General features: G+C 40.0%; 1 protein-coding gene and 2 pseudogenes across 4 annotated transcripts; 2 read left to right on the top strand and 1 right to left on the bottom strand.

Moving 5' to 3' along the window:
* Nucleotides 1-39,101: 39,101 nt before the first annotated feature.
* Nucleotides 39,102-133,867, bottom strand: ZNF81 (zinc finger protein 81). 4 transcript variants are annotated; one of them, XM_055375678.2, is made up of 5 exons: nt 133,730-133,867; nt 124,416-124,632; nt 74,539-74,665; nt 66,728-66,823; nt 39,102-49,791 (listed from the first exon to the last, which is right to left on the bottom strand). In XM_055375678.2, the coding sequence occupies exons 2-5, from the start codon at nt 124,467-124,469 to the stop codon at nt 48,083-48,085; spliced, it is 1,986 nt and encodes a 661-aa protein (XP_055231653.1). In that variant the 5' UTR covers nt 124,470-124,632; nt 133,730-133,867; the 3' UTR covers nt 39,102-48,082. The 4 variants fall into 4 exon arrangements, with proteins under 4 accessions (XP_055231653.1, XP_004064134.2, XP_055231652.1 ...); XM_004064086.4 differs by having other exon boundaries at nt 133,750-133,864; XM_055375677.2 differs by lacking the exon at nt 133,730-133,867 and adding an exon at nt 127,964-129,186.
* Nucleotides 129,025-129,770, top strand: LOC101137261 (ribosomal protein uL30-like; annotated as a pseudogene).
* An 87-nt stretch (nt 133,868-133,954) lies between the features above and the next one.
* LOC101136528 (uncharacterized) lies at nt 133,955-134,685 on the top strand (annotated as a pseudogene).
* Nucleotides 134,686-144,179: the final 9,494 nt, after the last annotated feature.

Raw genomic sequence — 144,179 nt, 5'->3', positions numbered from 1 at the left:
GGTGAATTCTGAGATTTTAGTGCACCCATCACCCAAGTAGCAAATATTGTACCTACTGTGTAGTTTTTTTTTTATCCTTGGCCCCTCTTCCCTCTCCCCCTTCTGAGTCTCTAAAGTCTATTATATCACTCTGTATGCCACGCTCTTTTAAACAGCCAGATCTGACATGAACTCATAGAGTGAGAACTCAATCATTACCACAAGGATGGTACCAAGCCACTCATGAGGGATGTGCCCCTATGATGCAAACACCTCCCACTAGGCCCTACCTCCAACATCAAGGATCACATTTCAACATGAGATTTGAAGGGGATAGACATCTAAACCATATCAGACACTAACCTCATCATGGGGATTCCACTCTTGTGACCTCATCTAATCCTAACTACTTCCCAAAGGCCCCTCTTCCTAATACCATCCCATTAAGGTTAACATTAAGGGTTTTGACATATGAATTGGGCAGGGAAAGGGGACACAAACATGTGATCTGCACACTACCCAAGTACTTTTCTCTATACCTTTTGGTTTGTTTGAAATATTTCATAATTTTGAAAAATAACTTTAAAAATAAAAAGTTAGGCCAGGCATGGTGGCCACACCTATAATCTCAGCACTTTAGGAGGCTGAGGCAGGTAGATTGCTTGAGCTCAGATGTTCGAGACCAGCCTGGGCAACATGGCGAAAACCCATCTCTACAAAAAAATATAAAAGTCAGCCAGGCATGATGTCGCATGCCTGTGGTCCCAGCTACTCGGAAGGCTGAGGTGGGAGAATTGCTCGAGCCCAGGAAGTTGAGGCTGCAGTGAGCTGATATTGTGTCACTGCACTCCAGCCTGGGTGACAGGGCAAGACCCTGTCTCAAAAAAAATTAGGAAAATACTAACAAAATGAAAAATGGACATAAAATTTGAAAACAAAAACATTAAGCGGGACAAAGAAGGATATTTTAATAATAATAAAAGGTAACATTCATCAGAAGACATGGTGGTAATGCATGTTTATGTACCTAACAACATAGATTTAAAGTCAGTGATGAACCCTCAATTACAGAGACAGAAATTATCACACATCTCTTAAACAGACAAAAAATAATGACTCATTTGAATAGCACAATTATTAAGCTTGATCTATGTCTGATACATGGATATGGGTATACATACACATATTTAAATCCAATGAGGAATACACAGGAAACATTTACAAACATAGATGACTCAGAGAATCCCAACAAATCGTAGAGACACTTTGTTTAGGCACAATGTGATAAAATTAGAAATGGAAAAAGTCTCCCCCCAAATTATTATTTTATTAAAGAAAAAAATCAAAAATAAAAGTATGAACATATTAGAAATGAACGAGTACACATTAAATATAAAAATATACAGAATGTGGCAAAAACTGAATTGAAAAATACACCCATTGCATACATTATAAGTGGAATCTAGAAAGAAATGAACCAAACATTTAATATAAAAACAGCAAAATTAGTCCAAATAATGTAAAAAGTAGGAATTAAGGATAAAATGAGACATTAACACGTAGAACAAAATATTAGGTTTCATTAAACAAAATCACTAGGGTAGATTTTAAAAGTAATAGGTCAAAGACATCTGATTAAGAAAAATGATAAAAGAAACATTAGGAATGAGAAAGGGAACATTATTACACATACAAGGAGATTAAAAATAAAAAAGAAACAATCTAAGTCTTCCAATTAAAAGGGGGAATTGGTCACAAACATTTAGTCTTTTCTCTCCCTAGACACAAATATACTGCCCTTAAAATAATATGTATTTTTAAAAATTTATAAACCCACCAGAATGAAGGGATTGGGAGAGGCATTTCCATTCATGGTTTTTTTTTTTATTATTATACTTTAAGTTTTAGGGTACATGTGCACAACGTGCTAAAAAACTTAGCAAACTAGAAATCAATAAGAACTCGTGTTGCGGGAAGTCAGGGACCCCGAATGGAGGGACCTGCTGAAGTCGTGACAGAAGAACATAAATTGTGAAGATTTCATGGACATTTATCACTTCCCCAATCAATAATCTTATAATTTCCTATGCCTGTCTTTACTTTAATCTCTTAATCCCGTCATCTTCCTAAACTGAGGATGTATGTCACCTCAGGACCTGTGATGATTGTGTTAACTGCACAAATTGTTCATAAAGCATGTGTGTTTGAACAATATGAAATCTGGGCACCTTGAAAAAAGAACAGGGTAACAGCGATGTTCAGGGAACAAGGGAGATAATCATTAGGTCTGACTGCCTGGGAGCCAGGCAGGACAGAGCCATTATTTCTCTTATTGCCAAAAACGGGTAAGAGAAATATTGCTGAATTCTTTCCCCAGTAAGGAATATTAATAATTAACAGCCCTGGGAAAATAATACATTCCCAGGGGGGGCCTCTAAAATGGCCACTCTGGGGGGGTGTCTGCCTTATGCAGTTGAAGATAAGGGATGAAACATGCCCTGGCCTCCTGCAGTGCCCCTAGGCTTGCTAGGATTAGGAAATTCCAGCCTGGCAAATTCTAGTCAGACCAGTTCTCTGCTCTTGAATCCTGTTAAGATGTTTATCAATGACAATGCGTGCACAGTGGGACATGGAACTTCATTAGTAATTCTAGTTCCACCCTGACCTTGTGATCTCGCCCTGACCTTCTGCCCTGTGATCTTTTGTTGCCCTTGAAGCATGTGATCTCTGTGACTCACCCTATTCATACAGTCCCTCCCCTTTGAAAATTGCTAAAAAACTTGCTGGTTTTACAGCTCAGGGGACATCACGGAATCTGCCGACATGTGATATCTCCCCCGGACACCCAGCTTTAAAATTTCTCTCTTTTGTACTGTTTCCCTTTATTTTTCAGACCGGCCGACAGGGAAAATAGAAAAGAACCTACGTTGAAATATTGGGGGTTGGCTCCCCCAATAAACTCCCCTAATCTGACAAAGAGTATCTACATAAAACCTACAGCAAACATCATAGTTAATGGTGAATGAGTGAAAGTTTCTCCATAGATTAAGAGCAAGGAAAGAATATCTGTTATTACTATTACCATTTCTGCTCAGCATTGTATTAAAGGTCCTAGCCAATGCAATCATCAAGAAAAAGAAATTAAAAATGTAAAGGATAGGAAGGAGGAAATAAAACTGCCATAATATGCAGATGACATTTTTGTGCATGTAAAAAAGCCTAAAAGTATCTTCAGATGATCTAGTACAATTTATAAGTGAACTTATCAGGATCATTGGATAAAATGTCAACATAAAACTGTATACATACAACTATATTTCTACATATCAGGAACAACAATAAGAAAATGAAACTTTAAGGCTACTTACTAGAACATCAAGAAATGTACCAAAAAAAACTAGGAAAAAATTTAACAAAATATGTACAAAACCCACTGTAGAGAAAATTACAAAATATTATTGAAAGAATGTAAAGGCCTAAATAAGACAGTCAAGTACTGGGACAAGGATAGACAAATAGATAAATGGATCAGAATAAACAATCTAGAAATAGATCTACACATAGATTATTGGCTGAACTACAACAAAGGCCACAGTAAAATTCAACGGGGAACAGATACTCTTTTGGTGCTGGAGCAACTGAATAGCCTTGGAAAAAATAATCTTGACCTCTGCCTCATATTGCAAGAATTAAAGGTTGTTACATAAATGAGCCAAAGATGGTCCCTGTATATTGACTCTGTTGTTCACTTCTTCACAGCAGGCTGGTGCCAAATTCAAATTCTTACACATCAATTGCTTTAAATATAGCCCAAGTAATATTTTTAGCCATTCAGAACCTCCCTGCTTTGCATACCCTGCAAAACTGCACTTAGCCTCTGCCAGCCATAGATAAAACAAATTCTGGGGCTATAAAAGACACCAAGCTGCTGCTGCCCCTCAGAGCTCTCTGACAAAGACTCCCCATCTTGTTGCTGAGCCACATCACCTTGACACATAACGCCTTCTCCAATTCCCTTCTCCACCGGGAGTTCCATTGCCCTCTTCCCTTTTTGGGCAGTGGCCCCATGCCACTGTCTCAGGAGGTCTCCTGCTGTAGGGAACTTCCCCTCTTGTGCAATGTGTCCTGCTGCCACCCAAATGACAGCTTGTTTTGTAATACTGACATGTCATGATCATGTCTTTTCTTGGATCAGCCCTGAAATCTTCAAACTTGCTACATGGGGTGATAAGGATGGGTTTTTGGCAGTGATCAGGGAATTGGTCAGTAGGATCATCACTTGGCAAATCGATACTGGATGGCTTCAAGTAGTTGGGGCTCAAATCTGGAATGCCTCCATATCAGTTTGGCATGACATTGCTCTGTGCTGTGTTATATTCTCTGAGAATGTTGTGATAATTTTAGAGATAATCTCTAAGTCTCTCTAGGCTGGTCTTGGACTGACTGTGTCTATTCTCCTGCCTCTATTTATTTATTTATTTAGTTTTATATTTATGAGACAGAGTCTAGCTTTCTTGCCCGGGCTGGAGTGCAGTAACATGATCACTGCACTCAAAGTGCAGCGCACTCAAAGCTCACTGCAGCCTCAAAATCCTAGCCTCATGCAATCCTCCCACCTCAGCGTCCTGAGTAGCTGGGACTACAGGCGTGTGCCATTACGCCTGGCTATTTATTTTTATTTTTAGTAGAGACAGGGTCTCACTATGTTGCCTTGGCTGGTCTCAAAGTCCTGGGCTCAAGCAATTCTCCTGCCTTGGCTTCCCAAAATGTTGGGATTACAGGCATGAGCCACTGCACCTGGCCTGTGTTACACTATTTTTTTGTGGTCTCTTCCTGTGCTTCATTAACCTGGTCATGCCAGTATTTGAGTGAATTCATCTCATTAGAACTGACTTTTGGGGTCAGAGGTGTGATACTGCCTGGGGAAGGAGGTCAGCTTGCCCGCCTGAGGCCCCACTAGGCAGGTGCTAAACACTATAAGGCCTATAGACACACACACATAAAGGGGAGGAGTACACATCTCTGGACTGAAGGTGGCCTACCCTCACCCCATGACGGGCTAGAGTGGGAGGAGTTCCCTGTGGCCAGGCCAGTGATTTGGGGTACTCTGAGACAAGAGGACATCCTTACTGTTGGGGACCACTATGCCAGGTACATGAGCTGATCAGGCAGAGATGCCAGGCTGAGGGCACTCCCATATGCACAGCTGGGGGAGATGCCTTTACAAGCAGTTAGCATGCCACAGCTGTTGTGACATTCAGTTATTCTCTTGTGAATGTCATCTTCGAAGCTGCTTTGCAGAGGAATATCGATACCCCAACCCTTGGGCTAAGCCAGATAAAGCATTGCTTAAAGTGACCAAAGGCAGGAAGTTTAAGTCCCAGAGCCTCCAGGCCCTCCAAAAGAGGTGGCTGTCCTATTGAATCCAAACCAGGGGACCCCTGTTGGGCTTGCTCACAGCTGCTTCTCACCAGGATGCCTCACAGAGAGGAGGTGGGAGCCCAACCTCCACGGATGACCAGAAGGAGAGGACCCTGAAGAGGATTTGCACCCTCTAGAGGATAAGGCAGCACAATACTACCATGGGAGAGTGAGGAACTTGACCCTCTCCTTTGCCAGTGATCACCTGCAAAGTCAAAAGGACAGAAGAGACAACAGGGGAGGGTCAAGAAGGAGAGGCCATTTCTTATCTGGAGGAGGACACACCCTCTATCTCACCCGGAGGCCCTGCCTGTCCTTAAGAACCTAGCCCAGGAACCAAATGAAAAAGTGGCTGCCTGGCTACAGAGAATGTATGCGAAAGAGGCAACAGGCCCCTCTGGCAGACAATCAGCCTTTACCACATTAACTGTGGTTTGCCCTCCAGCAAATCAACACCACGGGCCAACATGGGTGCTGGAATCTCCCTCTCCCAGGCAACATTCAAGCTTTAAAGGGCCGTCCCAGGAGGTGGCCCACTTGGGAGGAAGAACCAGGAAAGCAAGCTCCACCTGACGGGCTGAAGTGAAGCACTTGGCTGCCCCAGGATGGTATAGAAAAGTGGCTTCCCTACTAAAGAATTCTGCACAGTTAGTCTAGAAGCTGGGAGTGACCCCCAGGAGGCTTTGCACTGCAGTCCATATACACCTGGTCAGTATGAATTTTGCATTTTTGTGAGTTTTGGTGGCTTGGATAGCTGCCCACCCTACATGAGGCCTCACAACCCCCTGGGCAGAATGGCGGTGGAAAACGTTAGTTGAGGCCAAAGATGTCCTCCATCAGCTCTGCACATTCCAGTGGGATTATCTGGTGACAGATGGCAGGGCATGAGGACTCTATAGTCTGAGGAGGCTGAATGAAGTGCTGAGCCCACACAGTAGTTTCTCAGGGAGCACCTGACAAGTACAAGTCCTGATTTCTGTCAGCGATGGCTAAGGCTAAACAATCCACCAGGCCATGGCTGCCCTGGATGGAATAGAATCTCATGGAGGACAAACTCACAGCCTAGTGTTGCCTGCAGTTATGAAAACAATGCCCCATCTGGCCTAAATCACAAGGAACATCACCGGCAAGGCCGCCCCCTCGTAGTGCAAATAAACCACCACCAGCCAGGCCCCCAGTTGAGCGGGAACCCTGGGATGCACGGAAGAGGTCATCTATTAGTCAGGGTTCTGCAGAGCAACAGAACCAATAGGAGGCGATATGTCTACGTCTATGTGGAGATATGCAGGATTTATCATAAGGAATTGGCCCACATGGGCCCAGAGACCCACAGATCCCAAGACCTGTAGTTGGCAAGCTGGGAACCCAGGAGAGCGGGTGGTGCAGGTCCAGTGTGACAGCCAGCAGACTCGAGGCCAATGAAGAGCTGACGTTTTAGTTCATGCTCCAAGGCGGGAATAAACTGATGTCCCAGCCCCAGCACTCAGGCAGGAGGAGTCCTCTCTGACTCACGGAGGGTCAGCCTGTTTGCCTCAGGCTTTCAACTGGCTGGGTGGGGCCCCCCACATCTAGGACGGAGGTCAGCTTCACTTAGTCTTCCAGAGAAAGGTTAAGCTCACCCAGAAACACACTCACAGCCACACCCAGGACAGTTTGATCCATTGTTTAGGCACCCTGTAGCCCAGGCAAGTTGACACGTAAAATTCACCATCACAGGTTGTATAGAGCCCCAAGGGACAAGAGGATCCCAAATTGGATGTGCTCTGATAAATCAGTGCAACAACACAATACGAGCCAGGGTGAGGGGACAGCCATGGCAGGCCTCTGCTTCCAAGGCAGCCTCACCTTCAGCACCTGCCTTGATCTCTGCCAGTGACAGGGACCCACCCCACCCAGATCCCGTGGTCATGGAAGCAGGTCCCTCTGGCAGACAATCAGCCTTTTCCATATTAACTGTGGTTTGCCCTCTAGCAAATCAACACCACAGGCCAACACAGGTGCTGGAATCTCCCTCATCCTGGGCAACATTCAAGCTTTAAAGGGCCCTCCCCAGGAGGTGGCCCGCTTGGGAGGAGGAACCAGGAAAGCATCATCACCCTCTTCCCTATTCAGGTTGGCCCAGGGTTGCTAAAAGACGTTTCTGTCCTGGTTGTTGTCCCCAATCTACCCCCTTTCCCATCGCTGGAACGGGCCCTCTCCGTCAGCGGGTGACCTCAGAGAACGGCCTAAGGGTCCTGTGCTATTGCTGCCACTGACAGGTGGGAGCCGGTTAACCAAGCTCCTTCCCCTGCTGGTGTGGGGTTCCACACACCCCATAGCAGCGGAGGCAAGTCCTGCTGCGCTCACTTGGTTAGGGAAAGGGAACGATCTCCTACCATCTCACCTTCCAGCTCCCCAGTACGAGCTGTGCTGAAAGCCACTACTAACGTGTGAGGCTAACTCCAGACTACGGAGCCTTAAACAAGGCTGTCCACTGGCTTAGAGCACTTCTACCAGACATCTTTGCCTTAAGACGACATTCAAAACAACCTGGCTAAATAGTTTGGAGTTGAAGAGTCTGCTGACATGTTCTGTTCCATGAAAATGTCCCAGGAGACTCACCACAATCGCCTTCCCCTTTTGGGGCCAACAGGACACCTTATACTGGTCGCCTCTGGGGTTGTTCAGTACCCGCTCCCTGGCCCCCGACTCCACACGGGCTTTGCACACAGGACCTGAGTGCTGCCTGCACCCCCATCAGAGCTCGGCTTTGCCATCACATTGGCAACATCCTCCTCACTGAAAGGGACTAAGGCGCTGTCCCACAGGCGGTCACAGCCCTGAGTGTGTACCTCACTGTGAGGGGATGGGCAACTGCCCCTCCAAAAGGTCCATGGCCCCTCCCGGTCTGTTGAATTTGGGGGCTACGTGTAGAACTCAGAAGGGCAAACTGTCCCCGATCCTGTAAAAGACAAGTTCCCAGAGCTGCAGCCTCCCACACTGGCAAGGAACGCCCAACTGTGGCTGGCATGTTTGGATTCTGGCACCACCACATCCCCCACTTCCAATATTTGCTGGGTGCTATCTGTGGAGTCTCCCTTACCTCTTCCACTCTCTAGCGGGGACCTGAGCAACAGACACCACATAAACGCATGGAGGCTGTTATGTCAGCTCCCCGACCTGCCCTGAGGGCAGGACTCATGAAGTGAGAAGGTCCAGCCACCTCCAAATTTGCTTCCCAGAGTGTCTGCCCCAAATGCACAGGCGAGCACCTATCCATGGGCTTCTGCTGTAGGCGGCAACCAGTCTCAGCCCAAAGGTATCCGTCACAAGATAGGCATCACCTGGCAGCACCCTGGGTACTTCTGGAAATGGAAGCCCTTCCTGGGACACAGCCCATCACCCTACATGCCGAGATTCCTAGTATGCCCTGCACAGTGGGAGAAGCTCCCCCTAAAACCGAATCTGCAACAGAGGACCCCGGGTCAAAATAGAAACGGGCTCCATGGGCTCCACAGGCTCTGGCTAAACTTGGCCCTCCTGGAGTGCCACAAGCCCTTGGGCAAATTGCCACATGCCCTGCTGGTGAGGCAAACTTGCCAAACCTTAGAAATAATTCCACCCCTTACTCAAGGGGGACCAGAGGGAGGAAAGCCAACACTCTCAAAACAAGAAAAGCAATGCTCTTTCTTTACAGATGGAGCGAACATGGGGAATATGAGAGTCAGGCAATGACATCTGCACCCCAGTCCACCAGTCCACTTTCCTTGTCGGGGAGGGGCCCCAGTGCCGGCAGGCTGAGCTGCTGCAATACTCCTAGCAACAGACCATGCTCTTGGCAAATATTTTCCCAAGGTGTTTCACTGACTCCAGGTCAGAGGCTAATGGGCTGACTACATAGTTGGGGCGTTAGCAGAATCAAGGCTGAAAATACAAGGCCCAGACATTTGGGATAAAGAGATGGGGTCGGGGGCAGGGGTGGAAATTGCCAAATTCACCCTGCTCTGCCCATGGTTGTGTACCATACCTCCACTCACATTAAACAAGATGTGTAGGAGGTGCGATACCATGCTGAAGATGAGCTAACCCAACCAGCCAAGCAGGCAGGGCTGCGAAGGAGGGCGAGTCCTCAGACCCTGGAGACAAGCCACCCGACCCCTTCTACAAATGGACACATGAGGTCAAGGCACTTGGGCACCATGAGGTTGTGAAAATATGTTGTTAAGAGAGGAGTTGATCCAGTGGAGGGACATTTAAACAAAGTCACAGGGACCGTACCAGGTGTCAGCAATCCAGACATTGGGACCACCTCGTGGGAGGAAACACTTAGAGAGGAGAAGGGCTACATTAAAACTGGCAATTCGACTCCATTGGGCATCTCCCTGCAGCGGCTGGAACCGTGAAATATGCCTGAACAGCGGTGGATGCCTACACAGGCATCTATTGGCTTACCCATGCAAGGTAGCAGCCTCTATTTACGTTATTGCAGGGTTAGCACATCAGCTTTTACAGCATTTGGATTTGCCACAAGGTGTATGATCAGATCAAGGCTCCTACTTCACCACAAACAAATGCAGCAGTGGATGTTACAAAATCACATTACTTGGGTTTTCCACCTACCCCATCACCCTAAAGAGGCAGGTATCACAGAGAGACATGATGGGATTTTATTAATTAATTAATTAATTATTTAAAGAGTTGTAGATGAGGTCTTGCTATGTTGCCTAGGCTGGTTTTGACCTCCTGGGCTCAAGTGATCCTCCCACTTCAGCCTCCCAAAGTTCTGGGATTATAGGCATGAACCACCATGCCCTGCCCACAATGGGCTTTTAAAACAAGGGCTATTAAGAGAACCTGTAGGAAAATAGCCCCCCAAATGGTAAAAAAATTACTGCCCATAGGCCTGATCATTATTTCACATGCCTATGCCATAACTACACCATATTGAAATTCAGGATAAATGAGGAGACTGCCAACAGGACACTGCCACCCCTGCCAGTGTACACGCCCACACCAGAGATAGTTACCAGCTTTCACAAGACTCAGGAGCCTTGACGTAGTTCCCACAGCAAAGGAACTTTCAGCTGGTACTTTCATCTTTACTTTCTGCCTCCTGGAGAGTGCAGGGCCGAGCCACTTCCCTTCAATCCCAATGAGGATCTGACAAGGACCACCCACTAGAACCATCCTCAGCCTGTGTCTCCTCACCCGGTGGAGCAGCAAACCACCTGCCACCATCTGCAGAGAGAGATGCCCTCATCTGCCGCCCACGTCCTCCACTGAAGGTACCGTGGGACACACCTGGACCTGTTCCCCACACCCAGGACATGCACTCATCACCTCTGAACCACTAATACCACTTGAGCGATACCCAAAGGACAATCTGATCCCTACTTCTGGCCACAGGTGACCTCCGACTTTAACCCCTACTCTGTTGCTGTGCCCTTTTCTTACCTGAGAAGCTCGTACCCTCACCAGTGTCAAGTACACATCCACTGATGGATCACCCTACCCTGATCATCTACACCCTGCTGCTGACCAAGGTATTTTTTTTTTTTTGAGACCGAGTTTTGCTCTTGTCACCAAGGCTGGAGTGCAATGGTGCAATCTTGGCTCACTGCAACCTCTGCCTCCTGGGTTCAAGCGATTCTCCTGCCTCAGCCTCCCAAGTAGCTGGGATTACAGGCGCCTGCCAGCACGCCTGGCTAATTTTTGTATTTTTAGTAGAGATGGGGTTTCACCATGTTGGCCAGGCTGGTCTCAAACTCCTGACCTCAGGTGATCCACCCGCCTTGGCCTCCCAAAGTGCTGGGATTACAGGTGTGAGCCACTGCACCCAGCCTGAATACTGGTCATCAGGGGCTATCCAGTGATCAATCTTTGGCCAAAATAAAATAACCCCTATAGGGTGTCAAATAGTATCATAATATGTTGAATATTATGTTGAATAGCAAGAGTGGTCTGGTGCCAAGCATTGACATTTTTAGTAACAGAGACCCTCAGGTAGATCTAAACCTAAAGAACTTTGGGTTGAGTCTATGTAATATGCCTTTTTGATAAGTTGTACAAAAGTGAGGTAGCCTCTGAATATACACCGTCTCTTCCTCAAAGCTTTCTCAATTCCATTTTGGTGAAAGTTCAGTTCTAAAACTCAAAATTCACAAAATATTTCCAAGTATTGTTTCAGTGGAGAGAGCAATCTCCATCTTTAGGGATGATACGATAAGGAGTTTAGCTTTTTGTTCTTCTGGCCTATTGTGTTTGAAATCAAAAAAGTCTCAGAGATTGAGTCCAGTTACCTTACAAGTTGGTTGATTTATTACAAGGAGTGCTTGATCTGTTACAAGGAATTGGTTTAAATGGAAGTAAGATGTCACTGAAAGAAGGTTGAGAAAAACCCTACAGGGGTTTCCATATATTGGCTATCCTATTGTGAATAATGCTGCAATAAACATGGGGGTGCAGATATTTCTTCTAGGTACTGATTTCATTTCCTTTGGAATATAAACCCAGAAGTGGGATTGCTGGATCACAAGACAGTTCTATTTTTAATTTTTCACAAACACCCATACTGTTTTTTATGATGGCCATACCAATTTACATTCCCACCAATAGTATACAAGGGTTCCCTTTTCTCCACATCCTCACCAACACTTGCTGTCTCTTGTCTTCTTGATAATAGCTATTCTAACAGGTGTGAGTAACACCTTATTGTGGTTTTGATTTGCACTTTCCTAATGATTAGTGATGTTGAACACCTTTTCATATACCTGTTGGCTATTTGTATGTCTTCTTTGGAAAAAAATGTCTATTTGGGTCTTTTGCCCATTTTAAAATCAGGTTGATTTTTGCTATTGAGTTGTATGAGTTCCTTAAATATATTAGATATATAGTTTGTATATATTTTATGCAGAAAGGTTTCAGTTTGATGTAGTACCACTTGTTTATTTTTGCTTTTGTTGTATGTACTTTTGGTGTCATATCAAAAAAAAATCATTGCCAAAAACCATGTCAAGGAGCAAACCCTTATGTTTTCTTCCAGGAGTTTTATGGTTTCAGGCTTTACATTAGGTCTTTAATTCACTTCGAGTTAATTTTTGTGTATGGTGTAGGATATGGGCCTAATTTCATTCTTCTGCATGTAATCCCAGCTACTCCAGAGGCTAAGGTGGGAGAATTGCTAGAGCCCAGGAGTTTGAGACCAGCCTGGGTAACATGGCAAGATCCCCATCTCCAAAAAAGAAAGAAAGAAAGAAAAAGATGTGTGATGCTCCAGCTTTGTCTTTCTTTCTCAAGATTACTTTGGCTATTCAGCATCCTTTGTGGTTCCATACAAAGTTTAGGATTGTTTTTTCAATCTCTGTGGAAAATATTATAGTTTTGATAGAGATTGCAGTGAATCTGTAGATCACTTGGGGGTAGTATGGACATTTTAACAATATTAATTCTTCCAATCCATAAGCACAGGATATCTTCCCATTTATTTGTATCTTCTTCATTTTTTTTCATCAGCATTTTATAGTTTTCAGCATACAGACCTTTCCCTCCTTGGTTAAACTTATTGCTAAGATTTTATTCTTTTTGACACTATTGTAAATGAGTTTATTTCTTAATTTATTTTCCTGCTAATTTGTTGTTAGTGGATAGAAACACAGCTGATTTGTGTGGGTTGGTTTTGTATCTTGCAACTGTACTGAATTTGTGTATTTGTTCTAACAATTTTGGGTGGCTTTTTAAGGGTTTTTCCTATTCATAAGAAAATGGTATCCAAAAACAGAGATGATGTAACTTCTTTTCCAATTTGGATGTCTTTTACTTCTTTTTCTTGTCTAATTGCTTTGGCTAGGACTTCCAATACAATGTGGAAAAGAAGTGGCTTTGGCATCTTTGACTTCTACCTGATCTTAGAGGGAAAGTTTTCAGTTTTCGCCATTGATTACGGCATTAGCTGTGTAGTTTTTATACATGGTCTTTATTGTTTGAGGTAAGTTCCCTCTATACCCATCTTGTTGAGAATTTTGTTCTATTAATTATGAATAGATGTTGAACTTTGTCAAATGCTTTTTCTGTGTCTATTGAGATGATTATTTTTTCTTTCATGTTGTTAATGTATTGTGTCACATTGATTTAATTTGGAAGGTTGTTGAACCACCCTTCCATCCCAGGATAAATCCCACTTGGTCATGGTATATGATCATTTGAATTCAGTTTTTTAGTATTCTATTAATGATTTTTTGAATCTGTGTTCATCAGGGATATTGGCTTATAGTTTTATTTTCTTGTAGTGTTTTTGTCTGGTTTTGGTATCAGGGTGATGCTGACCTCATAGAATGAGTTTGTAGGTGTGCCTTCTCCTTCTCCTTCTCCTTTTCTCCTTCTCCTCTTTCTCCTTCTCATTCTCCTTCTCCTTTTTCTTCTTTGTTTAAGAAGGATTAGTATTAATTCTTCTTTGAATGTTTGGTAGAATTTACCCATGAAGGCACCTAGTCCTGGGCTTTTCTTTGTTGGGAGGTTTTTGATTACTGGTTCAAAGTCCTTATTTGTAATTGGTCTGTTCAGGCTTCCTATTTCTTTTTGATTCAGTTTTGCTAGGCTGTATGTTTCTAGGAAGTTATCCATTTCTTCTAAGCTACCCACTTTGTTGCCATATAATTATTCATAATAGTCCTTTGTGATCCTTTTTATTTCTCAGGCAATGTCTGACATTTCTGCTGTAATATCTCCTTTTTCATTTCTGATTCATTCGTTTGTACCTTCTCTCTTTTTTCTTAGTTATTCTAGCTAAAGTTTGGTTTATTTTATCTTTTCAAGAAATCAACTCTTAGTTTTGTTAATTTTTTCTGTTTTCGAATTCTCTATTTCTGCTCTAATCTTTATAATTTCCTTCCTTCTGCTAACTTTGGGCCTAGTTTGTTGTTTTTTTTTCAGTTTTTTGAGATGTAAAATTAGTTTGTTTATTTGAGATCTTTATTCTTTTTTAATGTAGACATTTATCCCTGCTAGTACTGCTTTTGCTGTATCCCATATGTTTTGGTATGTTTGTTTTCATTTTTGTTTGTCTCGAGATAGTTTAAAAATTTCTTTTGATTTTCTATGTGACCAAATGGTTGTTCAAAAGTGTGTAGTTTAGTTTCTACATATTTGTGAATTTTCTGTTTTTTTTTAAATTAATTTTCTGGTTTTCTTGCTATTATTGATTTGTAGTCTCATTCCATTGTGGTCAGAAAAGATACTTGAAATTATTTTGATCTTAAATTTGTTAAGACTTGTTTTGTGACCTAACATGTGATCTATCCTTGAGAATGTTCTGTGTGCATTTGAGAAGAATGTGTATTCTTCTGCTGTTGGGCAGAAAGTTTTATATATGTCACTTAGGTACATTTGGTCTGTAGTGTCATTCAAGTCAGTTGTTTTTTATTGATATTCTGTCTGAATGTTTTATCTATTATTGTAAGTGGGGTATTGTAGCCCTCTATTCTTATTGTATTGCTGCCAGTATCTGTCTTCAGATTGGTCAGTATTTGCTTTACATATGTCTTAGTCCATTTTGTGCTGCTATAACAGAATACCTGAGACTGGGAAATTTATAAATAGCAGAAATTTATTTCTCACAGCTCTAAAGGCTGGGAATTCCAAGATCAAGGCACTGGCATTTAGTGTCTGGTGAGGGCCTTCTTGCTGCATCCTCACATTGCAGAAATGGCAGACTAGCAGAAGAGAGAATGAACTCACTCCTAAAAGCCCTTTTTATAGCAGAATTAATTCGCTCATCAGGGTGGAGCCCTCATGACCTAAACACCTCCCATTAGGCTATTGCATTGGGGATTAAGTTTCAACATTTTTCTTTTTCTTTTTCTTTCTTTCTTTCTTTCTTTCTTTCTTTCTTTCTTTCTTTCTTTCTTTCTTTCTTTCTTCTTTCTTTCTTTCTTTCTTCTTTCTTTCTTTCTTTCTCTCTCTCTTTTTCTTTCTTTTTTTCTTTTTTTTGAGACTGGGTCTCACTCTATCACCCAGACTGGAGTGCAGTGGCATGATCATGGCTCAACCTCCCAGGCTCAAGCGAGCCTCCCATCTCAGCCTCCATAGTAGCTGGGAGTATGGGTGCGTGCCACTATGCCCAGCTAATTTTTGTAATTTTTGTAGAGACAGGATTTCACTATGTTGCCCAAGCTGGTCTTGAACTCCTGACTTCAAGTGATCCACCTGCCTTGGCCTCCCAAAGTGCTGGAATTACAGGCATGAGTCACCGTGTCCTGCCCAACATGGGTTTTTGAGGGGACAAAAGCATTCAAACCATAGCATTATATTTAGGTACTCTGATGTTGGGTGTGTATATATTTATAATTGCTAAATCTTCCTGTTGAACTCACCCCTTTGTCATTATTTAATGACATTTTATGTATTAGAGACAGTTTTAGACATAAAATCTACTTTTTCTGATATAAGTATCGCCATTCCTGCTTTCATTTGGTTACCATTTGCATGAAATATCTTTTTCCATCCCTTCACTTCAGCCTATGTGTCTCTTTAAATCTAAATGCAGTCTATTGTAGAGAGCATATTGCTGGATCCTGTTTTGTATTTTTATCCATTCAGCCACTCTGTGCTTTTTGATTAGTTATTTTAATTCTTTTACATTTAAGGTACTTATTGATAAGTGAGAACTTACTATTGCCATTTTGTTAATTGTTTTCTGTCTATTTTGTAGTTGTTTTGCCCCCTTTTCCTCTCTTGCTGTCTTCCTTTGTTATTTGGTGATTTTTTTTATAGTGACTTTCTTGTATTGTCTTTTCCCTTTATCTTTTCTGAATCTATTATAGGCTTTTTCTTTGTGGTTACCTTGAGGCTTGCATACATATCTTGTAGTTACACCCTTCTATTTTAAGTTGATAACAGCTTAAGTACAATCCCACCCCAAAACACTGTACCTTTACTCACCCTGTCCCAACACTTTGTATTCTTGTAGTCAGAGTTAGCTTCTTTTTATATTGTGTATCCATTAACGTATTCTTATCTTTTAACTTTTATATCAGGGTTAAAAGCAAATGATGCATCATCCCTAAAGTGTTATATTAATCTGTATATGTCTATGTATTTGCCTTCACCAGTGAGATTTATACTTTGATATGTGTGATGTTGTTTAGCATGTTTTCATTTCAATTTGAAGAACTCCCTTGAACATTTCTTATAAGGCAGGTCTAGTGATGAACTCCCTCAGTTTTTATTTGTCTGGGAAAGATTTTATCTCTCCTTCCTTTTTAAAGAATATTTTTCCAGGTTTAGTATTCTTGGACAGCAATTTTTTTCTTTCAGTACTTTGAATATGTCATCCCACTCTTTCCTAGCTTGAAAGGTTTCTGGTGAGAAAGCTACTGATAGTCTTACGGGAATTCTCTGATATATGATAGTTTACACATACTCTCTTTTCTCTTGTTGCATTCAGAATTCTCCTTGTCCTTAACTTTAGATAATTTGATTACAATGTATGTCAGTGAAGATCTTTTAATGTTCAGCCTATTTGGGGTTCTTTGGGCATCATAGACCTACATATTTATTTCACTCCTCTGTGGGATGTTTTCCGTTATTACAATCATGTGCCATATAATAATGTTTTAGTCAATGACAGACTGCATATATGACAATGGTCCCATAGGATTATAATGGAGCTGCAATTCCTATTGCCTAGTGACATCTTGATGATCCTGACCCTGTGTAGACCCAGGCTAATGTGTGTTCGTGTCTTAGTTTTTAACAAAAAGTTGAAAAAAAGTAAAATAAAATGTTTAAATATAATAGAAAAAAGCTTATAGAGTAAGGATATAAAGAAAGAAAATATTTTGTATAGCTGTACAATGTGACTGTATTTTAAGCTAAGTGTTATTTTAAAAGAGTAAAACAGTTCTAAAAAATTTAAAACACAAAAAGTTTATAAGGTAAAAATTACAGCAAGCTAAGGTTAATTTATTATTGGGGAAAGAAAAACTCTTTGAAAAAAATTACTGTGGCCTAAATGTACAGTGTTTATAAAGTCTATAGTAGTATATACTAATGTTCTAGGCCTTCATCTTCACTTACCACTCACTCACTGACCCAACCAGAGCACCTTTCAGTTCTGCAAACTCCATTCATGGTAAGTGCCCTGTACAGGTACACCAGTTTTAACTTTTATGCTATACTTTTTCTATGTTTAGATACACAAATACTTACCATTGTGTTACAGTTGACTACAGTGTTCCTTTTGATTAACTCCAAATCAACTGATCTGTGATTTTGACTATATATACAAAATTCCTTCACCTTTGCTATATTCTTTGGCTAGAAGCAAGTCATGGGTCCTGTCCATTCTCAAGGAGAGGGAATTATGAAAGGCATGAATACCAAGTGACAGGAATCATGAGGTAACCATAGGGTCTATACACCACAAGGTGCACCACATTGTAAATGGTTGATATTTCTTTACATGTATTTAATCTATAGATTCTCTTCTATAATGGTTTTTCTTACATTTTATTTATTGTTGCAAAACCCAGGCCATTTGTCCTGTACAGTTTCCCACAGTATGCATATTGCTGGTTACATTCCTATGATGTTGTCAAACATGTTTTTCTATCCTTTGCATTTCCTACAAATAGACAGTCTTATCTAGAGGTTGATCACATTCAAATTTTATTCTTTTTTTTTTTTTTAAGACCATCGCATAGAAGACCATTACAAGAGACACATATTGACTGGTGATCTCTCTCTCTCTTTTTTTGAAACAGGGTCTCACTCTGTTGCCCAAGTTGGAGTGCAGTGGTGCTATCATAGCAAACTGAAACCTCTGCCTCCCAGGCTCAAGGGATCCTCCCACCTCAACCTTTTTTTTTTTTTTTTTTTTTTTTTTTGAGATGGAGTCTTGCTCTGTCCCCCAGGCTGGAGTGCAGTGGTGCAATCTCGGCTCACTGCAAGCTCTGCCTCCCCAGGCTCACGCCATTCTCCTGCCTCAGCCTCCTGAGTACCTGGGACTACAGGCGCCCGCCACCACACCCAGCTAATTTTTGCATTTTTAGTAGAGAAGGAGTTTCACCATGTTAGCCAGGATGGTTTTGATCTCCTGACCTCGTGATCCACCCACCTTGGCCTCCCAAAGTGCTGGGATTACAGGAATGAGCCACCATGCCCAGCCCCACCTCAACCTTTTAAGTAGCTGGGACCACAGGCATGCGCCACCAGCTTGGTTAATTTTGTATTTTTTGTAGAGACAGTGTCTTGCCATGTTGCCCAGGCTGGTCTTGAACTCCTTGGCTTAAGTGATCCACCTGCCTCAGCCTCCCAAAGTGCTGGGATTACAGGCATGAGCCACCACAGCCGGCTGGTCATCTCTCTTGTTATAATGGTATCACCTGCTGATGATCCCTTTCTATATCCATTAATTCACCATGGTGAACTCTAATTCTCTCATTCTTTCTATAACTGTCTCATTTCATTGAAGTATAGTTCACTTAAGAAAGTCAGGATAAATGCTTAATTATTTCCTTTTCAAACCAATTATCAAATAATGAGATGATTCTCTAGCATCCTCCAAAGATGACCAATAATATTTTAAAAGTATCATTGTGAATTCATGAATTTAAACACATTTGGTGTATTTTAATCCATTACAGTTATTATTCCCATTGATGCATAGTTGTTCCATCTTTGGCTAATGGGAACATATTTGGGTTGGCTTCTGAGTCTGACATGAATTTAGTACTTTTTGAGAGTGTCTTTGCTTTCCGATGTTCTAGTTTCCAGGTTTATCATGTATCTTTGGTGTCCAGACCTGGAATCCAACATTTCTCCAAGGAGCCTGAGCGAGAAATGATATGTGAGATCACAGTCTGGGTGCTACGCGTGCTCATGGCTCTGGATTTCCAGTTCTTTTTAATGAAACAGAGTGAGAAAATATACATTTTAAGAGAAGATATATCATGAATTCATATTAATATTTCTAAATCAAATTTGGGACAGCAAAAATGATAATAGAAAGGATTGTGGGACCCATTCCTAAAGATCCTTCAGGGGACAGAGGCCATGTCCCAATGGTCAGCACAAAGTATCTGTCTCTGAGTGTTTAGCCCCAGAGGGCCAGGACATACTGGGATGGGCATAGATTCAGCTGTGGTTAACTGGTCCTTGGGGCAGTGTCTTGGGAGCCGGGGGAGTTCCTAGGAGGGCAGCCCTGGATACCTGCACTGGTTGAGTTGGGCCAGAGGGAGAGTTCTCTACAGAGGGAAAGACAGAGGGCAAGTGTATTAGTCTGTTCTCACACTTCTAATAAAGACATACCTGAGACTGGGTAATTCATAAAGAAAAAGAGGTTTAATGGACTCACATTCCACATGGCTGAGGAGGCCTCACAATCACGGCAGAAGGCAAAGGAAGAGCAAAGGCATGTCTTACACGGCAGCAGGCAAGACAGCATGTGCAGGGGAACTGCTCTTTATAAAACCATCAGATCTTGTGAGACTTATTCACTATAACAAGAACAGCATGGGAAAAACCCACCCCCATGATTCAGTTACCTCCCACTGGGTCCCTTCCATGACCTGTGGGGATTATGGGAGCTACAATTCAAGATGAGATTTGGGTGGGGACACAGCCAAACCGTATCAGGAAGGGAATGAGGCTTGTGCCTGCAATGAGAAATATCATGCTGGGGTATGTCCTCTGATAGATATAACCACGTTGATCTTTATTTTGGGATTTTTCCATGAACCAGAAGTTCTGGCCCTTTCAAGAGCCTTAATTGTTTTTGAGGGGCAAGAGGAAAAGGAACACTGGGACTGAGGGATGTTTATGGTGTCAGGGGCTGAGTTCTTAGCAGTTCAACAGGAGCTACTGGGCTCCAGGAATCCACCCCACTCCCACTACCAGAGCGAAGTTGAGGTGCTTGTGTTCTGGTGGGGAGACAGATGTGGAAAAAAGGTAGGCAGGTGGTCCTGCTGAAGTTTGTCAGGTAATAGTATATGGCCTAGGTGATGGAGGGTTTGGTTAGGAATTGAGCCAAAATAACTGCAGGGAGGCAGAAATGGGTCAGGGATTCACAGATTCAAGGTCTCTAGAAGACAATGTGCAGACCTATCTCCCAGGCTACTCCCAAACAGCCATATCAAGAGGTGGCATTCCCAGCCCTTCTAGAGCCTCCTGTTGTGACATCCATCGCAGGATATTTTCAGCAGTCTGTCCAGACTTACTCAAGTCCAAGTCGCATTAAACAGACTTGAGGTGCAGTAGGTAACATTTGCAGACCTGCCCATGAGTGATCATGGACAGAGGGAGGAAAAAAGCAGCGGTCAGCAAGAAAGTTGGGTGGAGTCCACCTTAGGAGCTTTCAGGAACAAAGATGGGAAGTTGAGGCATGACTTCTCCCAGCCCAGTTTGCCATCTGCCTCTAGCAGAAGACAAGGATTATCTCAGAGAGCATCTACCTCTCTTGATTCTCAGAGGCCTGTGAGGATGGGGAGGGGATCTGGACCCTGTGTTCCAGTGGAGGAAGGGACACTGATCTAGTGCCCTGGACACAATGGCCCCATCTCTGTTAGTGTTTTCTCTCCATAAACATTCATCAGGAAGCCCAACAAAAGTGGATTGTAGCCTGGGTGGGGGCTGTCCATGTGAACCATATTCTTGCTGTTTAATCCTCCCTAGAACTCACACCTATAACTTCCTACCTAAGTGGGAAACTGATGGTGGGGGAGTGTTTTTGGAACTCTAACAGCTTCTCCCACTCCCCCTGCACTAGGGTTATACTATTTTATTTTTCTTGAATAGGTAATACATTGGTAATACATTTATGTGGTTCAAAAAGCAATGTGATATAAAAATACATAAGTTACGTCTAACACATACAGACATGCGTAGATCCTGGTAAAATTTTACTTCATTAGCTCATGGGTTTACTTGGATTTCTTTTTGCAAATATGTATAATTTGCAAATAGATAAAAATATATATTTATAAATGTATATTGCATATATAACCCATATATATAGATATATAACCCCCTTTCTCACACAAAATTGAGCTTACTACACAGTTCTACACCTAGTTTGGTTTTCTCTTCTCAATATATTCTAGAGATCTGTCTCTACATGGTTTCAATGTATTCCAATGTGTATATTGCCATATTTTGTTTCTATTGATGGGCAATTAAGTTACCAGTCTTTTAATAGTATAAACAGACAATGCTGCAATATAACTATGTCTATATTTTATTTTTTCATAGACTTTATTTTTAGAGAAGTTTTAGGTTTATAGCAAAATTGAGCAGAAAGTACAAAGAGTTCCCATACTCCTCCTGTCCTCCCCCACAGCTTCCCCTTCTATCAATATCTCTCACCAGAGAGATACATCCGTGAGAACTGACGAACCTACATTGACACATTATTATCACTCAAAATGCCTCATCTACATTAGGATTCACACTTTATGTTGTGCATTCTATGGGTTTGAACAAATGTAAAATGACATGTACGCACCATTATACTATCATCCAGAGTAGTTTCACTGACCTAAAAATCCTCTGTGCTCTGCCTATTCATCCCTCCTTCTCCCCAGCTTCTGACAATCTGATCTTTTTACTGTCTTCATAGTTGTGCATTTCCAAAATGTCATATAGTTGGAATCATACAGTATATAGCCTTGTAGACTGGCTTTTTTGACTTAGTAATATGCACTTAAGTCTCAGCCTTGCATTTTCATGGCTTTAATAGCATCTTTCTTTTTAGTGCTGAATAGTATTCCATTGTCTGGATATACCCCAATTTATTCATTCACCTACTAAAGGACATTTTAGTTGCTTCCAAGTTGGGGAATTATGAATAAAACTGCTACAAACATCCATGTGCAGGTTTTTGTATGGACACAAATTTTCAAATCTTTTGGGTAAATACTAAGGAGTACAATTGCTGAATCATATGATGAGAGTGTGTTTAGTGTTGTAAGACACTGCCAAACTGTCTTCCAAAGTTACTGTACCATTTTGCCATCTCACAAGCAATGAATGAGAGTTGCTCCACATCCTTGCCAGCATTTGGTTTTATCAGTGTTCTGGTTTTGGCCATTCTAACAGGTGTGGTGGCATCTCATTGTTGTTTTAATTTGCAATGCCCTAGTGACATATGATGTAGAATATCTTTTCATATGCTTATTGGTTTGCCATCTGTATATCTTTTTTGGTGAGGTATCTGTTGAGGTCTTTTGCCTATTTTTAAATTGGGTTGTTTGTTTTCTTACTGTTGAGTTTTAAGAGTTCTTTGTATCTTTTGAATAATATATCTTTTGCAAATGTTTTCTCAGACTCTGTGACTTGTCTTTTTATTCTCTTGACACGTTTGTTTTTTTTTTACATTGTACACCTGTAGGATGAATTTCCGGAAGTGAGAGTGCTTAGTCAAAGGTAAATAATTTTCTGATTTTGTTAGAAGCACTAAATTAGCCCCAAAAGAGCTGTAATATTTTTATTTTGCACTTCCAACATCACTGTATGAGACTGCATGTGCCCCCTCTCTCTCATCAACTGGGTGTTTTTGTTTTTGTTTTTGTTTTTGCCAACGTTATAGGTAAAGGATAATATCTCAGTGTGGTTTAACGGAGTAACAAATTACCCCAAAACTTAGCAGTTTAAAATAACAAATAGTAATTATGTCACAGTTTCTGTGGGTTAAGAATCTGTGAGTGGTATAGCTGGGTGCCTCTGACTCAAGGTCTCTCACGAGGCTGCAGTCAAGATGTCATGTGGGGATACAGTCATCAGAACGATTGACTGGACCTGGAAGACACACTTTTAAGCTCATTCACGTGGGTCCTGAATGGAGGGCCTCAATTCTTTGTGGACTGATGAACTAAGGATCTTGGTCCTTGCTACACCATATGGACCTCTTAATAGGGCTATTCAAAACATGGGATCTTTCTTTTGCCAGTGCAAGTCATCCAAGCTAGAGTACCCAAGACAGAAGCCACAATCTTTTCATAACTTAATCTTGGATGTGTCTTCTTATCACTTTTGCTGTATTCTCTTCATTGAAAGTTAATCAGTAAGTCCAGTCTACACTCAGGAAAGGGATTACACAAGAGAGTGAATATGAGGAGGTGGGTATCATTGTGGCCATCTTAGAAGCTGACTACCATAATACACATTGATCTACCACATGTTGGTGAAGATGTACAGCAACTGGAGCTCCCATAAATTCCTAGTGGGAGTGTGAAATGGTATAACCACCTCGGTTGAGCAGTTTCTTGTAAAGGTCAACAGTTCAATAGTTCAACAGTTTCTTGTAAATTTAAGCATATACTTACCATGTGACCAACAATTCCAAACCTAGATTTCTTAAATCATGATCATTCATGAACTTTTATTTAACTGTTTATTTTGAAATACTTTTAGACTTATAGAAAAGTTGAAAAAATAGTACAGAGTTCTTATATTCCCTTCACCAAGTTTCCCTTCATGTTAACATGTTTTATAACTATGATATAATGATAAAAAGTAGAAATTGACATTAGAACAATATTATTAACTGACTTACACACTTTATTCCTACTTCGCCAGTTCTTCCACTAATGTCCCTTATTCAGATCCAGGATCCAATTAAAGATACCACATGGAATTTAGTTTTCATGTCACTTTAGTCTCCACCAGTCTGTGGCAGGCCCTTCCTCTTTCTTTATCTTTCATGACCTTGACACTTTTGAAGAGTACTGGTCAGCTATTTTGCAGAATGTCCTGTAAGTTGAGTTTATCTTATGTCTTTTTTTTTTTTTCTTTTGAGACTGAGTTTTGCTCTTGTCGCCCAGGCTGGAGTGCAATCGTGTGATCTCGGCTCACTGCAACCTCTGCCTCCTGGGTTCAAGCGATTCTCCTGCCTCAGCCTCCAGAGTAGCTGGGATTACAGGTGCACACCACCGCGCCCAGCTAATTATTGTATTTTTAGTAGAGACGGGTTTTCACCATGTTGGCCATGCTGGTCTTGAACTCCTAACCTCAGATGATCCACCCGTCTCGGCCTCCCAAAGTGCTGGGATTACAGGTGTGAGCCACCGCACGCAGCCTGTCTTCTTATTAGATTGAGGTTACACATTTTTGGCAAGAATACTACAGAAGCAATGTGTCCTTCTCATTGCATTATATCAGTGGTCACATAATGGCTACATCATCTTACTGGTGATATTAACTTAGATCACTTGATTAACCCAGTGGTATCTACTAGGTTCCTTCACCATAAAGTTACTATTTTTTCCTTTGTAATTAATAAATATCTTGGGAAGGTACTTTGAAACTATGCGAATACACTTTCTCATCAAGGTTTTACCCACTAATTTTAGCACCCATGGGTCGATCTTCCCTGCAACAATTATTACTGTAGTGTTCTAATAACAATTTTCTACTTCCCTCACTCTTTCTACATTTGTTAATTAGAATTATTCAGTAAGGAAGAGTTGTCCCTTTTACCCCCATTTATTTATTTATTCAATTATTTATTTACAACAATTTAGACTCACACATATTTATTTTAATCTATGGGTTATAATCTATCATTATTTATTTTCTGTCTCAAATTATTCCAGCTTTGGCCACTGCAAGCTCTTTCAGTTTAGTTTATGGTGTTCTTTTGATATGCCTCCATCTTTTTAAAAAAGCACTTCATTACCTTCTCAGACTACAAGGTGCTCCAATTCAATGACTTTTTCATGGAACCCTGGTTCCTTTTATTAGAGAATGGTATTTAAAAACCAAGATCTGACTGCTATATGTGCTCACTGGTACTGAGTTATTATTGCTTCTAGACCCTCTCAGCTAACTTGAAAGCTTGGAAATATATGTATATATATTAACCCATGCATGCACATATATTCATTCTCATTCTCTCTCTGTCTCTCTCTCTCTCTCTACCTCTGATTCCAATCCAACACCACAGGATTCATTCTAGCCTTTCCCATTTCCTTAATTATAACAGCGAGAAATCTAGCTCTCACTAACTATGATATATTTACTTACTTGTTCAACTCTAGTATTAACATAAAGAACGTTCAGAATTGCTAACTCATACCCCTGGGAACAACAAATTTACTAACTAGAGAATAATATTTGTGTTCAGTTATTTTTGTCTATGCCCTTACAGTATCCAGTAAAAGTACTATGTCCTAAGTTATGTATTTCTGTCTTTTCTGCCCCACCCCCTTCAGTGTAATGTTATTAATTTATAAGATACTTGGGTTCTTTTTTCTTTCTTTTTTTTTTTTTTTTTGAGATGGAGTCTCGCTCTGTCACCCAGGCTGGAGTGCAGTGGCACGATCTTGGCTCACTCCAATTTCTGCCTCCCAGGTTCTAGCAATTCTCATGTCTCAGCCTCTCGAGTAGCTGGGACTACAGGCACGCGCCACCACGCCCGGCTAATTTTTGTATTTAGAGATGGGGTTTCACCATGTTGGCCAGGCTGGTCTTGAACCCCTGATCTCAAGTGATTCGCTCGCCTCGGCCTCCCAAAGTGCTGGGATTACAGGTGCGAACCACTGTGCCTGGCCAAAGATAGTTGCGTTCATTTTTTAAAGTTTGTGTTCCACTTTGGGTTCCCCCCAAATCCTTTCTAAAAATTTTCTATATAGTCAAATCTGCTTCTTGTGGTGTACATTTCTATGGGTTTTGATAAATGCATGGAGCCATCACCACAGTCATGATACACCAGTTAAAGGGCGTTTGAGTTCTTTCCAGGTTGACAATTGTAAGACTGCTTAAAACATTCATGCACAGGTTTTAGTGTGTATATAAGTTTTTATTTATCTTGGGTGGAATACCTAAAAATGGGATTGCTGAGTGGTATGATTAATTTTATATGAAACTGTGTAATGTATAAGAGCTCCAGTTGGCCCACATCCTTTAAAGTACTTGGTATGGTCAGACTTTTTTATTTTAGTCATTCTAAGAGGTGTGTAGGGGTATTTAGTTGTGGTTTTAGTTTGCATTTCCCTAATGACAGATAATGTTGAACATATTTTCATGTGCTTATTTGTCATTTTTTTTGGTAAAGCATCTGCTCAAGATTTTTGCCCATTTTTATGGGTTGTTTACTTATAGCATTTTGAGAGTTGTTTTACATATTTTTTTCAGACAGGGTCTTGCTGTGTTGCCTATGCTGGAACGCAGTGGTACAATCATAGTTCACTGTATCCTTGATCTCCTGGGCTCAAGATCCGCTTGCCTCAGCCTCTCCAGTAGTTACGACTACAGAAATGCACCACAATGCCTGGCTAGTTTTTTATTCTTGTAGAGATGAGGTCTCTCTATGTTGCCCAGGCTGGTCTCAAACTCCTGGCTCAAGCAATCCTCCTGCCTTGGCCTCCCAAAGCGCTGGGATTAAAGGCATGAGCCACCATGCCTGATCTACATATTCTTAATATGAGTCAGGTATATGTTTTGCAATTATTTTACCCTAGTCTTTGGCTTGTTTTCTTTTAATACAGCACAGGGTTTTTATTTAAAAATCCAATTTATCAATACATTTTAATGGATTGTGCTTTTCCATGTCATATCTAAGAAATCTTTGCAAACCCAAGATCATGAGGTTTTCTTCCTTGTTTTCTTCTAGAAGTTTTACACTTTTATGTTTTACATTTAGATCTATGATCCATTTATTATTGTGGTCAAATATACATATAAAATTCACCATTCTAACCATTTTAATGGTTATTCATTTGGTATATTCACAAGTTTGAGCAACTATCATCACTATCTAATTCCAGAATATTTTCATCACTACAAAAAGGAAACTCTGTACCCACTAAGCAATCACTTCCCACTCTCTCACCTCAGCCCTTGGCAACCACTACTGCTTTCTGTCTCTACAGATTTGCTCATTCTGGATATTCCATATAGATTAAATCATAAAATACTGTGGCCTTCTGTGTTTGGGTTCTTTCACTTAGCATAGTTTTAAAGTTTATCCATATCGTGGCACATATCCATGACACAATCCTTTTTATAACTGAATAATATTCCATTGTATAGATATACCACATTTTGTTTATCCATTCATTGGTTGATGGACACTGGGTAGTTTCTATCTTTTGGTTTTTGTGACTAGTGCTTCTAAGAATGTAAGTGTACAAGTTTTTCTTTGAACACCTGTTTTCAATTACAGATGGTCCCCAACTTACAACGTTTCAATTTTACAACGGTGTAAACATGACACATTGAGTAGAAAGTGGTATGACAGTCTCTCACAATGCTGGGCAGTGGTAGTGAGCCACAGCTCCCAGTCATTCATGTGTTCACAAGGGTATACTGTAAGAATTAAAGAAAGAGGAAAGAAACATGAAAGGTGGCTCAACAGTCAAAGACAGGTTCATTTTAGAGAAATACACCTGAGAGGGGTAAGAGTTTTTAAGGATTTAGGGCAGGAGAGTTTATCAGAGACTTGGACTGCTTTTGTGTCTCTTAGTTGTGCTTATCTGGGAGGGAGACTTGTGTGTCTGTCTGTTCCCATACATCTTCCTGCAGCTGCAGGCATACCGCCGCACCCCTCCCCCCGCCCCGCGGAGAGTCTGCTTTTAGCTTCCCTATCTTACTGCACCTGAAGGGGAAGGAATGTGCTTATTAAGACCCACTGTTTCATGGGGCCCATTGTATGACGGTGAAGTTTGGCAGTTACCCAAGAGACATCCCCCCCCGCCCGCCCCTGCCGCTGCCCGCCCCAGCTCAGTGCCTGAGCTGTCTTATCTGTGTTTTACTGTCTGCTCTTTTCTGGTTGCCTGTAGTTAGGAGAGAAGTGATTTCCTTGAAATGCATGAGGATAGAAAGGGAGCTGGAACTGAAAGTGGCGGTGTTTGTCTGAGATGACGGTGCTCCTGCTCTGTCATTGCAGACCCTATAGTTATAAAAGGACAAGGGGCGGTGTGTTCTTTCTGGCTACTTCCTGCTGAGGGGTGGGGCGGAGAGTTTCTTGGTCTCGGATTGACTGCTGGAGCAACACCATCTGTAGATGTTTTTGGGTACTTGCCTGTGAGATGGCCGTGATCCTGTCAGTTAAAAATCTTTGAAAAATGTTAATTAGGCAGGGCAAGAACATTAGTCCTAGGCATATTATTAGGAGAGGGCCCAGGAATGGGTTGACCCATGCTATGATTTTGATTTTAAACCAATAATTTATTTGGTTGTTTTGGTATTTCCTTCGCTCCTTAGCCCCCCTTTTATTATTATGATTTTTAGTTTTTCAGCAGCACGTTTTACTGGGCCCAACTGGTTGAGATAGAAACATTCCTCACCCAATGAGAGGCAGAGCCGCATGTTTGGAAAGGCCCGTGTGTTATTTTTTTGTTAGTAACTGTTATTCCTGCTATGAGGCTAATAATTAAGCAAAATGCTACAGTAATTGAGATTTTCTGATATTCCACCCTGAGGGTGCTACAGCATATAGTCCTACTGCAAATAGTAGAGTGAGTAAAGCAATTCCCACAAGGGTGGCATAGTAAATAATTTCTATTAAAAAGGTTTTAATATTTGGCTTAAAAGGAGAGAAACGACAAAAAGTATTTGTAGGGGTGAGACTGAGTAAGATGAGTAATTCTCACTCAGTTACTTATTTTTTATGATTTTCAGCTTAAGATTTCTTATTTCTTTACATTGATATTTAGGATGTTTCTCTGGGCTGTTAGGGGTCGCTTCCTTAGCTTTTTAGGCTTTGACTTGAGTGTGATATAACCAGGAGTTGGTTTTTCTAACGGATATAATTTAAACTGTAGCAAATGATAAAAATTGAAAAACATTAGGCAAGGCTAGAATTTAACAACAGGTGTGCTACAGTTTTTGAAACATAATTTTCATTCTCCAGTTTCCCATTTTTATTAAAAGACAAATTATGGTAGGACTAGTTTGCTTTATTATACTTGGCTTAATTATTTGTATACAGTGCAGCAAGAATAATTATTTGCTATATAGGCCTTTTAAATTGGCTTTGATGGAACTTTGTTTCATAGAAGGAATTTGGGATAAGACTTTTTAAAGCCGAGCCCAGCCGTGGATTTGTACTATCAAATACCTATGAGTTGGGCAAATTCCTTTTCTCTTGAGATTTTAAGATAACTTGGGGTTCCTGGCCTGTTAGAAAGTGACATTCTTTACTTACTACAGATCGCAAACCCTGTACAGGGACGGTGTACACAAAATATAAGGCCAGTTTTCCAAGGGCTTTATTGGCTCCATAAGTTAAGTTTGATTCCTTAAAGGAGAGCACACCATTCCAGTCAAAGCCTTGGTAAAACAACCAGTTTTTCCAATTGCGTTCTGTTACAAAAGAAAACAGAGTCTTATTGCACTGATGCAAACAACTATATTGTTGTAATTTAAGAAAACTTATAACTAGTTTTCAAATTGTAGAGGAACTAGGTAGAGAGAAACAAACACGCTTTAAATCCTATTTACAAGAGTATAATTTACTTAGTTGTTAAAGGCTGTAGCTAGCTTAAGACAAGTTTTCTTGACTTCGAAAAGTAAAATAAGTATTAGCAGTGTTCTAAGCAAAAGGTAAAAACTTGTTTTTGTTTTTTATTGGTTTAGTCCATTTTATTAACTTTTGTTTTGCTTGATATCTTGATATTTATAAACAGTTTAGCTTTTTATGAGTTCTGTACTTCTTTTGTGTGTGTGTGTTGTTGTTGGAAACCTGCATTTGAGAGCACCTGTTAAAGTCCCACAGCTTGAATATAAACCATGTTTTGAAGAGAATTAAAACAAAATAACAATTGTCTGTAAATAACAAAATGTCCAGTTTGGATACAGTTAGAAACGCAATTGACAAAGAAACTTGGCTATTTTTGTGGTTTACAATAACCCAACATATACAACCAATACTCTATTGTGTTCTGTGTTGCCAGATAATTTTGCCTAACTGTAGGCTAATGTAAGTGTTCTGAGCATATTTAAGGTAGGCTGGGCTAAGCTGTGATGTTCAGTAGGTTAGGAATGTTTAAGTGCATTTTTTACTTGTGATAGTTCAACTTATAGTGGGTTTATCAGGACATAACCCCATCATAAGTCAAGGAGAATCTGTATTTTGGGTATATACCTAGGAGTAGAATTAATGGGTCATATGATAATTCTACACATTTAATTGATTGAGGAACCACCAAACTGTTTCCTCAGAGGCTGTACCATTTTACATTCCCACAAACAACGCATGAGAGTTCCAATTGCTCCACATCCTTGCCAAAATTTCACTACACATAAACTCTTCCAGAAAAAAGAGGAGGGAACACTTCCCAATTCATTTTATTAGGCCAGCATTGCCCAAATACCACAACCAGAAAAAGATACGACAGGAAAAAAAACTGTAGACCAATATCCCTCACGAGCATGACATAAAAATCTTCCCCAAAATATTCGTTTTATATATAGATATATGTAAATATGATTTTGTATATAGATATAAAAACATATCACAACAAAGGGGTTCATGCCAGGAATGCAAGGCTGTTTCAACATTTGAAAATCAATCATTGTAATTCACCATATTAACAGGCTAAATATGACACGTCGTATAATTATCTCAGTAGATGCAGAGAAAGGATTTGACAAAACTGAATATCCATTTGTGATTTTTAAAAACTCATAGCAAACTAGGAATAGAATGAAAATTATTTAACCCAATAAGTGGCATCTACAAAAACCTACAAGTTACATCATACTGAATGAAGAGAAATTGCATGCATTCTTCCTAAGATCAGAAGCAAGGCAAAGGTGTCCTCTTTGATCATTCTTATTCAACATTATGCTACAAGTTCTAGACAGTGCAATAAGATAAGGAAAAGAAATAAAAGGCATTCAGACTGGAAAAGAAGAAATACAACACTATTTCCAGACATTATTGTCTATGTAGAAAATAGTACAAATCTACAAAAAAAATTACCCAGAACTAGTAAGTGAGCTAGCAAAGTTACAGGATACGTTGTCATATACAAAAGTCAGTTGTATCCTATGTACTATCTATGAACAATCAGAATTTGAAATTTTAAAATATAACATCTACAATATTGCCAAAAATGAAGTACTTAGGGGTGTGTGTGTGTGTATACATAAATATGTGTGAGATCTATATGCTGAAAAATTTAAAAAAGAAAAATAAAAGATCATCTAAATTAAGCTTGTCCAACCCACAGCCTGCGGGCCACATGCAGCCCAGGATGGCTTTCAGTGTGGCCCAACACAAATTCGTAAACTTTCTTAAAACATTGTGAGATGTTTTTGTGATTTATTTTTTTTGGCTCATCGGCTATCATTATTGTTAGCGTATTTTATGTGTGGCCCAGTACAATTCTTCTTCCAATGTGGCCCAGGGAAGCCAAAAGATTGGACGGACACCACTGATCTAAATAAATGGAAAGACAGACCGTGCTCATGGAGTAAAAAATGATGAGTTCATGTCCTTTGTAGGGACATGGATGAAGCTGGAAACCATCATTCTCAGTAAACTATCGCAAGGACAAAAAACCAAACACTGCATGTTCTTACTCATAGGTGGGAATTGAACAATGAGAACACATGGACACAGGAAGGGGAACATCACACACCGGGGCCTGTTGTGGGGTGGGGGGAGGGGGGAGGGATAGCATTAGGAGATATACCTAATGTTAAATGACGAGTTAATGGGTGCAGCACACCAACATGGCACATGTATACATATGTAACTAACCTGCACGTTGTGCACATGTACCCTAAACTTAAAGTATAATAAATATATATATATATAGTTGAGATAGCAATTCTCCCTAATTTTATCTATAGATGCAACATAATCTCAATCACATTCCCAGAAAGCCCTTTTGAGGTACCAACAAGCTGATTTTAAAATTAACATGATAAAATAAAGGAGCAAAAATAGCCAAAACAATTCTGAAAAGAGAAAACAAAGTTGGAGAACTTGAACTACCCAATTTCAAGACTCACTGTAGAGCTACAGTAATGAGGAGTGTGGTATTGACAAAAAGCCAGAAATAAAGATCAAAAGAACAGAATAGAGAACCCCCAAATAGGCCAACACAAATGTAGTCAACTGTTTTTCTTTCCTAACTTATGGAGAAAGAAGTAAAAATAAGCAAGGGCAGGGAGAAGGCTAGAAGGAACTCTGTAGTGCTGGGTTTGAGCTGGAGATGTCAGTATGAACTTATGTTTTTTTAATTAATTAATTAATTAATTAATTAATTTATTTTGTTTTTTTGAGACGGAGTCTTGCTCTGTCGCCCAGGCTAGAGTGCAGTGGCATGATTTTGGCTTACTGCAACCTCTGCCTCCTGGGTTCAGGCAATTCTCCTGCCTCAACCTCCCGAGTAGCTGGGATTACAGGCGACTGCCACCACACCCGGCTAATTTTTGTGTTTTTAGTAGAGATGGGGTTTCACCATGTTGGCCAGGCTGGTCTCTAACAACTGACCTCAGGTGATTCGCCTGCCTTGGCCTCCCAAAGTGCTGGGATTACAGGCATGAGCCACCGCGCCTGGCTATGTTTATATTTAAATGTGTACAGATAAATAGCTAAAGAAATAAAAATAGGTATGTGTGCACACATGGATTAGAATACATACATGAATTTCCTAGCTCTGTGACATTCCTAGCAGCGACACACCAGTAACAAGGAACACACCTAATCTTAAGAGCTTGATTTCCAAATGCCATTTTCCAGCAAAAGGAACCAGATCTCCTTGGAGAAATAAATAGCGAATTCTTTGTCTGGGACAAGGAAAATACAAGATGAACCTGGACCACCTTATAGTTCCAGGAAGTAAGAAAGTGCCCCCCGCAACTACCAATAAAAGGATGGGGTCATGTAAAGGGAACACAAGAACCAACCTGAAAGATCTAACAATAGCCAAACCTGTAACAATTTGTGCCACATAATTAATAATGTACTATTCGATTATAATACAAAGAATAAAATAAATGTCCCTTCATCCATACTGACATAAGTAAATGACTGAATAAACAAATAAGCAGGGGAGACAGGACATATCTTCCTTACAGAAGAATCCCAATTAACAATTGTGAAAGCAATGAAGGAAACAGAAAATCACTATTAGAAAAACACAGTAGTTGCTGAAGGCACGATTCACTGATGAATGCTGAAATTACTGGGCAAAACTTTAAGGAGAAACAGATTATCTGTGTAACATCAAAGCAATTCCCCTGTGGTAATTTTAAGATATGACCACAAAGTCTTTGATACCCCTCTGTCCAGAAGGTGGAGCTTAATGCCACTCCCCTTTAGTATGAGTGGGACTTTGGCTCACTTCTAATGAAAAGTATGGAAAGAGAAAAAGTAATAACTTTGCAACAGAAAAACTCAGGAGACAACATCATAACAAAGTGATCAAGATTAACATTACTAGTAATAAATCATGTTGACATAATCTTGTTTCCTGAAATAATTCAATAAGAAGGGACTAAGATTTGGTGCTATCCATCCCTCAAATTCATAACCTCAATCTGCTCATGATAAAAAAAAATCAGACGAAACCAAATTGAGGAACATTCTACAATATTCATGACTATTCCTCAAAAGCATCAAGGTCATGAAAGAGAAAGACCAAGAGCTGTCACAGAGGAAGAGACTAGGGAAACATGACAACTAAGTGCAATGTGATATCCTGGATTGGATCCTGGAACAGAAAAGGTCAGTATGCAGTAAAGGATTAATCTTGCTCAAAGAAGGTTTGGTTTTCTGTTCCTGGCTCCTAGGAGGTAACCTCTAAGCCCTTGGAATGTCCTGCTTGATAAGAATGTCCTTGGTTACCTGGGGGTCTTCAGCCATGCAGTATCGCTTAACCTCTGGAGGATCTGGAGAATTAAGGTCAGCAATGCAGGCACTCAGTCATGTCTATGTAACCAACTCCCAATAAAAACTCTAGACATGGCTCAGGTAATCTGCCTGGTTGGCAATATTCCATGTGTATTGTCGTCACACATCATTGCTCATAGAAATAAGCGCTATCTGCATTACTCTACTGGGAGAGTACAACTAGAAACTCTATGCCTGGTGTTTCTTGGACTCTGCCTGATGTGCCTCTTCCCCTTGTTGATTTCAGTGTGTATCCTTTCACTGTAATGAACTGTAACTGTCAGTACAGTGGCTTTTCAGAGTTCTGTGAGTCTTTCTAGTGGATTATTGAATCTGAAGGTGGTCTTTGGGACCTCCAAACTCACAGTCAGTAATAAAATAACAAGGGAAATCTCAATGAAGTATGTAGTTTAATTAATACTATTATTAATTTTGAGAAAATCTATCAGGATTATGTATAATGTTAACATTAGGGGAATATGACTGATGGGTATATGGGAACACTCTGTTATCTTTATAACTCTTCTGTAAGTATAAAATCATTTTAAAATAAGAAGATATGTAGATAGTAGTGGAAAAATACATACTTGCTAAAACTGAGAAAAAGAAAAATGGAGTGGCTATTGTAATACAAGAATTTTACCAGAATAGTGTCATTCCATAGTGATAAAAGTGTCTACTTAACAAGAGGACTTAACAATCCTAAATGCTTGTGTACTCAATAACAGAGCTTCAAAATAGACAAAGTATAAACCGGTATAACTAAAGGGAGAAATAGAAAAAATATAATTTTAGTTAGAGATTTCAATACCTCTCCCTCAATAATTGATAGAATAAATACAGTAGTCCCCCCTTATCTGTGATTTTGCTTTCCATAGTTTCAGTTACCCACAGTCAACTGCAGTCCAAAAATATCAAAGGGAAATTTCCAGAAATTAAAAATTCGTAAGTTTTAAGTTGTGCACAGTTCTCAGTAGCATGATAAAATCTTACACCATCCCACTCTGTCCTGCCTGGGAGTGAATCCTCCATTTTTTCAGCATCTTCATGCTGTATATGCTATCCACTTGTTAGTCACTTAGTAGCCATATTGGTTATCTGATCAGAAAAACAGTATATAGGGTTCAGTACTATCCATGGTTTCAGGCATCCACTCGGAGTCTTGAAACATATCCCCCGTGGATAAGAGGGGGACTACTGTATAGGAAAATCTGTAAGTCTATAGAAGGCTTGAACCACACTATCAAAAATCTTGACTTAATTAACATTTATCGATCATGCCATACGATGATAGTAGAATACATATTCTTTATAAGTATGCATGGAACTTTTTAACAATACAGACCATATTCAGGGCCATAGAGGAAATCTCAGTTAATTTGTAAGTATCCAAGTCCTATAAAGTATGTTCTCTGACCACAATGGAATCAAATTATAAATCATAGGGGAAAATAAGTAAAAAATACTCAAATATTTGCATACTGAATAATACACTTCTAAATAACCTATGGGACAAACAAGAAATCCTAAAGTAAGTTAGGAAGTATTTTGAATGAATGAAAATGTAAAAACAATGTAAAAATATCATTACAATACAGTATCAATGTAAAAATGTAAAAACATCAAAATATATGAGTTGCTACTAAATGAGTGCTTAGAGGATAATTTATATCACTAAAAATTTATACTACAAAAGAAGGAAAATCTTAAAGCAGTGACTGCAGCTTCAACCATAGAAACTAGAAAATGAGCACTTTTTTTTGTTTTTTTGTTTTTTTGTTTTTTTTGAGACAGAGTCTCACTCTGTCACCCAGGCTGGAGTGCAGTGGCGTGATCTCGGCTCAGTGCAACCTCCGCCTCCCGGGTTCAAGCAATTCTCTTGCCTCAGCCTCCCGAGTAGCTGGGATTACAGGCATGCGCCACCACACCCGGCTAATTTTTGTATTTTTAGTAGAGACAGGGTCTCACCATGTTGGCACAGCTGGTCTTGAACTCCTGACCTCAAATGATCCACCCACCTCGGCCTCCCAAAATGTTGGGATTACAGGTGTGAGCCACCGCGCCTGGCCGAAAATGAGCACATTTAAGTCAAATAAGCAGAAAAAGGAAATAATAAAGAAAAGAGCATAAATCAATAAAATCCAAAATAGAAAAACAATAGAGAAAATCAAGGACACTAAAAGCTTCTTGAGAAAATCAATAAAATTGAGAAACTGCTAGCCAGACTGATCAGGAGAAAAAAAGTGAAGACACAAATTACTGATATCAAGAATGAGAGAAGAAACATTTCCAATTCTACAGATAAAAAGGGGATGTGACAAACAACTTCACGTTCCTAAATTAGACAACTTATGTAAAATAGACAAGTTCTTTGAAATATACAAACAAAGCTTAATGAAGAAGAATATGACAACCTGAATAGTTTCCTAACTATTAAGGAATTGAAGTTGTAGTTAAAAGCCTTTTCACAAAAGAATTCTAGGACCAAATGACTTCACTGGAAAACTGTATCAAACATTAAAAGGAGGCATAATACCATTTCCACACTAACTCTTTCAGGGGAGGTACCACTTCCCAATTCATTCTGTGAGCCCAGCATTACCCTGATACCAAAAGCGGACAAAGAAAATACAAGAAAAGAAAACTATAGACCAGTATCCCACATAAACATATATGCAAAAATTCTTAACAAAATTTTTAGCAAAGTGAATCTAGTGAAATATAAAAATAGTAGTACATCACAACCAAGAAGAGTTTAATTCCAGGAATACTAAATCTATCAATAGTCAATGTAATTCAAAAAATTAACAAACTAAAAAAGAAAAACTGTATGATAATCTCGATGGAGAAAAAACATTTGACAAAATCTAACACCTATTCCTGATAAACTATCAACAAACCAGGAGTAGAGGCAACTTCATCAACCTGATAAAGATCATGTATGAAAAACATATAGCTAATATCATACTCAATAGTGAAAGACTAAATGTTTTCTTCTGAAGATCAAGAAAAGGGCAAAGATATACACTCTGACCACTTCTATTCAACATTATATTGTAGGTTTTAGTCAATGCAATAAGACAAAAAAAGAAAGAGCGCCTATAGTGGAAAGGAAGAAGTGAAACTATCACACTTCACAGATGACATGATTGTCTGTGTAGAAAAGCTTACAGGATTTACAAAATTACTAGAAATAATAAGTGAGTTTAGCAAGGTTATCATATACAAAATCAACACATAAAAGTGAATTATATTTCTATGTACTAGCAAAGAAATATTGGAAATTGAAATTTAAAAATAACTGGTACCATTCAAAAGCATAGATATGAATTATTTAGAGATGAATTTGACAAGATATGTCTAAGGCTTGTACACTTGAAAACTATAAAGCACTTTTTTTTGAGACGGAGTCTCGCTCTGTCGCCCAGGCTGGAGTGCAGTGGCACAATCTCTGCTCACTGCTAGCCCCGCCTCCCGGGTTCACGCCATTCTCCTGCCTCAGCCTCCCGAGTAGCTGGGACTACAGGCGCCCACCACAATGCCCGGCTAATTTTTTGTGTTTTTAGTAGAGATGGGGTTTCACCGTGCTAGCCAGGATGGTGTCGGTCTCCTGACCTCGTGATCCACTCGCCTTGGCCTCCCAAAGTGCTGGGATTACAGGCGTGAGCCACCGCGCCCAGCACTACAAAGCACTTCTAAGAAAAATTAAAGACCTAAATAAATGGAAAGATATGTCCTGTTTATGGATATGAAAACAATGTAATTAAGATGTCAATTCTCTCCATATAGATCTATGAATTCAGTTCAATCTCAAAATCCCAGCAGGCTTTTAATAGTAACTGACAAGGTGATTCTAAAATTTATATAGAAATTCAAAGAAAAACCAGAATAGCCAAAACATGTGTGAAAAAGAGGAATAAAGTTAGAGGATTTGCATGATCTGACTTCAAGACTTATGAAGCTACAGCAAAGAGTAATGCTACAGTAGTACAGAAGCTACAGTAATGGTGTAGTACTGGCAGTAGTGGTACTGGCATGATAGAAAACTAAAGCAGAAATAGAACCAACCAATTAATTTTTTGATAAATATATCAAGGCAATCCAATGCATTATCATTTTCAACAAATGGTTCTGGAACAACTGGACAGCCATATGCAAAACAAAATCAACCTAAATCCTTATCTTTGGAAAGGATTTACATCATATACAAAATTAATAAAAATGGATTAGGTAACCAAATATAAGAGCCAATATTATAAAACTTCTAGAAGAAAGCATAAATCTTTTAAAAAACTTTTATCTTAATGACCTTGAGCTTTGCAAAAATTTATTAACCATGACCAAAAAAGCATGAACTATAAAAGAAAACAAAAATGAATTGAGCTTGTTAACATTAAAAACTTTTGGTCTCCTGTTATTTAAATGAAAAGGCAAACCTAGAGGAAACTGTTTACAAAATGTACATCAAATGAAGGACATATATCTAGGATATATAAAGAACACTTACAACTCAATAATAAGACGAATAACTGAGTTTACAAATCGGCAAAATATTTAAGAAGACACATCAACCAAGATGGTATACAGATGGTGCATAAACACAAGAAAAGATGCTCAACAGCATTACTTATTAGGGAAGTGTAACTTAAAACCACAGTGAAATACCACTACACCCCCATTAAATGACTAAAATTAAAAATAATAATCATACCCAATGAAGCAACTGCAGCACTTATATACTGCTGGTTAAAATGTAACATTGTACAACCACTTTGGAAAGCAGTTTGACAATTTCTTAAATAATTAAGTATATACCTACCATATGACTAAGCCATTCACTCCTATGCATTTACTCAAGAGAAATGAAAACTATGTCCACACAGACTTGTAAACAAATGTTCACATCGGTTTTATTTGTAATAGCCAAAAGCTGGAAATACAAATTTCCATCAAAACATGAATGGATAAACAAATTCTGGTGTGTCCATATAATGAAATAACACTTAGCAATAAAAAGGAATGAACATAGACGCATATAACAACATGAATGAATCTCAAACTTATTATGCTGGATGGAGGGAGCCAAACAAGAGTACCTATAGTATTATTCCATGTGTATAAAATTGTAGGAAACGCAAACTAATCTATAACAATAGAAAACAGATCCATGATTGCCTGTGGATGTGGGAAGAATGTGGGGAAAGGGGGCTGAATGACAAAGAGGCATAAGGAAACTTTTTTGGAGTGATTGATATGTTCATTATTTGTATTGTCATGATGGTTGGAAAGGTGCACACGTCAAAACTCATCAAATTGTACACTTTAAACAAGTTCCACTTTTTGTATGCTAATTCTACCTCATTAAAACTGTAAAATATGTTTTGGGGACAATGGGAGAAATTTGGAAATGGACTGGATATATCATAGAGTTAGATTGATAATGATATTCCAGGTATGTGGGAGAATGTCCTTATTTTTAGGAGATGAATGCTCAATTATTTATGGTTATAATGTTTTATCTATAACTTACCACTGGTATTTCAGGAAAAATTACATATAAATTGTTAAATCTAGATGGATGTTATATAGGTTGTACTGTGTTTTCAATATTTCTACATGATTGAAAATACACATAATTAAGATGTGAGGGAAATAATGTTATATTGTTTTATTGTCCATCTTCTTCTTTGGGTATATATATATGTAATCTTTATTAACCTGGAATGCAACCAAATCTTCTCTGGGAAAGTCTCCAGGGAGGGAGACATTCTCTATCTTTACTATCCTGGAATGTAAATAAATCTGAGCAAATTGCTTGTTAATGTCCAAACATGAAGAACATGAGATTCAAGGAGAATTGTCTCTGAAGACAAGGCTAGAGTCAATCACACAAAACTGAAAAGAATAATGATGTGAAATGAATGTTGATTGGTAGAAGATGACAAAGACATCTTACATATGCATAATTGATGTCCCTGAAGAAGAGAAGAAATGGATCAGAAAAAATGTTAAGCAAAATAAAACTTCCTTGAAATGAATGATTGGAATGGCTCACTATAACTCAGGTAAAATTAATACACAAAGATCAGGACCAAAGCATATGCTTCCATAGATCCTTAACTTCAAGAATAAAAAAAGAATCATATGGCAGAAAGGCACATTATATACAAGAAAAAAGAGAGCAAGTTTGTCTAAGACTTCTCAATAACATCACTCAATTTTAGAAGAGCAGCATCTACCAAATTCTCAGGAAAAGAAAGTATAAATATGTCAATCAGGGAAGCATAATAACTATGAGTATTATGGAATAAGGGATGCATGCACAATTTATAGAAGTAGCTGGGGAAGGTTTAGAAGGGGGAGTTAGAAGACTAAAGAAATCACTAAACCAGCCCTTTTGAGACATTAGCATGGGTGGATAAATCAGAGCTTTCAGGAAAATCTGAGAAGCCAGGCACATCTAGCTGCTGATGTGGGACTGCCATGAGAAGCTGGTGGAGAAGTCCATGAGAAGCTTTTGTGAGCCTGCAGCCAAGCATCTGGTGGTAGACCTGGGGCTACTGTTGGTCAGCAGGGCTGGAAGATGGAAAGAAGGGCTGGATATAGAGTGGAAAATAGGAAAAATTGGAACCTGCTGGGTACCTCTGCATCTGTCCTTCACTGTCTCTAATTTCAAAGACTTTCACAGCAATAGTTGCTCCTTCCCTTTGACCTTCCAAATCTCATGTAATTTCTACTTTAGCCAACTCTTATTTCTCAGTATAACCCAAATGACAGAATAATCTAGTCCAATGGCTTGATATTTTTCTATGAGAAAAATTGCTTCATGGTGAAGTAACACCACCTGAATTCAGAAATTCCTCTGAGTTTGCTCAATTGCTTTGTTTAAATTTACTTCCAAAATAGCATTCATCAAAGCCAACAACAACCTCTGTCATAAAATCAAGAACCAATTTTCCATCCTCATATGAATTGATGTCTAATTTGGACAAGTCCTCCATTAAAACACTTGTTGGAAACACTGTTCTCTATGAGCCCCTTGCTCACCTGGTATGTTTTTACCTCTCTGGCTGCTCCTTCTCATTATCTTCTATAGACATATCCTTCTCGACCCAAAGCACAAGCTTTGGTCTTAGGCCTGCTTTTCCTGTTACTCCCTACATTTTCTTTAGATAGTTGGATGACACTAAGATGCCGGAAACAAGCTCTCAAATCCCACCTCAGTGTCCCAAGCACAGAGAGTTGTAGGGGGACCTGTGCGGGCTCAGGAAGTGAGGTGTATCTAATACCCATTAAGAAATTCTCTCCATGCATAGTTCTAAGAGCTCTACACAATATGCATTAACTTCTTGTTAATGAACTGTGTACCTGCAAAAAAGATAAGTGGAAATCCTAATCCCCAGAACCTCAGAATACAATTTTATTTGGAAATAGAGTACAGAGGTAATTAAGTTAAAATGGGGCCATTAAAGTGAACCCCAGTCCAATATAACTAGTGTCCTTATAAAAGGGGAAATTTGGAAACAGAGCCAGACACACAGAGGGAACATGATGTGAAGAAACACAGGGAGAAAACGGCCATCTGACAGGAATAATGCATCTATAAGCCAAATAACACCTGAGGCTCTCAAAAGCTAGGAGAGAGGCATGGAACAGTTCCTTCCCTAGCACCTTCAGAGGGAGCATGACCCTGCTGACACCGTGATTCGGATCTCCAGCCTCAAGAACAATGAGACAATTTCTGCTGTTTTAGGCTGCCCAATTTGTGGTACTTTGTTATAGCAGCCCTAGGAAAGAAATATGCTTCTTAGTCAAATCTATGATAGGTGCTAGTGTGTACATCTTTTATAGATGAAAACCATCAGGACAGAGGTTAACTAACCTTCCCAAGGTCACATAAACTAGTAAATTGGTAGAGCCAGGATTGAAACCCTGGCAGATGGGTTCCTGAGCCTATCTACCTAACCACTATGCAAACTATCTTTTAATATTTTTAGCAGCATTGTTCCCAGTGACAAAAAAGGGTTGAAAATGGGAGTGAATAAATTTCAACAATGCAAATAGTTTAATACATTATTGTATATCCACCCCATAAACTATCATGCAACCATTCAAAACAAATATTGTTGAATAATAATAAAGCAAGCTGCAGAGATGGTTGTATGTTATGATCCCATTTTTGAAAATCAAAGGAGGAAACAATCTTATATAACTTCTGATTACAAGCGTGGGAACGTATGTATATCTATATATGATTATGAGCACAGAGCAGAGATTAAAACATGAAAGTGTTCACAGTAGTTTATTAGTATTGGTCATCTGTTAGGGAAGAATAGTGGAGGAAGAAATGCAATAAATAATGAATGTATCAGTTAGCTTTTTGCTGGGTTGTTATCATGCTGCCCAAAACTTAGTGACTTAAAACAATTAACGTTTTAATCCATTATTCTGGTAGTTGTTTGGGATGGCTGGGATGGATGGCAGAACCTTCCTAATCTGGGCCAGTGTATTATTAACCTACTACTGTGTAACAAATTACCCTAAAATTTAGCAACTTAAAACAACATTTATTGTCTTGCAGTTTCTGTGGGTCAGGAATTCGTGTGGCTCAAAAGATGCCTCTGGGTGAAGTTCTCTCATGAGTCAAGCTATCTGGCTTACAGTCAAGCTATTTGGCTGTGGTCCTCATCTAAAGGCTAAACTGGGGGAGGATATGCTTCAAAGTTCACTCATGTGGACCTTTCCACAGGGCTATCTCATGATGTAGCAGCAGGTTTCCCCTATGATGAGCCGTCTGAGAGAGTAAGCAAGCACCCAAAATGGAAGCCACAGTCTTTTTGTAACTAATCTTGAACATGACATCCCATTACCTCTGCCTCATTCTATTCACTAGAACCAAGTCACTAATTCCAGTCCAAACTCAAGAGGAGGGGATTATATAAGAGTGAGAATACCAGGAGGTGGGGATCATTCAGGGTCATCTCAGAGACTGCCAGCCAAAGTTGCCTTGACCAAGACTGGATGCCTAGGATAGCTTCATTCATATGTCCGGCAGTTGAAAATCTGGTTGGTGTAGGGTATCTCAACTGGGATGGCTGGTCTTTGCTCCATTACTGCTCCATGTGATCGCTCTCATTTTCCAACAGCACAGTTCAGGCTTTTCCATACACGGGTTCAGGATTCCAAAGAGCTGCAAAAGTGGGCAAACCTCATTGTGCAGGCACTTCTCAAGCCTTTGCTTGTATCATACTTGTTAATGTCCCATTGGCCAACAAAATAGCCAAGCTCAGTTGCAGGGGTTGAAGAAATAGATTCTACCTCTTGATGGGTGAAGTGGCAAAGTCACACTGAAAAGGGCACATATTCTGATAGTAGGAGACAATGGAGACTGTCCAGACTTCTAGTTTCTGCCTAGCATGTAGACATCTGGAAAGAACACTGCTCCCATCTTTATAACAAGAACAAAGCTGGGTAATCTGCAAAAACATAAGTTTTCTTGAACCCATCAGAGAGCTAAGATTACAGAGCAACAAACTAGCTTGAAATATAATAAAAGACAAGTGCCTCTCCTGGGCCATCTGTGGTACAGCAGGAAGGAAGATGAGACCACTATACAAGCAGTAAGAATTCAACAAGAATTTTTAATGAATTGCTAAAGGCTGAGTGCGGGAGACTCATGACAGCTGTAGACCTAAGTGTAGTTGGTCTCTGCTTGCAGGCTCTTCTCCATAGTCATCCACTGAGTGCTCTCAAGAAACACGGGGACAAGGAAGAAGACTGGAGAAAACCTACCTCCGTGGGGTAGGCCTGCAAGGGGGCTGCTGCTAATATAGAAATGGCACAAAGCTCCAGTGAAACCCTACTCCCCTACAGAACAAAATCCTTAAGCCACTAAAAGAAGTGCAGCAAACCCTGTTGCCCTCAGGACACAGGTAAAGATTCACTGTGACTAGAGTGAGGGAAATGGAAAAAAAAAATTCCACCCATGATAAAAGGGCAGGAAATCATCCTGGGCCCAGATCATTAAAGGCCTTCTACCAGTGGAAGAGGGCAGGATCACTAAAAAAATCCCACCCTCAAGACCCAGGGATTCATGGCCTGACAAAAAATGAGGCTGGCCCAAGACAACCCCTGCCCCCCAACTCACCAGGTCAGCAAGAACCAAGTAATAACAGTTGTCTACTACTAACATAGAGGCAACAACATGGAGAGAGACCATCCCTGAGATGCAGGCATACAGGAAAGGCCTACAGGCCTAAAGGCAAGTGTGGTCTGGGAAAAATAAAAATTCTCTGGGCAAACCAGTGCCTACCTCAAGCATAAGATAACAATAGAGGAATTTTAAGTCTATGGTACAGCAAAGGTAACACTGGCAACAAAGAAACACAAACTCAGCCCAACTCCTGATTAGATGGATTCAATCTCCCCATGCTAATGGCCTATCAAAAGGGCAACCATGGCTATTTCCAGGAATAATTACTATTTACCTCAGTTTCTACTGTCCTACATACAACATCTGTGACATTCAGCCAAAAATTATTAGATGCAAAAGAGCAAGAGAAGACAACAACAGACCTAGACTCAGTTGACCTAGTAGTTGGAACTATCAGACAGGGAGTTAAAAATAACTATGGTTAATATGTTAGAGGGTACTATGGGCTGAATGTTTGCATCCCCCACAAAATTCATATGTTAAAATCCTAATCCTCAATGTGATGGTATTAGGAGGTGGAGCCTTTGGGTGGTAGTTAGGTAATGTGGGTGGAGACCTCATGAATGGGATTGGTGCCCTTATAAAAGGGATCCCAAAGAGTTCTCTAGCTGTAGACATGGGAAAATGCAAGAAGTGAGCAGTTTGCAACCTGGAAGAGGGCTGTCACCAAGACCTAACCTTGCTAGATTCTGATCTCAGACTTCCAGGCTCCAGAACTGTGAGGAATAAATTTCTGTTGTTTATAAGCCACCAAGTCTATGGTGCTTTATTATAGCAGCTCAAACTGACTAAGACAAAGGGTAGAGGGGAAAACATGAACATGCATGAAAAGATGGGGAATTTCAGCAGATATATGAAAATTGTAAGAATCAAATGGAAATATTACAAATAAAAATAAAACATAACTGAGTTGAAGAATGCCTTCAATGGGTTCATCAGTAGACTTGACAAAGCCAGGGTAAGAGAAAAAACATCAGTGAATTTGAAGACAGATCAATAGAAATTATCCTAACTGAAACACAAAGAGAAATAAAGACTGAAGAAGGACACATATACAGGGATGAAGACATCTGTAGCATTTTTCTACCTAACACAGTGTGTCTTTTGGTCACAAATTATTCACATTACCACCCCATGCAAAATGTGTTCACCCCTATTCCAGGACCTCCAAATTTCTCATCCAAAATTGTGGCATCAAGCTCCAATCCAGAGTCTCAAGTCTTCTGTATCAGGTTCAGTTGTGGCTGAGGTTCCTTGGGTACAGTTTTTCAGTTTCTTGATCCAGATACCTGTGAGCTAAATGACAAGTTACATGCCCCCCAACACACACCCAATATATACAGTGGTGGATAGGTACAGGATAACTGTAATAGACACTCCCATTCAAAAAGAGGAGGACCACGAGGCACATATCAGTCACTGTTCCATAACGATTCTGAAATCCCACAGAGCAAATGTTGTCAGTTCCCTTGGCTCCAGGGGCAGATATGTTTCTTGATTAGGGCACAGTTCTCCCTGGGAACGGCTCCCCAGCTCATTTTAATATATTGTTCTTGGGTCTTCCCTCTGAGATGCCCTTCATTTTCCATAAGAAATGGACCATGTTTGCATCTGAGTAACTTTCTCAGCTTGTATCCTATTCATAGAAGTTAGGGAGGGGAATCCAGAGGCCACTTTTCATTTTGAACTGTTTCAGTCCCTGGAAGTCCAACCTGGAGGTAGTTTTACTAGTAAAACTCTATTAAAAACTTTGTGAGTTTCCTATGAATCTGGTTTGGATCTACTCCTTTCCCCAAATGCCACATCAGCAATTCTTTTTAAGATAGGTCTCTCTCCACTTTGAGTAGTATGTCAGGCTTCTATGGGACAACGTCATGAAGATTTTTAGAAGCCCTTAAGTTTAGCTGAGATGGTCTCCTAAGCACCAACTGAACTATTTCACACATTGTAATAAAGAGTCTTACAGACACAACCATGATTTGATCTTTACCCTGAGGCCATTTTTTACCTTGAGAATAGTTAGATAGCTGGAGAGACTAGCGATGTGAAAGCGTTATTTTTCAACCCAGCAATCCTTGGCTTTTCCATATTTCTTCTGAATTCTGCTTGCCAAAGAAACAGTTATTTCTTTAGTTCATTTCTCTCTTTCTGTATCTTATCATATGCAGCTAAAAGAAGCAAACTGATACTTCCCATATTCTGCTGCAAATCTCCTTAGCCAGATCCACCAGTTCGTTTGGTCCATTCTCTATCTTCCCACAGAGTATGGTGATGACTGTTTTTTTATATCTTTCCCTACTAAATAACATGGGTTGCCATCTATCCAACCTTTGTTATTTGAGGAAAAACAATTTTCCTCACTGTTTTTCCAGTTTCTACGTGCCACTCAGACCCAAAGCCAATGCCACATGTCACGTTTTGGTCCACTATGCCCCCTCCCCCAAACATATACTTTCAAATATTACTTAGCATTTTCTGTACAACAAACTAACCCCAAAACTCATGTTGCTTAAAACTATCATCATTTTATTTATCTCACAATTCTGTAAATCAGCTGGAATAACTGGTATGGCTCTTCTGGGCTAGGCTGCCTCAGCTGGGGCTAGAGGTCTTGGAAAACCTCACTCCCAATTCTGACAATTGGCAGGCTACTTGGTCTAAGGGGCCTCAGCAAGGCTGGCTCACCACTGCTCCATGTGGTGGCTCCTCACCCCCGAGTAGGGCAATTTGAGATTCTTCAGGTTTGCAAAGAGCAGCAAGAGAGGGTAAGCTTCAAGGCAGGCTTTGCACACTTCTCAAGCTTCTTATTGATTCTCTTTGCTAATTTCCATTGGCCAAAGAAAGTCACATGGCCAAGTGCAAAGTCAAGTAGTAGACAAAGAGATGCTACTTGGGATGGGAGGAATCTGTGGCTACTTTGCATTGTACCACAATGAAAGAAAACAAGATACTATGTCATGGAAACCAGTACGAATGATAGGATTATATTTGTGTGTTCTTATAAAATTATATCTGCAGATGTGTGTATATATAAAACCAAAGTGACTTTTAAATTGTGGATTCACTTGATAGAAATATTCAATAAGAAACATATTTGATAGACATATTCAGTAAGAAACATTTGATGGACATAATTATTCTAAATTTGAAAAAAAATGTAATATTCCTCCTGTTCTGCACTGTGTTCTGCCAAAAACACCCTATGGAACTGACAGTAGGTCTACTCACCAGTTATACTATTTTGCTGCACTACCTCTCATTTTGTTATCACTTTAAATTGCTTAATATAACACAGTAAACCTGACCATCATTTACATAATTTTGCACTCTCCTTCCTATAAAGAATTTGGTAACAATTTAACTTATAATACTTTCTATAGGAAGGCTTTTCCTAACACACCAAACTGACAACATTTTTCCCAGTATGACTTTTACTATATTTCATGAGGCTGTGCAAATTCTCTCTCCTTCAATGCATTTTTAAGAGAGTTTCTTCTGAATAATTTTTTTCCATCTCAAGTGAGATAGCCTGATGCTTTTCCTTATACAACGTATTCATATAGGATCTGTCTTGGATGAATTTTATAATATATAGTTAGACCTGACTTTTGTCAGCCTTATAAGGTTCTCATTTTCAAGAAACAGGATTACTTTCATGTATGAATATTGCGATGCATACTGAGAACTGATTTCTGGGTGAACCCCTTTCCACAGTCACTGCATTTATACGGTTTATCTCCAGTATGAATTGTCTGATGTTTATTGAAATTTGACCTATCAGTGAAGGCTTTCCCACATTCTGCACATATATATGGTTTCTCCCCTGTGTGAATTCGTTGATGTACTTTGAGATGTGGTTTCTTGGAGAAGGATTTCTCACAGTCAGGACATTTATAAGGCTTCTCTGTAGTATGAATTCTCTGATGTGTAATCAACTCTGACTTCTGGATGAAGGCCCTCCCACAATCAGCACAAACATAGGGTTTCTCTCCAGTGTGAATGGTCTGGTGTTTATTGAAATTTGACCTGTCAGTGAAGGCCTTCCCACATTCAGCACATATATAAGACTTTTCTCCAGTATGAGACTTCTGGTGAGTATTGAGATTTGACCTGTTGGTGAAAGCCTTCCCACATTCAGTGCATATATAGGGTTTCTCTCCTGTATGAATTCTCTTATGCATCTGGAGTTGTGACTTAGAAGGGAAAGATTTCCCACAGTCACTGCATTCATAAGGCTTCTCTCCAGTATGAATTCTTTGATGTGCAATCAAGTGTGCCTTCTGGATGAAGGCCTGCCCACATTGAGTACAGATATAGGACCTCTCTCCTGTATGAATTCTCTGATGCATCCTGAGTGTTGATTTTTGGGTAAAGGCTTTCCCACACTCACTGCATTTGTGATGTCTCTCTCCAGTGTGAATTTTCTGATGTATATTGAGGGCTGAGTTCAGGGAGAAGCCTTTACCACATTCACTGCATTCAAAGAGTTTTTCTCCAGTATGAGTTGTCTGATGCCTGAGTAGAGATGACACCTGGAAAAATGATTTCCCACATTCATTGCATTTATAGGGTTTCTCTCTAGTATGAGTTTTCTCATGCATAATTAATTCTGAATTCTGGATGAAGGCCTTCCCACATTTAGTACATATGTAGAGTTTTTCATCTCTATGAACTCTCAGATATATACTAAGTAGTGGCTTCTGTGTAAAAACATTTACACATTTGCTAAGCTCATGAGGTTTTTCCACAGTGTGAATTTTCTGAGGAGCAAAGAAATGTGACCTCTGGGTGAAGATCTTCCCAAATTCAGTACATGTGTTTGCTTTCTCTCCAATGGGAAATTTCACATTTTGACTGAGTGAGTGTTTGAGGCTGAGGACTTTTCCACATTGATTACGTTCACAGAACTTCACTCCTGTATGTGTATTTTCGTGGTGACTATAAGAAGAGTTCTGGGTAAAAACTTGACCATGCCCAATAGTTTTATCCAGGTTCTTTGCTGCATTGCTTTTATTATGAATATGTAAGTCTAAATTATGCTTAAAACTCTTCCCAAATGAATCACGTTTATGGGGTCTTTTCTGTGAAAGAATGAGATTTGGGCTTGGATGAACAAATTTTCCAAAGTCTTTATATTCATAATCCCACTCTGTATTCAATATTTTCTTATTGAGGAAAGTAGTGCGACTCAGAAGTTTGTTGTGTTTTTCCTGACATCTCTTTATCTGTTCAGCATCTTGCCACAATTCTTCTAAAATAGAGTATAATGAATCATCTATTGTGTCTTCACCCTCCATTTCACTATGAAATGTAGATTTCCCAGAAATTCTCCTCTGGGAAGGCTTAATTCCAAATTTCCCATCTAAAAAGAGAAAGAAAAAGTAAAATTGACACAAACAATAAACCGCAAGAGATTAAAAGGTACACATAAGCTAATACAAATTGAACACATGGAAATCAGTAAATCTCATGATGACAATGATGACAGGAAATACATATATAGCACTTTTATGTGCCAAACTCTTACACGACACTTAAAATATTCCAGGCACCATTCTAAGAAATATATGCAGTCAAACATTGCTTGACAACAGGGATACAGTCTGAGAAAGCTGTCATTAGGCAATTTCATTGTTGTGCAAACATCATAGAGTATACAGTACTTATAAAAACCCAGATGGTATAACCTACTACACATCTAGGCTATATGGTATAGAATATTGCTCCTATGCTACAAACCCATATAGCATGTGACTGTACTGAATACTGTAGGCAACTATAATACAGTAGTAACTATTTGTGTATTTAAACATATCTAAACATAGAAAAGGTAATGCATTGCACTACAACGCAGCAATAGCCATGATGTATGTAGGTGATAGGCATTTTTCAATTTCATTACAATCTTAAGTCACTCAATATCATTATGTGGTACATGACTGTACATATGAACTCATTTAATCCTTTCAGAGGTCCTATGAGGTATCTATTATTACTATCCACCTTTTGTAGATAAGAAAAGTGAAGCTCATGACAGTTACATAATTTACCATAAAACATGGTTATTAAGTGTTGGAGGCTGGCATTCAACATAAGCAGTCTAGTCCTATTTTGGTAGGAAGCTTGGCTATTAGGTAGGGTGGACAGAAGATTGATAATACAAGAGTTTTCAGGGGAAAGATCTAGGAGGGCCTAGGCTTGGAGTTTAAGTCCTCATTAGCTTTCAATTCTTTTTTTTTTCCACTAATAGATGATACTTATATTGAATCCTGGTATGTGTACAAGTCCAAAAATGCATACACATGTATCTTCTTGCCTAAATATTAAATATAACCATCAGCTTACTTCTGACATTGTGTTTAAGAGTGAGAACCCTGATTGACAAGGATGAGTGTTCACACTTTGAATCTTGCTCTCTGCAACAACTCTTCTCGATGGGTTTCAATTCTTTAATTCTGTGGGGCTTCTAATATAGGTAGGTCCTTTGCTATGTGCTTAAAGGTTTTCTTCATAGGGACTAGAGGTGCATGTCTTACTTTGTTGACACCACACTGTTCTCCTAACAAGCAGTGCTTGTAAAAGATAACAAAAAATGTTTATTGAATTTAATAGAGGGGGTGATAACTACAAATTTAAGTGGTCCTATTACTGTCTTTCATGGAGCTGGCTCAATACATAGTGAAGAATGAATATGATCAAAATACAATAAATGAATGAATTTTACTTCACCTTGATGACAAAATTCTCCATATTTTTCTTTTCTTTATTCTTTTTGAAATAGAGTCTCACTCTGTTACCCAGGCTGCTGGAGTGCAGTGGTACAATCATAGCTCACAGCAGCCTTGTATTCTTGGGCTCAAATGATCCTCCTGCCTCAGCCTCCCAAGTGTTGGGGACCATGCCCCACCAAGCCAGCTAATTTTTACATAATTTGTTTTTAGACAAGGGGTCTCACTATGTTGCCCAGGCTGGTCTCAAACCCCTAGCCTCAAGCCATCCTCCTGCCTCAGCTTCCTGAGTAGCTGGGATTGCAGAACTTTTTTTTCTTTTATAACAAATGCTCTGCTATTTATACGCATTTTCAATTCTAAATCCTCACTAATCTTGCTTATCAGCAAAAATCCAAAATTTATGTGATAAAAATAATTTATTCATGTCTATAAAAATATTGTAGTCATAGCCATCCTAACCTATACAAACAATAAATAGATGCCTATACTCCAACTCTACATCCAGGTGTAATTGTTTTCTTGGACCTACATTATATATATATCTAACAAAAAATAGCAGAAAAGACAAGTCATCTCTGGTAGAGACTGAAAGCTACCCACTAGAATCTGTTTCCCCATTCTTTTGCATTTAACAGAGTAGCATCCAGGCATATGGATGCCCAGTCATAGAGCATTTCTTAGCCTCCTTTGAAATTAGTGTGGCCATGTGACAATGTTCTCCTCAAGAGAATCTGAGAGAAAATGATGATGCCACTTTCAGATGGGAGCAATGAGACCACAGGCATGTTTTCTCCACACCCACTTCTACCTTCTTGCTTACTAAAACCTGGACTTGGCAGAAACACAGAGTCAAGCACGCAGATCCCACAAAAATCCTAAGAGATGGTGGAGTAATGTGTGTTGGAAGGAGCTTGGATTCCTGAACAATCATGAGCAATGAGGTTTCCTATAAGAGGGAAATACAATTCCTTACTATTTTAGTCACTATATTTGACAATCTATTGCTACAAATTAGCATTAGTATAATTCATACATTATTCTTGCCCAGAGTGGGAATTACAGATGTTTCCATTCCTAGTACAGTGCATGAGACATACTAGATTATTGATAAATAATTTTAACATGGATAAATTATACCACTGACTTTTTCAATAAGAGATTTTTAGATACTGAGAATGCTCTGAGTCATCAAATCCACTTATCCCCTTTTACTCGGTTTGATACTGTACTTCAGACACATGTCCCATCCAAAATCTCGTCCTCCTATTCTTAGGTTGCATTTGTATTCTCACACATCTGGCTTTAATTTATTCTGGAGATACTAAGCACTGGATTCCTAGGCATGGTTTCAGAAGCAGTTCTACTTTTTACTTTATTTAAATTATAAATCCCTTGCTGTACCAGACAATTATTTTTTATGTCACTAGTACCAATGTTCATCGTAAAAAATTTGCTCCTGCAATAAAAAGCTTCTTTATACCTCTCCTGAGCCCCCGATTCTATGAACAGTACGTAAATGAAGAGTCATCAGTCTAGAAAAAAGAGCTGCTCACGTGAGCTTACATTCTACCTGTCACACACAAAGATGCCTCAAAAGGGTCCAGTTTATTTTCAAATCAAAGGACATATTCATGTCCTCTTTCCCCATTAAGCCTGCTTAGCATTTTCTTTTATGCCATTAAAAAAGGTATGTGTGCTTCATCAAGCAGTTTAAGAATTTTTACTTAGAAAACTAATCTAATTATATTGCTAGTAAGTTTTTTTCTTCTGAATGTCAAAAGCAGGCACTCTCTATGCTATTCATTTTGCTAATCCCTGTAATAGACTCCTAATTATAACAGAAACACAATGTGTAAGAGGGTAAACTTTTAAATATTTGGTGCCATTGTGTTTACTTTCCAATAACAATCTTCGTTGAATTCCTCTCAGCATAATTTTTTAAAATCCCTCTAAAACACAGCAAAATTCTATTCTTATCCCCCACAAATTCAATTAGTTAATATTGGTAAGTATTTTCTTCATGCTCAACATTTGAATGATGAAAATAAGATACGAGCTCTTACTTTCAGAGACTTTCAAAAATTACTGGGGGCAAAAGCATCTGGGACATGGGGAAACAGAAATGGGGAAGAATAATAAATAATGGAGTAATAAATCTGGAGTAGGTAAGGGCCATTTCATGGAATAGATGAAAGCCTGAACACAAAAAGAAAATGTCTATTACCTGGACAGGCAGAGCACAAAATAATAAAAAGCCCAGATACACAGACACACTTCATATATGACAGGCATTAAAGACCAGGTGAACAATTTGAAGTAAGCATAAATTAAGGAAACCGTACAGATAAAATTTTAAACTGGGAATAATGGTAATCTTATAGATGGCACTGAGAGAAAAGTTATTGGTCATGTGTTATATAATATGGAGTAACTGTAAGATTACTTCATGAAGCTAATGGCAAAGATAAATGCAATGTTTTAGGTAATGAAATCTATCAGTAGCATTTCAAAGATTAACTAGAAACAAGAATGGAATCTGCAGCTTCCATTAGGAACAGAATAATCCAAGCATAAGAAAATACAGACCTGTTTTGGAGTGATGTTACTGGAACTAAGATGAGAGGCTAAGTAGCATTCTTTAAAAAAGAAAAAATAGGAATTGCAGTAGTAAGAAAAGACAGCTAAGAGGGAAGAAACAAGAAACAGCAGAATCTGACAAAATTTGGAATGTGAGGATTCCTGATTTGGGTAATGATGATGCCAATTCCTCCCATATTGAGGATGAATAAAGTAGAATATTCAATGGGAATTGTGTGGTATGCAGGTAAGTAAGTACTAGAGCACAATTATAATACAGCACCTAGTGGTGTCAACATGGAAGTCATCAGAATACAAATAAAAACCTTAAGTGTTCTACCAACAGTGTAAAAGTGTTCCTATTTCTCCACATCTTCTCCAGCACCTGTTGTTTCCTGACTTTTTAATGATTGCCGTTCTAACTGGTGTGAGATGGTATCTCATGGTGGTTTTGATTTGCATTTCTCTGATGGCCAGTGATGATGAGCATTTTTTCATGTGTCTTTTGGCTGCATAAATGTCTTCTTTTGAGAAGTGTCTGTTCATATCCTTTGCCCACTTTTTGATGGGGTTGATTGTTTTTTTCTTGTAAATTTGTTTGAGTTCATTGCAGATTCTTGATATTAGCCCTTTGTCAGATGAGTAGGTTGCGAAAATTTTCTCCCATTTTGTAGGTTGCCTGTTCACTCATGGTAGTTTCTTTTGCTGTGCAGAAGCTCTTTAGTTTAATTAGATCCCATTTGTCAATTTTGGCTTTTGTTGAAACTAGTTCAACCATTGTGGAAGTCAGTGTGGCGATTCCTCAGGGATCTAGAACTAGAAATACCATTTGACCCAGCCATCCCATTACTGGGTGTATACCCAAAGGACTATAAATCATGCTGCTATAAAGACACATGCACACGTATGTTCATTGTGGCACTATTCACAATAGCAAAGACTTGGAACCAACCCAAATGTCCAACAATGATAGACTGGATTAAGAAAATGTGGCACATATACACCATGGAATACTATGAAGCCATAAAAAATGATGAGTTCATGTCCTTTGTAGGGACATGGATGAAATTGGAAATCATCATTCTCAGTAAACTATCACAAGGACAAAAAACCAAACACCGCATGTTCTCACTCATAGATGGGAATTGAACAATGAGAACACGTGGACACAGGAAGGGGAACATCACACTCTGGGGACTGTTGTGGGGTTGGGGGAGGGGGGAGGGATAGCATTAGGCGATATACCTAATGCTAAATGACAAGTTAATGGGTGCAGCACACCAGCATGGCACATGTATACATATGTAACTAACCTGCATATTGTGCACATGTACCCTAAAACTTAAAGTATAATAATTAAAAAAAAAAGAAAAAAAAAACCTCAATAAACTAGGTATAGAAGGAACATACGTCAAAACAATAAAAGCCATGTATGACAACCTAAAAAACAAACAAACAAACAAACAAAACCCTTAAGTGTTCCAAATGGAAGACCCCTTTGAGTTAATTACTATTAGAACAGATATCCTGAAGACAGTAAATGGTACCCCTAGCTAGTGCATCTTAGTGGGAAAAAAGCCTCTATGAAAAGTACATGAGACAAAATAGGAACAAGCAACTAACAAAGGGGAAACCTAAATGGATAGCAGATACTAGAAAGGGGGGAAGATAACACAATACCACTTTACATCCATTATATTGGCCACAAGATAAGAAATCTGAACGATGCTGAGTGTTGGCATAAATGTGGTAAAATAGGCACACTTGTGGATTGCACATATGATCCAATGATCAACCAATACCAATTCTATATAAACATCCCTGAGGAATAATCTCACAGGCTAATTATTTTTTATTGAGGTATAATTTATATATAGTAAAGTGTAGATACTAACTGTAAAGCTCAATGAATGTATGCAAAGCTATATAGTATAGATCTTAGCTATAAAGCTGAACTCCAATACTCATATGTATACACCCATGTAACCACAACTCAGATGAAAGTAGAAAACATTTTAATTATCCCAGAAAGTTCTCTGGTGGCCCTTTCCTGTCAATAATTGACTCTCAGCAGTAACCACCATTCTGACCATAGATTGCCAATCACTTATCAATATTATCACAATCATAGATTAGTTTTGCTTGTCCTTGCTTGAACTTTATGTAAATTGAATCATATAGCATATACCCATTTGCATGTCTGGCTTCTTTTGTTCAACAAATTTTTTGAGGTTCGCCCAAGTTCTTGTAACAGCAGTTCATTCTTTTCATTGTTGTGTAGTATCACATTGTAAGAACATAATGCTCATCTATTCTCCTACTGATGGACATTTGAGTGGTTTCAAATTTTGAGCAATTACGCTAAAGCTGGTATGAGCATTCTTGTACATTTCTTTTAGTGAATATATTTGCTCATTTCTCTTAAATATATGCCTAGGAGTGGCACTACTGGGCCACAGAATTGGTGTACATTTAGTGTTAGTAGGTAATGCCTATCTTCCAAAGTGGTTGAAAGAATTTACACTCCTACCATCAATGAATGTGAATTCCAGTTGCTCTAAATACTCATCAACATTTGATAATTGTCAGTCTTAAATTTTAGCCCTTTTTTTGTATGTATGTATGTGTGTAGGGCTGCCACATTGTGGTTTTAATTTACATTTCTCTGATAAGTAATGATCTTTAGCACCTTCTCATATATATAATGCCCATTTGAATACCTCTTTTTTCAAGTGCCTGTGTCTTTTATCTATTTTTTTTCTATTGATTTCTGAGAGTTCTTTATATATTCTGAATATAAAGTCGTTTGTCAAATATATGTATTGCAAATATCTTCTCCCAGCTTGTGGCTTCCCTATTAACTTTCTTAATGATGTCTTTCAAAGAAGAGTAATTCTTTATTCTAATATAGTTCAATTTACTATCGTATGAGATATGAAGTATTCTCTCTTTATTTCCTTCAAAAGAACATGAATAATATTGGTATTATTTCTTCTCTAAAAGACCAGAGTTCACCAATGAAGCCATGTGGGTTGAGAGCTTTGTTTGTGGATAGGTTTTAAATTATAAGTTCAATTTCTTTAACAGATAGAAATACTACTAAGATTTTGACCCTTTTTCTTGTGACATTTCTGGTAATTTCTGTTTTTCTAAGACTGTTCATTTCATTTTGGTTATCAAATGTTGGGGGATAAAGTTGGTCATAATATTTTCTTAGTATCCTTTTAAGGCCTGTAAGATTTGTAATGATGTTTCTTTTCTCATTCATGACATTGATAATCTGTGTTTTCTTTCTCCTCCTTGATTGATCTTGCTAAATTTATCAATTGTATTAATCTTTCAAAGAAGCAAATTTTGGCTTTGGTAGTTTTCACTTTTGTAGGTCCTGAGGTGCAAACTTAGATGGCCAATTTTTAATCTTTTTAATTTTCTGGTAGATATATATAAAATAAGAAACTTTCATCATAGTGCTTCAGTTTCATCTCACAAGTTCTTTTTTTTTTTTTTTTTTTTTTTTTTTTTTTCAGATGGAGTCTCACTCCATTGCCCAGCCTGGAGTGCAGTGGTGCCATCTTGGCTCACTGCAACCTCTGCCTCCTGAGTTCAGGTGATTCTCCTGTCTCAGCCTCTCGAGTAGCTGGGATTACAGGCACCCGCCACCACGTCCAGCTAATTTTTGTATTTTTTTTTGGAGTTGATTTTTTTAAAATTTTATTATTATTATACTTTAAGTTTTAGGGTACATGTGCACAACATGCAGGTTTGTTACATAGGTATACATGTGCCATGTTGGTGTGCTGCACCCATTAACTCGTCATTTAGCATTAGGTATATCTGCTAATGCTATCCCTCCCTCCTCCCCCTACCCCACAACAGTCCCTGGTGTGTGATGTTCCCCTTCCTGTGTCCATGTGTTCTCATTGTTCAACTCCCACCTATGAGTGAGAACATGCGGTGTTTGGTTTTTTGTCCTTGCGATAGTTTACTGAGAATGATGGTTTCCAGCTTCATCCATGTCCCTACAAAGGACATGAACTCATCATTTTTTATGGCTTCATAGTATTCCATGGTGTATATGTGCCACATTTTCTTAATCCAGTCTATCATTGTTGGACATTTGGGTTGGTTCCAAGTCTTTGCTATTGTGAATAGTGCCACAATAAACATACGTGTGCATGTGTCTTTATAGCAGCATGATTTATAATCCTTTGGGTATATACCCAGTAATGGGATGGCTGGGTCAAATGGTATTTCTAGTTCTAGATCCCTGAGGAATTGCCACACTGACTTCCACAATGGTTGAACTAGTTTACAGTCCCACCAACAGTGTAAAAGTGTTCCTATTTCTCCATATCCTCTCCAGCACCTGTTGTTTCCTGACTTTTTAATGATTGCCATTCTAACTGGTGTGAGATGGTATCTCATTGTGGTTTTGATTTGCATTTCTCTGATGGCCAGTGATGATGAGCATTTTCTCATGTGTTTTTTGGCTGCATAAATGTCTTCTTTTGAGAAGTGTCTGTTCATATCCTTTGCCCACTTTTTGATGGGGTTGTTTGTTTTTTTCTTGCAAATTTGTTTGAGTTCATTGTAGATTCTGGATATTAGCCCTTTGTCAGATGAGTAGGTTGCAAAAATTTTCTCTCATTTTGTAGGCTGCCTGTTCACTCTGGTGGTAGTTTCTTTTGCTGTGCAGAAGCTCTTTAGTTTAATTAGATCCCATTTGTCAATTTTGGCTTTTGTTGCCATTGCTTTTGGTGTTTTAGACATGAAGTCCTTGCCCATGCCTATGTCCTGAATGGTATTGCCTAGGTTTTCTTCTAGGGATTTTATGGTTTTAGGTCTAACATGTAAGTCTTTAATCCATCTTGAATTAATTTTTGTATAAGGTGTAATGAAGGGATCCAGTTTCAGCTTTCTACATATGGCTAGCCAGTTTTCCCAGCACCATTTGTTAAATAGGGAATCCTTTCCCCATTGCTTGTTTTTCTCAGGTTTGTCAAAGTTCAGATAGTTGTAGATATGCGGCATTATTTCTGAGGGCTCTGTTCTGTTCCATTGGTCTATATCTCTGTTTTGGTACCAGTACCATGCTGTTTTGGTTACTGTAGCCTTGTAGTATAGTTTGAAGTCAGGTAGCATGATGCCTCCAGCTTTGTTCTTTTGGCTTAGGATTGACTTGGTGATGCGGGCTCTTTTTTGGTTCCATATGAACTTTAAAGTAGTTTTTTCCAATTCTGTGAAGAAAGTCATTGGTAGCTTGATGGGGATGGCATTGAATCTATAAATTACCTTGGGCAGTATGGCCATTTTCACGATATTGATTCTTCCTACCCATGAGCATGGAATGTTCTTCCATTTGTTTGTATCCTCTTTTACTTCATTGAGCAGTGGTTTGTAGTTCTCCTTGAAGAGGTCCTTCACATCCCTTGTAAGTTGGATTCCTAGGTATTTTATTCTCTTTGAAGCAATTGTGAATGGGAGTTCACTCATGGATTTGGCTCTCTGTTTGTCTGTTATTGGTGTATAAGAATGCTTGTGATTTTTGTACATTGATTTTGTATCCTGAGACTTTGCTGAAGTTGCTTATCAGCTTAAGGAGATTTTGGGCTGAGACAATGGGGTTTTCTAGATATACAATCATGTCATCTGCAAACAGGGACAATTTGACTTCCTCTTTTCCTAATTGAATACCCTTTATTTCCTTCTCCTGCCTAATTGCCCTGGCCAGAACTTCCAACACTATGTTGGATAGGAGTGGTGAGAGAGGGCATCCCTGTCTTGTGCCAGTTTTCAAAGGGAATGCTTCCAGTTTTTGCCCATTCAGTATGATATTGGCTGTGGGTCTGTCATAGATAGCTCTTATTATTTTGAATACGTCCCATCAATACCTAATTTATTGAGAGTTTTTAGCATGAAGCGTTGTTGAATTTTGTCAAAGGCCTTTTCTGCATCTATTGAGATAATCATGTGGTTTTTGTCTTTGGTTCTGTTTATATGCTGGATTACATTTATTGATTTGCATTAATTTTTATATTTTTAGTAGAGATGGGGTTCACCACGTTGGCCAGGCTGGTCTCAAACTCCTGGCCTTAGGTGATCCACCCGCCTCGGCCTCCCAAAGTGCTGATTACAGGTGTGAGCCACTGCGCCCGGCCCCACAAGTTCTGATGTGTCAATTTTCACTATCATTTCACTCAATACATTTTCATTGTGATATCTTTTTTGACTTATGGGATATTTGGATGTGTGTTGCTTACTTTTCAAACATTTAGATATTTTTTAGTTGTTTTTCTATTCAGAGTTTTAATTTAACAGTGGTTAGAGAACATACAGTCTATGACTTCAATCCTTTGAAATTTGATGCAAACAGCTTTATATCCCAAAATAGTCTATTCTGGTGAATGTGCCATGTATACTTGAAAAGAATGTGCATTCTGTAGTTGTTGGATGTAGTAACCTATGTATGTCGATTACATCATATTGGTTTATCATGTTCTAGTCTTCTACCTCTTTAGGGATTCTTTTGTGTGCTTGTTACAACAGTTAGAGAAATAGGTGTGTTAAAATCTCCAACTATGATTGTGCATTTTGTCTACTTCTCCTTTTAATACTGTCAGTGTTTACTATATATTTTGAGGCTATGTTATTAAGTACATAGAAAATTAGGTTTATATATATATATTCCTGTTGAATTGAAATTTTATCAACTTCAGAGAAAGAGAGTACATTGGCGAAGATACAAGACATTAAAGTGACAATACAGAAGTATTAATGAAAAAAACTTATGTCAAAATATTGACATCTTAGATGGAATACACGAACTCCTTGAAGGAACAAATTATTAAAACAAGAAGAAATAAAAAATCTGAATATTCCTATATTAAAGAAACTGAATTTGAAATTAAAGACCGTCCCACAAAGAAAACTTCAGATGACCCAGATGAGTTCACTGGTGAATTTTATCACATATTTAAGAAAAAGAAATTTAAAGTAATCATACAAAATCACAAGAGACGTGAACACTGAAAAATTCTAGCAAATATAGCAAGTTTACACAAACTCTTTCAGAAAACAGAGCAGGCATGAAATTTCCAAACTAATTTTATGAAGCTAGAATTAACATGATACCAAAATCAAAGATATTATAAGGGACCCCCCCCACAAAACTAAAGACCAATCTCTCTCAAAGACATGGAGATTAAGATCCTTACCAAATATTAGCGAATCAAATCAAGAAATACATAAAAAGATAATACACCATGATGAAGTAAGGTTTATCTCAGGAATGTAAGTTTAGTTTGACATCTAAAAATCAGTAAAAATTCACCATATTAGTAGAATAAAATGCACTTTTCAATAAATACATAAAAAGCATTTGGCATTTAGAAAATTCAACATCAATTCATGTTTAAGACTCTCATCAAACTAGGAATAGAAAGAAATTGCCACAAATTAATAAAGAGCATCTAAGAAAAATCACAGCTAATACACCTAATGGTGAAAGACTGAAAGTTTTTGCCTTCAGATTGGGAACAAGATAAAATAAAAATAAACAGCATATAAACCAAAAAGGAAATGACAGAAAGGCATGATAATGTTTGCAGAAAGTTTTATGGTATTTATTCACAAAAAGACCCACTAGAATTAATAAGCAAAATGTAGCAAAGTCTCAGAATACAAGGTCAATGTACAAGAATCAATGGTAAGAGTTCTACTTCCAGTATGGAGAAGTAAGCTTCTGAAAAAGACCCTTCTACAGATAGTAAATGTAATCTCTAGAAAAACAAACAAAAATAAAAAAACAAACAAAGATTAAAAAAACAAACAAAAGCAGGCAGATTTTGTAGGGGGGTCAAAAGTTAGAGGAAGTGACTAGCATGTAGTGAGTTCCCCTTTTCTTGGGTTTCTGTTGAGAGTAGCTGCACTCCTAGCAGCAATGTGGAGCAGCTAAAATTCTCATAAAAGCTTGTAATCCTTTTGCAAGAGGAATCAGGGGAAGAAGGCCTGGGTACTCGGGGCCACTAGAGATTAAGGGGGCAACTCAAAAAGAAAGAATCAAAAAAAGCAAATTCCTAATTCTGTGTATAAAATCTGCCTAAGTCTCTGGCTGACCCCTCAACTTTGCATGGGTAGAGCAAAATTAAAGCAGGGCTGAAGTGCACCTGAGTTGCCACTCGCCTTAGGTGAGACAGCATTTCCAGTGTCAATCTAACCTAGTTAATTGCCTGCTGTGATAAGAACACTGACATTCTTCAGAACAATATAACAGAATACCATGTTACCATAAACATTGATAATGTTCAGGACACAATCCAAATTACTCAAAATATGATGGAGCAGAAAAATGTTCTTTTGATCACTCTCCAGCATCTTCAGTAGCTAGTTTTAAAAATATGCTTTCCAGGGTTAACAATTTTTTATCTGTCTGGCAGGTTATTTCAATATAAACAATTCTATAATACTAGAACTTGAGTTAATTTTTGTATAGGATGTGAAGTATGGGTCAAAGTATGAATTTTTCCCCCAATACTGACATCCATTTAAGTTCTAGCACAATTTGAAAAGACTTTCATTTCTCCCTTCAAATTACATTGGCACCTTTGTCAAAAATCAGTTGTCTATATATTAATGGGTCTATTTTTAGTCTTTCCCTTCTGTTCCATTTATATATTAGTCTGTCTTTACACCAATAACATACTGTCCAGATTGCTATAGCTTTAAAGTAAATCTTAACATTTGGTAGTGTCAATCCTCCATACTTTTTCTTCTTCCTCAAGACTGTGTTGGTCATTCTAGGTCTTTTGCATATCCATATAAATTTTTAAATCTCTTTGACAGTTTTAACCCCCCCAAATTACAAATAATTGAATGAACAAGTAGAAGACAAATTAGTAAGGCATTAGAAGATTTCAACAACATGGAACCAACCTGAGTTATAGATTACAGAACACTGTACCCATCAACAACTGAACATACATTCTTTGCAGGGACACACAAAACATTCCCCTAGGTAGACCATATGCTGAAATCATAAAGGGTATGCTCTCAGACCACAACAGGATTAAATTGGGCAACATAGAGGAAATAGACAAAATTCCTTGAAAAGTACAACTTACTATGTCTGGCAAGAGATGAAACTAAAAATCTGAATAGCTCTATGTCTATTTAAAATATTAGGTTTGTCATTAAATCCTTCCTGTCAAGAAAACTCTAGGTCCAAATGGCTTTCTTGGTTAATTCCATGAAACATTAAAAGAAATAATAATCTCACACAAAGTATTTCAGAAAATAGAGAAGGGGACACTTCATAACTCATTTTAGTAGCCAGTATAACCATAATATCAAAACATGACAAAGACATTGAAAAAAAAAGAAAACCATGAACCAAATCACTCATGAAAAATGCAAACTTTTAAGTCAAATATCAGTAACTAGTAACCAACAATATATAATAAAGCTAATACGTCATAATCAACTAGTATTTATCTCAGAAATACAAGGTTAATTCAACATTTAAAAATCAATGAATTCACCATAATAACAGAACAAAAAATGCTCATATATATAATATCACTCCAATAGATGCAGAAAACGCATTTGACAAAATTCAACACTCAATCATGATTTAAAAAAAAAACTATGAAACAAGCTAGGATTAGAAAGGAACTTACATAGCTTGTTAAAGGGCAGGTACAGAAAACCTACAGCTAATATCATAACTTAATGGTGAAAGACTGAAGTTTTTGCCCACAATATCAGAACCAAGACAAACATGCCCACACTCACCCCTTCCATTCAACACTGAACTGAAAGTCTTAGACAGTAAAATAATGAAAAGAAATTAAAACATGAGTTTGGAAAGGAAGATGTAAAAGTGTCCCTATTTTTAGGTGATAATGATTACTTATATGAAAAATCCTGAGGAACTTACAAGAAAACTAATAGGTAGATTTAGCAGTGTCTCAGGATACAAAGTTAATGCACAAAAATCAATCACTAGCAACTTATACTAGCAATAAACAATCTAAAAATAAAATTTAAAAAACTTTATATTAGCAATGAAAATCAAAAACTAAAACTAAAACAATGCCATGTAAAACAGAATCAAAAACATCAAGTACTTAGGGATAAACTTAATGAAGGTTTCCTATGACCTCTATGCTGAAAACTATACAATTCTGCTAAATGAAATTAAAGAACTAAATAATTGCAGAAATATGCCATGTTCATGGGTTAGAAGGCTCAATATTGTTAAGATGTCAATTCTCCTAAAATTGATCTACAGAGTTAACTGAACTCCAAACAAAATCCCAGTAGGCTTTTTTGTAAAAATTACAAACTGATTATAAAATGTATATGAAAATGCAAATGACCTAGAAGAGCAAAGTAATTTTTAAAAAGCAAAGTTGAAGGACTTATACTACCTGATTGAAGATTTACTGTAAAAACTACAGTAATAAAGATAGTATGGGTTTGCTAAAAGGATAATGTATTAACTATATTTTCTTATTTTCTGTACCCTTGATGTTCTGGCATCTGGGGCTTAACTGATCCTGGAGAGACTGCCCCCTCCCAGTGATAGCTAATTCTAGAGATTAGGAAATAACTTGACCTTGAGGATGCCTTTCATATGCAAAGCAGCCAATACACAGCCCATACCCACAACTGCCTCTTTTATTGAGCTCTCACAGGTTGAGCCACTATCCCCCTGCTCTAATCACCCCAGGGCCAGGTACCAAGCAACTGGGGAGAGTCCCTATACCCTAGAGCCCAGTGGAATTATCCAAACTAGCCAATCTTAAATCTGCCTAGCCTTCTGACCTTGCCTAGTCCATTCCTTCCCACAAAACCTAAATAAAGGCTCTGGCCCATGCTTTCCCCTCACTCCTTCTAGATCCCAACTGACCTTGGTGCTTCCACATGTGTGGTATGCATGGCCCTGTATGGTGTGGTATGCCCCGCCTCTTGGGAATTGTAACAAACTGTCTTTCCAATGGCAGTTGTCTCCTGATCTGTTGGCTTCATCGAACCTAAATAATAATAAAACCTATCTTTTAAAGCAGACAGACAAATAGATTAATTGAACAGAAATGAGAGACCAGATACAGGCTCATACACATAAAGTCAATTGATTTTGATAAACTTACCAAGGAAATTCAATAGGAAAAAGAAAGCCCCCTCAACAAATGTTTCTGGAACAATTAGATATCAGTATTGAAAAATGAATCACAGACCTAACTGAAAAAGTTAAAATGATAAAACTTATAGAAGAAAGTATGAGAAAATCTTTGTGCCTTGTGGTAGGCAAAGATTTCTTAAACAGATCGCAAAAGGTACTAACAATAAAACAGATGATAAATTGGACTTCATCAAAATTAAAATGTTTGCTCTTTGATGGGCGCCAAAAAGAAAATGAAATTTCAAGCCACAGATTGGAGCAAAATATTAGCAATACATATATCTGGCAAAGGAGTTGTATCCAGTAAATATATTAAAACTCACTAATAAGAAGACAAACAACCTGATTAAAAAATGAGAAAGATATCTGAGCAGATATTTCACACCAAAAAATGTACAAATGGTCAATAAGCACATAAAAAGATGCTTAACATCATTATTCTCATAAGAGAAATGCAACTTTAAATTATAATATCCGCTACAATAGCAAAAATAAAAGAGTTTGATGGTAACAAGTGTTGACGAGGATGTAGAGCAAGAGGAATCCTTATGTATTGCTGCTGGGAATGTAAAGTGGTACAGCCAATTTGGAATACAGTTTGGCAATTTCTTACAAAGGTAAGTATACACTTATTATATGACCTAGCAGTTCCAGTCTTAGGTATTTACCCAAGAAAAATGTAAACGTATGTTCACACAAAGACATACGAGAATGTTCACTGCAGCTTCATTCATAATAACCAAATATTAACCATCTATCCATCAATAGGTGTAGAGATTAATGAATAGTAATATATTCATTCCATGAAATACTATTTGTCATTCAAAAGGAATAAACCAGAGATATACTTAATAACATGGATGAATTGCAAAATGATTATGCTGAACAAATGAAGCCAGACCCAAAAGAGTATGTAAGGTATTATTCCATTTATATAAAACCCTAATAAAGACAGATCTAATCTAGAGTGACAAAAAGCATGTCAGTGGTTGCCTGGGGCTGTGTGTACTGACTGCCAGGGGCATGAGGGAGCATTCTGTGTGAAGGAATGGTATATATCACAATAGGGGTGGTGATTACACTGGTGTATATCTTTATCAAAACTCATCAAACTGTCCACTTAAAATAAATACATTTCATTTTGTGTAAATTCTACCTTAATAAAATGGATTTTAAAAGAAGAAATGCTAAGTGATAGTGACCATAAAGTCAGAAGATGGGAGAGAGGTACTAGGCCATGGGAAGGTGGAGAGGAGTGAGGAATCTGAAGGTGATACTTACAAAGGCAACAGGAGGTGAGGCTGGTTGTAGATGAGAGTTTGTTGGTACCTTAGAGTGAGAAGGTGAGAACAAAAGAAAGAATAAAGTGCAAGAGTGCTAGGAAGAACAGAAGCGAGGCAACCAACGGATTTTCAAAAAGTCAAATCCAGTAAAACTGAAATGTATGTGATAAGAATCTAAGACTCTGGGGTGTGGTTTAAGGAATTACACATAAAAATGGGACTGAAGGAAGGAAAGAATATCCAAGAAAGCAAGACCGCTAGTGAGGAAGACTGGCATATGATCCAGAGTATAGGAATTGCGGCAATTCTCCTGGAAGAAAGCCAAGCAAAGAAGACAGGTGATAACAGTAAGAGAAATAAAAGGAGAGAACAATTTGGCACCCGAGACGCCAATGCTACCTATCCTCAAGCAATTTATAAAGTTTCCAACCTTTAAGCAATAACAGCATTTTAAAGGCATCGGTCTTCCTTAGGGAAAAAAAAAATTACTTCGTGTCCCCATCCGCCTGGGTCACACCCACTCACCTGAACAGCTCTGATGTGGGGCTTCCCCTTCCAATGTCCATGGCCCCTCTCCTTGCTCCAACTTGAAGATGACCTCTGGTTTAGGAACTTCGAACCCTGTTAACAGGACACGATAGAGAATTGGGTCCAGCAAATTGCTTTCCATTTGTTCTTTGGAGAAGTAACCACATTTCATTGGGAACTGAGTAATAATCACAGAGGTGAAAAGGGACTGAAGAATCTCAGACAAATCAAGGAGGACATCATCATAGAGTTCTAATGTCCCAGATAGCTCAGTGGTGGTGAAGGGAAACACAACGAGGCTCTGTATTGGTGTCCTAAGGCTGCTATAACACAGTACCAAAACCTGGTGGCTTACAACAACAGAAATTTATTGTCTCTTATGTCTAAAGGCTGGAAATCCAAAATCAAGGTGTCAGCAGGGTCATGCTCTCTCTGATGGATCTAGGAGAGAACCCTTTCAGCATCTTCTAGCTTCTAGTGTTTGTTGGCACTCTTTGGCATTCCTTGGCTTATGAATACATCACCCCAGTGACATGTCTGTCTTCTACCTGCGTATCTTCTTATTGTCTTCCCTCTACGCATGCTTGTAGCAGCAATACCCCAATTTCTGCCTTCATCTTCATATGGCATTCCCCCGTGTCCAAATTTCCCCTTTTTATAAGGACATCAGTCAGATTAGAGTAGGGCCCACCCTAATGACCTCACTTTAACTTGATTACCTCTGCAAAGACTCTATTTCCAAATATGGTCACATTCTGAAGTATCGAGGGGTAGGATTTCCACATAGTTTTGGGGGAAGACAAAATTCTACCCACAGGAGTCTGCCCTCTAGTCCCCCAAAATTCATTTCCTTCTCACATGCACAATACATTCACCCCATCCCAACATCCTCCAAAGCCTTAGTCATTCTAACATCAACTTGTAAGTCAAAAATCACATCTCGACATCGTCAACTCAAAGTCTCAAATTTCATCATCTAATTCATCCAAATAAGTTATGGATGAGACAGGATATAATTCATCCTGGGGAAAAATTCCTCTCTATCTGTGAACCTATGAAACCAGACCACAAGTTATCTGCTTCCAAAATACAATGGTGGGACAGGTATAGGATAGATATTCCCATTCCAAAAGGGAGAAACTGGAATGAAAAAAGAGATAATGGGACCCAAGTCTGAAACCTAGCAGGGAAAATTCAATTAGATTTTCAGGCTTGTGAATAATCTCATTGTCTCCATGATCTGTCCTCTGAGCCCACTGGGTGGCAGGTAGCCCTGGGCCAGGAATGACACCCCTATTACCCCTAATGGTCCACTAGCAAAATTTTTGCTACCTGTCTCTGTGACCTTATGCTCTGCTGTTCTAGAGGTCTTAACTCCAAAGGGAGAAATACTTCCACCAGGAGACACACAATGATTCCACTAAACTAAAAGTGAAAACTCCCACCCGACCACTTCGGGTCCCTCATGCTCCTGAATCAACTGGCAAACAAGGGAGCTATGGTTTTGGCTGGGGTAACTGATCATGATTACCAAGGGGAATCCTTGCATTGCCTAATTTTAGCAAGATTCCTGTTAAGTCAGTTTAGCTAGAATCTCCCAGCCTCAATATCTGATCACCCTCGATATCTGATCAAATTCCTCATCTTCTACTATCCCCCACATAATATTTGATCACTCTCACCTGCCTTCAGCAAGAATCTTGTCAGGTCAGTTTAGTAACAATCCCCCTTTACCCCTGATGTTTCCTCTTATTAGTCATTTTCCATCGACTGGCCCCACTCTGCTCCTGGGCTATATTTATAAATCCCCACTTGTCCACGTTGTATTTGGAATTGAGCCCAGTTCTATACCGAAGTATCTTTTCCCCTATTGTAATAGTTCTGAATAAAATCTATTTTCACTGCTTTAACTATTGTCCAGCTCTGGTTTTCTTTGACAGTTTTGGTGCCACAACTCGGATAAGATCAGATTGATCACTGGACCCCAGACTTCTCACTCAGAATCTGAAGTATGCACCTTCGAAGCCTTTGTCTTCACTCCTGACTGATTGGGGATCCATTGATGAGTCCAACTCCTGAGCCTCTGGATGACAGTCCACTGAAGCACAGTAAGGACAGATTTTGATTTTTTTTTTTTTTTTGAGACAGAGTCTCGCTCTGTCACCCAGGCTGGAGTGCAGTGGTACCATCTCAGCTCACTGCAACTTCTGCCTCCTGGGTTCAAGTGATTCTCATGCTAGAAGGTAGGTTAAAGTTCCAGGTAAGCAGCTGTTTATAAGAAAATAAGTTAGAGTCTCATGCAAGGAAAGGCTGGGTTAGTCTCCTAGGTTTCTCTCTTTGTAAGAGGCTGGGTTCTGTAAGGAACAGAAGCTGGGTCAGAGTCCCAAGTTTCTCTATTTATAACCATAAAAGTACTATTAGTTAAAAAACATGGGAACTTCTCAGTCTACCAAAATATCCCTTTTTGAACCCCTGCTGGCTATATGCTCCACCAACTCTACCTGTTTCCTGTCTTGTTGGCATGATTTTACTAAGGATAATTTGGAACTTCAGGGGTTTCCTTGGGAAACTTTACATCTCCCCCAACTGTCTCCTCCAAAACCTCTCCCTTCCCATTGCTTCTGCTCCTCCTTCTTCCTTTTACCACCTTTGATCTTCCCTTTAAGCTCTCTTGAATCCTTGCATAGGTCACTCTTCAAACCCCTACCTCTTCCACCCCTCTATCCATTCCCGCCAGACCTTTCCCTTCCTACTTCAGTCTCTTAACTCCCTACAGTCACTTGAACTTTGGGACCCCTCCTCCCATCAGGGGCTCTCAAGAGACTGAGGGAACCCTAAAAGCAACCATCTGAGACTAAAAAAGAAAAAAAAACTAATTGGAAATAGACTAGACATTGAACCTTTAAATTCTTGAGTCTCCTTTGCCAGTAGAGGCAGCCCTTCTACCCTATCTGAGAAGGTTAACCTTACTTTGCCTGAAACACTTTCAGTGGCTTCCCCTGAGGTACTTGCCTTGACAGGCACTGCCAATTCCCTTAAGAGTCTATGCTCACCACCCTTCTTTGCTTTTAGACATATAACTGGACTTAAGTCAAAGCAGGTCCCAAAAGGTGAAGTACAAAGAATGACCCATGAGGATGTGTGTACACCAAAAGAACGGCACGATTCATTTAATTTATGCAGACAAATCTAAAGACTATACATGGATATGGATATCAAGGGTGTATGATAAAGGTGGAAGAAACAAAAAGTTGGATCGGGCTGAACTGATTGGTATGGGCCCACTAAGCAGAGATTCTGAATTTGATATTGCTGCTGGAGGGGTTAGAAAGGGCTCTAACAGTTTGGTTGGCTGGTTGGCTAAACATGGACCAAAAGGTGGCTTACACTAAATGAAGTTGAAATGCCAGAACTGCCTGGGTACTCTGCAGAGGAAGGTGTCCAAAGAATTGGACTGTTGGAGGGGATTTATCATGTGAGACCTGTTCATCTACTCTGGGAGGGTCCAGAGGACACACCTGTCACCAATGTGAGAAACAAATTTTTAAGGGGAGCCCGAGCATCCTTGAAGATGTCCAAGTGCTCTTGTCTGTAGGCTGGAACTTACAGTGGGAACTGCAGCCACTGAGTAGGGAAACCTAAGTGCAATGGGGGTAGTTGGATCCTGGGGTGGCAGGGGTTAAAGGGAGGTACTTAATTGCCAAATGCAAGGTGAACATGGCTACCACAATGGACAGCAGAGTCAAAGCAACAATCAGAATAGTCTGATTCACAGAGACCTATGGCACTGGCTAGTTGATCATGGTGTCCTGAGAAAAGAAACAGATAGGCAGTCTACACAATAATAAGTTGATCTGTATAAGTAGAGGAGTTCTAGGTCAAGTGAACAAAACTCTAACTCGAATCATAAAAGCACAAAGTCACAGCCCTTCAATCAATTCCCAGACTTGAGCCTATTTAGACTCAGACCCAGAACCCCTTGAATGAAGGGGAAGCCAGGTTTCCTTAGGGAAGGACCCTGGTACACTGCCAAAAACTTATACTATGAAATCTTTCTCCCAGTGTTCCCCAAAGGGACCTATGGCCTTTTATCAAGATAACTATGTATTGGGAAAAAAGAATAATCAGACATTTTGGGAATTACTGGACACTGCCTCTGAACTGCCACTAATTCCAGGAGACCCCAAACACCACTATGGTCCACCAGTCAGCGTAGGAGCTTACGAAGTGTAGTGGTTAATGGAGTTTTAGTTGAGGTCCATCTCACAGTGCATCCAGTGGGTCCCTGAACCTGTCCTGTGGTTATTTCCCCAGTTCCTGAATACATAATTGGAAGGACATATTCAGCAACCGGCAGAATCCCCATATTAGTTCCCTGACCTGTGGAATGAGGGCTCCTATGGTGGGAAAGGCCAAGTGAAGCCACTAGAGCTGCCTCTGCCTAGGAAAATAGTAAACCAAAAGCAATACCACATTCCTGGAGGGATTGCAGAAATCAGTGCTACCATCAGGGATATGAGGGATGCAGGGATGGTGATTCCCACCACATCCCCATTCACCTTGCCTATTTGGCCTGTGCAGAAAATAGATGGATTTTGAAGAGTGACAGATTACTGTAAACATCACCAAGTGGTGACTCTAATTACACTTGCTCTTCAAGATGTGGTTTCATTGCTTGAGCAAATTAACACATTCCCTGGTACCCTATGCAGCTATTGATCTGGCAAATGTTTTTTTGTGATACTTGTTAGTAAAGACCACTAGAAGCAGTTTGTTTTTGGCTGGCAAGGCCAGCTATACACCTGTACTGTCCTACCTCAGAGGTATATCAACTCTCCAGACCTATGTCATTATTTAGTCTGCAGGCATCTTGATCACCTTTCCCTTCCACAAGATATCACACTGGTCCATGACATTAATGAGATAATGCTGATTGGACCTAGTGAGCAAGAAGCAGCAACTACGCTAGACTTATGGGTAAGATATTTACATATCAGAGAGTGGGAAATAAATCTGAAAAAAAAATTAAGGGCCTTACACCTCAGGGAAATTTCTAGGGGTCCAGTGGTATAGAGCATGTCGAGATATCCCTTCTAAGGTGAAGCAAAAATTGTTGTATCTGGCCCCTCCTATAAGAAAAAGAGAAAAGGCACAATGCTTACTGGGCCTCTTTGGATTTTGGAGGTAACACATTCCTGATTTGGGTAAAGCTACTCTGGCCCATTTATCAAGTTATCCAAAAAGTAGCTAGTTTTCAGTGGGGACCAGAACAAGAGAAGACTCTACAACAGATCCAGGCTGCTGTGCAAGCTGCTCTGCTGCTTGGACCATATGATCCAGCACATCCAATGGTGCTTGAAGTGACAATGGCAGACAGGGATGCTGTTTGGAGCCTTTGGCAATCCCCTATAGGTGAATCACAGTGCAGATCTTTAGGATTTGGGAGCAAAGTCCTGCCATCCTGTAGTAGTGGATAACTACTCTCTTTCTGAGAAATAATTTTTGGCTTGCTATTGGGCCAGAATTTACTCACCCACTGAATTTAAGCACACTAGTTAGTGGAGAAGAAACTTAACAAGGATTCCCTCAGTAACAGCAAGTGAACATGGAAGAGCCCAGTGCTAAACCTCTGCCCCACAGTGGGGGTGTTGGAAATGTGGCATAGAGAAGACCCACTCCCCACTGCTGCCTATAGCACCCAAGTCCTTCTGATTGAGGCCCAGCCTGATGATGGTATAAGGCCAGCAGCAGGCTCTGGTGCACTGGGCCTGGGCATTATTGGGGCCATGTTGCTTGAGAATGTACCCCAAAGTGGGTAGTAAACTCCATCTACTAAGGCTAAATACGTGCACAAAATTGACAGTCAATAAGAACCATAAGGGAAAGTTAAAAAGATATATATATTTGGTCTTCATCACCTGATATGGTTTGGATCTGTGTCCCCTATAAATCTCATGTCAAATTGTAATCCCCAGTGTTGGAGATGGGGCCTGGTGGGAGGTGACTGGATCATGGTGGCGGATTTCTCAGGAATGGTTTAGCACCATCCCCTTGGTGCTGTTCTCATGAAAGTGAGTGAGTTCTCGTGAGATCTGGTTGTTTAAAGGTACGCAGCATCTCCCCCTCACTCTTGCTCTTGCTCCCACCATGTAATATGCTTGCTTCCCCTTTGCCTTCCGCCATGATTGGAAGCTTCCTGAGGCTTCCTCAGAAGCAGGAGCCTATGCTTCCTTTACAGCCTGCAGAACCGTGAGCGAATTAAACCTCTTTTCTTTATAAATTACCCAGTCTCAGGCATTTCTTTATAGCAATGTGAGAACAAACGGACTAATACATGGTGTAACTAATACATGGTGTAACCTCAGATCAGACATGATAACCCTGCAACCTTGGCCCTGCCCCCTCAGCCCTGAAAACAGATGGCCCTGTTCTCTGAAACTAAGGAGGCAATGGGTGCCCCCATCTCCCCAGCCTGTGCCTTCAGGGCCTGTGGTGGCAGCTGCAGCCCTACTAGCTTCTGAACTATCCTCAAAGTCATTCTTCCCTTTTCTTGAAGGATGACACGTGTTCACAGTCAAAATAGCTTTATCATCACATTTCCTGCTTATAGAATCCCAGAAGTCCAACAGCCTTCCTTCATTTTCTCCTGTCTCTGTCCCCTTCAGTCCAACCTGGAAGCATTTCTAGTGAGACAGTTGATTGGATCCACAAGTCACACACCTAATCTCTTTAGTAATCGGTTGTCCAGACACACCCTTGGTGTTCTTTCCAGAGTACACTTTCTGAATTTTTGCCATATGGATAGGCTGAAAATTTTCCACATCTTCAAGTTCTGGTACCTTTTTCCTAACAATTCTTTCTTCAATTTATCTCTTTCTTCTCACATTTTACATAAGCAGCACAGAGAAACCAGGCTGTGCTTTCAACACTGCTTGGAAATCTCCTCAGCTAAATATTCCGGTTCGTCACATACAAGTTCTACTTTTCACCCAACAGAACGCAATTCAGCCATGTTCTCCGGTACTTATAACAAGGATCGCTTTTCTTCCAGTTTGCAATAATATGTTCCTTATTTCTATCTGAGATCTCACTAAAAGTACCTTTAACATTCATGTTTCTACCAATAGTCTCATTAACGCAATCTAGGCTTTTTCTGTCAAGCATATCAAAACCTAGCCCCTAGCTCCAGCCTCTACCCGTTACCCAATTCCAAAGCCACTTTCACATTTTTAAGGTATTTATCACAGCCACACCCCATTTCCAAGTGTAAAACTCTGTATTAGTTTCCTAGGGCTGTTATAACAAAGTACCACAAACTAGAGGGCTCAAAACAAGAGAAATTTATTGTCTCACAGTTCTGGAGGCCAGAACTCCAAAACCAAGGTGTTAGCAGGGCCATACTCTCTTTGAAGGTGCTAGGGAAGGAACTGTTCCAGGCCTCTCTTAGCTTCTGGTGGCCTCAAGTGTTTCTTGGCTTACAGATGTATCATTCTAGTCACATTCCATCTTCTCCCTGTGTATCTTCATATTGTCTTCCCTCTGTGTGTGTGTTTGTGTGTGTGTGTGCGTGCGTATGTGTATATGTGTCTGTGTCCAGTTTTCTCCTTTTTATAAGGACACCAATTATATTAGATTAAAGCCCACCCTAATGATCTCATTTTAGCTTGATTACTTCTGTAAAGACTCTATTTCCAAATAAGGTCACATTCTGGGGGGCTGGGGTATTAGGACTTCAACATATTTTATTTGGGGGACACAATTTAACCCATAACAGGCTCCTCACAACTTCACAGGATGGTTGTCCTTACCCACTGAGAGCAGGTGGCTGTAGTTCTCCAACATTACATCCTGGTACAGGCGTCTTTGAGTAGAGTCCAGTTGCTGCCACTCCTCTCTACTGAAGTCCACAGTCACATCCTCAAATGACACTGATACCTGTAACAACACAATCTTGTTCAAGGCAACATGATCAGCACTGGAGGATGGAGAGAAAATAGATAGGAAGCTCTTTTTGATACTTTTTCATCATAATATACGATATGGTATGCCCATTAAATACTTAGTTTATATATATACACATATGTAATATTGTGTAGAATATAGAAATCTAATCATAAATTTCTGCTATTTATTATGTATGACATTTACTCTTCCATTTATTAAAAATTATAATTTTTAGTAAGGATTTGACCTTGATCCTATTTTGTTGCTCATTTTTATGAGAAATTTGTGCTCCATAACTTGTAGAAGGAAGCACATATATCCCTTCCATCCCAATTTTGAAAAATTTCACATAGCTCCCTCTCCTGTTGCTTTCATTTACTCTTCAAAAATATGGCCTCTTTCTCTTGATGCCCTTTTATTGCTCATTTCTAATTTAATTCCGTCATGGTCAGAAAGTATACTCTGTATGATTTCAACATATGGTCTATCTAGGATAATGGTCCATGTCCCCCTGAAAAGAATATATATTTGGCTATTGATGGCTGTATTGTTCTGTAATGTATAAATCAAGTTGGTTGAGTGTTGTTGAAATTTCCTGTTGCATCACTGATTTTGTTTTCTACTTGTTTAATCACTTATTTGTCAAGATTTTGGTAAAAACTGACAAATGTTAAAGTTTATATGGCTATGCGAAGGACCCAGAATAGCCAAAAGCAAGAAAAAGTATGAAGGATTTATACCCCCTAATGTTAAGATTTACTGTAAAGCTACAGTAATACAGGCAGTATGGGACGATGTATGCACAGACAGATATATCATTAGAACAGAATAAAGTCCAGAAACAGACCCACACATGTACGGACAATTGTTTTTTGACAAAAGTGCCAATGTGATTCAACGGGCGAAAGTGAAGTCTTTTCAACAAATTGTGTTGGAAGAGATAGATATCAGTATTAGGAAAAAAGCATAAACCTTGACCCACCCCTCACACCATATACAAAAATTAACAAAAATTAAGTTTCAGTATGACTGCATTGCTTTTATCAGACCAACCTTCATACACATAACAACTATAAACTCTGAACAAAAAATATTTTAAAAACTATCTAAAGATACTAAGGAGCAACCCAAGTCAGGCATCTATGGGAGGAGAGTTGACACTTAGAAGAGAGGCTGGCACTTTAGCTTGTGAATAGGCCCAGTCAGTGCCATGTGGGGTAACTAAAATTCCAAGAGAAGTGGTACATGCCTGTGGTCCCGGCTACTTGGGAGGCTGAGGCGGGAAGACTGATTAAACCTGAGAGGTCAAGGCTCAGTGAGCTATGATTGTGCCACTGCACTCCAGCCTGGGTGACAGAGTGAGACCCTGTCTCAAAAAAAAAAAAAAAAGAGAGAGAGAAAAGAAAAGAAAACCACCAGTGTTATTGACTTGAAGAATTGAAGGGGAGTTCTGCAGTCATCACTACCATTGGAAAATCAAGGGGGAATCCAGAAAGGCATTGAAAGAGAGAAGGGTGCCTAAATTCTGTGAATGAACTCTGCCCAGATCTCTGACTGACCAGCTGAATGAACTGGAATTTGAGCTACCACATACCACAGAGAAAACATTTCCTAGTTTGAGTCTAGCCAAGTTAAGGGCTCCCTACACAAAGCAAAACAAAAAAATCAACAATAGTCAGAGGAATTAAACAGAATCAAGCATCTCTAATATATGTTTCACAACAAAGATACAATCCAAAACAACTCAACAGAGAAAGAGACAGAAAGGTGTGGAGAGAAAGGGAAGAGGCTCAAGAGAAAATGCACTCAGAGACTGACCTGAGGTGATCCAGATGCTAGAATTAGCAGAAAAGCACTTTAAATCAGTTAGTTATAATTATGCTCAGAAACATACAAATATGTTCATAATGAATGATTAAATAGGATAGGCCAACTAAGAAATATAAACTATTAAAAAAAACTGAAAAATACAATCTGAAACTAAAAAGTTCACTGGATGGGCTTGACAGAAGAATAGAGGTAACTGAAGAAAGAGGTAATTAACTTAAACATAGACCAACAGAAATTATCCGATCTGAAAAGCAGAGAGAACAAAATTGAAAATAAAAACAAACAGAGTCTCAGGGATGATGCTATGGTTTCAATGTTTGTTATCCCTCCAAAATTCATGTTGAAATTTAATCCCAATGCAACAGTATTAAGAGGTATGACCTTTGGGAGTTATTTAGGTCATGAGGGCTCATGAATGGGTTAGTGTTCTTTTAAAGGGGCTGGAGGGAACTAGCTACATCCTTCCTTTTTGACCTTCCACACTTTCCACCACGTGAGGACACAGAATTCACCCCCTCTGGAGGACACAGCAACAAGGCGCCATCTTGGAAGCAGAGAGCAGCCCTCACTGGACACCTAAGCTGCTGGTGCCTTTATCTTGGACTTCTCAGCCTCCAGAATTGTGAGAAATAAATTTCTATTGTTTATAAGATACCAAATCTCAGGAATGTTGTTATAGTAGGACAAACAAACTAAAACAGATGAGTAAGACAAAAATCAAAAGATCTAACATACATGCAATTTAAGACCCAGAAGGAGAGAAGGGCAGAAAAGGTATTTTTAAAAATAATGTGCAGAAACTCCTCAAATTTGGTGAAAGACATACACTTATAGATTCAATAAGTTTTGCAAATTCCAAACAGAATAATCCACATAAAACCATTCCTAGGAGCATCATAGTCAAACTATTGAGAACCAAAGAAGACAAGATTTTAAAAGCAGCCAGAAAAGCCAAAAACAAACAAAAAATCCCCCCAAATATTACATACAGAGAAATGGTGATTCAAGTGACCACTTACTGCTCAACAGAAGAAGTGGAGGCTAAAACACAGTTGGATGGTACTTTTAAAATGCTGAAGAAAGTAAAGTATTATCTCGCTGGTTAAATGTTAGGAGTTCTTTGATTAGGTCTCGAGGCCTAGGAATAATTCTTCATGGCTTTTGGCTCCACACTCTGGGTCCTTGGCACCACCATCCTTCGTTTTTCATGAAAGGCAACAAAAGAGTTTGCTCAACCTGCTTCCTGCCAAAGAATTTTGGGGGGCCAAAATGTTTTTCCATTTTTTATTGTTTATATCCCTTTCAGTCCAAAGTGGTAGTATTTCTGCTAATATAGTTTGCTCTAAAATTTTATTTTTTGTGAATCTCACTGGGTTCACACCATTAGACAAAAGCTGTACACCCATAGATCTCTCTGAAATCTAGGATTTCTCTAACATTCTCCTTAAAATCTTTTTCAGCCTCCACCAACTTCTCAGTTTGAAGGACACTCCCACATTTTCAGGCTGTCCCATTCCCAGTACCAAAATCTGTGTTACTTATCTATTTGATGCATAGCAAATCACTCTAAAACTTAGGAAGTTAAAACAACTGAATCACTCAGCACAACAGCCTGCAAGAAACTGAATCTTACCAACAATCACTTGAGTAAGCTTGGAAGTGGATCCTTCCCTTCAAGATGAATGCAGCCCCAGCCAACATGGACTGCAGCCTTGTGAGAGACCCTGAGTGAGAGGACCCATGTAAGCCACACCTGGATTCCTGACCTACAGAAACTGTGAGGTAATAGATGAGGGCAGCTCACAACATGGCACCTTCCTTCATCAGAGCAAGCGAGAAGAGCCAGAGACAGTATGCCAGCAAGCTATCTTACAATCTCCTTTTTTTTTAGATGAAGTCTCGCTCTGTCGCCCAGGCTGGAGTGCAGTGGTGCGATCTCAGCTCACTGCAACCTCCGCCTCCCTGGTTCAGGCAATTCTCTGCCTCAGCCTCCCGAGCAGCTGGGATTACAGGTGCCCACCACCACGCCTGGCTAATTTTTGTATTTTTAGTACAGACAGGGTTTCACCATCTTGGCCAGGCTGATGTTGAACTCCTGACTTCATGATCCACCTGCCTCGGCCTCCCAAAGTGCTGGGATTACAGGCATGAGCCACCACGCCCAGCCACAATCTCTTATAACCTAACCTCAGAAGGGCCATCCCATCACTTTTGCCATATTCTATTTATTAGAAGCAAGTCACTAGGTCCAGCCCACACATAAAGGGAAGTGGATTACACAAGGGTGTGAATACTGAGTAGTGGGGATCACTGAGAGCCATTTTAGAAGGCTGCTTACTACAGTGTATCAAAATTTGTGAAAAGCAGATAAAAGACAAATTTACAAGGAAATTTATAGCTTTAAACACTTATATTACAAAAGTCTAAATCAGTGTCCTCAAATTTACCCTCAAGGAGCCATTAGCTAATAGAAAATGAAGGACCAAATAAATCTAAAGGAAGTAAAAGAAAGGAATTACTAAAGAACAGAAATAGAAAACAAATCATAGAAAAAGTTAACAAAAAATTAACTTGAGCTAGATTATAGACCTAAACATAAAAGCTGAAACTAAAAATGCCCTAGAAGGAAATGTAAGAGGTTATCTTTGCAACCTTGACGTAAGCATGGATTTCTTGACATAGTACAAAAAGCCCCAGCCATAAAAGAAAATCTTCAAAAACTGGACCTTATCAAAATTAAAACTTCTGCTCATCAAAAGACGCTATTGAGAAAATGAAAAGTGAAGCCACAGACTGGGAGAAAATATTTACAATACATATACAAAACACCCATATTAAGAATGTAGAAAGAACTCCTAGAAAGTAGTAAGAAAAAGACACACAGCCCAATTTTTTTTAATGAGCAAAATACTTGAGCAGACACAAAAAAGATATACAAACGGCCAATAAAGCACATGAAAAGATGTTCACCATCATTAGTTGTAAGGGAAATGCAATTTAAGCTATATTGAGAAAGCATAGACACTCACTAGAAAAGCTAAAATTAGAAAGAAACTCAAAAATTGCTGGTAGGAATGTAAAACCAAGCCATCACTTTGGAAACTTGTTTGACAATTTCTTTTTTTGTTTTTTTTTTGTTTTGTTTTTGAGACAGAGTCTTGCTCTGTCACCCTGGCTGGAGGCAGTGGTGTGATCTTGGCTCACTGCAACCTCTGCCTCCTGGGTTCAAGCGATTCTCATGCCTCAGCCTCCCTAGTAGCTGGGATTACAGGCGTGTGCCACCACACCCGGCTAATTTTTGTATTTTTAGTAGAGACAGAGTTTCGCCATGTTGGCGAGGCTGGTTTTGAACACCTGGCCTCAAGTGATCCGCCCACCTCAGCCTCCCAAACTATTGGGATTACAGGCCTGAGCCACTGTGCCAGACCTTGTTTGACAATTTCTAATAAAGTTAAACATATACCTACCATATAATTTAGCAATTCCATTTCTTAGTAGTTACTAAAAAGAAATTAAAACATACATCCTCAGAAAACTTACATAAGAATGCCCATAGCAGGCTTGATTCATGATAATCAGAAACTAGACACATTCTAAATGTTCATCAACACATGAATGTCTACACAAATTGTGGTGTCTTCATACAATGGAATACTCAGCAACAAAAAAGGAAAAATCCACGGATAGACACAACAACCTGGAAGAATCTCAAAAGCATTATGCTATTTTACAAACAGAAGCCAAACACTGAAGTCAGACACAGATGGTTTGATTCCATTACAAAGACAGGACAATCAAGAATTTTAATCTACAGGGATTTAAAACCTTAACAATGGTTGTTGCCTCAAGGGGAGAATACTGACTGGTCAAGAGGGAACTTTCTATATTTTAATTTGTATGCTGGCCACATGGGTGTGTATATATATGTACATATATGTGTGTATATGGGTGCGTATATATATGTACATATATATATATACACACATATACTTGTCAAAACTCATCAAACTATACATTTAAGATCTGGGCAATTCAGTATATTTCAAATATAACTCAATTTCAAAAACCACAAAAAACAAAAGGGCATGTTAGAAACATATTCATGCCTATAATCCCAGCACTTCGGGAGGATTGCTTGAGGCCAGAAGCTCGAGACTAGGCTGGGCAACACAGTGAGACCCCATCTCTAAAAAAAAATTAAAAATTAGCCAGGCATGGTGGTATAAGCCTGTAGTCCCAGTTGCCTGGAAGGCTGAGGAGGGAGGATCTTTTGAGCCCAGGAGTTTGAGGTTACAGTGATCTATGGATGCACCACTGCATTCCAAGCCTGAGTGACAGAGTGAGACCCTGACTCTAAAAATAAAATAAAATAAAATAAATATATTGAAATATATTCAGGGTACACTGTGGGCCCCAAATAGAAAACAGTCAATTCTACTGGGGATGTAAGTTTAGGTTCCATAAAGTTGGTGCAGTTTAAATTGGCTCTCGGGAAAAAAAATTAATTGAAAAGATAAGTGGGGGAAATACTTTCCAGAAGAGACAAGGAAAATAAGTGTGGAAACAGGAAAATACATGGTGAATTAAGTAAAGAGCAAACAGCTCTGTAAAAAAGAGAGAATACTATTTGTATGTCAGTCCTATGGTTTGAATATTTGTCCCCTCTGTCACAGGTAGGCAGCGACTATCTGGGGCCAGTGGCACAGGGATAAGAAGAATTTACCAAGACAGTTGTAGGTGAAGAAAGGCAGATTTATTAGAGAAAGTAGGAAAATATGTTGCAAGGGTGCAATGGGCAGACCAGCAAGAGAGGAGCTAACTGCAAGGAAAGAAAGGCTTGCTGGGGATTTTATAGAATGGTGTTTATGATGTATGCTGAAGAGGGCTTTGTGCAGTACTGATAACATCAGCTGAAGGTCTGGTGATAGTTGGGCGCGGGAAGATTGCGAGTTATTTGTGCAGGAGGGCTATGTGTCCTGGACCATGAAGAAAGGCAGACTTGTAGCTTATCTGCTTTATCTTTTTGTTTCCTTCAGTCCCACTAGCCCAACTCCTTTTCCCTAATTAGGACTCCACACCCTCCAAAATGGATTAGTCCATTCATAGATTAATGGGTTATCACAGGAATGGAACTTGTGGCTTTCTAAGAAGAGGAAGAGAGACTGAGCTAGCACACTCAATCCCCTCGCCATGTGATACCCTGCACCACCTCAGGACCCTGCAGAGTCCCCACCAACGAGAAGGCCCTCACCAGATGTGGTCCCTTGACCTAGGACTTCTCAGCCTCCATAACTATAAGAAATAAATTCCTTTTCTTTATAAATTACCCAGTTTCAGGTATTCTGTTATAAGCAACAGAAAATGGAAGTAAGACAATTAGGGAGGTGATTATGAGAAAAACATTCAGGTAAGTATGCTGGAGTCTGATCATGGAAATAGCATGAATTCTTTTAAGTAACCGTTTGCCAATGAAGTGTTTTATATATCAAGAAAGAGGTATTACTGACTTTTATATTAAAATTATTATCCCACCCACAAGTACTTCATTTCAGGGTACACAAATAATTGATTTTGGAAATTTATTCTTTACAGAAGAATTCCAGCTGAGAAATGCTAATAAAAGCAATGATCACGAGGCCAGGTGCAGTGACTCATGCCTGTAATTCCAGCACTTTGGGAGGCCAAGGTGGGTAGATCGCTTCAGCCCAGGCATTTGAGACCAGCCTGGGCAACATGGCAAAACCCCATCTGTACAAAAAATACAAAAAATTAACCAGGCATGGTAGCGCACACCTGTAGTCCCAGCTACTTGGGAGGCTGAGGTGGGAGAATAACCTGAGCTTGGGAGGTCGAGGCTGCAATGAGCTGTGATGCATCACTGCACTCCAGCCTGGATGACAGAGTGAGACCCTGTCTCAAAAGAAAGCACTGATCATCAATGGCTGCTGAAACCACTGAGTGAAAGACTGCAGAAATTTTATAATGTATGGACCAGGCTGAGAACCCCTGAACACACAGACATATTTGGTATTATGTGCCTCTTGGAGGGATGAATTAGCAAGTGTGTTCAACACCACCTATGAAGTATTCTTGCCAAAAAAAATTAAATCTGAATTGATCAAGCCTCTAGATTCATCAGTTCATATTAAAATAAAGATACAGGAACACGTTAAATAACACCACAAGAATACAATTAGCAAATTCCAAAATGTGGGACATAGCACAGGGCAAATGGCCCAGTTTCTTCAACAAATAAATAGCAAGGAGAAAAACAAGAGAGAGGAGAATCTGGGAGATTTGCCATAGATTAAAAGGGACTTGAGAGGCTGTTGGGAGATGGCTCTCCACAGGTCTCTGCACATCTTGAAAGCAGACTCACTGACTGCCTTTTTTCCAACTTATCTTTTCAAGCCTGTTAATACAGCAAGCAGCCCCGGAAGACAGAGTCTCCCTCCAGAACAAAGGGCAGGTTATACTAGAAATTATACTAAACGTAATTTCTCCCTTCAGGACAAAGGAGAGGCAGACTTATTGCCCATTATAAAAGATCTGGAGTCCATAAACTTAGGCTTTCTCTCCTATAATGGAACCCACTGTATGTGCAGGTATCATCTAGCCCTCTGCATTGCCTTGTGGAAACTGAGGCTTAGAGAAGCAGCACAACTGCTAACACTCCAGCTACCACAAGTATTATAAAGTCCTTTATCTCTTACTGAGGAGTCTTGTATTTTTTGCCAGGATCCATGATACTGTGCTGGGTTTTTATCTTGCAAGTAGGGTAAAATCTCAGACCCTTCACAGTTCTTGGAAGTTCTGGTGATTAGGATTGGCCACTCACAGAGATGTAGCTTTCTGGAAAAGGAAAGATGAGGGCCTTGTCGACCCCTGGAAGGAAAAAATAATCCCCCCAACTCCCTGCCATGGATGTCCATCGTCTAATCCCTGGAACCTGTGAATATATTATACTACATAGCAAAAGGAAATTAAGGTTGCATATGGTATTAAGGTTTTAAATCAGCAGACCTAAAATACTGAAATTATCATGTATCATCTAGGTGGGGCCAATGTAACCACAAGGATCCTTAAAAGAAGAAGAGTGAGGAAGAAGAGAAGGTTAGAGTGACCCAATGTGAGAAGAACTGGACTCACTGTTGCTGGCTTTGAAGATGGAGGAAGCAGCCACAAGCCAAGGAATATGGGTGGCCTCTAGAGGCTGGAAAGGGCAAAGAAATGGAATTTTCCTTAGAGTCTTGAGGAAGGAATCAGCCTTGCCATCTTGATTAATTTAGACCAGTGAGAACCATTTTGGACTTCTGAACTACAGAACTATAGGATAACAAACTTCTGTTATTTTAAGCCACCAAGTTCGTGGCAATTTGTTACAGCAGTGATAGAAAACTAATATATGGGGCAATTAAGAGGATTTAAGGTGAATCAGCAGTGAATATGTTGACTAAATTGTATGGTCAACTGTGCAATAAATGGTCCTCCACTTTATTGCTTGTCAATGAGGAGGAACTGGGGAAATTATTACACACTAAGTGCCAGGAAGTACGTTTAAAGAGTCTCCTAGTTATTTCAAACTCTCATCCAGGTGGGGAACTTCCTCACCAATCTGATGGTCAGTCTCAGGTTCCCCCCAGTCGGGGGATGTCATTGAGGGGAATGCTGCCCGATACAGAGGTCTGGGCATACTGAAAACATGAGAGGTTCACTAGGTTGAGTCCTGAGCAGCTGCTGCATTGCTTGAAACTGAAAGTAAATGGGAAGACTTGCTTACTGGCATGGCGCTGCACCATCTCACTCCATGCCTGGTCCCTCTGTCCCCTTCCACCCTTAGTAACAACCAGTATTGAGAATCATTGGTGGGAGGGGTGGAGGTGCAGTTCCCAACCCTTTTGCAGACAATAGTTACAGAAAAGAGCATCTACACTCAAGACAAAAAGAGGAAAATTCATGACTGGTAGGCACAGAAACCAGGAAAATGGTCAGAACTTTGGCTGGTCTGGTTGCACAACAGGCAGGAGGGGATGTAAAGTTTGTTAAGGAAGAATGGCAACAGCTGGGATGTTCACGGCTCGGCCCCTCCTACAGTCGATCATGCCAACCTTAGAGCCCTTCAGAAGCAACAGGAAAAGGTCTCAGAGGTTTTTTGCAGTAGATCCTGGCTGCTGTTATTAAGCCTATAGTTAGCCCTCTCGGTAAGCTGCCTGAGACGAACTCTTGTGGGAAATCACAGATGAGGCATTGACTAGCATTGGGCTCTTACTGCCCCGTATTGGATCTATAATGCTAGGAAATGAGAAACTGACCCAAAGAATTCAAGATGTTTTTTAGGTCAGCTCACACTGTCCTGGAAAACTCCCCTCGTTTTTATGTTTAAAACTAAGCAACAACTTAAGGTATGCTATCAGGAAAATGGGCAGCAAATGTGCCAGCTTAAAGTGGACATCTTAAAAATAAGAAGTTGCTACTGTGCTAGTAAAGCCTGAGTTCACCAGTGGGCATGACCAGAAACCAATGTGGCCATGGCTGTAGAACTGAGGCATCCCCAAAGTTGAAACAGATGGTGTCAGTAAGGCTGATCTTGCCGCCCGATACAGAGTTCTAGGCATACTAAAAACATGAGAGGTTCACTAGGTTGAGTCCTGAGCAGCTGCTGCATTGCTTGAAACTGAAAGTAAATGAGAAGACTTGCTTACTGGCATGGCACCATGTTCTCTCACTACATGCTTGGTCCCTCTGTCCCCTTCTACCCTGAAATCAGCTGTTTTTAATAACTGATTAGAGAGGGGACAGAGTCCTCCCCGTTTCCAAGAGGGACCAAAGGCCACCATACACGCCCCTCTAAGTGTGCTGGAGAACTTCAGGGAAGGGAGGGACTCAGACTTCTAAGGCTTGGTTGGATACAGTCGCCCAAGGGACCATCCTATCTGATCTCAAGGTGCGGGGGGGCGCACCCAAATTCAACTGATGGGGTTTAGGCAGGGATTAGTGAGGAAGGTAAACTAAAGTGACCTTGTGGATAGGGCCCTTTGGGCCAATTCAGTGTATGGTTATTGGGGCTTCCATGGTTGAGTGTATCACTGGCATGATGTTTTACATGCTTGTGCTGTGAACGCTCATCCAGTCCAAAAGGGATTCTCCTGTTCAGGGACTCCCATATGTAGACACATGGTAGTGAGACATGCAAGCCACTCCCCAATCCATCTCCCTTCCTCTCCCAGGTGGTCCAACAAAAAGGAGAGAGAGAAGCCCTGGAGGACAAAGAGCAATCACAGCTTCAATTAAGGACAGAAAGGCAGCAGGTATCGTGAGATATGTAAGATGTCAATACAACAGCCCTATATGGCCAGTGAAAAAGATTAGCAGGAGCTGGAGGCTGACAGGGGATTCCCACCAACTGAATTCAGTTGTTGCTCCCATAGTCCTGGCTGTTTCAAACATAGTGACTATAACTGAATACACTGCACAAGCGAATGACACTTGGGACACTGTGTCGGACATTGCCCATGCTTTCTTTTCTACCCCACTGGAGGTAGAAGACACTTCCATGGGTCTCTTGTGCTCCTACACATCTTGCTGGGTATGACTAGACAGCAAGACCTGGACTGCTCTTGACCTGGACACGTCTCAGGCTTATATCTGCATCAAGCAAGTTTGAGCCTTGCTTACAGGTGGCTGTTCAGTAGCAGGTTCCCTGGGCTTGTTCATTTCCTGTAGTGCACCTCACTCACTGCATGTGCAGGCACTCATCAAGGACAATCTGAGCCACCCCTGTGGGAATTGGGATTTGGAGAACCTAATTTGGAGAACCTTTTTTAGCCTATAAGGTTAAAAAAGAGTTGAATTTTCACTGTTGCCAAGGGGGAAAGATGCCTTTTCTCTTCTTCCCTTTTCTAGAGCATTTCCTTGAGAAGATTTATATTCTCTTCAATATGTACATAAATCTTTTTAAAAGCTAAATAAGTTTTTTGTCAGCATTACAATGCAGGAATGTTTTTCTTAAGAGCTTATGAGCCATCTCTTTGAATACAGATATCAAGAATCCTATCTCCTACCTCCCTGTAACCCTGGAGTTTAGCCTAGGCACCAGGCTCTAAGTTGTAACTACCTGCTTATCACAGAGACAGAAGTTTGACTTTTGCCTTTCTATAAAGGCAATTAACTAGCATATGTGGCCACTCCAATTACCAAGTAAACAGGATGAACTATAAAAGAATGTATAACAAATGGTGCTGTCAAGTCATCTCACATGAGGATGAGTTATCATTTATCCTGAGAACACGTATGTAATGGATTGTATCTGCTTGGCTATATAAAAGGGTGAGATTTCCTGCTACCTTTGCAATCTCATTAGCAGATTGCCTGTGATGCAAATCAGTGGGCTTAATGCTTATTCAATAATAAAACTGTTTTCTTTCTTCCCTACATTTGTAGTCAGGATTTCCTGTGTTGCCAGATTTTACTTTTAATTTTCCCCTAGCAATCTGCTGATGAGGATGGGATGGCCTGGAAGTTCCTGAATTGAGCAGACCAGCTGAAGGTGAATTATAAAATGTCTCCCTTCTAGCTCTGTGCTATTTTCAAATACTAGCCAGACAAATCATCTTTTCCAAATTCCAGATTTTATGATTGAGAAGCATGTGTAATGCAGAACCTATAACTCCATCAGGATCACCACTAGCTTTGATGGTAGAAAAATATGGGAAAGCCTGCAGGGCTTTCTCTTAAAGGGCTAACATATCTGTACATAACATTTGGAATGAAATCCATCTGTAATGAGAATCCAGTCTTATAGTGTGACCTGAGGATGATTCCTTTTATTTGGGTGAATTAACTTATTTGTGGTGATTCTTAGAAGGACCTCATTGCAAGCAAATGCATTACTCATGTTTATGGGATGAATGTCATTCTAAGAAGAAAGTTAAAAATTATTTGGAAGGATTGAGGAAAACAGAAGAGCAAATGGGAGAATGAAAGGTACTTTCTCTTTCACCAAACCCTCCTGCTCCTCCTTGTTCTGCTGTCCCCATTCACTCTGTTTCCCTTGCATTGACCTCTTTATCTCTACCCACCCCCACCCCCGTGGCCTCAAATTGATTCCTGGTAAGAAGAAAGCCATAATCTTTGAGATGGGTGGTTCCCTTAGGGGGTTTCCCTGCAAAAAGGGACAAAAGCCCAACTGTTTTCACCAGCAATGAATTATCTGCCCTGTGTGAGGTTTGTGTGCCCTGATTCCATTTCATGCTTAGCCTAGATTGCACCTCCAACAGTCCTTTATTATCCACATACCATATAGCTAGGGAAGCAGAGGTAATAAAGCAACATCATCAGGGAATAACTGAGACACAAGACTGTGTCCCCATATGCAGGTGACAAGATGGACAGCAGTTGCAGTAGCTACTTGGAAAAGACAAACAAAAAAGGTGTGGTAGGCTGATATATACCAATATGGAAAAGGAATCCCAAGTGCTATCTAATTCTACATCTTTCTTGACTCAATGAGAGGACAGCAGCCCTTCCTACCTGCATCACCAATAAGGCTGATGCCATCACAAAGCTACCCCAGACCTACACAAGGGGAACCTGAAATGGTAAGAATCTATATGCCTTCAACTCAGCCAGTATTACTCACACAAGGACTTCCTTTCCTGTGCCCAGGCAAGAGCCACAGAAGTTTGCACAAGAACTTGGCTGTGTGTTTCCAGTTTACAACCCTGAATATGGGGATGTACCCTGGCTCCTGCATGGAATTCTGCAACCAGCAGGCTGTGCTTATTTGATGGAACAGGCATGTTAGGGATTGGAAGATGACCTGTCACAATAGGAGGAATAGTGGCCAAAAGACTGCTACTATCTCCCATCCCCCATGGCCATGGAAGAACAAGGGCTTTAGGGACCCATTAAAAAGGGTTGCTAATGCCCATACTTGAACCCCTTTCTGCTAAAAGTGAGCTGGCAGAAATTACAGCAGTGAACCTAGAAGATGAGTGTGTTCCTTGTTGATTCCTCTCAGCAGTTTGTTGAGGCTTTCTCAAAATTTACCAGTGCAAATCCAGGGACAGATCAAAACCACTCTCTGGTCCTGTCTGCCTTTGTCTCAGCCAAGGACGGATTATTACTCAAATCTTAGCAGCAGCTACTTAGTTTTGGGACAAGTTAGAGAAAGATGAAGAAGAGAAGCAATTAAAACCCACTGTAAGGCCAGGCATGGTGGCTTACACCTGTAATCCCAGCACTTTGGGAGGCTGAGATGGGCAGATTGCTTGAGGCCAAGGAGTTCGAGATGAGCCTGAGCAACATGGTGAAACCCTGTCTATACTAAAAATACAAAAATTAGCCAGGCATGGTGGCACATGCCTGTAGTCCCAGCTACTCGGGAGGCTGAGGCAGGAGCATCACTTGTACCCAGGAGGTGGAGGTTGCAGTGAGCCGAGATTGTGCCGCTGCACTCCAGCCTGGGTGACACAGCAAGACTCTGTGTCAAAACAAAACAAAACAAACAAACAAACAAACAAAAAACAAACAAACTCCACTGCGTTAGCTGTTCAGTTACAACTATTTTCCAAAGGAATCACGCTACCCTGGACAATATATAAAGGGAGCCAAGGACAATGAGAAAACTGTCATTAGAGTAAGAAACCAGGACATTGGAAGAGGGATTATAGAGACCCCAGAGGATGCAGAAATTGCAGGAACAGAGAGACATCAGAAAAGCCCCAGAGAAAACCCTCCACTAAGGAACAACTGGCAATTGGCTCAAAACTGGCAGATTGAGGGAGTTTCAGGGGTGGAAACTAGTGAACAGCAAGTGTCAATAACTTTCCCTCAGGCTAGCCTATGTTTGCCTTTTCTGGTAGATACTGGTGCTACTTATTCTGCAACTGCCTCAAATTTCTCACTTGCCGTCTGGTGACAGGTTAATACAGGCTGCTGACATTTCAGGTCAGCCTTCTACTTGTTTCTTTCCCTCCACAGTTCCCATAAAGATAGGTCCTCTGATAACGAACATGCTTTCTTACTTTCCCCTGATCCTCCTGTAAAGCTATTGAAGAGAGACTTCCTTGCAGATTTGCTGTGCAAAATAAAGGCTACCATATTCTCTACTCCAGATGGAGTGCTTGTGGAGATGCCTAGAGGAAAAGGCACCTGATCTGGTTACTAGGTGCCTTTAGAAAGAAAAGGGGATGGCAGAAGGTAGCAATCTCACACTGTGCTGGAAAAGTACCCCAAACTGAAACAAATCAATGGGCCCCACAGAATAATGATACTGGTTTAATTCAAGATATCGAATCAATAAAAATAGCTTACCAAAAAGATAAGCTATGGCCATGTATAACACAATAACCTTTGTTGAGAGCTCAATCAGAAGGAATAAAACCATGTATAAAATAATTAGAAAAACCAGGAATAATTTTAAAAGGGCACTCACCCTGTAATAGTCCCATACTTCTAGTCAAGAAAGGTACATTTGATGAAGACGGACAACCACTATATAGATTTATACAAGACCTTAGGGAAGTAAATACATTTGTTGCTCCATTAACCCCATTAATTCCTAACCCTGCAACTACTCTGACTTCAGTGCCATTGTCTGAAAATGTTTCCTGTGTAGTTTATCTGTGTTCTGCATTTTTTTCTGTTCCTCTAGCTAATGAGTCTAAATTCTAGTTTGGTTTTACATATGATGAAGTTCAATATTTATGGCAAATGGTCTCTCAAGGGTTTCCGGACTCTCCTACTCTTTTTCTCGAGCCACTAACAGGAAAACTTAGGGAAATCTGTCTCACTGGAGGGATCTGTAATTATTCAATATGTAGATTATTTGCTGGTAGCCTCTAAAACTGAAGAACAATGCAAAACTGATACTTTGGCTTTGTTACAATTCCTTGCTTGGCTGGGACATATGGCCTCACTAAACAAACTCTAATACTGCCAAACTGAAGTGAAATATTTAGGGAATCTATTGTCAAGTAAAGGCTGCAATTTTGCAGATGAAAGGGCCTACTACAATAAAACAACTGAGACCATTTTGGGAACTGCTAGGGGACTATAGAGCAGGGGATTCCAGCTTCTGCAAAGAGCAGAAAACCTCGGATGGAGCAACTGCATGGTAATTCTCCAAATGTTCTGATTTGGTCCCTAGAATCCGAAGAGGCTTTTGAATAACTAAGATTCGCTATGGTCTCTCCCCTAGCTTTGGAGATTCCAAAATTTTTAAAACCTTTCCACTTGTTTTATCATGAAAATAAAAGTGCTGCTAGTAGAATTTTAACTCACAAGGCGGGGTTAGGCTATAGACCGACAGCTCATTTCCCAGTTCTTCTGGATGCTGTTGGGAATGTCTGGATGCCCCCAGGCAGCAGCAACAGCTGCCACACTTAGTGAAAAGGCTCAAACCCTTACCTTGGGTCACCTGACTCTTCTGCATACCCTTCATGCTATGACAACTATCTTACAAGTGCATAAGACCCAGCATTTATCGGTGCACTATCTTATTAATTATGAATCAGCATTATTACCCAATCCTAATCTTGTGCTTAGAAGATGCAATCTTCAAAAACCAGCTACTCTTTTACCAGATCCTGGTCAAATAGATGATCATGAGTGTACAACAGTAATAGAAGATACTAGACAGCAACCTGATTTTTCTGATATTCCCGTTCAAAATGCATATTTGATAAGGTTTACTGAGGGGCATATACCTGGGATGAGAAGGGCCACCTTCAGGGTTCTTATGCTGTGGTGACTGCTCAGGAAATCTTGAACGCTTATGTTTTGCCTGGAATTAAATCAGCACAAGCAGACAAGCTGATAGCAGCTACTAGGGATCTACAACTCTTGGTTCAGGACTTAAAGTGAATCTATATACTGACAATAAACATGTGTTTGGTGTCTGTCATATAATAGGGGAAATTTGAAAAAATGGATTCTTGACTTCATGGGAACTAAAATATCTCATGGAAAATTAATATCTGAGTTATAAGAGGCTTCACAACTGCTGAGTAAGATAGCAATAATCCACTGTAGAGACCACATAGTGCAGAAAAACAAAATTTCTAAAGGCAATGATTCTGCTGATAGGGCTGTAAAAACTACGGTTAACACACAGCTGACACCCAGCTCAGAAGCCCCAATTCTAATACAAGAAACTTTCATTTATTTTCAAAAATATGCATTCTAAAAGAAAATGGGCAAATGGATTAAGGAAGGGGCTGTACTATGGGAATTAGCTAACAATATAATTCCTACTCCTTGGTCTTTATTTACTTGGTTAGTATTGTGTCAGCAACAAAATCAGCTACATAAAAGATGGATTTTATTTTTTATTTTTTTTTATTTTTTTTATTATACTTTAAGTTTTAGGGTACATGTGCACATTGTGCAGGTTAGTTACATATGTATACATGTGCCATGCTGGTGCGCTGCACCCACTAACTCGTCATCTAGCATTAGGTATATCTCCCAATGCTATCCCTCCCCCCTCCCCCCACCCCACAACAGTCCCCAGAGTGTGATATTCCCCTTCCTGTGTCCATGTGATCTCATTGTTCAATTCCCACCTATGAGTGAGAATATGCGGTGTTTGGTTTTTTGTTCTTGCGATAGTTTACTGAGAATGATGGTTTCCAATTTCATCCATGTCCCTACAAAGGACATGAACTCATCAAAAAGATGGATTTTAAAGGTTTCAGACTCTCACTATGCCTACCAAAAAGATGAATTTATTCAAAACATAGTAAAGAGATGTGCTATTTGTCAGCAAAAGTCTTCACAGACCACTGCCAAGGTAAGCACAGGAAGTTTTCCCCAATCAACATACCAGGAACCTGGTGGCAGCTGGATTTCATAGAATCAATGCCCGCAGAAGGTAAGAGATGTTTGTCTAGTTATGGTGTGTATGAATGCCCTGAAGTTTTGCCCTCTTCAAAAGTCATTGCTCAGGCAGTGGTAAAGTTTTCCTTAATAAACATAATTCTCACTTTGGGGATACAAAAGCAGATTGAATCAGAGTAAGACCTTTTATTTTCTGTTGTTCAGGAATTATGCAAATGTTTGCAGAATCCTATAAACTATTATATGCTCTATCAATCATTTTCAGTCCTCTGGACAAGTGGAGCAAATGAATCAAAGTCTAAAAAAACTCATTGGCCAAGATTCACTGACTTTCTGAATTAAAATGGCCAATGGCTTTACCACTAGCCTTGTTAAAAATTAGAGCAACCCCTGCTAGCAAGCATGGTATCACTCCCTTTGAACTTATGTTTGGCAGACCTATGATGTGGGTCTGAGACCATGTCCTGTGCCTAACTTAATTGAATCTTCTTATAATCATATTCAATATTTAGAAGAGTTCCTCTCTTCCTTAGGAACCCTAAGATATAAAGTCATAAAGATCTGGATGGACCTGCTGGAAGAAGTCTGCCACCTTTTTCAACCAGGAGATTTCATCTACATGAAAGTGTTCCTGGGGAAAGACAGGCCGTCGCTCACCTTTTCAAGTGCTGTGATCACCCACTCTGCTATCAAAGTAAAAGAAAAATGCAGTTGGGCCAGGTGTGGTGGCTCAGTCTTGTAATCCCAGCACTTTGGGAGGCCGAGGCAGGCAATCACTTGAGTCCAGGAGTTTCAGACCAGCCTGGACAACATGACAAAACCCTGTCTCTACTAAAAATACAAAAATTAGCCGGGTGCAGTGGTGCACATCCATAATTCCAGCTACTCAGGAGGCTGAGGCACAAGAATCACTTGAACCCAGGAGGCGGAGGTTGCAGTGAGCTGAGATCGCACCACTGCATTTCAGCCTGGGCAACAGAGTGAGACTCCATCTCAAAAAAAAGGAAAACAAAACAAAACAAAATAAAATAAAAAAAAACAAAAAATACAGTTGGATCCATGCTTTCCTTGTGAAGCCAGCACTGACAAAAGACTTGAAACTTAAGTTTTCCAAAGTAACTTACACTGGTATTGAGATTTGACTGAAAAGAGGTATTCTGGAAAATGTATTACTACTATCCTCAGAGACTGCCTTGCTCTCCTGTTCTTAATAGGCTTATTTTGATTACTTAGGAATCTCATTTTACTAGAAAACAAATCTGTTATTTGTTATGCTGCTTTTTTTTGTACTCCCAGTAATGGTCTCCACAATTACACAGACCATGTCCTGTGCCTGCGCCATGTCCTGTTTTTCCTGATGAACTCCGTATTATATCCTCAGAATACACATGATCTGGACTTTTAAGTCCAACAGTCAAATTATTGGCAGAGTAAAGGCAGAGCCATCTTCACTAGTAATGTTTGATAATACTAAAGTAACTTATATGCATCCAGATACTCAAGCCCTAAATTTGATACAAAAATGTTTTGTTAACTGGTTTGACTAGAAGGATCCTTAGAGGGAAAAAAGGAATCTGTTAACCACATGACAATCAAAATACCTATAGGAGTAAGCCTTGTGATTTATTCTCTCACCTTTACTATGGTAGAGGTTTGGTTCAATAAAACTACTGATAGTTGTAAAGACATCGATGGTAAATTACATCCATACTGGTGGGAATCCTTTCAACAGACTCCTCAAGATGTATATAAGAGAGATCCCCCCCCTACCCCCCGCCACTATGTTTGGAACATGGCAATGCCGTGAGCCTATTTTAATAGCCCCCAGGATTATAGGTAGATGGTTTTTCTTGAACTGTCTGAGGCTGCTGTCAGTCTTCACAGCTAGACATGTATCCCTTGAGCCTTCCCAATATAAAATTTATTAACAGGCCTGTTCGGGGACAGCCAAGGGCAAAAGGAGACTTATTAGAATACAGTCCTGGGAGGAATAGGGACAGGTACAGATATACCTAACTCTTTTGAGATTGAGACTTTGAATAATAAACATAGTGCTTTGGGACAACTACAAAAGCACATAATACAATCACAAACTGGATGAATCACATCATGTAACATATTTTAAAGCAAGGGGAGCTCAATAGGAGTGGAAATGGAAAACAGTATAGAATTGAACTATTTGGAGTAATTTAATGACGGAACCAAAAATCACCACGAAGGTCTCAGAGGTTCATTTGCACAGTCCAAGGCAATTGGTTATAAAATAGTCCCAGATACCATCACTAGTTCAGAATCACAGGGCTGTTCATCTTTAAGGAAACAGATAGGCATTAGACTATGACTATACCAGAAGAGACAGAAGAATAGTATAAAAAAAGCATCTACTTAATAGACAAACAAATCTGGCAGTCACAGATAGAGACTGAAGAAAACAGGTTTAATGTCATTGGATTAATTTAGGATGCAGATTCTCTCCAGTCCCAGAGATAAACTGGGACAGATAAACACAGGTGGATGCCTGTTACTCATGGGGACTGACATGCCTGGTGTTACTATTGATTTAGACTAATGCAAGCAATGACCCACAGATTGGGGTTTTCCTCAAGACTTAAAACAATTAGAGCCAAGCACATTAAGCACTGGAAGTTCAATCTGTACCCTTCAAAGAATGCCTCATAATAATAAACTCGATAATAGCCAGGGGTATCTTTGTGTTCTGCATCTTGGACATATTATTTGGGAAGATGGAACAAGTACTACAGGGCTACGTTTTGTAAATGTGGTGTTACTTATTGATTGACAGGAACTCAGGAGAAATTTATTGGGTGTTATAAAACTCTAAATTAAAAATTAGAATATCAGGTCCCTGGAAAGCTACTCCTTAGACTTGGATTGGGTAAGACTTCCTAAAGAACTACAAAACAATACTTAAACAATCATCTTAAAGAACAAGCAATACGGACAACACCGGCAATCTGTAAAAGTAATATATCAGGAAATGAGAATTTCTGCACATTGCTAATCAAGAATGTGCTTTAACCATTCACCACTGGTAAGACATACTTAAAGGATTTTCCCACAATGCAAATGTTTCACTGACATTTTAAATTCATCCTATGGTAATTTTCATAATTGATTGCTTTGCATTTTACTATGGATTTGCTGGATCTTTAGATGTCTAACTGCCCAGAGAAAGGTAGAAATGGTGAGTGACAGAGAAAATTAGAAAACCGTAGTGTTATTATAAAAGAAGGGGAAATCATAAGGAGAAAAAACATTTAAATTTTCCTTATTACCAAAAGGGAAAGAGACCTTCCTCCCTCTTCCCTTTTCTTAGAGCATTTCCTGAAAAAACTTGTATTTGTAAATCTTTCCTCTGCTCTTTTGATATGTGTATGAATTTTTAAAAGCTAAAAAAGTCTTCTGCCTGTATTACAATCCAAGAATGTTTTTATTTTAAGTTCCAGCATACCTGTGCAGGATGTGCAGGTTTGTTACATAGGGAAATGTGTGCCATGATGGTTTGCTGCACCTATCAACCCATCACCTAGGTATTAAGCCCAGCACGCATTAGCTATTTATTCTGATTCTCTTAGCCTCCCCCTAACCCCCCACAGGCTCCAGTATGTGTTGTTCCCCTCCCTGTGTCCATGTGTTCTCACTGTTCAGCTCCCACTTATAAATGAAAACGTGGTGTTTCATTTTCTGTTCCTGTGTTAGTTTGCTGAGGATAATGGCTTCCAGTTCCATCCATGTCCCTGCAAAGGACATGATCTTGTCCCTTTTTATGGCTGCATAGTATTCCATGGTGTATATGTACCACATTTTCTTTATCTAGTCTATCATTGATGGGCATTTGGGTTTATTCCTTGTTTTTGCTGTTGTGAATAGTGCTGCCATGAACACACGCATGCATGTACCAAGAATGTTTTTCTTAAGAGCTCAGGAGCCATCTCTTTGATATATAAACATCAAGGATCCTATCTCCCTGTCACCCTGGGAGTTTAGCCTAGGTGCTATCTCCATGTCACCCTGGGAGTCTAGCCTAGGTGCCTGGCTCTAGTCTGTAACTACCTGCATGTCATATATAGAAGTTTGATTTTTGCCTTTGGATAAGGGCAATTAACTAGCACAGATGGCCACTCCAATTACCAGGTAAACTTAGGATGAATTATGAAAGAATATACAGCAAATGGTGCTATCAGTTCTTCTTACATGAGACAAGTTATTTATCTTGAGAACATGAATCTGCCTGGCTACATACAAGGGTGAGATTTCCTTCTGTCTTTGCAATTTCATTAGCAGATTTCTTGTGATGCACACTGCAGTGTGGTTTAGTGCATATTCAATAATAAAACTCTTTTCTTTCTATTCTATATTTGTGGAGAGGATTTCCTGGGTTGCCACGAATTTTATTTTTAATCTTTTCTCCAACATGCAGCCAAGCTGATGCTGGCTACGTCTTTTTCTCTGAGTAATGGTCTTTTATCACTGACTCAGGAATCTGGTGACTTCTGCCAGCACACTTGCAACTGTGGCAAGCCCAATTATTAGCTTATAAGTAGGGTAAAATCTCAGGTCTTGACACCAAGGGCCAAGATCAATTTTCATTCATGTGGCAAAGGCCTTCAACACAGGTTTGCAGTACTCTCCCAGGGGCAATGAGTACCCTGTCATTTAACACCAGTGAGTAGGTTAGGCTTTAGTGTGACCACCTCTACCCTCTGATGTACAAAATTTTCACTATAGAGATCAGTCTTCTTGGTTGCCAAGTCAGAAGCTTCCATCTCAATGGCTCTGACGGTGGTATTAGCACACCTTTGCCATCAGAGGTGGCTGGTAAATTCTGACGAAGTTCAGGGGCCTGCTCATCAAGTAAAGCATCTGGGACCTCTGGGTGGATTCACAATATTCTGTCCCTCTTTCAGTCAAGGAAAAATTTCCATCTCTTTGAACTTCACACCTAAAAGGAAGCCCCAAAAGAGACCATTCTGGACGCTTTAGGTATGGGAGACATTATGTGCCTCACTTGGACATTCTACTAGATCCTTTATATTGGATAAACTGCAAACCAATGTCCTTTGAGCGGGTCCCAACCCAACAGGCAGTGGAGGATGCTGTCCAGCAAGCTGTGGCACATTCTCTGCTCCTTACCTTCAGGGTCCCCAAAGCCTAAAAGACCCTGTTGAGCTACTAGTGTTTGTAACTGGTGATTTTGCCTAATGGGATCTCTAACAAAGGGAGGCAACCTCCACCCAGAAGAGCCCCTTTGGGTTTTGGATTTTTCATTGTCCTTACAGAGTCACCAGCAACACCCCTTATGAAAGATAGCTATTAGCTTGCTACTGGGCCCTTGTCGAAACTGAACACCTGACCAGTGGAGGCCTTGTGACTCTCCAGCTTGACTGACATTCCCACTTTGGGGTCGGCTGATTCAGACTTGATGACTAACAAGGTAGGAAGGGCCCAATAGTATATTCAAAAGTATAACTGGCCTGTCCCCAGTGGCATCTCGGTTTTACATGAAAATGGGACAACTATCCCTTTGGGGGTAAATTTATTTCTCACTCTGCCAACTAGAGCAAGGCTGCTGGGCTTAATGGGGCCCTCAATTCACAAAGGTTCCCCTAAAAGCCTGGACCTGATCCACTAATGGTCCGGCTAAGCTGAAACCTGATGGTTTCCACTGGGCTGCGTGGCTGTTCAACCTCAGCAGAACTGAGAATGGATGTGGGTGCTCTGCTCAGCAGGCAGAATGCAAGGCCACTGTCGTAACTCTGCTCAATATTCTCTTTTATATTTCTTAACTCTTGAGCTATTGCCAATGGCATAGCTCTTCAGTCTCCCATTTGGAAGACTACAGACTGAGATCAGTCAGCTCTTTTTGGAACCATGGACTGTAGAAACAAATTGTAGCTACTAGCTGAGTGGTTTGGGTCACCCCATAGATGCCTATGGTAAGGATCCGCTCTCTGATGAAACTGAGTGAAATCAAGCTGCTGATTCCATACTATTCATACTACAGTCACTGCTGCCTGGATCCATCATCCATTGGTGATGGCAATGCATCCATTGTCACAGACTGGGCACAAATTACAAGATTCTTAAGTTTCTGATGCAGAAGCTACCACTGCATGCCAAACTTCTGACTCCTTCTAAAAGATTACCCACTGTGATAAGAAAGGTCACATCACATGAGGTGTGGCCCCACTCACTCCTGGCAAATTGATGGCATCATTCCTTAAGCCCATTCTAAGAGCTTTCACTGAGGTTGCACCACTGTTGACGTCTTCTCAGGTAAAAGTGGTGCTGTTTCAATCTGCTCAGCCACTCTGGCCTCATAATTGTGGCTATTTTCAGTTTTCTGGACTATTTGCAGCCTGAAAATGGTGTACCTTTTATTGCAAAACCCATGTGACAATGGGCTGATGTCAAGGTATTTGACAGACTTCCATATTCTCTACCGTCCACAGGCATCTGGTATCATTAAGCATTGGAAAAGCCTCCTCAAAAACTGACTCAAAAGGACTTCAGAGTCTACCTCCCTTGCCTCCTCCTGGTCCGCAAACCTTAGTAAGGCAGTTTGGTCATGAATATGCCTGACCCCAGAAAGGGATCATTTTCTTTCAGCTTCTCCCTGGGTAATGATTAGAACAAAAAGTGTCGAGGGTCATATGAACATGTTTTGAAAATCTGAAGTTCTGTCTTGAATATTTCTGGGTATTATCTTCTTTCTTTCCCCTAACAGCAATCCCTGACTAGAGTGTTTGGTAACCCTCTGGGTGGCAGCCTAGCCAGAAGAGAACCAAAGGGATTTAAGTTTAATTCCAGTTCAGCCACCTGGATTCTCTGGTTGGACTGACATTGTCTTAGATCATAAGGATAGGTACCATTGATTCAGTACACTGCTCACTGTGTTCCCCTACAGTAATCCACATGGGCCAAAGGGAGGAACATAATGGACCTCTGTAAATTTTAAAAAATGGTCTTGTCCCTCCTGCACCTGATCCATTCAGATGAAAGCTCTAGGAACTACTAGGGAATGACTGATAGCTACCAGAAAGGGCCACAAAGATTTTGCATCAGTAGAGGGAGAGCAAGAACTCAGCATATGAAGAGGAAACACCTTCGACCCCACGAGGCACAAGACAGGGAGGAACTGTAATGATCTTTGTCTTTTGGACCACCCCTAGAGCCTTCCTCAAAAAGGAAAATGCCCTCATAAATCTCTCCCAAACTGTTGCAAGAACCTTCAATTTAACTGACTATTGGCTGGGCACGGTGGCTCCCGCCTTTAATCCCAGCACTTTGGGAGGCCAAGGCAGGTGGATTGCTTGAGCCCAGGAGTTCAAGACCAGCCTGGGAAACATGGTGAAACCCATTTTTCTACAAAAATACAAAAATTATCTGGGTGTGGTGGCACATGCCTGTAATCCCAGTTACTCGGGAGGCTGAGGTGGGAGGATCACTTGAGCCCAGGAGGTCAAGGCTGCAGTGAACTGTGATTGCACCACTGCACTCCAGCCTGGGCAACAGTGAGATGCTGTCTCAAAAAAATTTTTAAAAACATTTTAAAAATGAAAAAAAAAAATAACTGTCAGCTGAGGCCAATCCCCAACCTCCCTCCACCCAGCTCCTGCATCTCACATGCAGAACAACTAGCAACATCTCCAAATGTCTTCCCCAAGCCCTTCCCCCAGCTGTCACTAAGTCATTCTGTGGGTAGAAGAATGCCATGGGGCTAGTGGCATGGTCATGTAGGACCAGTAGGAATGACTGCCATCAGGCAGTGTCTCCAATAACAAGAACTGGACTCAAGTTTTCAAACAGAAGTGAGAACACTCAACAACACTGAACTTCACCTGAGCCCTGAAAACAGTGAGTTAAGAAATCCCCCCACCTGTTTAAGTTCCTTCTTGAGAAACGACTTACCACAAAGAGCCATTCTTCCCTATATACCTGAGCTAAGGTTTGCTGTCCACTCTCTGTCATAACTCCTATAAGACTTGCAGATGACTCATTGTTTACCTGTGACGAGGCCAAACACACACCTTTCCCCTTTTGCTTGAACCTGTGGACAAAGCCTGACACAGACCCTCTAACTCCCCATTCTTTTCTCATGAATGATCAACCAAACTGTTATCCTTCTGAAACTAGCTAGATCCAAAGATCAACATTTCCTGGTCAGCTGACTGACTGAGACTTCCCCTCATGGCAAAAACAATCTCCCCTGGAAATTTCTCCACTTACAACTTGTCTATTCTCCCTACAAAAGTATAAGGTAAAACCACCCGCTGAGACTCTACTATTTGGATCTAGGGTGCTCTCCCTCTTGCAACAGATTGAATCAAATCCACTTTCTTACTTGCTTGGTTTTTGTCTTGGACAGTTTGGTGCCATGACTTGAAGAGGACTAGAAGCTCACTTCCTGACCACCTCCTCCACCCGGGTACCGAGGCCTCCAGCCCACTGTGTTCCTCCCTGACTGGTGATTCGGGGATCTGGGTAAGTCCAGACCCTGATCCCTGTGCTCTGGACACTGTCTATGGTAGCACAGTAAGCATGTGGTTTTCATTCTTTGAGTGCTCTTTTGGTTTTGTTTTATTGCTGGCTTTTGTTTAACCTTGGTACTCATTGGAAACTCTTGATCCAATTATCAACGCCTTCAAAAAACTCTCGGCGATTAAATGCTTTGCTACTATGGCAACAATTCAGTTCATGATCTCAAAAAATGCCATAATTTTACTAAGGATAACTTAGAACTCCAATGGCCCTTTCAGGCCCTCAGGATCTCCCTAAACTTACTTATTTGTGAAATGCTCCCAAACCTTGGAGCTCTACTGTCTCTTCTCACCAATGGTCAGCTTGTTTTGTTTTCTATGAGGAGGCTGAAAAATGAGAAAATGTCTTCAATGTATCTCAAACTGCATAATCCCTTAAGAACTATCTCTCAACCACCAGTCCACTCCTCCTGCTCCTCCTTCACCCCCAACTAAACCTCAAAACCCTCTTCTCATCTGGAACCCTCCATGTGTGCCACCGAACCCTTTCCCTACTCCTGTGGATTCCCCCTACTCCTCCTCTCTGGGTCTATTAAACTCTCCTGCTACCAAGTCCCCATCCTAACCTGTATTATTGGCCTTTCTCCACCTGTGATGGAAGGTCAATGACCTGAGCCCCCATGTGAACCAAGTATTCTTTCAGCCTTGGTCTTGCTCATACATACATGAGACTGTTAAGGACTTTCTAAACCCCTATAAGAATGAAGAATTCTGTAATCAATTCAGAGTGTTCCTTGGGGCATATTTTCCTGGGCTCTCTGACTCTTTTCAACTTGTGCTACTGCTAGTGGCCCTGCAGGTGGAACTTCAAAGAAATCAGAACACCTTGAAGCAATCTACAGCCATAACTCCATGCAAGCCCTGTCTCATCTGATCTCTGAAACTAAGCAGGATCAGGCCTGGTTAGTACTTGGATGGGAAAATACCCTGAGGCTTACATGCAAGTTAAAACCATAGGGGAGAGGCTTTTAGAATCTACTCCCACTGTCTTGCCTCTCAGAAATTAAGACACAAGACTGTACACAACAAAGAGATAAATACATCTCTAACTAAAGACAGAGATTAGAACGTGTTTGGAAGGACTACTCTGGTCTTGTCCTTGAAGACAAAACCACATCTGCCTTGGTCATTAACTTCGTTAATAGCTTACAACCAGAAATTAGAGACATGATTCAAAAACATAATGTAAATTGGTGAAATACTCTTCTCTCCTAAATACACACACTAGTTCGACACCATAAGGACTTCACTACAGAAAAGACCAAATCAACACAATGCAAATCCATGGCTTTACAACTCAAACATTAAGAAGGGAATGAGCCAGAGCAATCTGCTCTCCCCGCAACCCCCACAGATAGGGTGGGGACATTGGACTTGGAATTCCAAGCTCTAGATCACAAAAGGGAACAAGAATCCAAAAATTCATCTCCCCAGTGACTTTCCTTGGAGGGACCCTTGCCCTTGTGCCCAGAACTGACTCAGTTTGCAAAGGGAGAAAATCATCCCCAGCATAGACATCCTACCACCTTCCCAGCAGACACAAGGCCAACACTTTCCACCATTAATGCCTCTTATTTTCCCACCAACCTCCCTCAGAGCATCCAAACCAACCTGTGGTGGAACTTGATAATGTACTACATGACCTGCCTTCCTCTAGACCTCTTTCTGTCTCACTAGGACCTCTCAAAACCCAGCAGAGCTTTCTGCTCAGCTCCACTGCCCCAGGAAGCCCACTGGGAAGAGAACAGCTCTTGTATGAACCAGTGAGCTATAAGCTCTCTATTTGTGTCTGTCTCTATGTTTATGTGTCTGTGAGTAAGTAATATTTTCCTACCTCTGAGAAAAAATGAATATTCCTAAAATTCACCCCCAACAACTTGAACTTCTAATACTTTTAATATGCTTTTTTTTTTCTTCGAGATGGAGTCTTGCTCTGTCGCCCAGGCTGGAGTGCAGTGGCACGATCTCGGCTCACTGCAACCTCCGCCTCCCAGGTTCAAGCAATTCTCCTGCCTCAGCCTCCCGAGTAGCTGGGATTATAGGCACGCTCCACCATGCCCAGCTAATTTTTATATTTTTAATAGAGTCGGGGTTTCACCATTTTGGCCAGGCTGGTCTCGAACTCCTGACCTCGTGATCCACCTGCCTTGGCCTCCCAAAGTGCTGGGACTACAGGCATGAGCCACCATGCCTGGCCTTAATATGCTTTTTTAAAAGTACAGTAGTTCCCCCTTATCCACGGGAGATATGTTCCAAGAAAGACCCTCAGTGGATGCCTGAAATTGTAGACACTACCAAACACTGTATATACTAAATTTTTTCCATCTGATAACCGAAATGGCTACTAAGCGACTAACAGGTGGGAAAGCAGACAACATGGATGTGCTGGACGGAGGGATAACTCACATCCCACGTGGGATAGAATGGGATGGCACAAGACTTCATCATGCTACTCAGAACAGCACGCAATTTAAAACAGAAATTATTTCTGGAATTTTCCATTTAATATTTTCAGGCCCTGGTTCACTGCAGGTAACTAAAACTGTAGAAAGCAAAACTGCAGATAAGGGGACATTACTTATAGATACTAACTCAAATGTTTTCAGAATTCAAATTCACATAATTGAGGTAAATCTTTGCCAAACAAGACTAGTTTAATGTTGTTAGTTAATAAAAATAGCCATGTCTTTTGCATTATCAGTATGAAGTATAATACAAGCATTTTTTTTATTGCAACCAGCATAAATTTGTAACAAAATAGGGTAGAGGAAAAGAAAATATCCCAGTATATTATTTGCGAAGAGTATTGCTTCTAAACTTTTTTTCCTATCGCATTTGTGTGTGTGTGTGTGCGCGCGTGCATGTGTGTGCGCATTTGCCTGCATATATGAATGCACAGTGGGGAGATTATATATACACACACACACACACACACACACACATACACATACATATATATTTTATATATATGGTGTATACATATGTTTACGTATATGGGGTGTGTGTGTGTGTGTGTATACATACAAACAGATCACCATGTAAAATGTACTTCTCACTGTGCATCACAGTAAAATAAAACATGTTTGGAAAAAAATTCAATGAAACTTTTTTTAAAAAGTTTGAAAGCCTCTGCTCTATTTGCTAGCTTATCTTAAAGGACAAGCAAAGCAACAGGCTGCAATGTCATTTTCCATTAGATAAAATACTTGCCTGAAGAATCTAGAATGTCTGGTTGAAGCCTACATAGTCAGCATCTCCCTCCATCCATCAAGCAGCATATTGGGGAGCTGTTCATCACATTAGTGCTTCATGGACAACAACCATCTTGCTTTTTATTCCAAAATACCATCCATCACTATATGACTGACTTCACTGCATTCCCCTGGAGGCTAACCAGTTCTTGATTATTCCAGGTAAGAGTAGACAGGGCTGTGGCATAAAAGACTGAAATCCACAAGTGATGTAAAAACGTCCTTTAGGGTGATTTTCTATATCAAAAATTGAAACTAAACAGAAACATACATTTCTATTCCAGTTGGATATATTCTTTCTATATTTATACAGGTTTACTGGTTGAATATGCTATCATTACATCTACTAGATGTTCAAGATTATGAAAAATGTAAATGTATATTTGACCAAATAGAATCATTATTCTGACAAACTTTATTTCTATAGTAATTATATGTCAGTATGTCAGTTTGAAGACAGGTGCCAATATTTTTAGGTAACTTAAAGCCTTAGATGTATGTCAAATTAAGTTAATCATTATTCACCAGATACCTAGTTATTTTTAAGTAAGAAAGAAAACTAAAACATTAAGCATAATTTTAAGTTTATGTAACATTTGTGACTTTTTTTTTTTTTTGAGATGGAGTGTCACACTGTCGCCCAGGCTGGAGTGCAGTGGCGCGATCTCAACTCACTGTAACCTCTTCCTCCTGGGTTCACGTGATTCTCCTGCCTCAGCCTCCCAGTAGCTGGGATTACAGGCGCACACCACCATGCCCGGCTAATTTTCTGGATTTTTAGTAGAGACGGGGTTTCACTATGTTGGCCAGACTGGTCTCGAACTCCTGACCTGGTGATCCGCCCACCTCGGCCTCCCAAAGTACTGGGATTACAGGTGTGAGCCACTACGCCTGGCCTGTGTCTTATTTTTATATGGTACAGAGAGGCTATACATATTTGGGTCTGTTAATGAACATGTTAAGCTTTGTCATTTTGAGAAGTTGTACTATAAAGGATGTGTATGGCTATAAAAAATTGGCAGATGTATATTCATAAGCTCTGCTAGTCTGCTACAAAATGCTGGTGTATGACAGACAATTCACATTTATTCACAGTTCATAGTTTTCTTTGTGAAATAGAAGTTACTGTGGTTAAAAGTTATAATCTATATATGTGAATGAGACTACCAGGAGCAACAGTGGTGGAAAGGAATAACTCTGTATGTGAGCTACACAGGATATGTTTTTGTTGAGGAAAAAGTAAGTAGTTTTGTCCTAAAGCAAAATGACTGGTTGTTCCAGAATGAAAAAGAGAAAAATAGAGGGCAAAACTTGAATGAATATAGAAAGTTGTAGAAGGTCCACAGAAACAATTTTATTTGTTGTGGACAAAGTTTGCTAAGGTTTAATGAGTTTATTTGTAAGATTTTCAAAATGAGTTTTCGTATCGAATATTATACTGATATGAAACCAGAATTTGGTTTTTGCTGTTAAAATTATTTAGCCCCTGCCATCTTGCTTCTTTGTCTGCTCTTTGTCATATTTTTCCTTCTTTTCCACTGACCTCTGACCCAACCGTCCCCTTATGATCCTGTACTCTAAGATGGCTTTGCCCCTCACAGTACCTTCTGTCCCCTCCCTCCTTTATATTCCCACTGTACAAACAAAGAGGGGATGATATTCCCTTGTTCGGCTTTATTTTATTTTATTTTTTTTTTGTTGAGGCAGAGTCTTGCCCTGTCGCACAGGCTGGAGTGCAATGGTGCGATCTCGGCTCACTGCAACCTCCACCTCCCGGGTTCAAGCGATTCTCCTGCCTCAGCCTCCCCAGTAGCTGGGATCACAGGTGCCCACCACCACACCCAGCTACTTTTTGTATTTTTTAAATAGAGACGGGGTTTCACCATGTTGGCCAGGTTGGTCTCGAACTCCTGACCTCAAGTAATCTGCCTGCCTCAGCCTCCCAAAGTACTGGGATTATAGGTGTGAGCCACCCCACCTGGCCCCTTGTTTGGTTTTCAACTATTGCTACCACTCGCAGTCTCGCCAGTTGTTGGATGTGTCAACCCTCACTTGACTTTCAGCACTAACATTTAATCACCATTCCCCTCAGCACAACCCATTTCCCCTTAATGGTTCATATTGGTATTTAAACCATCTCACCTCACCAACCCCAACCTTTTAGCACATAGTAATGACACCGTATCTCCTAACATAATTAATGCTTCTCTTGAAATCTCGAGCAATAATTTGTAACCAAATAGGGTAGGGGAAAGGAGAAAATATCCCAGTACATTATTTATAATGGACTCCACTTCCTCAGAATCAGTCAAAGGAAAAAAAAAACATAGCAGAGCTTTTATCCACCATTTTCTCCTCCACCACTTTCCAATCAGCCTCACAGATTTGTTCAATTTTACACAAAGACTCTGCCCTCCTGAGGGGTCCACCCCTTGACTAACTGCAACCATTATGAAGAATTCCTAAACCACAAACACTGTCTGTGACCCCTATGGTACTACTTTGTATGTGGCCAGCCAGTCTATACCTGCCTTCCCGACATTAATCTTTTCAGTGTCTTTGGAATCCTTGTCCAGGACCTCCGAATATTGAAAACCACCACCTCACCTGTCAACTCACATGTCCCTCTGGAGACTTAATCATTCCAAAATGATGCAACTAAAGGGTATTCAGGAGAACCCCCCAGGGGAATCAGCAATTTTCTCTTTATGCACACTATAAGGATCATTTTACCCACTCAAGGAATTACGCAATTAGAAAAAGTAGCTCCAAATCTCTCCAAAACCCTTGCAGAAGTAATAAATGATATGATACCACCTCTGCCCTACAACATAGCAAATAAGTTGAAACTCACTGGCTCAAATTAGTACAATCATGTAGCTCTTGCCTTCCTCCTAGCTGGTCAAGGAGGTGTCTGCACCATAGCCAACACCTCTTGCTCTACTTGGATGAACACCACAGGCCTTGTAGAATAGTCAATCACTAAACTCCAGGGAAAGGCTACTTGCCTCTCTAAGGTTCACATGAACGGCCTATGGGGCATGTTCTCCTGGCCAGAATTTGGAAGTAGAAGATCTTAGCTTTCAGGTAGATGGCAGGGATTACTAATCCTTCTCCTGTGTATAATCTTACACTTTGCAATTGGGGATACAGCCTGCCCAGAGTCTTAGTGCCACACTGCAGCCAGTCTCGACAAATGATTCAACATATCACAATCCAGCAGACCTGACAACAACTGCACTGCCAACTGACTTCGTGCCCAGAGGCCAAATCTGAGCCAACAAAGTTACATGTGGAGATCAAATCTAGACTGACAATGGTGTAGACCTGGTATCCCCAGTAGCCTCATTTCCAGACAGTTGTTCAAGGACAACCTTATAGCTGCCTTGAACAAGAAGGGGTCTGACAATGTTGAATTCCACCAGAACTCTGAAAATAGCAACAATTAAGAACCACCCTCCCCATTTCATGTTTTGGAAACACTGACTGCAAAAGACCCCTCTCCCCCACGTGGCTTAGATAAGGCTTGCTGTCCACTCTTTCTCATGACTCCCGGGTTTACCCGTGAAAAAGCCAAACACAGACCACTCTCCTTTTGCCTGAACCTGCCAAAACGCCTGAGACAGACCCTCTAACGTCCTGTTCTGTGTCTCATGAATGATTAACTGAGATTGGAAGCTTGTTTTCCTGAAACTAGCTAGCCACAAAGATAAACATTTCCCTGTTCAGCTGACTAGGACTTCCCCTGAATGCAAAAACAACAACCCACCTCCACACTGGAACTCTCCCCGCTCAAACCTGTCTACTCTTCCCTATAAAAGTAAGATTCAAAACCACCCCTCCCAGACACTCTGATCTCCAGATCTGAGGCACTCTCCTTTTGCAGTAGCCTGAATAGATTCAATTTCTTACACTGCTTGGATTTTATCTTAAATAATTAAAGACTATCAGTGGGCTGTGAGATCACATTGGAGGTACTCTCACCCTGTGTCCCTGGACTGCTGTGGTTCCTTCTTAGGGAGCCCCCTCAGTTTTAAACAACACTTTCTTCCCAGGGTCACCCTGAGATTGTAGTTTTCTTTTTTCTTTTTCTTTTTTTTTTTTTTTTTTTTTTGAGACGGAGTCTCGCACTTGTCGCCTGGGCTGGAGTGCAATGGCATGATCTCGGCTCACTGCAACCTCTGCCTCCCAGGTTCATGTGATTCTCTTGCCTCAGCTTCCGGGTAGCTGGGATTACAGGCACCTGCCACCACGCCTGGCTAATTTTTTTTGGTATTTTTAGTAGAGACGGGGTTTCACTATGTTGGCCAGGCTGGTCTCGAACTCCTGATCCACCTGCCTCGGACCTCCCAAAGTGCTGGGATTACAGGCATGAGCCACCGCACCCGGCTGAGATTGTACTCTTTGTGTGTAAGTCAGACATTAACTTGTTCCCTCCCAAAATATGGTGATTTGCATCTTGAGTGGGGCTCATTAGAGACCTGCAAGTGTGTAAGGAATCACTACCAGGGGTTCACGTAACCCTCAAATGACTCTTGAGACCTCACCAAAACAAGGCTACCCATTGTTGCTAGGAGGAACTTCCTAGAGGGATAAACTGGCTTGTTATTTATGTGTACCCTGCAAGCAGTTATTCCCATGATAGGAATCATCCAGTTAGAAAAGGTGGTAGCAAATCTGTCCCTGATTTTAGCCGAGGTGATTAATAATGCTACCTTGGCCCTGGAAACATTCTGGTCAGCCTCAACTTGCTGTCCAAGGTCGTTATGGATAATGAAATTGCCCTTTGGGGCCAAGATAGAATTTATGCGATTGCTAATATTAATACATCATGTTACCTGGATTAGTGCCTGAGGCCAAGTAGAAAGGTCAAGCTAGAAAGTTAAGGAGAAAAACACCTGGTTTTATCAGGGAGACAGACCTTAATGGTTTATGGGATTTGTTCAGCTGGTTGGGCCTGGAACCCTAAGGGTTACGGTTGAGGAAAATACTGGGGATTGGCCCGGTGTTGCTGGTATTGGCCCAGTATTGGCCAGACTGCTGCTTGGAGCACTGCTGATCAACCCTTAATTAAGTGCTGCATGAGACAAATTGCACAGATTTGGCCCTAGCCTCTGACAGAATAATTAAAGTAACCAGTGGAGTAGTGTACTCATGGGAACATGTGCAGAATCAAAAACAGTGTAGAAACAAGGCGGAGATGTGAGACAGTTCTCTACGGGGCTCTCACATTTCTGCAGATCTTGTGAGGACAGGTACTGATTGCCTGAAAAAGGGAAAAAAACAACTGTTTTTCCTTCCACTCACACAGAACACTTCTGACACCAAATGTGTGGGGTTTTCCACACCAAGCAATTCTTTGCAGACTCTAACAGGTGTTCCACACTTTAATACTGAACTAACTACCCAGTGTTGGAACAGACACTAACAGGTTAAGGCCCAGCCACACAAGACTGTCCCCACTTCAGACACCAGTCAGAAGTCCAGGTCTCCTGTACTTCCCACTAATTGGCTATAAATTGGGGATTCCCACAAACTCCTCCTCGGGTTCAATAATTGCTAGAATAGCTCATAGAACTCAGTAAAACACTTATTTACATTTACTGGTTAATTATAAAGAATATTACAAAAGACACAGATGAACAGCCAGATAAACAGCCTGATTAGAACAAAAGATGCTCCTATCACCCAGGAAACTGCATGGGATTAGGAGCTCTGTGTCAAGAACAAGGGTCAAAGACCAAATGTCAGAACAGCAGATGTTCCTAGCACCCCTATCCACATACATAGGGCAAGGTATGTGGGAAGGGGCGCAGAGCTTCTACGTCCTCTCCGGGCGTGCCATCCCCCCAGCACCTCCATGTTCACCAATCCTGAAGCTCTCCAAACCACATCTTTTGCAGACTCCAACAGGTGTTCTACAATTTAATACGCCCACAAGTTAAGGTTCAGTCCCACAAGACTGTCCTACTTCAGACACCAATCACAAGTCCAGGCCTCTGTACTTCTGGCCAATTGGCTATAAATCAGGGGTTGGTTTATAGGGATTTTTATGGATACATCATCACATAGGCATGATGATCATCTCAATCTGCAGCCCCTCTTCCCTCCCCAGAGGATGAGGGTGAGGCTGAAAGTTCCAAGCTTCTAATCACAGCTTGGTCTTTCTGGTGATCAGCCCCGCTCCTGAAGCTATCCAGGAGCCCATCAAGAATCATCTCATGGTCAGGAGATCGAGACCATCCTGACTAACACGGTGAAACCCCATCTCTACTAAAAAAAAAAATACGAAAAATTAGCCAGGCGTTGTGGTGGGCACCTGTAGTCCCAGCTACTTGGGAGGCTGAGGCAGGAGAATGGCATGAACCCAGGAGGCGGAGCTTGCAGTGAGCCGAGATCACGCCACTGCAATCCAGCCTGGGCAACACAGCGAGACTCCGTCTCAAAAAAAAAAAAAAAAAAAGGTCATCTCATTAGAACAAAAGATGCTCCTATCACCCAGGAAATTGCATGGGATTAAGAGCTCTGTGTCAAGAACTAGGGTCAAAGACCAAATATTAGAACAACAGATGTTCCTGGCACCCGTATCCACTCAGGAAATTACAAGAATTTTCAGAGCTCTGTGCCAGGAACCAAATATATATATTTTTATTATGCCACACTGTCTTTTGTTCCAGGCCATCTTTTCGAGGATGTTTTCAGAGCAAACAGCCTTGGAAATATATATTGTGTCTCCCTCCAGAGCAAAGGACAAGTTTGCTTACTATGCAGTATAAAACACTCAGGATACCTAAGCGACCCACTGTGCATCACCTGGCTCTCTTCACATCACCCTGTAGGAATCAGGACTTGGGGAGCTGGCACAAATGTTAAGACTCTAGCTACCACGACTGCCATGAGTAATAAAGTCCTTTTCTCTAGCCCAGAGTTTCATATCTCTTTTGCCAGCATCCAGGACACTGTCGCAGGCTAACATTAGCTCACAAGTAGGGTAAAAATCTCAGACTGTTCACAGTTCTTGACAGAGACATAGGAACAAATGTGTGGACCTTATTTGGATTCTGATATGAAGTCATCAACTTTGAAAAGACATTGACATGACCATTTGAAATGATTAAAAAAACAAAAAATCAATACAGATATGAATGTCTTTAACAGTTCCTGTCAAAACAGGTAGGAACAAAGAAAGGATTATGGCCAGTAAACAAAATGAAGTGGAAATCAACAAATACTTCAAAATATAATAGGAAAAAAATGACAGAAATATGGAAGAGAGGAAAATCAGTATATAATTTGTCCTTAAAAATTGACCCAGGCAAGTTGAACTGATAAGCCTTCAAATACAAGGCTGAAGGAAAACTAATAAAAGAATTATTGAAATAACATATACAAATCTTGTCACTACTCAAGGTGGACAGTTAATAGTGTTATAATAATTAGAATATTAATTATAATTTATAAAATTAATGTTATAAAGGTAACCACTTAAAGAACCAAAAAAAGAATTTAAACCTTTCTTTTCCTTTCTTTTCTTTCTTTCTTTTTTTTTTTTTTGAGACGGGGTTTGGCTCTTGTTGCCCAGGCTGGAGTGCAACGGTGCGATCTTGCCTCACCGCAACTTCTGCCTCCTGGGTTCAAGCAATTCTCTCCTGCCTCAGCCTCCCAAGTAGCTGGGATTACAGGCATGTGCCACCACGCCCGGCTAATTTTGTATTTTTAGTAGAGACGGGGTTTCACCATGTTGGTCAGGCTGGTCTCAAACTCCCGACCTCAGGTGATCTGCCTGCCTCGGCCTCCCAAAGTGCTGGGATTACAGGTGTGAGCCACCACGCCCAGCCGACCCTTTCAAATTATTAGAAAGAACAAAAAACAAAGCAAAATAGAGCATATAGTGAAACATATTAAAAAGAAACATTAAAATTAGAAAGTATAATATAAAACACATCTTTCACATATTATATAGAAAAATGAACAAAGATTCAGAATGATGGTAAAAGGATAAGCAAAGGTGTATCAGAAAAAGCCAAAAGAAGGGAAGCAAGGCCTCCATCTTAATATCAACCAGAGTAGAATTCCAGGGCAAAAGAATGAAACAAGACAAAGGAAGACACTTTATAAAGATAAAAGACTCAATCTAAAATAAAGGATTCTGAACATCATCAGTGTATAAGGAAGTCCCAAAAGAAAGGAGGCATGGTCTCCATCTTAATCAGCCAGAGACGAATTCTGGAAAAGTATAAGACAAGACAAAGGAAGATGACTTATAAGGGACTCATTCCCAAATGAAGAGTTCTGGATGTTCTTAATCAGCCTTCACTACTTCAGTGACAATCCCTAGGGTGAGTTTGGAGAAGGAACTGGAAGTGTGGGATGCTTGGCTTTGATACTTTTTAAAATCAAGAATGGATGTTGACTTTTGTGACATTGCTTTTCTCTGATGATATGTTAGTATGGTGGATTATAGATTTTATAATGTTGGACCACGTGGTCAGAATGAGTGACTTTTAAAGGAATTGATGGATTCTGCTTGATTATATTTCATTTATAACAGTTCCATCACTATTCATGAGAGAGGCTGATCCATAAGTGCTGATGTTCTCTTTGGCAGGCATAGGTAAAAAGTATGAGACCCTTGGTAGTAAGAATGGCAGCTTACAGAATAAAAGGGGAAGAATTGAGGGTCAGGGGTTGGCATAATTGAGATTCCCAAGACCTGCAAAGAAGTGTACCACAGAGATTATAGGAGAGTAACCCCCAGCCTCGCCCCAGTTTGAGGAAATGTGTCCCTGGCCCAAAACCCACCTAACAGGAGAAGACATTAAACTGTTTTGCAAGTCACAGGTTTTGTCAGTGAGCTTGCAGGAATTACTTATTCCTCTGGTGAAACACCTTGGCTGGGAGTGGATAAGGGGTCAAGGGCAGATTTTTTCAGATGGAAAATATTTCTGCATGTTGCATGCTTGTGAGAATGGCCCAGCATAGAAGGGGAAAAGTGATGTGATAGGAAAGAGAGGAGATAACTGGTAGGGAGGGGAAAGGGTTCAGTGGAAAGATCACTTCTAACAGGAAGGAAAGTTCATGGGTATAGGAAAGGAATAAATGGACATTCAAATCTATAATTTTCCGTCCACCTGTAAGTTTAGCTTTACTGCATAAACCTTGAAATGTGCTTCTTGATGTTTACTTGTATGTATTTTGTAAGGTGATTTATGCTTTCTCTTTAAACATATTTATGTAAAATATTTTAATGTGCGTAGAGAATATTTATTTTTCACTAGCTGCTTACTTTTTATTTTTAATTTCATGCTTTCATGCTCTGTGTGATGATCCATATTACAGCAAAGTTTTAAAATTTTTTTTCTTTGCTTCATCATCTAGTTTCTGAAAAAGGCTGGGTTAAAGTGGCTAGTGGTACAATTAACTATTTCACCTAGTTTTAATTTTACATAGTTTAAGGATATATCATTAGCTATATATGTGTTGATAAATGTTATAATTCTTGGTATTTCACAGTTTGAAGAACCATCTACTTTCATACCTTGCGAAGTTTTTCACCTTATATTCCCTCTGCTCAGGTTTTAAAATTGCAGCCACAGGCTTCTATTGGTGTTTTTTGGCCAAGTCTATCATTTTCTGTCCCTTCATTTTCATATTTTCTGGGTCTTTTAATTTTTTTTTTTTTTCGAGAAGGAGTCTCGCTGTATCACGCAGGCTGGAGTGCAGTGGCATGACTTCAGCTCACTGCAACCTCTGCCAACCTCTGTCTCCCAGGTTCAAGCAATTCTCCTGCCTCAGCCTCCCAAGTAGCTGGGATTACAGGTGAGCACCATCTAATTTTTGTATTTTTAGTAGAGATGGGGTTTCGCCATGTTGGCCAAGCTGGTCTAGAAATCCTGACCTCAGGTGATCCACCCGCCTCGGCATCCCAAAGTGCTGAGATTACAGGTATGAGCCACCGCGCCCAGCTGGGTCTTTTAATTTCAAATGTAACTCACATTTATAAAATAATGCTGGACCTTGGGGAATTTTTCAGTTGTTTTTTCCTATCTGCTGATGATGTTTTTCTTTTAATGAATGACTTTAACCCATATGTAATTATTGGAACACTAGGATGGATCTCTGCTATTTAAATATTTATTTTGGTTTCATTTAATTTCCTTGGCACATAAAATTTTTGGTGTTTTCCCCCTTAATGCTCATTTGAAAATTACTATTCATTCTACGTTTAGTCTTATCACTCATCCCAACATAAGACCAGAATTATATGCATGTTTCTCTTCCAAAGTCTATCAATATCTATATTCTTCTGAAAAAGAGTAAGAGAATCATAGGATTCTTTGCTTTTCCTTTCACTTACTTTCTTTCAACTATCTCTTCTGTGGGAATAATTGTAATTTTAGTTTCAATTTATAATGATATACATTCATATATATTTGCATTTTTTCCATTTAGAAAATAGAAACAAAAACTGATGTCAAAACATATTTGAAGAAAATGTTAACACATTAACGGGAAATGCAAAGATTACTTGAAAAAAAGCAAACATACTCAATTCTTTTTTTTTTTTTTTTTTTGAGGCAGAGTCTCACTATGTCACCCAGGATGGAGTGCAGTGGCGTGATCTCGGCTCACTGCAACCTCCACCTCCTGGATCCAAGTGATTCTTGTGCCTCAGCCTCCTGGGTAGCTGGGATTACAGGCGTGCACCATCACGCCTGGCTAATTTTTGTATTTTTAGTAGACACAGAGTTTCACTGTGTTGGCCAGGCTGGTCTCAAACTCCTGACCTCAAGTGATCCACCTGCCTCGGCTTCTCTAAGTGCTGGTATTACAGGCATAAGCCACCACACCCAGCCCATACTCAATTCTTTAGTAGGAAATCTGAATTATCATAAAGAAGCAAATGGCCCTATCTTAGATATAAGTTTAATGCAAGTTTATTTACAATGGCAATATAATTATTTTTAAATTTGGTAAGTAAATTATAAATTGTGTACAAAAAAGAAAACAATCAAGAAAACAGTAAATTCCTGAAAAAAAGGGTATTCAGAGACAGCCCTACCATCTATTAGAAGAAATAACAAATATAGAGGAATTAGAATAATAAAGATTATGACTATTAGCTCAATGGAACAGGATAAGGTCCAGAAATATACCCAATATACTCAGAGTTATATCTTGGAATGTATGTATAGGCATACATGGTTTCATTGCACTTTACTGCACTTCAGAGATATTGTGTTTTTTGTAAACTGCAGGTTTGTGGCAACCCTGATAGAGCAAGTCTATTGGGACCATTTGTACAACAGCATGTGCTTACTTCATTTCTCTGTGTCAGATTTTGGTAATCCTCACAATATTGTAAACATTTTCATTATTATTATATCTGTTTCTTCTCTTTTTTTTAAGGTGGAAGATTTGGGTTTTTTATTTTTATTTAATTAATTAATTTATTTATTTATTTTGATTGTTAGAATTTTTTATTATACTTTAAGTTTTAGGGTACATAGTTTTTTAATTTGAGACAGAGTCTTACTGTGTCGCCCATGCTGGAGTGCAGCGGCATGATCTCGGCTCACTGCAACCTCTGCCTCCCGGGTTCAAGCAATTCTCTGCTTCAGCCTCCCGAGTAGCTAGGATTATAGGCACCTGCCACCACACCCGGCTAATATTTTGTATTTTTAGTAGAGACGGGGTTTCACCATCTTGGCCAGGCTGGTCTTGAACTCCTGACCTCGTGATCTGCCCACCTTGGCCTCCCAAAGTGCTGAGATTACAGGCGTGAGCCGCCGCGCCCGGCCTATTATTATATCTGTTATGGTACTCTGTGATCAGTGATCTTTGATGTTACTATTGTCGTTGTCTCAGGGCACCACGAACCATGTGCATAGACGATGGTGAACTGAATTGATAAATGCTGTGTGTGATCTGACTGCTCCACCTACTGGCCCGTTCCCTGTCTCTCCCTCTCCTCCGGCCTCCCTATTCCCTGAGACACAACAATATTGAAATTAGGCCAATTAATAACCCTCAGTGGTCTCTAAGTGTTCAAGTGAAAGGAAGAGTCACATGTCTCTCCCTTTAAATCAAAAGCTAGACATGATTGAGCTTATTGAGGAAGGCCTGTTGAAAGCCAAGCTAGGCTAAAAAGCTAGGCTTCTTGCACCAGTCAGACAAGTTGTGAATGCAAAGGAAAAATTCTTAAAGGAAATTAAAAGTCCTACTCCAGTGAACACATGAAAGATAAGAAAGTGAAACAGGTTTATTGCTGATATGGAGAAAGTTTGAGTGGTCTGGAAAGAAGACCAAACCAGCCACAACATTCCCTTAATTAAACCAAAGCCTACTCAAAAGCACAAGACCTGAACTCTCTTCAATTCTGCGAAGCTTGAGAGAGGTGAGGAAGCTGCTGAAGCAAAGTTTGAAGCTAGCAGAGGTTGGTTCGTGAGGCTTAAGGAAAGAAGCCATCTCCATAACATAAAAGTACAAGGTGAAGTAGCAAGTGCTCAAGTGCTAACATAGAAGCTGTATGCAGCAAGTTATCCAGAAGATCTAGCTAAAATCATTGATGAAGATGGCTACACTAAACAACAGATTTTCAATGCAGATTAAACAGCCTTATATTGGAAGAACATGCCAGCTAGGACTTTCATAGCTAGAGAAGAGAAGTAAATGCCTGGCTTCAAACCTTCAAAGGACAGGCTGACTCTCTTGTTAGGGACTAATGCAGCTGGTTACTTTAAGTTGAAGCTGGCCAGCCATGGTGGCTCACACCAGTAATCCCAGCACTTTGGGAGGCTAAGGTGGGAGGACTGCTCGAGGCCAGGAGTTTGAGATCAGTCCTGGCAACAGAGCAAGACCCCATCTCTTAAAAAAAAAATTTAAAAATTAGCCAGACATGGTGGCACATGCCTGTAGTCCCAGCTACTCAGGAGGCTGAGATAGGATTGCTTGAGCCCAGGAGCTCAAGGTTACAGTGAGCTATGATAACGTCACTGCACTCCAGCCTGACTGACACAATGAGACCCTGTCTCAAACAAACAAACAAACAACAAAAAAAAAGGTGAAGCCAATGCTCATTTACCATTCTGTAAATCCTAAGATCCTTAAGAATTATGCCAAATCGGCTGGGCGCGGTGGCTCACGCCTGTAACCCCAGCACTTTGGGGGGCCAAGGCAGGCAGATCACGAGGTTAAGAGATCGAGACCATCCTGGCCAACATGGTGAAACCCTGTCTCTACTAAAAATACAAAAATTAGCTGGGCGTGGTGGTGTGTGTCTGTAGTCCCAGCTACTCGGGAGGCTGAGGCAGGAGAATCGCTTGAACCCAGGAGGCAGAGGCGAGGTTGCAGTGAGCCGAGATCGCACCACTGCACTACAGCCTGGTAACAGAGCGAGACTCCATCTCAAAAAAAAAAAAAGAATTATGGAACAACAAAGCCTGGATGACAGCACATCTGTTTACAGCATAGTTTACTGAATATTTTAAGACCACTGTTGACACCTATTGCTAGAAAAAAAGATTTTTTACAAAATATCACTGCTCACTGACAATGCACCTGGTCACCAAAGAGCTCTGATGGAGATATACAAGGAGATTCATGTTGTTTTCATGCCTGTTAACACAACATGATTCTGGAGCCCATAGATCAAAGAGTAATTTCAACTTTCAAGTCTTATTTAAGAAATACGTTTTGTAAGACTATAGCGGCCACAGATGGTGATTCCTTGGATGAATCTGGGCAAAGTAAATTGAAAACCTCCTGTAAACGGTTCATCATTCTAGAAGCCATTAAGAACACTCATGATTCATGGGAGGAGGTTAAAATATCAGCAATAACAGAAGTCTGGAAAGACTTGATTCCAACCCTCATGGATGACTTTCAGGGGTTCAAGACGCCACTAGAGGAAATAGCTACAGAAATGGTGGAAATAGCGAGAGAACTAGAAGTGAAGCCTGAAGATGTGACCGAATTGCTGCCATCTCATGATAAAACTTTAACGGATGAGGAGTTTTTTCTTATGGATAAGCCAATAACATGATTTCTTGAGACAGAATCTACTCCTAGTGAAGATGCTGTGGACAGTGTGGAAATGACAGCAAGTGATTTAGAATATTACATAAACTGAAAGAAAGCAGGGGCAGGGTTTGAGACGATTGACTCCGATTTTGAAAGGATTTCTACTGTGGGTAAAATGCTATCAAACAGTGTTGTATACTACAGAGAAATCTTTCAGGAAGGAAAGTGTTCATTGATGTGGCAAACTTCATTGTTGTCTTATTTTTTAAAATTGCTATAGCCACCCCAGTGTTCAGCAACTACCACCCTGATCGGTCAACAGCCATCAGCATCAAGGCAAGACCTTTCATCAGCAAAAAGATTATGACCCACCGAAGGCTCACGTGATTGTTACCATTTTGTAGTAGTATTTTTAAATTAGGTATATACACTGTTTTTGGACATAATGCTATTGTACACTTAATAGACTATAGCATACTATAAACATAACTTTTATGTGGGAAGCCACAAAATTTGTATGACTCTCTTTACTGAGATACTCGCTTTATTGCAGTGGTCTGGAATCGAACCCGCAATATCTCCAAGGTATGCCTGTATATGCTAATGTAGTATTGCATGTTAGTGGGGAAAATATAGATTATTCAATAAATGGTATTGGGACAAATGTGTAGGCATCTTGAAGAAAAATTAAGACAGATCCCTGGCTAAGGCTTTACAACAATAGCAAAAAGAATCCAGCTAGTCGCAGCAGTAAAAGTAAAAAATAAAAACAATTAAGTATTAAACAGAAAATGTAAGAGTTTTTTTCCCAAATACAGCTGAGCAATGAGGAACAATGAGGAAGGCTTTTCTAGTTATGATACAAAACTTGGAGAACAGAAAAGATTCATAAACAATGCACAGAGAAAACACTAACATTTTCATTTAAAAGACAAATGGGAAGTTGGGGAAAATAACTGGGACACATGTAACATCCTTCCATAAATAGCAACACCCTAATAGAAAAATGGGAAAAGGAAATTTTAAAATGTCTCAGAAAAAAATCATATAAATGGCTCTTTAAACACAGTCACATATATTCAACCTCAGCCATAAGAGAAATGTAAATTAAATCTATACTGAGATACTGTGTTGTAACCTATCAGACTGACCAAAAAGAAAAAATGAATATGACAAGACACTGTGTTGCTTGGGTATGGTGAAAACAGACACTCATACAACTGACACAACCCACGAGGCAGGCAATTTTTCCATATCCATTAAGAATAAAAATGTGTAAACAAAACAAAACAAAAAGAGTAAAAATGTATATATCATCTGTCCTGGGAATTCTACTTGGAGAAATTTCTCTCTAAACATACTCTCTCTTGTGTTAACTAAGATTTGTATAAGGATATTCATTGCAGTGTTGTGTACAACTGCAAAAGATTAGAAACCATTTAAATCTCTATTAATAGAAAACTGGTTAGCATATTTTGATATATTCATATAATAGAATAAGAAGTAGCCTTGTAAAGGAATGAGGTAACTCATTACATGTAGTGACACTGAATAATCACCAAGCTTTATTGTTAAGGGAGAAAAGCAAGTGCTGGAAATTTTGTATGCTAATATTTCAGTTTAAAAATGGATATAGGGGTGTTGGGGTGTGTGTGTGTGTGTGTCTGTGTGTGCCTGTGAATGAGTGCACGTGTTTGTATGGACAGACTATCTGTAGCTGCCTTGGGAAAGAATATATAGGCTACTGGGGTCAAAATTGGAGGGTACCTTTTTTCTTTTCAAAAGATTATTATTATTAAATATAATATTCATGCAGAAAAACATATGAAACAAATATTCACCTTAACTAATCATTTGAAGCAAATACCAACCTAATTACCACCACAATCTGGAAATAGAACATGGCCAGCTCCCTGGCCGGAAGCCTTACTCATGCCTCTTTCCCTCCCTCCCTGCAATGTCCCTGGTCAAGGAAGCCACTATTCTGCCTCAGATGGTGAGCACTTCCTCACTTTGCTTTCAAGTTTTATCACCTACAAATGTACCCCTCTATACTATATGCTTTTGCTTTTCCTGTCTTAAAACTTCATATAAATTGAAATAAACACAACAAATTCTTTGGTGTCTACCTTCTTTCACTCAATATTATGTTCAATGTATTTATCCATTCTATTTTTAAAATTTTTCTTTCTTTTTTTTTTTTTTTTAAGAGATGGGTCTCATTATGTTGCCCAGGCTGGTCTTGAACTCCTGGTCTCTAATGATCTTCCTGCCTCAGCTTCTCAAAGTGTTGGGATTACAAGTATGAGCTGTCACACCTGGCCCCACTCTATTATTGATGGTCATTTGCATTATTTCCGGTTTCTGGCTGTTACAAGTAATACTACAGTGAGCATTTATACATGTGTCCTGGTACATCAGCCAAGGATTTCTGGTGGGTGTTTTCCTAGAACTGTTTCCTCGTATGGCCTACATATGTACGGATGAATAAGGCTAAAAGGTCCCCAGAGATTGTGTCAATTTACATTCTCATGAGCAGTGCTCCTCCTCCTAACACTTGTCATTGTACTTGTCATTGTCAGTGTTCTAAATTATAGCCATTCTAGTGGTGGTGGTAAGGGGTAGTTGTATTACATTGTGGTTTAAATTTGCATTTCCCTGATGAATAATGAGATTGAGCACTGTCTCACGTGTCTATTAGCCATCTGAATATCTTCATCTGTTACATATCTGTTCAAGAAGGCCTCTGACTAGTGGGTATTCTGCTTTTTCTTGTTGTTTTGTTGTTCTTGATATATTCTGGGTATAAGTCCTCTGTTGTTTATATCTTCTCCCACTCTATGGATTGTGATTTTCTTCTTCTTCTTCTTCTTTTTTTTTGAGACGGAGTCTTGCTCTTGTCACCCAGACTGGAGTGCAGTGGCACGATCCTAGCTCACTGCAACCTCCGCCTCCTGGGTTCAAATGATTCTCCTGCCTCAGCCTTCCAAGTAGCTGGGATTACAGGCACCTACCACCATGCCTGGCTAATTTTTGTATTTTTAGTAGAGACAGGGTTTCACCATGTTGGACAGGCTAGTCTCGAACCCCTGACTGACCTCAGGTGATCCACCCGCCTCAGCCTCCTGAAGTGCTGGGATTACAGGTGTGAGCCACCGCGCCCAGCTGTGATTTTCTTCTTAAAGGAAGTGATTATCATAAAAGTCAGGGTAGTCGTTAGCTCTGGGAGTAGAGGGATTGTGGAATGCTAACTATGGACTCTTTCTAGGCCTATGGAAGGATAACTCATTCGGCCATACATGTCTGTTCTGTATGCTTTTCTGTATGTATGTTACATTTCACAATAAAAACGTTTTTAAGACATAACTATGACCCATTAACTTCACCCCCCTGTATATATTTAAGAGAGGGTATACACATGTGCATGGAGACATGAAGAATGTTCCTAGCAGCATTGCTTATAATTCATATTATATTTCACTGAAATATTTTAAATTAACAAAAATTGATAAAAATGTCTTTAATTGGCTACCTTCTGTGACATAAAAAGGAGAAAATAAGAATGTGTTCTCAGCTGCTGTTATCTGCATAAAGAAACCCTAATCATAGAGAGAAAAACTAACCTGGTTATATGTATTAGAGAGAGCTGAGCAGACAGGAGAAAGATGGATAAAAGAATTTAGACCATGGAGCTTGAGTAGCCCTTATCCGAAATGCTTGGGATTAGAAGTATTTGGGATTTTGGACTTTTTTTCAGATTTTAGAATATCTGCATTATACTTAGGTTGGGCACCCCTAATCTGAAAATCCAAAATCCAAATGGGCATTTCCTTTGAATGTCATGTCAGTGCTCAAAAAGTTTTGGATTTTGAAGCATTTTGGATTTTGGATTTTTGGATTAGGGATACTCAACCTGTATAGCTTTTTATATGTCTTTAATTTTTTGAGCCATTTTTTCTATATTACTATTCAAAAAATTAAGTTGTCAAAAAAACTACTACTAATGTCTTTAGAATGATATGATGCTGCATCCATAAAACAAAAATAGCATGGGAATATTCTGAAGACAAAAAGAGCTACTTAAAAGAAAAAATATAACAGCATTAATGAGAGACACAAAAGAAGATTTGGAAGATAAAGTTTTTAAAAAGTACTACTAGAAGGAGGAACAAAAGAGATAGAAATGGAAATCAGTAAAGCAAATAATTTTTACAAAGGAGCATCGACAACCAAATAAAAAGAGTTTTAGAAAAGCAGAGAAAATGTACATGTGAGTAGAAAAGGCCTAGGAAGACTTTGGAAACAGGCTTTCAAATTGGGCATAAAAATGATTTCTAGGCTGGGCATGGTGGCTCACACCTGTAATTCCAGCACTTTGGGAGGCCGAGGCGGGCAGATCACGAGGTCAGGAGATCGAGACCATCCTGGCTAACACGGTGAAACCCCGTCTCTACTAAAAATACAAAAAAATTAGCCTGGTGTGGTGGCGGGTGCCTGTAGTCCCAGCTAGTCGGGAGGCTGAGGCAGGAGAATGGCGTGAACCCAGGAGGCAGAGCTTGCAGTGAGCCAAGATTGTGCTACTGCACTCCAGCCTGGGCGACAGAGCAAGACTCCGTCTAAAAAAAAAAAAAAAAAAAAAAATTATTTCTAATCTAGAATTCTATTCTCAGCCAAAAAGACAAATTTAGTGTCAGGATCAAATAGGTATATTTCCATGGCATTCATATTTATATTTCTACACATAAATTTATACAGTTATATGTATTCAGTAAATATATTTCTGCATGACATTTTCAGACATGCAAAGTTTCATAAAATGTACCTGTCATGCATCCATTTGCAAGGATGTGCTCCCCACAAAATGAAGGGGTAAGCCAAGGAAGATGAAGACACAAGCTCCAGGAAACAGATCTGACCCAAGAGAGAAGTCAAGGGGATTTCCTGGGAGATGGTGAAGGGAAGACACCAAGGTAACAGCTCTGTATCAAACTGAGAAAGACACCAGTCCAGACTTTAGCAAGTCAAGCTCCAGGAGAGATTTCTTCAAAGAGAAGACAGTGATGCCCAGAAGTGAGAGCAGCCCCACCTATTACTGGCTATTTACTGTGTAAACCTGGGCCAAATGGTTTTCCCCTATGCCCCAGTTTTCTCCTCTATGACATGGGGATAATAATGGCACCTACTGGGCATGGCGGCTTGGACATGTAGTCCCAGCTACTTGGGAGGCTGAGGTAGGAGGATCACTTGAGCCCAGGAGTTCGAGGTTGCAGTAAGCTATGATCGTGCCACTGCACTTCAACCTGGGCAACAGAGTGAGACCCTGTCTCTAAAGATAATAATGGCACCTACTTCATGAGGTTGTTGTGAAGATGGGTGAACACATGTAGAGTACGTGTAACAGTGCTTGGCATGCAGTAAATGTTGTATGACTGCATTTAATTATTATCACTGTGATTAATACCTAATATGTTTGAATATATAGAAAGGAGATTTAACACCAGGGAAGAATTTGGAGTTAAATGATTGATGTGTATATAGTAACACAAACAAATGACTGAGACAGAAAATTGTTAATTCCAGGGAAAAGAAAAAAGTTGTGCCGAAATAGTCATCACAGCATAGATACCATGGGATTCAATGATCAACACTGATCATGAATCTCACCAAAACAATGATATACCTATCTTAGAGAGGTGGAGTTAGGAAATGTGTATGTGAGTAGGGGTGTAAAGAAAAGCTCAATCTCTATCTTCCATAGTGGAAAGCCAATAGATAACACCCAAAACATTCTTTAAAACTATTAAAAAGAGTAAGGGTGCTTGCTTCTGGGCAGCTGGAATCTGGCGGAAAACAAAGCATGGAAGAGCTTTTTTTTTTTTTAAACAAGACTTAGAGAACTATTTGATACCTTTACCACTTGTAAATGAAACTAAGAGCTAATTGCAAATTATGAAGTGACAACAAATATTCATAAAAATATGCAAGAATGATAAAGGGCTATTAACCTAAATATTTTCAAAAGCCTCTTTTAAAATCCATAAGCTAAGATAAATAAATCAGCAATGGACAGGAGAAGGAAATTCACAAAAGGGAAATCAATGACCAATAAAAATGGGGGTGGGGGGAAATTTTCCTTCCTGCTAAAAAAAGTACTAGAAATGAAAACTATGAGATAGTATCTTTCCTTCAGGGCTGTGGATGAATTCCAATCCCTGGGCACCTCTTCCTCCTCCTCACCTCACAGGCACTGCCATGTTCCCCTGGCTGGGGAGCGTCCTCGTTAGCTGGCATGTTCCCGACGGACTTGGACTTCAGCCCTGGGGCTTTCTTGCTGACAACTTTATAATTCCAGTGGGATCGGTGGACTCAACGGGGACTGCTGGGGTCAGAAGGAAGATCCTGCAGCTTTCACTGTGAGATCTGGCCCAGGGACTCCGCAGAGACTCCAAGAACTCTGGAAAGACAGTGTCCATATGATCAGAGGCAGATAGCACTTACTACACAGACATCTCCTGGGGGAACCAAAGTACAGTTCACTGCACTGGATACTGTGAAGTAGATAAAGTCCAAAAAACACATATTCTGCTTATCAATTAAAACAGAATATGAGCAAGAGCATGAGATTTGGACTAAAATTAATAAAGGTTTAAATTCTAGCTCTGCCAACTTTTAGCTATGAGAACATGAAAAAGCTGCTTCAGGTTTATTTTTCAAAATGAATTTGAAATATTTATCTCAAGTGGTTATGAAAATTAGATGAGATTATGTTTCAATGGTACTTAGCGCTGAACTGGCCCCAGGTAAACACTTAATACATGTTACCAAGTATTGTTATAAGGAAGCATGTAATAGCAGGTAATTTACACAACAATCCTTTCATCTGTGTGTTGTTATAATCATTATTATTTCATTTTATGCATACAGAATTAGAGGTTTAGTGGTGTTAAGTCAAACCCAGTCTACCAAGGCTCCAAAGTTCACGCCGTCAAAGTTATATCATATGATACCTTTTCCATGGTAGGTTCAAAATAAATGTGGTTCTGTTTAACAGATGTTGAAAATATGACCCTGAATTCAGAATAAAAAAGTTAAGTAAAATTTCTTGAAACAGAAGAGACATGCTATAAGAAAAATATTAATAGCCTGGGACTAAAGTTTTTTAATTAACTCAAAAATATCCAGAGGTAAAACTGTTTCCTCGTTGAGGGAACTAGGGAGGAGAGGGTGTCTCTGTGTCCAAGTTGAGGTACAATTTTATTCTGATCAATTATTAGAGGCACTGTAGATTTAGTCATTCTTGTTAAGAAAGGAAAAATATCTACTTAAAAAAGAGGAACTTAAGACAATGGAAGTAAGAATGGGATGAAGAGGAAAAGAGAAAGTAAAATAAATAAAGAGTAAAATAAAATAAAAGGCATGAACAAGTTAAATTTTAAAAACATAAAAAGGATGTTATACCAAAACAAGAGGGAAAATATACTTTATTCTCTTATAGTAATGGAACTTTTACAAAATTCCTTCAAATAACTTGGCCACCAAAAAATCTGATAAATGTTTTAATGTTGGGAATTGACAGGTTTACATTCTCTGATAGTAACATAAGATGTTCAACAACATCAGTCATTAGGAAAATGCAAATCAAAACCAAAATCTTTCATGTATTAGGAGACCATGTCACATCCACTAAAATGGCTAACATAAGAAGAAAAGACAGTAACAAGTGTTGGTGAGCTGTGAATAAATTGGGGCTCTCATACATTGCTGGTTGGATTGTAAAATGGTGCACTCATTCTGAAAAACAGTTTGGCAGTTTCTCAAAATATCAACCATAAAGTCACCATATAACCCAGAAATTCCACTCATAGGTATCTATGCAAGAGAAATTTTTAAAAACCCATGTCCATTCCAAAACTTGTATACAAATATTTACAGCAGCATTATTCATAGCAGCCAAAAAATAGAAACAATCCAAATGTTTGATGTCAATTGATGAATGGATAAACAAAATTTGGCATATATACACAATGGAATATTATAACATTTGGTAATACAAAAGAAGTACTAATACTTACTACAACATGGATGACCCCTGAAAACTCTACCCTAAGTGAAAGAAGCCAGTCACAAAAGACCACATATTTTGTGATTCCACTCATGTGAAATATCCAGAATAGGCAAATCCACAGAGACAGAAATAGAATAATGGTTGCCTAGGGCTGGGAGTATGAGGTGGCATGAATGGTAAATGTCTGCTAATGAGGACAGGATTTCTTTTGGGTGTGTTGAAAAGGTTCTAAGATTAGATTGTGGTGATGGCCGCACAACTCTGTTAATATACTAAAAACCATTGAGCTACATACTTTAAGTGGGTGAATTTTATGGTATTGGAATATACCTAAATAAATCTTATTTTTTAAAAGGGGAAGAAAACTTTTTCCTAAATAACCCAGGATCAAAGTGGGAAATCGATACAGAAGCTATACAAATTTTACCAGAAGTTACGGAATACAGCATTGTATTTGGAGTGAAATTTACTGCTTTAAATAGCTTTGGTTTTAATTAAAAATAAATACAACCCAAAAATGAGCTATGTATTCAACCTAAAACATTAGAATTAGAAAAAACAAAATTAAGCAAAACAAAAACCAAAACCAGGAAGTAATTAATAAAACCTTAACTAAATCAAATAAATATAGGAGGTTTAAAGAAAAAAAAGAAATGAAATGACCAATGTAGCCAGGCGCAGTGGCTCATGCCTATAATCTCAGCACTTTGGGAGGCCAAGGTGGGAGGACTGCTTGAGCCCAGGAGTTTGAGCCCAACCTGGGCAACATGGTGAAACCTTATCTCTACAAAAAAATAGAAAAATTAGCCAGGCATGGTTGTGTGCACCTGTAGTTCCAGCTATTCAGGAAGACTGAGGTGGAAGGATTGCTTGAGCCTGGGAAGTCGAAGCTGCAGTGAGCCACAGTTGCATCACTGCAGTCCAGCCTGGATGACAGAGTGAGAAACTGTCTCAAAAAAATAAACAAATGGAAATGACCAATGTCATAAAAAAAACTCTCTAGCAAATCAGATAAAGGAGTCAAGAATGTGTGTGTGTGTGTGTGTGTGTGTGTGTAGATATAGGAATAACATAAGATAATTATCATCATCAGTCATTAGGAAAATACAAATCAAAACCCAAATCTTCCATTTGATTAGGAGACCATGTCTATGCAAGAGAAATTAAAACATATGTCCATTCCAAAACTTATACACAAATAATCACAGCAGCATTATCCATAATAGCCAAAAAGTGGAAATAATCCAAATGTCCATCAAGTGATGAATGGATAAACAAAATTTGCCATATATATACAATAGAGTATTATTTGGTAATAAAAAAGAAGTATGGATACCTATTACATCATGGAAGAGCCTTAAAACCATAGAAACCATACACACACATACACATATACATATATTCAAAATGAGAGGAAAATCTTTCCCAGATAGGAAGGTGTTTAAAGCAGTTATTGCAGAACATTATGCATAACTGTATAGCAATGCATTTTAATACTGCCATGAAACAAGTGCTTCCCTAGTAAAATGCAAATTAACAAAGTTAATATAAGAAAAGAAAAGAAACCGGGTGTGGTGGCTCACACCTGTAATCCCAGAACTTTGGGAAGCCAAGGCTGGCAGATCAGTTGAGGCCAGGAGTTCAAGACCAGCTTGGCCAACATGGTGAAACCCCGTCTCTACTAAAAGTACAAAAATTAGCTAGGCATGGTGGCACGCACCTGTAATTCCAGCTACTCGGGAGGCTGAGGCAGGAGAATCGCTTGAACCCAGGAGGCAGAGGTTGCAGTGAGTTGAGATCACACAAACTGCACTCCAGCCTGGGTGACAGAGTGAGACTCTATCAAAAAAACAAAACAAAACCAAAACACAGAGAAGAAAGAAGAGGCTAGTACATGTAGAAGAGACCAGAAAAAAAATTAAAACAACAAACACAAATCGGAAGACTCTGAAAGGTAGAAAGGTAAGGAGGACAGCTTGCAGACCTCAGGACTTGAACAGCACAGTGGTTGAGTTCCCTGGGTTTTCCTTTATCCTCCCATATATCATCAAAAGGTACTGGAGAAACTTACAACTCAGAACCATCAACAGGAACAGACTCCCCCCGCCAAAACAATATGGCTCCAAGAAAAGCCATTCCTGTTAAAGGACCAGGAAAAAGGTGACTTCACTGAACAGAAAACCTTTTTGAAGATACACAGCCTTCTCCAGCCAAACACTAATGGAATGCACCTTCCTTTCAAGCACCTGTTGAACATTCTCCAAATAGACCACACCGGGGGTCATAAAACACCTCCACAAATTGAAGTCGTACAGAGTATGTTCTCTGATTATAATAGCATAGAACTATCAATCAACAACAGAAAGATAACAGGAGAATCTCCAGATACTTTAAATAATATATTTCTATATGATCCATGGATCAAAGATGAAGTCCCAAGGGAAATTAAAATGTGATGAATGAAAATGAAAAATGTAACATATCAAAATCTATGGGGTACAGATAAAGCACTGTTGAGAGGGAACATTATAGCACTAAATGTTTACACGAGAAAAGAGGAAAGGTCTTAAATCAATAATCTAAGCTCCCACCTCAAGAAACTAGAAAAAGAAAACTCAAACTAAGCGGAAGGAAGTAATAAATACAAGAGCAGAAATCAATGAAATTGAAAACAGAAAAACAATAGAAAAAAATAAATAAATCCAATAGCTGGTCTTTTGAAAAGAACAATAAAACTTGTAATCCTCTAGCAAGATTGACAAAGATAAAAAAGACACGACTAGAAAGATGGCAGAGCAAGAGCAAAGAAAAATCCCTTTGGTTCCAGAAAATCTCCTGAAAAAAGAGGAAGGTTTATCAAGCCCTCAAAGCCACCCAGGCAAAGCAGGCACTTTTGGCAAAGAAGGAGCAGAGGAAAGGAAAAGGGCTTAGGTTTAAGTGACTGGAATCATTCCTACATGATTCCTGGCGGCAGAAACGTGACAAGGTGCGTCTCAGACGACTAGAAGTGAAACCTCATGCCTTGGAATTGCCAGATAAACATTCCTTGGCGTTTGTCATACACATCGAAAGGATTGATGGCGTGAGTTTACTGGTGCAGAGAACCATTGCAAGACCGCCTAAAGAAAATTTTTAGTGGTGTCTTTGTAAAAGTTACCTCCCAGAACCTAAAAATGCTGCGTATAGTGGAACCTTATGTGACCTGGGGATTTCCAAATCTGAAGTCTGTCTGGGAACTCATTTTTAAACATAGACAAGCCAATGTCAAGAATAAGACCATCCCTCTGACAGACAGTACAGTGATTGAGGAGCACCTGGGGAAGTTTGATGTCATTTGCTTGGAAGACCTCATTCATGAAACTGCCTTCCCAGGGAAGCATTTCCAGGAGATCTCATGGTTCTTGAGCCCTTTCCACCTGTCAGTGGCCCGTCATGCTACCAAAAATAGAGTAGGCTTCCTCAAGGAGATGGGCACACCTGGCTATCAGGGTAAACACATCAATCTGCTCATCCACCAGCTGAACTAGACCCAGGTGCCAAACTGCAGTAAATTTGTATCAATGAAGTGGAAGCATGTGTTTTTATTTTTGGGGGGAATTTTTATCAAGTATCTTCAGAGAAGTTTATCTCCTGCTTTATCTTCAAAAACTGGAAAGGAAGGGTCAAAGAAAAGACAGTAGCTCGCCGGGCGCAGTGGCTCACGCCTGTAATCCCAGCACTTTGGGAGGCCAAGGTGGGCGGATCACCTGAGGTCAGGAGTTCAAGACCAGCCTGACCAACATGGAGAAACCCCGTCTCTACTAAAAATACAAAAATTATCCGGGCATGGTGGCGCATGCCTGTAATCCCAGCTACTCAGGAGGTTGAGGCAGGAGAATCGCTTGAACCTGCCTGGGAGGCGGAGGTTGCGGTGAGCCGAGATTGCACCATTGCACTCCAGCCTGGACAACAACAGCAAAACTCCGTCTCAAAAAAAAAAAAAAAAAAGAAAAAGAAAAGCAAGAAAGAAAAGAAAAGACAGTAGCTTATGTTCATGGCAAGCACCTCTCATCACAGTCCAGTTCCAAGGAAAAATTCCAGCATTTTCTACATTGGCTGCAGCCTCATCTGAAATCAGCACATTCCACAGAGGAAGGAGTCCTGCTTTGCTGCATCTTCTATCCTAGGGTTTAATGTTGGTTAATGAGTAACTCTAGCATTTGTATAAGGCTTCCTAAGAATCCTGCAGCAGTCGACCAAGCCCAGGGACATAATTGAATCTGGAGATTCCTGGGGACTTGTTTTGAAAAAGACTCGAAATACACATAGGAAGAAAGGCACAAAAATAAATGTTCACTTGTCTCTGCAAAAAAAAAAAAAAAAAAGAGAGAGAGAAGACATGAAGACACAAATTACCAATATTAGAAATGAAACACAGAGATGTAACTGCAGATCCTGCAGCCATTAAAACAGGGGTATCTAATCTTTTGGCTTCCCTGGGCCCCACTGGAAGAAGAATTGTCTTTCACCACACATAAAATACACTAACACTAACGATAGCTGATGAGCTTTAAAAAAAAATGCAAAAAAAACACAATATTTTAAGAAAGTTTATGAATTTGTGTTGGGCTGCATTCCAAGCTGTCCGGAGCCACATGTGGCCCACGGACAGCGGGTTGGACAAGCTTGCATTAAAAGGATAGTAAGGGAATACCACAACAACTTTGTGCACATAAATTCAACAACTTGGATGAAACAGTCCAATTCCTTGTAAAATGCAAAGTACCACAATTCACCCACTATTAAATGCAGGTTGAATGTCTCTTATCCAAAATGCTTGGGAACAGAAGTGTTTCAGATTTCAGTTTTTTTTTTATTTTGGAATATATGCATATACATAATAAAGTATCTTGCAGAATGAGACCCAAGTATACACACAGAATTCATTTATGTTTCATGTACACTATGTTACCTTATAACATAGCCTGAAGGTAATTTTATATAACATGTTTAATAATTTTGTGCATGAAACAAAGTTTTCACTGCACTTTGACTGTGACCTGTCACAAAATCAGGTGTGAAATTTTGCTTGTGGCATTATGTTGGCACTGAGAAAGTTTTGGATTTTGAAGCATTTTGGATTTCAGATTTTTGAATTAGGGATGCTTAACCTGTAGTCTAAAATGATATTAAATAGATAATCTGAATAGTTACATAACTATTACAGACATTGAAGCCATGATCAAAAAGCTTCCAAATGGAAGTTTCCAGGCCCAGATGGCTTCACTGGAGAAGTCTACCAAATATTTAAATATTTAAATAAAAATTAGTACTTATTCTACACAATCTCTTCCAGAAAACAGAAGAGGAGGAAATAGTCCCCAACTCATTCAATGAGGCCAGTATTACCCTAATACTAAAACCAGACAAAGCCAAGAGCAGTGGCTAACACCTGTAATCCCAGCACTTTGAGAGGCTGAGGCAGGAGGACTGTTTGAGCCCAGGAGATTGAGACCAGCCTGGGCAACATAGTGAGACCCGGTTTACAAAAAATAATAAAATTAGTTGGGTGTGGTGGCGTGTGCCTGCAGTCCCAGCTACTCAGGAGGCTGAGGTGGAAGAATCACTTGAGGCTGGGAGGTCAAGGCTGCAGTAAGCCATGATCACACCACTGCATTCCAGCCTGAGGAACAGAGTGAGAGCCTGTGTCAAAAATAAAAAATAAAACCAGATAAAGATAGTATAAAAAAGAAAACTATAGACAAATATTTCCCATGAACTTAGATGCAAAAATCCTCAAAAAAGCATTAGCTAATCAATTCCTTCAATATATCCAAAGAATTATACATCACAACCAAGTAGGGTTTATTCCAGGGATGTAAGACTAGTTCAATATTCAAAAATCAATCAGCATAACCCTCCATACTGACAAGCTAAAAAAGAAAAAAAATCACAAGATCATAAAAATTCAGAGTGTTGATGAAATTCAACACCCATTCACGATAAAAACTACTTTTGAAATTAAAAATAGAGGGGAACTTCCTCAACCAAAAAAGAGGGTCCAAAAAAAGAAAGCCCTACAGCTAAAATCATACTTAATGGTAAAAGGTTGAATATTTTCCCCCTAAGACTGAAAACAACGCAAAGATGTCCACTCTCTTATTCAACATAGTACTGGAACTTCTTGCCAGTGTAATAAGGGAAGAAAAGCAGAGGTATAAAGATTGGAAAGAAAGAAATAAAACTATCCCTGTTTGTATATGACATGATTGCTCATGCAGAAAACCCAAGGAATCTGCCAAAAAAGGTGTAAAACCTAATAATTGAGCTCAGCAAGATTGCAGGATACAAGACCAACAGACAAAACTCAATTGTATTCCTATATATAAGCAGCAATTTAAAAGATAATACCATTTATGACCACTCCAAAAAAATTAAATACTTAGGTATAAATTGAATAAGACATGTACAGAACTTGGGTGATGAAAATTAAAATACACCATTTATAGAAATTTTAAAAGATCTAAATAAATAGAGAGACATACTATGTACATGGATTGGAAGACTTGGCACAGTTAAGACTTAACTTCTTCCCGAGTTGGTATACAGGTTTAATGCAATTCCTATCAAAATCCAAGCAAGATGCTTTGTAGATAGAGACAAGATTTTCTAAAATGCATATAGGAAAGGCAAGGGAACCAGAGGCATTAAAACAATTTTGAAAAAGAATAAAGTGAGAGGAATCACTCTATCCAATTCAAGACAGCAAGGTAGTACTGGCAGAGGGATAGACACATAGACAATGAACTGAATAGCAAACCCAGAAAGAGCCCACACACAAGTATGGCCAACTTATTTTTGACAATGGTGAAAGACAAGTCAATGGAGGAAAGATAGTCTTTTCAACAAATGGTGCTTCAGTCTGGACATCCATAAGCAAATTAATGCACCTCGACCTAAGTCTCATACTTTATACAAAAAGTAACTCACAGAGGATCACAGACAGCAGTAAGGAGACACAGACAAATCACCATCACAGTGGAGAATTTCTCTCTCCTCGAAGTAATAGAAGAAGCAGACAAAAAAGGATAGATTTTCTATGACACAATTGACGACTAAATAATTAAATATTATTTTCAAGTTATATATAGAACGTTTCTAAAAATTCACCACAGACTAGGCCATAAGTCTCCTCATATTTCAAGGAATGAGCTTCACGTAGATATTTTTCTAACACAGAAAACTAAGGTTAGAGATCCATTACAGAGATAAACTTTTGCACACTGAAACCCCACTTTTGAATAACTCCTGGGTAAAAGACAAATGAATACAAGTTAACAGTCTTAAAAAACATAATGCTCCAAACCCAATGGGGCTTAGAATGAACTTTAAGACCTTAACGGTGATATTAGAAAAGAGAAAAGCCTGCAAAATGATGAGTGAATCATCCAACTCAAGTTAGATAAACGATTCCATCACTGGCCTCACAGAATCGCCCAGCACTCACCCTCCCCGGCCCCCCATCACCTCCACATCCCTGGGCACTGAACGTCGAATCCTCCTGACAACTATCAAACCCCGGCTGAGAACCGGCGAGAACCGCAGCCGCTTCCGGTCACTACCCCTAGCACCGCCCTTTTTCGGGGTTTGGGACTTCACATGAATGAGGGAAGAGGGGGGGTCCGCGCTTGCGCAAAACCACCTTTGAAGCTGCTGTTAGCCAGGAGTCAACATGGAGAAGTTACGGAAGTGGGTGCTTTGGGACGTTCGGTGCCCCTCGGCGGCGTGGTCAGGTGGGGAACATGGCCGCGCCCACGTCGCGCTTCCCCATGGGGTACACCATGTTGGAGGAGTGTCCATCCGTATTGAGGATGAGGACACCTCTGAACTCACAGAGCAGGCTGTGAGTTTAGAGCTGTCTGCTCTAAACTCAGGTGGAGCTGTCCCGCTGGTGGCAGGGAGCACGGGTGGGGACGTTTCTTTGGGCGGGCTAACTGGAGGAGGGGTCTTTGGACCTGTAGTCTATGGATCTGTGTGATACCGCTCCGAGAAACTGAAGGGCCTCTTGGAAAGAATCAGGGGCGGCCGCGGCTATCTCCTGGCAGATACCACAGGATGAGAAGCGGGGAGATGTCAGGCTGGTTACAGGCTTCTCCTAGGACATACCACAAGGGAAGGAGGAGGAGGAGAAATCATGGTTATGCAAGCCCTCCTAGGATATGCCATGAGGTGGGAAAAAGGGAGAACTCAGAGTGCTGGGTTCCGCTCCTGCTGTGCCTGTGGGGCTTGGATGCTGGGTTTGAATGCTGCAGCAATTTACTTTATCTCCCACTCCATCTACCCCAGCTAAAAAGGGACTATGTAGTACCAATACTAATAATTTTTAATGTGTCCTTAGTCCAATGCAATATGTCAATAAAAATCTTTAGGAAACTTTATTATTTTTATTTCCTCATGAAGTAAAATATATGTGGTCATGGTGCCCTTACTTTGGAAATGTAGCTTTAATACAAGGCTCTGCTTCTACCCTTCAACCAGTTTGCTGCTCCATATCACCTCCAATGTGTAAATTCTGGAGATGCCCCTGCCCTCTGGGAGATGTCACTGGAGCAGGAGGGGAAGAAGTCGTGCAGTCCTTCACCTAAGAATGCCTATTCATCCTTCAAAATCAAGTTCAAATATCTCCTCCTCCAGAGAATCCTCCTGACAGAGCTAGAAGCCTGTGTGCCCTCCTGAAAGCCTTTCTGAATCCTCAGGTGAAAAAAATATTTTGAGAGGACCTGGTGTAGGCTGAAATGTGGACTTGCTGGGGGCTCTCAATCCAGTCTTATCCCCTCTGGCCCTCGGTTTAACAATCTCGAAGGTTAGAGGTGTCCTAGTCCAATTAGCCTCAAACTAATTTTTAGTCTGACAGATCCAGCAATCAATAAGGGAGACTGCACACCAGGGGCACCAGGGGCAGCTCACTAAGCAAAGGAAAAGATAGAGTTCTTATAGGATTTTGAGGAATAGTGGAGTTCAGATGAAATTAAATGAAGCAGCGTTTTAGTGGGCTCAAAGGAAAGCAGGGCTGTATGTAAAGGGTAATTGTCAGGTCTGGACTGTGAAGTGAACCCAGAGTGCTGTTTCCTTGGAAACAATTTAGATGTAGAATTTTGTGTCCCCAGATAACTCTTGCCTAAAGCTTTGCACCTGGGTTGAAAATTGAATCTTGCTTCTCTGTCTGGAAGTGACTTAGAATCTCCCATGAGAATCAGATGTTTCCCTCTTACTGATATCATTTCAAACAGCAAAGTTTCTGATAGTCTATGATTGTAGAGAACAAAGTTTCTCATTGACCAGGAAAGCAATAGGCACTTAAAGTAGGGGTTCTTTATGGCATTACAACTGCAGCCTGTCCTTAGAAGAAATAATGTTTCCTGTGAATTTTGCATTTGGCTTTATATGTGTCTGTTCTTCCATCCTGATGAATAGCAAGGCAGATTTTTATAGTCTGATTTTCATTTTAATTTTTTTAGAGAGTTGGTATCTTTGTCCATTTTCTGCTACTGTAACAGAATATCACAGATTGGGTAATTTATAAAGAAAATAAGCTTATTTGGCTCATAGTTCTGGAGATTGGGAAGTCCAACTTGGTGCCAGCATCTGGTGAGGGCCTTATTGCTGCATTATTCCATGGCAGAGGACAAGAGGGCAAGCAAGTGTATGAACAAAGAGAAAGCACAAGGGACTGGGCTCACTTTATAACAACCCACTCTTGAGGTGACTAACCCATTCCCTCAGTGACAGCATTTTCAGTTTATGAGAATGGAGCCTCCATGACCTATTCACTTTTTAAAGGCCCCACCTCCTAATACTGTTACAATGGCAATTTCAATATGAGTTTCAGAGGAGACAAACATTTGAACCATAGCAGTTGAACTTTGATTATCCCAGCTTGTCATTCTGCCCCTGCATCCCTGGTCTGGGCAAATGTTTGTTGAATGAATAAATGAAAGAAGAATGGAATCAGTGGAAGCATATTTGGCATGCATACACTTCTAATAGAGTGCCAAGAATCACTGTTAGTGTTCTTGGATGTCATAATAGTACCAAAAAAAAAAAAAAAAAAAAAAGTTCTGTTAGACCACTTCAGAGAAGAAGGAAATATAGAGCCAGCAAACATATAAAGAGATGTTCAAAGTCATTTGTGATAAGGGAAATACAAATCAAGACATGATAAAAATGACATTTTATACCCATTCAAATTGCAAAAACGTAAAAGTCTGACAATACCAAGAGGTGGAGAGTATGTGGGCCAACAGGATCTTTTTGCCCTGTTGAAGGAATGTAAATCAGTGCAATCACTTTAGAAAATATTTTTGCATTTTCTCCTACAGTGAATATATACATACCTTACAATCCAGTGAGTCCACTCTCATGAATGTAACCAAGAGAAACACTTGCACAAGAAACCTAGGATATGCATGTTTCTTAGTCTGTTTTCTGTTGCTTACAATAGAATACCTGAAACTGGGTAATTTCTAAAGAAAAGGAATTTATTTCTTACAGTTATGGAGGCTGAGAAGTCCAAGGTTGAAGGGCAATAACTGGTGAGGGCCTTCTTTCTGGTAGGGACTCTCTGCAGAGTCCCAAGGTAGCAAAGGGTATCACACAGTGAAGGGGCTGAGCATGCTAGCTGAGGTCTCTCCTTTTTTTTTTTTTTTGAGACGGATTCTTTCTCTGTCGCCCAGGCTAGAGTCCAATGGTGCGATCTCGGCTGCCTGCAACCTCTGCCTCCCGGGTTCAAGTGATTCTCCCGCCTCAGCCTCCTGATTATAGGCACGCGCCACCACGCCCAGCTAATTTTTGTATTTTTAGTAGAGACAGGGTTTCACCATGTTGGTCAGGCTGGTCTCAAACTCCTGACCTTGTGCTGGGATTACAGTCATGAGCCATTGCACCTGGCCTCTCTTCCTCTTCTTATAAAGTCACTAGTTCCACTCCCATGGTAACCCATTAATCCATTAACTCATTAATGGGGTAATCCATTTATGAGGGCAGGGCAGAGACCTCAACACTCAATCACCTCTTGAAGGCCCTACTTCTCAATACTGCTACATTGGGGATAAATTCCAACATGAGTTTTGGAGGGGACAAATATTCAAGCCATACCAGCATGGCATCCTGTTCACAACAGCAAAACCTGGAAAAAAAAATGGATGCTCATCAACAGGAGTCATAACGAATGAAGTAGAACAACACCCAACAATATGGATGAATATTAAGGGGGAGGAACTGTAATCCCAAAAGATTATATAAAGCATAACACACTTTTATAAACTTAAAAGCTACTAATATAGGCTGGGCACAGTGGCTCATGCCTGTAATCCCAGCACTTTGGGGGGCCAAGGTGGGATGATCTCTTGAAGCCAGGAATTCAAGACCAGTGTGGGCAACAAAGTGAGATCCCCGTCCCTACAATAATTTTAAAAATTAGCCAGGTGTGGTGGTTTGTGCCTGTAATCCCAGCTACTCGGGAGGCTGAGGTGGGAGGATCCCTTGAGCCTCTTGAGGAGTTCAAGACTGCAGTGAGCTATGATAGTGCCACTGCACTCCAACCTGGGTGACAGAGCAAGACCCTGTCTCTTTAAAAAAAAAAAAAAAGCTACTAATATAAAGGCTATGAACTATTTAGGATTTTGTGTAGTTGCAATAAAATTACATTAAAAAGAAATTTAAAAACGACGAGCTTGGGATTCAGGATGATATTTACCTCAGTTGAGGGTGGGGGCAAGGCAACAAATTGGGGGACTCCATGGATAGATAGAGGTTATCATCAAGTCCGTACCTTTTCTTTTGGGTGGTAGGTGCATATATTCATTCATTCATTCATTCATTCATTTTAGAGACTGAGTCTCACTCTGCACCCAGGCTGGGGTGCAGTGGCACGATCATAGCTAATTATATTATTAAAAGTAACTACATATTTAAATTAATTGGGAAAATTAAGATGTTAGATAATGTGATAGTTAATACTGAGTGTCAACTTGATTGGATTGAAGGATGCAAAGTATTGATCCTGTGTGTGTCTGTGAGGGTGTTGCCAAAGGAGATTAACATTTGAGTCAGTGGGCTGGGAAAGGCAGACCCACCCTTAATCTGGGTGGGCACCATCTAATCAGCTGCCAGCGCAGCCAGGATATAAAGCAGGTAGAAAAACGTGAAGAGGCTAGACTGGCTTAGCTTCCTAGCCTACATCTTTCTCCCCTGCTGGATGCTTCCTGCCCTCAAACATCGGACTCCAAGTTCTTCAGCTTTGGGGACTCGGACTGGCTTCCTTGCTCCTCAGCTTGCAGATGGCCTATTGTGGGACCTTGTGACTGTGTGAGTTAATACTGCTTAATAAACTCATATATATATATCACCTACTAGTTCTGTCCCTCTAGAGAACCCTGACTAATACAGATAAATATCTAACTGATAAAAAGAAAAAATCTGTATGGAGAAAAGTGGCGTCTCTCCCTTTAATGGGGCAAGAAAACATTTGGCTGCAGCCCAGAGATGCCACCTAGTGGTGGGATGAACAGGGAGGCAGGTGCTCCATGGCCTTGACATTTACTGCTGCCCCTGGCTCCATGGGTCACTCTATCGAGTCACTTACCTGCTCAAATGTCTCTTCTTCAGAGGTCTTTCTTCCCTGGTCTATCCCAACACTTGAGCTCTTCGCCAGGCTTCAGTTTTCTTCATAGCCTTCCTTTGTATCAGAAATTATTGCATTTGTTTACTGTTTGCTCATTTACTTGTTCATGCTGATACTGCAGTGATTTCTGCTTCTTACATATATGGAGTAATCAACTGCTTTATTTCTAGTATCTTTATTATACAATGTAGAGGGCAGCAAAATACGCACTTCAGAGTCATTTTCTTAAAATATTAATGATTTCCCCAAAAGACTCTGCAGGCATCTCTGGACGACATGACTGCTATAATAAAATTAATTTGGTATAAGTAATGTATGAAATACCAAAGAGATGGAGAACTTATAAATACTTGATGAATTGACCATCCAGCACTGTTCTTGGTACTTGATGTTTGGTGCAACAAAACAGCCCCCAAATCCCTAACTTCATGGAGTTAACATCCTAGCAGGGAATAGAGGCAATAAGCATTTTAAAAGAGCAAATTACAAAGGTGACAACTGCTAAAGAGGGTATGTTATAGGGGAGTGGTATGAGTTGGAAATGCTGGGAGAACTGCCACTTTATGTTTTTAGTATTTATTTAAAAAAAATTTTTTTTGGCTGGGCACAGTGGCTCACACCTGTAATCCCAGCACTTTGGGAGGCCGAGGTGGGTGGATCACGAGGTCAGGAGTTCAAGACCAGCCTGGCCAAGATGGTGAAACCCCGTCTCTACTAAAAATACAAAAATTAGCCGGGTGTGGTGGCGGGCTCCTGTAATCCCAGCTACTCGGGAAGCTAAGGCAGAGAATTGCTTGAACCCGGGAAGTGGAGGTTGTAGTGAGCCAAGATCGTGCCACTGCACTCCAGCCTGGGCGACAGAGTGAGACTCCATCTCAAAAAAAATTATGTTTTAAATTATGTTTTAAAATGCACAATTAAGTTATTATCGACTATAGTCACCCTATCGTGCTATCAAATAGTAGATCTTATTCATTTTTTCTAACTATATTTCTTGTACCCGCTAACCATCCCCACCTCCCCACCAGCCCCCCATTATCCTTCCCAGCCTCTGGTAACCATCCTTCTACTCTCTATCTCTGTAATTGTTTTGATTTATAGCTCCCACAAATAAGTGAGAACATGTGATGTTTGTCTTTCTGTGCCTCGCTTATTTCACTTAACAATGATCTCCAGTTCCATCCATGTTGTTGCAAATGACTGGTCTCATTCTTTTTATGGCTAAATTATATTCCATTATGTATAAGTACAATGTTTTCTTTATCCATTCATCTGTTGATGGACCTTTAGGTGGGTTCCAAATCTTAGCTATTGTAAACAGTGCTGCAACAAACATAGGAGTGCAGGTATTTCTTCCATATACTGATTTCCAGAACTGCCACTTAATGGAGAGGTCAGTCGGGATTCTTTACATCTATGTGGGTACCCAGTTGAAAACCAAGAAGAATGCAAAGTCTGAGTATTTTTATATCTGCAGCTAAGGACATAATGATGAGCACCTGTGTCCTAGAGCAGATGCAAAAATTAATCCACAGCCAAGGTCTCCTGGTCACTCTTGTCTTGTGTGCCTCCCTTTAGTAGGGGAAAACATTTTACAAAGTCTTCCACTGACAGAAGTCAAAGAAAACTTTGTGAAAAGTATCAGGTTCAATGGCTGAGCAGGGACCTCAGGACCAATAACCAAAACCATTTACATACTTCAGTAGATAGCAAGCAATAATACCTTATTTATTTTACACCCAGCTTTTTAATGGAAAAATTTCACACCTACACAAAAGTTGAAAGAATTGCACTATGAATATTCAAATACCTTCCACCTAGAAGTAACAATTGTTTATCTATGTCACATTTGCCTTATATTTCTGTTTGCATATATACAGGCCCCATCATTTAAAAACAGAGTCAAAAGAAAATGATTGAAGTGACTGCTATAGAGCTTAAAGGCTTTATTCAGCTGAGGTGCATCAGGTGATGTCCTGATTGAAGCAGGGTCAGGGTTTTTATGAGGTAAAGTGGAATATGTGTTCTTGCTTTTGGCTTAGGTAGCTGTATGTGTGTATACACACACACACACACACACACACACACACACACACACACACACACACACTAGAGAGAGACGGGGTCTCGCTATGTTGCCCAGGCTGGTACCAAACTCCTGTCCTCAAGCGATCCTCCTGCCTCAGCCTCCCAAAGTGCTAGGATTATAGTTGTGAGCTACCATGCCTGGCCTGGGTAGCAGTTTTTGACTTTAAGTGAAACTCATAGTTGGTGGCAGGGTCGTTCCTGTTTTTGTGCCCCTTGCTCAATCAGAACCCTTCAGGACAGTATTTTCAGAGGATTACTTTTGCAAACATTGTGGCTTATCTGCTAGTCAGAGCCCATGGGGGCAGGGGAGAGATAGCAAAAAAGGATGAAAGGTGCAAGGTAGAAGGCAACAGAGAAACTGAGGACTCCACCGTGTTTGTTTTACAATACCTTTGTACAGTAAGCTGCAGACATCATGCTCCTTATACTCAGCAGGATATATACTCAGCATGTATCTCCTGAGGGACTGAATATACAAACAGGCAATGGCCAGACCATATATAACAATAGAATCCTGACCTACAACCTCTACAGCAATAAGCATGGGAAGCCAAACCACAACCTCAGTAGCAGTCAGCCCAGATGGTCAGGATTTGATTGATGACATCTAGCTTCTCAATTTTTTTAACCCAATTTCCAACTCAGGGCCAACCAGAAAAAGCCAAATCTACTTCCCAAATCAATCGCATAGGATGCCCCACTTCAGTTAGTCCACCTCCAGCTTGTGCACTCCAACACCCTCCAATCAGGACACACCTGAAGCCTTCCCCTTTTTCTACTACATATAAAGCTTTCCCATTCTTCTGCCTGCCTTTGAGTCTTTGACAAACGCCAAGTGATAATGGCCCAATACCTTACTATAGTAAGCTCTGAAAAGTCTCTGCTTTTTCTCATTGGATCATCTGTGTATATTTCCACTCTCCTAAGAACAAGGACATTTTCTTGCATAGTCACAAACCCATTCTCACCCCTAAGAAATTTGAGAGGTTTTTTTAAACGATTTAAAATTTTATGTTTAAGTTATCATATAGTAACATTGACTTTTTGGTGTACAGTTTAATTAATTAATTACCTTATTTATTTATTTTTGAGATGGAGTCTCGCCCTGTCACCCAGGCTGTAGTGCAGTGGCCTGATCTCAGTTCACTGCAACCTCCGCCTCCCGGGTTCAAGCCATTCTCCTGCCTCAGCCACCTGAGTAGCTGGGATTACAGGTGCCCACCACCATGCCCAGCTAATTTTCGTATTTTTTTTAGTAGAGATGGAGTTTCACCATGTTGGCCAAGCTGGTCATTAACTCCTAACCTCAAGTGATCCTCCTGCCTCAGCCTCCCAAAGTACTGGGATTACAGGCATAAACCACCATGCCCAGCCTAATTAATTTATTTTTAAGTGGAGGTCTTGCTCTGTTGCCCAGGCTGGAGTTCAGTAGCGTGATCATGGCTCACTGCAGCCTCAAACTCCTGGCCTCAAGCAATCCTCCTGCCTTGGCCTTGCAAAGTGCTGGGATTACAGGCATAAGCCACCACACCCAGACCAGTTTCATAAATTTTTATTCATGTGTAGATTTGTGTAACCACCGCCACCATCAGCATACAGAACAGTTCCATGACACCTCCCCCCAAAAAAATCTCATCACACCTAAGAAATTTAACAATGATACAAAAATATTATGCAGTCCAAATTCCATATGTTTCTAGTTAGCTCCAATTTTTTTTTTACAACTTAAAAAAAAAATCCCGTATCCAAACAGGGTTCATGCATTGCATTTGGTTGTCGTATCTCCTTAGTCTCTAATCTCCTCTTTAGTCTTAATCTATAATAGTTTCCCAGCCTTTTTTGTCTGTCACAATGTTAATATTTTTGAAGGGCTTATGTCAATTGTTACAGATGGTTACAGTTACAGATGGTTCTGCATTTCTGTTTTCTCAAAAACGGATTCAGGCCAAATGACTTGGAAAAGAAAACTACATGGGTGATGTGTCCCTCTCGGGAAGTCATATCTGGAGGCATGTGTCAGTTCACTCTGTTGGTAATATTATACTAAGTTTGACTTCTTGGTTAAGGGATGGACCACCAAATCTCTCCATTGCAAAAAAAAGCCACCTCTGCCCTTTGTATTTAGCTGTGGGGTCATTCTTTGGGAACCCTGTGAATAATCTGTTCCCCAAGAAGCATTCACAAAAATGGTTTTAGCACTTATAACTGACAGGTCACATTTAGCAGGCTTCCAAATTAACCCACCCAGGGAAGTCTTAGAATTCATGACTTACTTCCTGTCCCTGGAGTAAAAAATCTTATGAGTTCCTCAAACTATTGACAAACTGATTAATACATAACCTACTGACACTAAAAAGGACACTAATTTGTTTCCAAATCATGATGTTTTACAAATTTTTTGCTAAGTCATAAAGTTTTACTGATTGTCTTACGTGTAGAACATTTTAGCATATGTGTTATAATCTATAGTTAATGATTATAACCTCTATATTACACCCTCCAATAAAAAGGACAACTCTGACATGAAGAGTCCTTCTCCCTTCTTCTAAATTTTCCCGTAAAAGCCTTTCAGCCTGTGGCAAACTTGAACATGATCAACTTTGTTGGTGTGTCTTCCTGGGTTGATCCTCACATTTGGCTTCCAGTAAAACTTTTCCAAATTATTTCTACCTCGACAACCTTAATTTGGGTCCATTGATGATCTTTGCCTAAAATAATCATTAACTTTAGGGTGGCAAAATGTGCTTCTCTAATTCTATTATTTTTCTGTATTAGCTGGCATTTTTTATTAAAGAATTTTCCTTCCCTGTGCATGTAGGGTTTTTTTTTTAGAATAATTATAGTCATGTCCCAGCATCAGATTTACTGCTTTTCTGATTACAGATACATTGTATAACACACAATTAGTGCTTAAGAAATATCAGTGCAATGAATAAATGATAAGTACTGCTATAATATTCTACTAGAACTCCTGGACACATAATCTGTACTCATCAATTCCAGTTTTCTTCCCCAATTGCAGTATGTCAGATATACTGGTCCTCAGATGTTTGTCTTGGCTCTGAAACCACATTTTTTTCTTACTTCTAATCTAATATCTTCATGCTTCTTGATTCTAGTGACTGGAATCATGCTGATGACTTGATTTCATTGATTTATTTGAGCTCTACTGAGAAACAACTGAACT

Source organism: Gorilla gorilla, chromosome X, assembly GCF_029281585.2.
Source record: "Gorilla gorilla gorilla isolate KB3781 chromosome X, NHGRI_mGorGor1-v2.1_pri, whole genome shotgun sequence".
Taxonomy (NCBI): Eukaryota; Metazoa; Chordata; class Mammalia; order Primates; family Hominidae; genus Gorilla; species Gorilla gorilla.
This window is presented reverse-complemented; position numbering and strand designations above follow the sequence as displayed.

Excerpts from the sequence above, each read along its gene's own strand:
- ZNF81 (XM_055375678.2), bottom strand. The coding sequence starts at position 124,469 with ATGCCAGCTAACGAGGACGCTCCCCAGCCAGGGGAACATGGCAGTGCC. Across the intron at positions 66,824-74,538 it reads CAGCCACCTGCTCTCAGTGG|GGTTCGAAGTTCCTAAACCA; the intron begins GTAAGGACAACC and ends TCCTGTTAACAG. Across the intron at positions 49,792-66,727 it reads CCCACATCAGAGCTGTTCAG|ATGGGAAATTTGGAATTAAG; the intron begins GTGAGTGGGTGT and ends TTCTCTTTTTAG.